The sequence below is a fragment of the Aotus nancymaae genome, unplaced genomic scaffold (genome assembly GCF_030222135.1).
Source record: "Aotus nancymaae isolate 86718 unplaced genomic scaffold, 86718_ANA_hifiasm-v0.15.2.pri h1tg000012l, whole genome shotgun sequence".
Lineage (NCBI taxonomy): Eukaryota > Metazoa > Chordata > Mammalia > Primates > Aotidae > Aotus > Aotus nancymaae.
This window is the reverse complement of record NW_026988423.1, coordinates 24806655-24928550: the sequence shown is the minus strand read 5'-3', so window position 1 is coordinate 24928550 and position 121896 is coordinate 24806655. Positions and strand designations below refer to the sequence as shown.

The 121896-nt window shown below is 49.6% G+C and overlaps 2 protein-coding genes across 2 annotated transcripts; both read right to left on the bottom strand.

The window, feature by feature from the left end:
- Positions 1-857: 857 nt before the first annotated feature.
- Positions 858-82911, bottom strand: POU2F3 (POU class 2 homeobox 3). Its single transcript, XM_012470630.2, has 13 exons — positions 82853-82911; positions 76746-76814; positions 52225-52259; positions 22637-22741; positions 21295-21397; positions 18674-18756; positions 15560-15742; positions 14990-15131; positions 13208-13344; positions 11256-11417; positions 5037-5103; positions 3091-3226; positions 858-2102 (listed from the first exon to the last, which is right to left on the bottom strand). The coding sequence occupies exons 1-13, from the start codon at positions 82878-82880 to the stop codon at positions 2063-2065; spliced, it is 1290 nt and encodes a 429-aa protein (XP_012326053.1). The 5' UTR covers positions 82881-82911; the 3' UTR covers positions 858-2062.
- An 11226-nt stretch (positions 82912-94137) lies between these two features.
- Positions 94138-110148, bottom strand: OAF (out at first homolog). The gene is made up of 4 exons (XM_021671105.2): positions 109921-110148; positions 98034-98168; positions 96899-97079; positions 94138-95182 (listed from the first exon to the last, which is right to left on the bottom strand). The coding sequence occupies exons 1-4, from the start codon at positions 110146-110148 to the stop codon at positions 94917-94919; spliced, it is 810 nt and encodes a 269-aa protein (XP_021526780.2). The 3' UTR covers positions 94138-94916.
- Positions 110149-121896: the final 11748 nt, after the last annotated feature.

Genomic DNA, 121896 nt, shown 5'->3' with positions numbered 1-121896 from the left:
TTTTTCAGGCTGGAGTGCAGTGGCATGATCATGGCTCACTACAGCCTTGACTTCCTGGGTTCAGTAGATCCTCCCATCTCAGGCTCTCCAGTAGCTGGGACTATAGGCATGCACGACGAAGCCTGGCTGATATATGATTATTAAAATATCTTTTGCCTTAAATATTTATTGCTTTATGTTGTGAGTAATGAATAATTGCCGTTCAGGGTATCTGAGACGTGAGATATCAGCCTCAGTCCCCACCTCTTAAGTGTCCAAATGACTTCACCTTAAAACACTCACCATCCTCCCACTTACAATATCTCTTGCCTACTCTGCCGTCAAGGTAGTTCTGTTACAGAGAGTAACAACGCTGACTCCTTCAGGGCCTTGTAATAACATATGCCATTTTTAGCATCAGTTTGGGGAGTAATACACTTAATGTCCCAATTTGAAACATTTTTTGCCATCCCATATCATTATATGCACTCACATGCCCCCACAACAACAAAAAGACACAGCACAAGAATCTAAACCTCTTCTTATCAACAATGGAATACTTTTCATAATCACTATGCACAGTTATTTAGGAACAGAGAGATTCCTTTGAATCTCACTAATTTCCTAGACACATAGTCTTTTTTTCCCTTAAGTTACCATTTCTGGAATGGCTTCATGTTACATCTCTACACAATGGCCCACAAAGAAGGAGACTCTAGAGATAATGTTCCCAAAGAAGTCAACAAAGATTCCCAGCCCAGGCCAGTTGTGGTGGCTCATGCCTGTAATCCCAACACTGGGAAGCTGAGGCAGGCAGATCCTGAGGTCAGGAGTTCAAGCCCAGCCTGACCAACATGGTGAAACCCCATCTCTACTAAAAACACAAAAATTAGCTGGGCATGGTGGCATGCACCTGTAATCCCAGCTACTCAGGAGGCTGAGGCAGGAGAATCGCTTGAACCTGGGAGGCAGAGGTTGCAGTGAGCCAAGATCACACTGCTTCACTCCAGCCTGGGTGACAGAGTGAGACTCCATGTGTAAAAAAAAAGATTCCCAGCCCATGTGGGAACTCTGGAAGCTAGCACAGTATTTCACACTTTGGTATTTTCCTCCCTTTTTAAAGAAGATAAAATATTACAGAGACAGTTTCAAAAATCACACCTGAGTTAAATGTTTTGCTGGAAAATTCCACATTAAGGAGTTAAGAACATAATGCGAAAAATGGGAAAGGGCTATATACAGGTATTTTGCCACCATCATTGTTGTGTGTTTGCTCTTGTGTTCTTCCTCTTCTGCTGCCTGGAGAAAGGAGAGGGGACAGGATAAAGAGAAACACAGGGAGGGAGGAAAAGAACAGGCACTCCTGAGCCCTGGGCAGACATGGACAGATAGAAGGGCACCAGTGGGCAGAGCAACGTGCCCAGGGCACCCACCTAGGGCAGCTCTTTTACGCCTTCTGCAGAAAGCAGGGGACCTGGAGGGTGCAATGATGAATGGATTTGGTTGTAGAAATGGGGGCGAGGTTAAAAAGAAAATGGGGTGAGATGAAGATTCCATCAGAAAACTTAGCTGTACAGAGAAAACATCAAGGCTTTGGTGGAGATCTCAGATTCAAATCTTTTCACAGATTTTGGGATCAGTTCAGGGATTGTGGCCAAGTTCAGAGTCAAAACTATTAACTCCCCTTCTGGCGTTTCGCATCCCAGCCAACTGGTTGTCCCCAGAAGCTCACAGATGAGTTGGAGAATAACAGCAAGAAGTCTTTTCTCTGAGATACTATTGCCACAGTGAGCTGGCTAAAATATTTGGAACTAGAAGGCAAGAGCATAGGCAAGGAAGGTGAAAACGGTAAGCTCCTAGGAGGGGCTGTATATTTCAAGAGCATTAGGAGTCTGCACTTGGTTCAATCACAGTTTGGCTCTCTTGAGGACCTTGCTCCTGAAGAAGACAAGAGTCTGGGTTCATTGCTAGTGGGGATTTTCTTCCACTCTTCTGAAACCAATCTGTCCGTACATAGAAGGCATGACTCCCTTCCTTCCAGGGGGAATACAGGGCCAGGTGGAGTAGGAGAAACTTTTTGGTCTCAGTGGAGGTAGGTGGGATGATTCCATCGGTACCAAGATCTGGAAGGAAGAAAGAAGTCAATCCTAAAGCTATTAATGTGATGGCGTAAGATGGGAATGGGGAGTGACTGCTAGCAGGTACAGGGGTTTTGCGGGGAGGGGTAATAAAAACATACTGGAATTAGATAATGCTGATGGTCGTACATCTTGTGAATATACTAAAAACCACTGAATTGTACACTTTAAAGTGATGAATTTTATGGCATATGAATTATATTTTGAAACTTTTTTTAAAGCTAGTAATGTATATTATATGGTTCCCTCTCTCTCTCTCAGTAGGGGTAGGTGAGGTGCTTTGAAGTTTTGGGCTATGTAACAAGTGGCCAATAAGAGCTGGCTACCTTGCTGAGCTGCCTGGATTTGGACAGGTGGGTTCATCTTTTCTGACAAACTCAGGTCTGTAACCTATATATCTCTGTTTTGTTCTGAACCAGGGCAGAATCTCTCTCACAAGGCATCAGCTCTGTGAATGCTTTTTAGAGTAGATTCTTTGCTTCATGAACTGAAGCACAGGGGGCCGCCTTCCCCACTGCATCCCAGGTGGGAGTGGGAGACAGGAATTGGCGGCACTTCCCTCTCTCCCTGTGTCAGTCATGCTTGAAGCCCAGGGTTTTCTTTATGCCTAAGATCTAGGCTCACATCAGAACCTCCTGAAAACTGGGCTCCTTGCATGAAGCCCAGCAAAGAACCTGGCCCTTTCTGACATGAGTGTTTGGAAATTTCCACCCTCAAAGTAAGGATGGAAATTTTGGCTTTGTTGACATCAGCTCCTTGCCAGGATGGCTCACTGACTGAAGCTTCTTTTTAAAATCTCCACTCCCTAGGGATAGAGTCCAGTCTGGCTCTCTCTCTCTGTCCTCTCCCTGCCACCCCATTCCTCTTTTCCAACCCTATCTATGACAAGCTTTCTTTCCCAAGGCATGGGCCCAGCTTCTCACATGTCCCATGGCCCTGCTGGGAGGTCTCTGCACCCTCCCCTCTACCTTACCCTGAAGAGTTAAAACTGGAGGCGGAGTTCACTGCTGCTTTGGAGTTATTTTGAGATGCAGTGGGGCTGCTGGCGTGGAGTCCTGAGCCAGGAGATGAAGGCCTGCTGTTGTTCCCAGGGGAACAGGATGACGTTACTAAGGACAAGGAGAGGCAAAAACAAGGAGAAAATAATGCTGCTGGATCCCGGAACATCAGGACATAGCCCCTCCGACACAAATTTCCTGCTGTATCCCCAAAGGGACCTCACCCTCTCCTTACCCACACCCACCTGCCCACCTCCTGCCTCATTAGCATCAACTTCTGCCCGCACCCAGAGGGGCTCTCATCAAAAATGCTGTCTGCAGCCCAGCCCCTGGAGAGTGGTGTGGCTGGTTCTGCAAGTCTAAGATTTGCCAAATGCAAGAACAGATGCCAAAATCATCCTACTCTAGGACACACCCTAGGCTGGGCACACGCAGCCCCAGACCAAGAGGCGGGAGGAGAAAAAGAACAAGAAGGAAGAGAGGAGGAAAGAAAGGCAAGTGAAGAGGGGAGAAAGAGAATTCGAGGGCACCATGAAAGATTGTCAGCCACTCTAGTTCTCCAGTCTCCACATAGAAAAGGTGCATGGTTTTCTACAAAGAGTAATGAGCTGAGCTGGGCATGGTGGCTTATGCCTGTAAGCCCAATACTTTTGGGAGGCCGAGGCAGGAGGGCTTCTGAAGCCCAGGAGTTCAAGAGCAGCCTGGGCGACATGGTGAAAGTCAGTCTCTACAAAAAATACAAAAATAAGCCAGGTGTGATGACGCGTGCCTGTAGTCCCGGCTACTCGGGAGGCTGAGATGGGAGGATCACTTGAGCCTGGGAGGTCGAGGCTGCAGTGAGCCATGATTGCATTGCTGCATTGCTTGGGCAACAGAGCAAGACCCTGTCATAAAAAAACAAAACAAAACAAAAACAAAAAGAGCAATGGACTGGGAGTGAGAGCACTTGAGCCCTGTCTTGGTCCCGGGCCATCCACTTAGCAGCTCTGTAGCCTGTGCTGATTTGTTTCACTTTCCTGAAACTCATTTTCATCCTCTGTGAAATGACAGATTTGTATCTGGATTAACTCTTGTGTTCATGTTTCCCAAGCTGTGTTCTATGGATAGAGTGACATATATTTTACCATCCAAACTAAGACCCTAAGACACTTTTTTTTTTTTTTTTTTTTTTGAAAAAGAGTCTCGCTCTGTTGCCCAGGCTGGAATGCAGTGGCGCAATCTCTGCTCACTGCAACTTTCGCCTCCCGGATTCAAGCAATTCTCCTATCTCAGCCTCCTGAATAGCTGGAACCACAGGCACGTGCCAACATGCCTGGCTAATTTTTTGTATTTTTTAGTAGAGTTGGAGTTTCACTGTGTTAGCCAGGATGGTCTCGATCTCCTGACCTTGTGATCCGTCCACCTTGGCCTCCTAAAGTGCTGGGATTACAGGTGTGAGCCACCGCACCTGGTCGACCCTAAGACACTTTGAAAAGTGGAAGGAAGTGCTATTGACAATTATGTCAGGACATGAAGCAGACACTGGGACTGTCCTGGCCACCCTTGAGCATGTGGTCATCCTGTCTAGTTCTTTGAAATAATCAGGTACTTTTAGAGGAATAGAGTTCGGTAGAAAATTACTTTGGGAAGCCTTGCTTTCCTTGGGCCTTCCATACAGTTCATTTTGGAATGTTATACACCTGAGTGCTGAAAAGTGCTGCAATTAAAACAAAACAAACAACAAACATACACTTGTTTAAACTGTGCTTACTCAGCATTTTCCAAACTTACTTGATCACGGAACGCTTTTTTCCCCAACATAGATTTTAATATTCTTTGAAATACATTTAGGGAATCCTGACTTAGATAGATAACTTTCAGTTCTAATATCCCATTTTTAAAAAGAATTCTGGTGTTATTCAGAACTCATTTTAAAGCTCACCTGTTCCAGGCATGGTACTGTGGACAGGAGGGACAGAGAGGGGACCCAGAGACCCCGAGGGAGATACCTGAAAAACAACAGAAGCTTGTAAATGTCCATTTCTGCTCCCTTCTCCAGCTTCAGATCATTCTCCAAAGACAGTAGGCCCCAGACTCTGTAGAGACCAGGGCTTGGCTTCCTTGGTGATTTCCTAGTCCCAAACCTACACTCCATCCTCCTTTCTATGGGATGGTCTCTGGACCACGTACTGGCATCCAGATCCAGGACCAGTCTGCTCTGGAAGGTCCCTGGTGTCGACACCAGGCCCCTCCAGCCCCGGACAATGTGTATCCCCTGATAAGGTTTCTTTGGCACTGCCAAGCTGAAGGCTGCCTTGCCTGAGAGCGCCGGAGGTGAGAAAGACAAGCCTCTTGGGCCCTGCTGTGGCAGATACTGCTGGTTGCCTCCCTGTTTTCTGGTCTCCATTGCTTCCTCGCTAAAAGAACCCTGCTTTTGCTCAGGACAGCAGGGTTGCTCAGCCTAGCAGCCTCTCTTGGGGTTTCCCACTCTGATGGATGAATGCAGTGTGGATTCTCCAGAGGTAACTGGAGGCATTGAACTTTGGTCTCTGAAGCTTTTTATTTTGCCCTGGAGACCTCACAGCGTCATCAGCTCTGAGATTAGAAAGGGACCTAGGATAATTTTGTTTACCCACCCCCATGCAATTCAGGAACCGCCCCTTCGCTCTTACTATCCTAGAACAACCTAGAAAAAGATATAACAGAAAGAACAGAGCTTGGAGCCCAGCAGGTCTGGGAGTAAGACAGCTCCACCACTGTCTGTTTGACTTTGGACAAGTTATCTAACCCCACTGAGATTTGGTTTTCTCCTCTGTAAAATAGCAATACTACTTCCATTTCATTTTAATTAAGATATAATGACATAATGTCCGTAAAGCTTCCAACCTGACAGCTGGTAAACAGTGTCAGCTTGTTAAATGCTAGTTTTCTCCCTTTCTGGAGGAAGAAGCTGTCAACTGCTGTGTATCTCTAGATGTTATTCAGCTCATCTTTTGAGCTAAAGTCTGTGTATTTTCACTGCCCCTTATTCTTCTCATGCTAACAGGGGAAGCTCTGACCAGGTGTTTGCAAGGGTATCAAAATGTAGTTTTGCTTTCCCCAGTTTGGAAGATCCCATTCTAACAGGATGCAGCATGCACCTATTTCCTCACTAATCACCAGGTTTTCCTGTTTTCATTGACTCTTCCGTATACAATGAGCCTCCTCAGTAGGCTGGTGGCCTGCAAAGGGTGGAGACGGTGTGGGGCACAGGTTGGGAGGGGTGGCAAAGTGGTAAGAGATGTTATCAATAATTTCCCTACCTCTTCTCCTCCTCCCTCCTGGCTGTCACACCCAAGACATGTATTGTTGTTGCTGTTGTTTTGAGACGGTGTCTTGCTCTGTCTTCCAGGCTGGAGTGCAGTGGCGTGATCTTGGCTCACTGCAAACTCCATCTCCTGGGTTCAAGCGATTCTCCTGTCTCAGCCTCCCAAGTAGCACACACCACCACACACAGCTAATTTTTGTATTTTTAATAGAGACAGGGTTTCTCCATGTTGGCCAGGCTGGTCTTGAACTCCTGACCTCAGGTGATCCGCACACCTTGGCCCCCCAAAGTGCTGGGATGAGCAGGCGTGAGCCACTGTGCCCGGCCTTGTTGTTGTTTTTAAATAAATGATAATGTATTTGGTCATGGTGGCCAGCTCGTTTCCTTCTGGAGACAGGCTAGGCGTATGCAAACAGACATATCCATGGTCCCCCCTGTTTTATTTTCTAGATATATGGTAGCATTCTACCCACATTGATCTGCACCATTTTGCCTTTCCGCCTGCTAATCATTTTATTCCAGAAGCAGAAGAAACTATGTCCTAGTCCCAAGGGACTGTCACAAGGAGACCCAAAGACAGGATCAGAAAATTTTCTGTCTCATTTTCTTCATGACATCACAAGTGTTAGTGTAACCATTTATTTAATGTCCTTCACCCCTATTAGGCTGTAGACTTTATGAGGGCAGGTGAATGCCTGTGTGGTTCACTGCTGCACCTCCAGTGCTTTCTGTGATGCCTGGAACATTGCAGGTGCTCAGTAAATATGTGTTGAATGAAAGCTAATGAGGAACAGGGCCCCTGCATGGCTCCTGTAGGCCCCCACCATGTCTCTTCATGTTGATGTCCTGGGTTGGCATTGAACCAAAGGGAGAAGCTACTACTTCCCATCTGCTCTAAACGAAGTCCAATCCTTAAAGATTCCAAAGTTTCTATGACATGACCCAAGTTTCTTCACAAGACCTACGATGCCCGATGTAATCCAGCCCCTGCCTGCCATTCCAGTCTCCTCATTCACACCCTTGCTCCCTGGTTTCCAGCCCATTCCAGCCTTCTATGCTACTTTCCTCCTGCCCCACCCCACCACCAGCCTCAGAACCTTTGTACACGCTACTTCCTCTACCTAGAATATTCTTCCCTGTCCTCACTCCTCTCTGCCCCCCTCAACTCAGACACTTTCCCTGTTAATATCAATGGTGACATTCACATTCTTCTGGTGTCAGTTTAAACATCATTTCTCAGAGAAGCTCTTGACATCCTGGACTAGGTTAGGCACCTCAAATACCTGTAGCTCTTCTCTGAAGCCTTCATCACAAATAGCATTTGTTTAGTATCTGTTTTCCTGATACACTGTAAGCAGGGGTCACATGTGCTATTCACCACTGGAGCCCCAGTACCAAACATATAGTAGGTGCTCAGTGAATGCTTAAGGAAGAAATAATGAATGAATATCATGTTGCCTCCAACTTCACATGTTCAATGATCCCTTACTGAGTTTAGGGTACTTCAGCATCCATGGCCCATTATGATCCAACACTCATCAACCCCTCTAATTTTAATCTTAAACCCTTTGCTCTAGCCAAACTGAAATGCCTGTGATTCCCCAAATGCATCATGTTGTTTTGTAATTCCATGCCTTCAGGCTGGGAGCAGTGGCCCATGCCTGTAATCCCAGCACTTTGGGAGGCCAAGGCAGGCAGATCACCTGAGGTCAGGAGTTCGAGACCAGCCTGGCCAACTCTACTAAGAATACAAAATTAGCCAGGTGTGGTGGTAGGTGCCTGTAATCCCAGCTACTCGGGAGGCTGAGGCAAGAGAATCTCTTGAACCCAGGAGGCGGAGGTTGCAGTGAGCCTAGATTGCACCACTGCATTCCAGCCTTGGCAAAAAGAGCAAAACTCTGTCTCAAAAATATTTAAAATAAATAAATAAATAAATAAAATATTAAAAAATAATTCTATGCCTTCTCATAGCTGTTCCTTATGTCTTGCATGCTACTCTTGCTAATTCCTAATCTATTCTCCAAACAAATTAGATATCCACCCTCCTGGGCCCCATTCTGATTTGGGTGTCTTTCCTCTTGGTTCCCATGGCACTCCTAAGGGGCTCATTCCTGCCCAACACTCCTCACATCTACTTGGTTGTAGTTTCTTGCCTTTTCTGGTCCCTCCTTCTCAGCTTCTTCCCTGATCCTCTTCCTTTACCCATCTCTGGTGGCATGGCCTTTGCTCTTTGCTTCCTCTACGTAAACTCCATAGACGAGTTCCTTCTCACCCAGGATTTCAACCATTACCTACACACTGTGACTCCCCAGTCCCTGTCTTCATCCCAGCCTTTGCTTCTTACCTCCAGACCCATAATCTCAAGTGCCCAGGGACATTCCCACGTGGGAGTCCTGCAGGACTCGCTGTACATCATGATGACATAAGAACTGAAATCATCACTTCTTCCCATTCCCAAGCCATCTCCTCCTGGTTTGCTTATTCTGTAAATGGCACTACATCTGCCCAATCAGCCCAGGCTGAATGCCGAGCGTCATTGCAGAGGATTCCCTTTTCTTCTTCTCTCTTCCTGCCCCCATCCAGCTTTCCATTCATTAACCAAGACCTTCTAATGATTTCCTGAATCCTTCCCACCCTTCTCATTCCTACCTCGTGGGGTTGCTTTGCCCTCGATCTTTCTCTACTGGATACCTGCAGTCCCATCCTAACTGGTCCTCCTGAAACCCATCTTGTGCCTCTCAAACCATCTTTTATCCTGCAGTCAGAGTGATCGTTCAAAAGAGAAAATGGCTGGGCACGGTGGTTTCACGCCTGTAATCCCAGAACTTTGAAAGGCCGAGGCAGGTGGATCATGAGATCAGGAGTTCAAGACCAGCCTGGCCAATACGGTGAAACCCCATCTCTACTAAAAATACAAAAATTAGCCAGGTGTGGTGGTGTGCGCCTGTAGTCCCAGCTACTTGGGAGGCTGAGGCAGAAGAATTGCTTGAACCCGGGAGGTGGAGGTTGCCTGGCCAACATGGTGAAACCCCATCTCTACTAAAAATACAAAATCAGCCAGGCGTGGTGGCTAATTTTGTATTAGCCGAGATCACATCATTGCACTTCAGCCTGGGTGACAGAGCGGGACTCCATCTCAAAAAAAAAAAAAAAGAAATTGACCATGCCAATATCCTATGAAACTCCTTCAGTGATTCCCCCAAGGCTTCAGTTCCTTAGCACTGTGTACTAATGCAGTTCCCTGCATTCTGGCCCCTGCTGATCCATCCAGCCTCATCTTTCAACACTCCTCCTCATGGAACCACCTGCGGTCCTGTGAACGTGCCGCACTCTCCCTGCCCCATTCCACGGCTCTCCTACTTTCCCCTGGGAGAGCTCCACCCACGTTTATTTGCCTTTCTATTCCTCCTCATCCTTTAGACTCAGCTCAGGTATTAATTATCTCCTTGGGGAAGCCTGTCCTAACCACCAGTTCCCAAGGCTGGTTAGCTGCTGCTCCTAAGTTCTCCTGGAGAAATAATCATGCTGTTTTCCAGTTATTTATTTACCTGCTCCTCTGCTAGGCAATAAGGTCCTCTGGGACAGGGAACAAAAATGTTTGTCTTTGTATCCCCAGCACTTGGTGCAATATATAGAAGGTAGTTGGTAGCTGGCTGGTGAAAGAATCAACAATGGTGTAGTTTTTGGGAAACAGCTGTGTCCCACCCTGACAAGGCTGCATTTTGCCCATCTTACAGTGCTGAAAGACTCAAGGTCAGTATCATCCTCCCCAACTCCCTTAACCTTCAACCATCCTCATCCCCAGTCCCAGAGAAGAACCTTCCCAACCCCACCCTCCAGGAACCATTTCTCCCTACATAGAGAAGGTATTTCCTACCCTCTGAAATTCCTTGTCTGCCTGGAACTTCAAATTGTTCCCAGCCCTGGCTTTTCCCTTGAACTCCAGAGTCACAGATGTAATTCCTTCACACTTCCTCTTGGATGCCTTGTAAGTATGTCCCACTTCATATGACCAGCCCCAAATTCTTAGCTTTTTTCCTCAAACTTGCTCTTCCTGCAGTTTTCATCATTCCAAAAAATCGCAGTGCTTCCCAATGCATTGCTCGGGCCAAATCTCTTGCAGTCATCTCTCAGTCTTTCTTGTATTCTGTATCTGAGCACATCATGCTGCTCCACTGTCAAAGTCAGGCCAGAATGCAACCATTCCTTCTCACCTCCATGGCTACTGCCCTAGGCCAAGCCTCTGCCACACAGCCTAACCACTGTTATTCTCCTAGCCGGTCTCCTGCCTCCACACAGATTATTCCCTCATAGCAGCCCACGTCAGCCAACTTAGCCTTCTCTGGCTACAGCTCTCCAATGGCTTCTCATTTTACCCAAACTGAAAACCAGGGGCCTTTCAATGACCTCCAAGAGCTTGGATGCTCTGCTTCCTGTTTCTTCTCTGACTTCCTCTCTTACTTCTGGTCCCCTTTCTCGCTCTGTCCCCAGACACACTGGCTGCCTTGTTGTTCCTTAAACGTGCTGGCTGGATCTTCTCACTTGCCAGTGCCTCTGCCTAGAACACTCTTTCCCTCAGATATCCACATATTTCACTCCCTGACAACTCCAGGTCTCCATTCACATGCCCTTATCAGGAGGGTCCTCCCTGACCTCCCTGTTGAAAGAGCAACTCCCTGCTGTCCCCTTCTATTCCCTAGCCTATCTTTAGTGTTCTTTCTACTGTATTCGATACGACATCTCTTTGCTTATTTATTTACTGGATGCTCCCCTATTCCCTGCAGTCACCACCTTCCCCTCCAAGCATCATGTCTCTCCAGTGCTTGGTGGGCAGCTTGGCTCCTGGCCACTCACCAGCCGGGAATTGTAGACAGGTGGTTTGATGGGTGTGGCCACAGGGCAGTTGATTCGCTTCTCCTTTTGGCGTCGGTTGCAGAACCAGACCCTCACCACCTCCTTCTCCATGGACAACTGCTCTGCAATCATGGAGATCTCCTCCGAGCTGGGTTTTGGGTTCTATAGGGACCAAAAGGGCAGAGTATGGTCAAGAGAAGGGAATCTTGAAGGGGTGGGGAACAGAGGTCCCAAAGAAACAGGATACAACTATATAAGGATCAAAAGCTTTAGAGTCAGACCTAGGATGGAATACTGGCTTTATCACTTACTATGTGTCCTTAGCAAACTTTCTTAACCTCTCTGAGCCTGTCTTATCATCTATGAAATGATAATAATCATGCCTACCACATAGGATTATTGTGGGAATTAAATGAGAAAATGTGTATAAACTGCCAAGCACAGGGCCTGTCACAAAGCAGGGTTTCCATAGATGTAGGCTCTCTTTCCTTCGTTCCTGAGTTGGGAAGAGAGGAGTCCATGGATGAGTTACGTGGGGCAGGCAGAGTCCCCAGAGCCCCTACCCTCTTTTGTATTCTTGCCTTATAACCTGATGTCCTTATCCCTTGTCATTTTTTTTTTTTTGAGACAGAGTCTTGCTCTGTTGCCCAGGCTGGAGTGCAGTGGCATGATCTCAGCTCACTGCAACCTCTGCCTCTTGGGTTCAAGCAATCCTCCCTGGTTGGAGAATTGGGTTCAAGCCTCCCAAGTAGCTGGGATTACAGGCATGCGCCACCATGCCCAGCTAATTTTTGTATTTTTAGTAGAGATGGGGTTTCACCATGTTGGGCAGGCTGGTCTTGAACTCCTGACCTCAAGTGATCCACCCGCCTCGGCCTGGATTACAGTGCTGGGATTACAGGCGTGAGCCACAACTCCTGGCCTGCCTTGTCATTTCTTCCTGTCCTCTTGCCTCAAAGCAGGAAATAAAGCTAAAGCACGTGGACCCATCAGGGCTGTGGCACAGTGATACCTGCTACATGGCTGCCACTGCCTTGTTCTGATCCCTCACACCTGGTCTTTAGCCCCGCCACTTTCCCCCACTCCTATACCCTCCCTTAACCTTGCCACTCCAGGAAACCTAAAAAGAAGGAAGAGCCAGTTCCTGTCATTGGGCTAGCTGGATGTGGCCACCAAATCCTTGAGCCAGGTACATGGGGGATCTGCCAGATAGGCAGCAGTCCCAGAGGCCTGGGGCCTTTGTAGGCTCATGGTACCCATGGCGGCTCTGGAGGCTGGGATCTGAGGGAGCCTGGCTAGAGGCTGGTTAGACCACACCTGTTTCTCCCTCCTCTCTTCCCCGGCTCACATGGGGCTCACAGCTTCCACATACTGGCTCAAAAATCTGCTTTTGCTACAAGTTCCAAAAAATGTAGGTGTCTACCATGGTCACAAATATTTAAATGTGCACAGAAAAGAAGGACTAGAAGGAAATGCGGTCAGATGGCATTTGGTGATGGGTTTTTTCTTTTCTATTTCACTGTGCTTTGCAAATTGTTTACAATGAGCATTTATTACAGTTAGAATTTGAAAAATACAAAATGTACTGCATGGGAAATGGAGAACGTATATACAATCCCCTGGCTTCGCTCCCTTACCTCAACTGGATGCAGAGATACACTGTGTTCTGGGACCCTACAGCCAGTTCTTTAAATCTCCCAGTGAGAGAAACCAAGGGCCCTAAACAGATGTCAGGGCAAGAAGGGTCAGTGGAGGAGGAGGTTCCTGGAACTGAGATGGAGGGCAGCTTTGCACTGCAATGCCTGGGCGCCTGGAGTGGGAGAGTGTGTTTTCTGACCATGTCCCAGGGCAGGTGTGAGGTACAGATGGCCGGTGCCAAGGGGCCTGTGCTGTGTCTGCTCCCCCTACCTGTGTGAGCAGCCCACCCATGCCCACCCGAAGGCGCTGCTCACATCTTGAAACCTCTTCTCCAGAGTCAGGCGGATGTTGGTCTCAATGCTGGTCCGTTTCTTTCTCTTCCTACCAAATACTTCACTGAGACTGGGGTAGGAGCTGGGCGTGCTCACTGAGGGGTCTGACGGAGAGGACTCTGTGGGGACACGAAGGAGCAAAGGAAGCTGAGAGAAGGGGATGAGTGGCCGGTGCTTTCATGGATTTGAGGTCCAACAACCCCTCCCAATGAGCTCTGTGGTGGCATTTTCAGGAGCAATCCCCTTTCCCAGCAGGAGCCCAGAACAGACCAAGAATCCTGCTTCTCCTCATTGCTCAGGGCAAAGGCTCTCCATGGCCCTCTGTGGCCCCCACAGCAGTGTCTCCAGTGTTTGCGGTCACGGCTGAGGGATGCCCAGGCATCGGCGGCATGTGTGGGTGTAAGGGTGCACTGGCAGGGCTCCTGCGGGTAACGCTCATGAGGCTGCTGTTTACAGATATGCCTGGATGTGAATACTGAGTGAAATGTGAAATGGGATTTGAAGTCAAAAGCAATGGCACTTGGTGGCAGACTGTTGGTGTTGGAGGCATCTTCCTGCCAGTGCAAATGTTGGAGCTAAGGCTGTAGGGCCGTAGGAGGGATGACCCTGAGGAAGGATTCAGCAACCGATAGGGACTAGAAATGGTCTACGGGGCCCTCCCCAGAGAGCTGAAGACCTTTGGATCATTTCGCTCACTGCATTGCTTCCATAAAGGCTGTCTAAGGGATGCCCTGTTGGGGGAGCTTCCTGCCCCCTCCCATGCTTGCATGTGGAGGGCCTTCCACAGGAGTCACAGCCCTGGCTGGCCGCCCCACCTTTCCTCACACTCCACTGTCACCACGAACCCACGTGAACACACTGAAGAGAGCCCAGCCCTGGAGACCGGCAGGCTCCCTCCCTCTGCCTAGGCCAGTGGTTCTCAACCAGGAGTGACTGCATCACCACCACTCCCCCCAGGACATGTGGCAATGTCTGTAGAGATTCTTGGCTGTTTCAACGGGGGATGGATGCTACTGGCAACTAGTGGGTAGGGACGAGGGATGCCAGAAACATCCTGCAATGCATAGGCCAGTCCCTGGCACAAGAATGACCTGGCCCAGCATGTCCATAGTGCCAAAGCTGAGAAGCCCCATCCTATGCTAGTCCCTGCTGCTAACCTCTCCTTTCATTATTCCAAATGTGTGGTCCCTTAGCTCACACCCTCGACCTCCTGGGATGCCTCCCGGCTACCACTCCTCACTGAGTCCTGCCGCAAACGCCACTCCTGCTGTCAGGCTTTCCTGGGTTGTAGTAAGTCCTTGTCTGCTGAAAACCTACTCAAGAATGAGTCAGGGAAAGACCCTATGTCATGCCTGTGGTCTCCCCCTCCCAGTGAGACCCTAGAGGGTCCACTGCTCTGTCTCCCTGACCTAGACTTATGTCAGACAGCGATCTGCGTAAGTGTGTCTGCTCTGCAGACCCCGACTTTGTCGCTGGGAATTGTCCTAAGGTCTATGCTGGGTGGGATGGGGTAGGAATGGAACGGGGGCAAATCTTGATGGACATAGACCTAAATCCACATCCTCCTGAGGGCTTCGCAGTGGTCAGGCTGACACTTCCATCTACACTTGTCTTCGTGCTGTGTCTTGTTTCTGTGTTGGCTCCAGTCTCAGGAGAAGGAAGGGGTGTTAGCTATCAAGCCCCGAAAGCCCCAACACGACAAGTCACTGGCCCTCCCCTGCAGAGCCCCGTAGGGCCCCTGGCATCTGTGTTTGTGAGGCCCACCTGCATCATTCAGCCACTTCTCCAGCAGGGGCTTGAGCTTGCACATATTCTTGAAGCTCAGGTTGAGGGCCTCGAATCGCGAGATGGTGGTCTGGCTGAAGTCGTTGCCATAGAGCTTTCCCATCGCCAGCCCCACATCTCCCTAAGCATGGGACCAAGAGGGAGGAACGTGAGAGGCAGCCTCCTCCTCTTGTTTGCCCACCATCCTGCACGATCCTAGCACTGATCACACAGCCAGCCTGAACGTTTGCGTGCTCACCCATCCTCAGCTCCTTTCCAAGTCTCCTCCCTCTAAGTTGAAGAATTGGTTTCTTTCTCTCCTTAGACTCTGAGTGGACCATGCCCATGTGCTCAAGAGACTCAGCCCCTTTTCCACCTCTCATTCTCCCCCACCAGCAATGTCCTCAGTTTCCCTACCAATGGCAACTGTGCCCTATTCTCAGAGAACTCAGGGACAGGATGAGCTGGTCCCAACACGTGGAGCCTCTGGTTGCTCTTGAAAACAGCACTTGGGAAGTCCAGTCCCCAGCCACTCCTCAATTTCTTCTATCTTTTCCCCTAAAGCCAAACCTGTGTGAAGCCCAGCTTAATGCGCCTCTGCTTGAAGGTCTTGGCAAACTTCTCCAGCTCCTCGAGGTCACTGGGCTCATCAGCTCCTCCAGAGCTGGGTAGATGCTTGGGCACTGGGAGATGCTGGGATGCTTCCAGGTGGGGTTCTAAAGAGGATCCTGGCAGCCCAGGGCGCCCAACTGCCTGATAGGAAACACATCAAGCAGATCCACAAAGATCAATAAATGACATTTTCTGATTTTTTTTTTTTTTTTTTTTTTTTTACTAATAGGCCCACTTAGAGGATGACAGATCCCTGGATACATTTGAGTCCTATCTTTTTCCCAGAGGTATGGAAGTTGAATTGAAGTTTCTATGAATGTATAGCAAATGATTGGAATATCTGGGTAGAAGCATCAGCAGGATTGCGGGATAGGGAGGTGGCCTCAGTTTTCGTCTGTGACTCACTGTTTGAGTCTGAGCAGGTTACTTCCTCCTTTCAGTTTTCCACCATAAAAGGAGCTAGCAGGGTTGTTTACGAAGATTCCAAAAACAATCACAGAACTGAACAAGGAAAAGGTTGCTTGCTTTTTTTTTTTTTTTTTTTTTTTCCATAAAGCAGGTAACTGAGGTGTTCAACAGGAGTTAACTGAAGATAACAGGGAACATGCAAGAACTCACAGCCTTCATAGAACTTCCCTAAAATGTCAAACTCTTGTGCGTCATTTTACTTTCTCAACCACCATTTTCTTTTGTGAAAGTGTTTTGTTTTTAATCAAAGGTATTTTAATCAGTACCTTTATAAAATGCACCTTGATCTCATTTGGGTTGTTAGATTTTCTTTTCTTTTCTCTCTCTCTCTCTCTTTCTTTCTTTCTTCAGGATCTCACTCTGTCACCCACGCTAGAGTATAGTGACACAATCACTGCTCACTGCAGCCTCAACCTCCTGGGCTCAAGCCATTCTCCTGCCTCAGCCTTCTGAACAGCTGGGGCTACAGGCTTGTGCCACCACGTCTGGCTATTGTTTTTGTCGAGATGGGGCTTCACCATATTGCCCAAGCTGGTCTCAAACTCCTGGGCTCAAGCAATCCACCCATCTTGGCCTCCCAAAGTGCTGGGACTATAAGCATGAGCTACTGTGACCAGCCAGATATTCTTTCTTGAGTTTATTTTCATAGGAAAATGTACCCTTAAACCTAGAACCACGTTGTGCCCATTTGGGGTCAGGAATGAAACCAATCTTAAAGACATCTATCATTCTGCAAGGATGGAGTGGAATCTGGGCCTAGGGGTCCAGGCACTGTGTCCAGCCCAGAGGGCTAAATCCACCTCTTCTATCGTACTTAATTTACTTTTCATAGATTAGGGTTAACATTACTCCTTCTCTTCTGGGATATTTGGGTTTACCACTCAGACAGGCATCCTTATGACGAAGAAGGTAAAAGGACCAGAGAAAAGTTTAGGAGTCTTTCCCCCAAAGAGGGGTCTTTCAGAACAGCATAGTCTGAAACCATCATGAATTTGTCTTGCTTTGCAGGGAGCGGGTGTGTGAGGAGGGTGTGGCATAGACCAGACCCTCAGGGCAAAGCCCCAGTTCTCCTTGAACCTTCCTTTTCCTTCCTTTTCATTAAATCATTTGTTCTTCCATTTGACAAACACTTATGGAGTCCTCTGCTAGACCTTCTCCCTCCTCCTTTCACCTTCAATCCACTGCCAAACTGCACTGATTCAACTTCCCAAAACATCTCCTCAATCATCCCCTCTTCTTATTGGCACAACTCTAACCCAATCCTTTATTACCCCTCCCCTGGATGATCTTCATAATCTTCTACGAGGTCTCTCTGCTACCAGTCTCTCCATGCCAAAATATCACAAGAGATGAGAGTTGATCTTGAATATTTTAAAATCTCTTCCAGCTGTAACCCATGACTATGAGATTCTGGAGAGGGCTGCCAGGAGCGGGTGGAAGAGCAGCTCATGATGCTGGTGTCCCCATTTCAACCACTAGATGGTGTGCTTCCCCACTAGGTGTTTTAGTGACCTCAGCCCTCTCTAAAGGCAGGGCTCTTGGTGAGCCACGGGGATCATAGCAGAGATCTCTGTAGTCATTTCCAACCTTTCTGCCCAACCAGTTGTGCAGAGCCATCTCATGCAGCTGTGCAGGTTATTAACTGTACAGGGGCACCCAGATCAGGGGAGGAACGGCAGCTGAGATACAGCTCATGCTGCTGTCGCCAAGCTGTGCACCCTGGCATGAGGCTGCAGCTGGCCAGAACAAGAGGTGCCTTTTTCCTAATTGGCAAAAAGGTGCTCTGTGGAACCATGGCAGCTCTGCAAACAGTCTCTCTTCCAGACCTCAGCCCACTGGCTTATATACGTTCCCTCTGCAGGAGGCAATCTGGAATGGTGGCCCAAAGGTGAGAGGCACTGGCTTTGTGGTCTGGGACATAAGGTCTGTGGTATTTTTTTTTTTCCCCCGAGACAGAGTCTTGCTCTGTCGCCCAGGTTGGAGTGCAGTGGCCCAATCTCGGCTCACTGCAACCTCCACCTCCTGGGTTCAAGTGATTCTCCTGCCTTAGCCTCCTGAGTAGCTGGGATTACAGGCACGTGCCACCATGCCCAGCCAATTTTTGTATTTTTAGTAGACAGGAGGTTTCACCATGTTTGTCAGGCTGGTCTCAAACTCCTGATCCGCCCACCTCAGCCTCCCAAAGTGCTGTAATTACAGGTGTGAGCCACCGCACCTGGCAGGTCCATGGTACTGTAGTCTCCCACTTGGGGCCTGAGAGCACCTAGGTAGAATTGGTGGCCATTTTGCTATGCCTGAGAAATTAGCTGAGCCCAGCTCTCAGAGGAGCAATGCTAGGACCTGTGCAGGGCTGGAGTCCAGAGCCTACAGCACGAAGGAGGCTAGCATGGGAGCTGGAATCTCTGGGTTCTAATTCTGGCCCCACCAGTGACACTTGGCAAATTGTCCCTTCTTGCTGTAGCTTGGATTCCCTCTGTGCCAACAGGGATAGTTCCGTGCTGTCCCCTCTCCCCAGAGGGGTTAGTGCCCTGTTAAAGCGATAGGGAGGAAACCAGCGAGAGCTGAAGCATTCCTAGAGGAAACAGGAAGAATGGGGTTGTTTACCTGGGATGCCAGGCCCGGCCCAGTCTGTGGGAGGAGGAGACTGCTTTGTTGCTGTGGAAAGGGGAGGAGATTTGGCTGCAGACCTGGGTGAAAGGGGGAGGCAAAGGAACAGACGAATAAAATCCAGGCCATTTGAAAGACATGTGCTACCACTTTGGCACCATGATCACTGTTCCCACCCCGTCACCTAATCAGGTTCCTCCACCCACCTCAAGCCCCATGGAGAGGTCCCCCAGGCACTGCCAGGCATTGCCACATACAGGTGGAGGCAAAGCAGATACAGGGGTAAACAGACATGTAAACAGCAGTCCCCAAACCAGTTCTTCCTCCCGCCTGCCTGTCTGGAGAGGTGCAGAGGCTAAGGAGGGTCAAGAGGATCTACTCTGGGATCTGATTACCAGAGCTGAAGAAACCCAGGAAGGGAAGGAATGCAGGGTGACTGCTGAGAATTCAAGCTGGGGCTGAGGATTTCAGCTTTCCCTTCAGGAGAAGTAGCTGCGGTGGCTACAGAGGTCCAGCCAAATCTGCCAGGATGCCAGACCAAGCAGATGCGACCATACAGCTCCAAAGGGCAGTGGGCCATAGACAGAGGCATGTGACTGACCAGGGCATTTTATACTTGGGAGGGAGGGCTGAGAGAGGAGGGAAAGTCAAGGGCCGAGCTTCTGGAAACTCCCTTGGGCGGTATGCATTGTACCTGCTTCTCCGTCCTCCCCAGGAAAACAAGAGGGCCCTGCCTGGCTGGTGGCTCACTGGAGACCTCTGCTGGGAGAGCAGGAGTGGGGCCATCAAACCACCAAAGCAGGCAAGGGCCCAGTCACCCCATCGTTCATCACTCGACAGCATCTTGGGGTCTCTGTTGTCCCTAGGCTGTTCTGGGTCACAATGTACAGCATCTGCTGATGTTGACCTTCACACTCTTCAGTCTCAAAAAGTCAGGGCTTCATTGTTCATTATCAAAATACGTGGGCAAGAAAGCACTTATAAGGAATCCTGAGCTGGGAGTTTAGAGGCTTAGGTACTAATGGCAATTCTGGCATTGCAGTTGAAATGGATACAGCCTTTTCACATACATTATTTCAAGTGACTCTCAATAATCTCCTGAGGCAGAGTCTTGCTATTATCTCATTTTTACAGAAGAGGAAATGGAAGCTCATAGAGGTTAGGTAACTTTTCCAAAAACACACAGTTAGTAAGTGACTTTTTAAAAAACCAGTAAATTTTTCTGACTCCAAATTTGGAAGTGTCTTTCTGCCACTGCATCGTACACTGACCTAATTGGTTATATGCCTGGGCCATTTTTATGTCACTCACCTGTCTTCTGAAAACAAATTAAACTGTTACCTTCCCTTTTCTATTCCAAGAGTATAATGTGTATTGTTTAACCAAAATAAACACTTAAAAATTCAAATAGGGTCTCATTCATCACTATAATATTCTGAGATGCCTTGGGAACTGTAAGAATAGAGACTGTATCTGTGCAGGTGCTAAGGGCAGAAGGTAGAGTTGCATTTTGTTTGGATTCTGGATTTATTCTACTTGGGATTTGTGCAACAGGAGAGAGTTTTTACTTCCTTCCTCCATCACTGTTTTTTTTTTTAGAGACAATCTGGCTCTGTCACCCAGGCTGGAGGGCAGTGGCCTGATCTTGACTCACTGCAACTTCTGCCCCCCAGGTTCAAGTGATTCTCTTGCCTCAGCCTCCTATGCACCATCACACCCGACTAATTTTTGTATTTTTAGTGGAGACAGAAGTTCACCAAGTTGGCCAGGCTGGTCTTGAACTTCTGGCCTCAAGTGATCTGCCCGCCTTGGCCTCCGAAAGTGCTGGGATTACAGGTGTGAGCCACTGCACCTGGCCTCCTGCATCACTTTTGACCCTAGTTGGTGGAGATGAGAGTAGGGCGGGAAGCACTGTCCCACTTGTGTGATGGCCAAGAGTATGGGTCTCAATTAAACAGTTCTGAAACTTCCCAGTAAGTCACCAGAGGCATAATAGGACTACCTACTGCACAAGGTTATTTTGAGGAATGTCAGAAAAATTACTCAGCAGAGCTCCTGGCACATAATGCCCAAGAAATGTTAGCTATTTATTAATGGTTCAATCTATTTGCTCTTGGCCAGGGAGAAGTTCTCTGGAAGTAACTTCCCTGCCAAAGAAAACCTGAACACCCTTTCAATAACCTGTGGGTGGCACTGCTGCTCTATCCAAATAGAATCACAGCCAGGCTTCCAGGCAGGCAGTCTGTCCAGGAGAGATTTCCAAGGAATTGGGACTTGTCTGCACTGCATGTCCCAGGTGCTTCCCCTCCCTTATACGGCACAGTCCTCCTCCGCGCCTGCACCTTCCATCTCAACTCTCCACGAAATTGAGGAGGTGGGCCAGACCACCCCACAGAGGAGGCTGGAAAAAGCAAGCAGAAAAGGAGACTAAGTCTGGAGGAGCACTGCCAGGGTTCCTTCCTCAGACTGTGGGGTGGATAAGTAGGTCTTAATATCAGAGGGGTAAGTGACGGATACATGCCCTGCGCTTAGGCCCCCTCTCACCCAGCAAAAAGCAGCAGCAGCAGCAGCAGCACTTGACTGGACTTGGTCTATGTGGAAACCCCCAGGGTTCTTACCTTGCTGCCCAGGCTGGGTCTGAGATATCAGGAACTGGGATACAGACTGTAAGTGGCTGGGAACCAGCACAAGCTGCTGGAGCGGATGGAGGGAAGCCATGTCCTACACATGGAGAGATACACACACATCACAGAATTTACAAGCTGGGGACATCAGCCCCATCTGCCTGCCATGCGTCTGTCCTAGGGGTCTTCAGACCCAGAGAGTTTGCAAGCTGACCTTGTACTCCAGTGTCTAGCAAATAGTAGCTACTCCATTAATGCTGGTATTGTTACAGCTTCTGTACTCAGCCTAGGAGTCTGTATGACAGATTGTTACTTAACTCTTGTCTCCTGAGTTAACTTTTGTATGTGTCAGTCCTGTCTCCCAACTAGACTATAAAATACCCTGAAGGCAGAGTTCTGGGTATTATCTACCTCTCAAAGTTTATCCTGGAGATAACATGCAGTCCCTGCTGTTCAATTCTTTTTTAATCTCATGCCACCTGATTATGCTAAAAGCCATGCCTCGGCCATTTCCTGGGTCTGAATCTTTCCTGGAGATATTGGGGTGGGAGTTGGGTGGGGCAAGCTATTCATTCTTAATAAAACCAATTTAGTTAAACAGACACTCCATTTCTCCTGGGTTTCTCCTACCAGCCCAGGACATAGGATTCACAATTCTGATGTTTGTGGGATCAGGGAGCCCTCTGTGATCCAGACCCCAGAGCTCTGTGCCCCGTGAGGTTGAGCTTAGGTTTGCACACATAGAAAAGACCTGGTGAGCCTTGCTGAATGGAAGGTGAAGGGACATCTGCACATTCTTATGTATTTCCACAAGGGGTGGCTCTTTCTCTCCCAGGTGATCCCTGCTGAGAAGAGGTCTCATCACATGAAAGCCCTCCGGACCGTCTCATATGCCTCTTTCTTCCCACACCAGCACTCCATTCTAGTTTGGCTCTGACATAAAACCTTAGGGGAGGCGGAGTGAACCCACTGGGGACAGAAACATGGTCTAACCGTAGCAGCAGCTGTCAACCTAGGATTCCCCTGAATGAGGCTGGCAGACACCAGCAGCACAGCTGTTAGGTCCTTGGCTTTGGCAAGCCTGGCTCCTTTGTCCCTGAGTGGTAGAGGCCTCCCTCTTCACATCCCTAGGCAAGCTTCACCTGTGAGAGTCCTGTTTTAGAACCCCACTTGCAGCCTCCAAATGTCTTTCTCACATTGCCTGCAGGGGGTTCTTTAGACTTTTATGGATTCACAGAGTACCAAGCACGGAAGTCTAGCATCTCACAGAAAGATTGAATTAAACGCACTGGCCCACTGTGAATATCAGGGTTCCCTGGCATGTCCTGGCATTTACCCCAGACATTTGGTTTCCGGACATCATGGCAGGTCCTTGACTCAGGTGGCATGGCCGATGGGAGAGGGTCTGCTGCAGAGAGTCACTGAGATCTTCGGTTTTAATCTGCAAGTGGAAGCAAGAGGAGAGTCAGTGCTGGACCCCATCAGGCTATCTCTGATGGACAGGGCAGGAAGATCCAGGCAGGAAAGGAGTGACAAGCCTGGAGAAGAGAGTGCTAGCCCAGGGCCTACTGGGCTGCAGCTTAATTTTCCTGCCTGTGTGTGCCCTTCTGGCCAGGGCAGCTGGGTGGAGGCCTCTGTGAGTGGCACTGAAATGATAAAGGCAATGATAGTGTGGTGACTTTCAAAAAAATAAGGCTCGATGCAGGAGTTTGAGACCAGCCTGGGCAACATAGCAACACTTCCTCCCTAAACTTAAAAAAAAAAAAAAAAAAAATTAGCCAGGCATGGTGTTACATGCTGATAGCCCCACCTACTAGGGAGGCTGAGATGGGAGGATCATTCAAGCCCAGGAGTTTGAGGCTGCAATGAGCTATGATCACACCACTGAACTCCAGCCTGGATGACATAGTGAGACTCTGTCTCTTAAAAAAAAAATGGATTAAATTCTTAGAAATTCTGAGATGATATTCTTTTTTTCTTAGGAAGAAAAATGTTAAAATTTATTTTAGGACAGGATAGTGATGCTAAATGGTATTTTTCAAACTCTCTACCCCACAGAGTAAAAAACTAGCAATGCTCTACTGATCTCCCCCAAATTCTGTGTTTTATTTTCCTACATGGAATTTCATCTATGAAACCCCAAAGTCTGGGCACCACAGATCTGGAGGAGTCTCCCTCCCATCCCATCTGTCTCCACACCTCACCATCCTCCGTGTCTGCCTCTGCAGCTGGCCCTCTTCACCTGTGTGGCTTTGGTGACAGTCTTTGCCTGTCTCCCTACAGGTGAAGGCATGTCTTCCTCACAGCCAAGGCTGCAGTTACAGCCTGAGGGGCACGTGGTGGTTTCCAAACTCTCTCCAGTCTCTACCACCCTGCAATGACAGCAGTAACCACCCACTCGTGGGCTTCCCAGGTGTCCCGGGCAGGGCAGGAAGTGCTGCTTGTGCCCACCCCTCCTCCCTTCTCAGGAAAACTACCCTCTTGCAGCGTTTCTGGAAGTCCCTTGGGAGGGTGTTCAAGTGACTTTAAATTCATATAATGTGACGGGGGGCGGGGGTAGCAGGGGGCGGGGCACAAGATCTAGACCATATCTTTTAAAAGACATTGGGGAGACCCTCCTATGCAGACATCTGTTGTTCCCCACCCAGATAGAAACTCTTGGCCATAGACATGCTGGCTTAAACCATTTTCTTGGTCTCCATTGTGAATATCCCTGACATCCTAGAGTATCTTCTGTTTGTGTTAGTTTAACCTAAGCCAGAAGTTCAGACTAACAGCTAAACTTGTGCTTAATCCTGTGGGAAAAATTGGTGCTTTGGATCACTAAAGAAATAATTCCTTATAAACAGTTCTATTACAAAGACACACGCTTATGTTATGTTCATCACAACACTAGTCACAATAGCAAAGATGTGAAATCAACCGAAATGCCCATCAGTGATAAACTGGATAAGGAAAATGTGGTGGATATACACTATGGAGTATTATGCAGCTATAAAAAGGAATGAGATCATGTCCTTTGCAGAACCTGTATGAAGCTGGAAGCCATTATCCTTAGCAAACTCATGCAGGATACCATGTTCCCACTTATAAGTGTGAGCTAAATGATGAGAACACATGGACACATAGAGGACACCACCACCCACTGGGGCCTATTGGAGGGTGGAAGGTGAGAGGAGGGAGAGGATCAGGAACAACAACTAATGGGTACTAGGCTTAATATGTGGGTGATAAAATAATCTGTACGACAAACTCCCATGATACAGGTTTACCTAATAACGAACCTGCACATGTACCTCTGAACTTAAAAGTTAAATAAAATGAAAGAAGAATTCTCTTTGGTTGGACAATTAGGAAGATCCTACTAACATTAGAGACTGGGGAGGGAGCTAATTCCTAAATATGGTGCCTTGCACATAATGGAAAGCCAGTGAACATTAATTGAACAAAAGACATAAAACCCATCTCTCTGCAGCCTCCAATGAGGTACAGGGAAGAAAATATTAAACAGGTGCATTGAATGCTGGCCTTGTTTCTAGCCCTAACTCTGACTCTAATTTACTATGTAATCTTGAGCAACCATTCAGCCTCTATGGGACTCAGTCCCTGTCTACTGTGTGATACTACATGATTTTTCTCCCTAACTGTTGAAAGATGATATTACAGATTCCAATTCCCTAGTGCATTTGGTAGCTCTGGCCATTCCAGATTGCTGCTGTGTTCTTACAGAAAGCAGATCCAAATGACACCAAGAAGCCCTGGTTGCACAGCAATTGGTAAGAAGATGGCTCTTCCAGGGACAGTCTTTGGAAATCATTCCTTTCACTCAAGGAGACTATTATGGAACCTTGGAAGCAAAGAGAAGGAAGGGAGAGAGATGGGAAACAGCATTGTGGGGCAGACAGTTAGACATTCAGAAAACTCAAAAACCATGGCTGCCTGGGAGTTGTCTCCAAGAGCCCTACTTCTTTGCCCCATGCCCCTTCAGCTGTGCCCATCTACACTTGGCATGTCTAAGAAACTCTGGTGTCCTTGTTCTGCTCCCCAAAATTAGAGTTTTCACACCCTTAGATTCCAGGAAAACATCTGTTAGCAAGGTTTTAAAAACTAGAAATAGATGATAAACTACTTATTTCAAAATGACCACCACCACTACAACTGTAAGGTTTGCTCTGAGAGGGGATTTTACTTAAGCCAAGCCTTTGTGGTCCCCACCTCTTCCCTTTATAACCTCCTCCAGTCCCTGGGCATCCGCCATCCCAAAGGGTCCTGGGGAGGCAGGATGGAGGAAGGGGGACAGAGTGAGAATGTGGAGCACTGGAGGTAAAGTCATGCTGGTGGAACAGCCTCTGGCAGCTTGGCCCAGCTCCATCTCAGAGGCAAGAGGCAGGGTTCCTCTGTAGACTCATTATGCACAAGGGAGAGATAAGGAGAGGCAGCTATGACAGAGCTTGAAAACATGTGCTTTGCCTCCAACCGGGGTGCTATCTGTTAGAATCTGTGCCAGGTCTTCCTGGAACACTTAATTTCAGAAACCAGTGCCATCATAAAAGAAAACTCACTCTTTCATCTGCTTCCTGGATCAATTACCCTTCAAACTCTTTGGGGGGCACTCCCGACCTCCCAGTTTTAAAAACCAAGTGCCTGATAGCAGAAAAGCCCTTTGGGTGTTAGTCTGGGGCTTTCTGACAACACTCTGCATTATTTTTCTGATTTGTTTGCCGGACTTTTTAGTCTTTTACAATTTTTATTTATTTATTTTTATCTTCTTTACAGTTCCTCTGGATATGGAATCTTTTATTTTTCATTTTTCATAATTCATTACCCTCTGGCTGTGAAGTACTGATAGGTAGCCCCAAAAGAAGACAATCCTAAACAAAGCAAATAGAAAGACAATAAAGGAGACTTCTTTCTTGATGACAAGTTCCTAAATCTCAGCTTCGGTCCGTGGCCTCTATCAGCTGAGCTCAACAGGAAGGAGGAAGGATACGCTGACAATTCCCACACCCTCCAAAAGACATGTTTGACACTCTCAGGGGGTCAGAAATGAAGAAATTAAGAAATAAAGTCCTCCAGAATTTACAAAAATCTCTTTTTACAGCTGTTAAGGGGAAAAGGTTGGAAACTTTCCAGGTAACTGGGTGTTGGCTGTGGATCTAGAAGATGAGATAGAGAGACTACTTTTGGATCCCATTGACTTCTAATGTGAGAACCGGAGGCAAATTGGATGAAAACCCAATTTCCCCCGTGCTTGTGAAAACCCAACCAAACCCACAGCCTGCCTGGAATCAAGAAGATCATCTCCAGGGTCTCTTTGGCGGTTCTTCTCATGCAAGTGGAGTGTTTCTCCAGACTTTACTCGGGACAGATGCATCCCTGGAGACGTGGGCAACCACAGGGTGCTCTACCCTGCCACAGCCGCTGAGCAGCCTGTCCACTTATTGGACAGGTGACAAGCTTTGTTAGTTTAGGATCCTCTCCACCCACTGTGCTGTGCAAAGGTATTACACTGAGTCTTGGGCAGTGACCAGGAAGGTAAAAAGGTATCAGGGATGATTATCTTTTCTGTTGCCAGTGAACTCTCTGACATCACTTACTTTAGAAAGCAGCAGCCTCATTCTGGAAGGAGAGAGCCCCTTCGGAGGAGATGGAAGGCCTTTATATATCCCTCCTTGGCTTTAGCCTCATAGCCAGGACGTATGAGGACGAGTGTTCACCCTTCCATCTCAGAGAAGCTCAGAGAGCTTCAGAGATGGGTACAAACTCATACAGCAATACCCTAGCAAAACTCCAGTAAGAGAGTGGTCTCCTGACCCTCCTCTGGTGCTCTATCTACCAAAAAAAATATCACACATATCCCAAGGGTAGGAGAGAGAATAGTGATGGAAAAGGTGGCGTTCTGGCCCAGACGTACACTGGGACCTCCTTACCGACCATCTGTTTTGGGCTCATGGGATGTGGCATGGTGGGACTGGGATATTCATCTTTAACCCCCTCCCCATGACATTTTCACATGGCCCTCTCTGGAGGAAACAGCCCAACACTAATGAATATATCACTGGTGATGAAAATGATCAAAGCTGTTGTCCCAGTTGCATAACTCGTTTGTGGAAAGTGTTTCATAAACATTTCACAAGAAGGAGCGTTTCAAAGCGTGAACATCTCCCAACCTGCCTTCAATTACAGGCAAGAATTTTTTTTCTTTCTCCCCACTTCTACACTTCTCCACAGCACTGAGGAAGAGTTTCTGTTTTGTAACTGATCTATAAAGGATTGGCAAATGTATTCCTCATGAAAACATTCTAAAAATATATTCTAAGTGGTGGAATGGGGCAGACGGGTAACTCATCTCAAGTGAACAGGGCTGAAAGTACCCCAAGAGATATTGGCTGCATTTTTGCTTGGGGGAGTCTCCCATCTCCATGGCTGTTGGCTGTTCCTTAAGAGTTCAAGGATCCTGCCTCCTCAGATGCCTCTGGAAAGTGCTTTGGGAGATGACCTCATCCAGCCCCTGGACTCTAATCAAACCTATGATACAGCAGCCTAGGTGTGCCTTTGCCCATGCAAACTGGGATTATCGCCCTGAGATCATCAAACCTCCACACAAAGGAGGGATGGAAGAGAGGAGACAAATGACTCCTAGGAGGCTGGAACCATGTGGAGTTGCTACCACTAAAAAGAAGCCTTTAAAAAGCCATCCTTGTTTTTCCCGCATGTGCCTACTCTGAAAATGCAACCATCTTATCAGTCGTGTTATTTAATGCTTTGGCTTCAGTTCTTAGGACAGAGCATTGCTAGTGCTGATAGATACATGAAAAACCCCATCATTTTAAGCCCATAAAAGTTTTCTTCTCCCTCTGGAATATAAATCCCTGAATTCAGTTCTAAAAATGTTGGCAGGAGGCTGTGCCCTCATGGCAGACCCACCCTCACTAATGCTTCATGGTGCCCAGGACTTGAATCATTTTAACTGAAGCACTGCTGCAGAGCCCTCCTGAGACACCTGTAGCATCCTCCCCAGTGGGCAGCTGCACCGATGGGCGTTCTCTTTTGTGAACCTGATCCCCTCTGAGCCAGCATCTGCTGGTGCTCTCGGTGGCCTACCTGGTAGAAAAGAAGACAGAGCTACCCTCTCTGATTTTTTGACTAGGGGAAAGTACCACGCAGAACTTCTGATTTGCCCCCACAGAAGGCTGTTCTGCCCCTAAATAAGTGAAATGGCGGAAGGAGAGGGTGTAGGAGGGGGAAGAAACGCTAAGCATCAAACTCTGTTTCCAAGCCCAGTGGCTGTTCTTGGGAAGTGTCTAGTGTGAAAATGCGGTTCATCATCACACTGTGTTGCTGTTGTTGTTGTTGTTGACATATTCCTGGGCTGCTTATCAGGGAAGGACTTTGCTGTCCTCAATGGGGATGATAAAAAAGACATCCAGCAAATAAGCACAAGGCTGGAATCAATCAGGATCCTGACTTCGGGACCCATTCTTGCCTCCAACTAGTTGCATGACCTAATATGACATTACTTCACTCATCTCTGTAGTCCTAGATTATTCCTCCAAAAAAGAAGAGAAAGAGACCAGATGGAATCTATTTAAGAAGTTTATAATGTATAGAGGGTAGGAGAGTAGACTTACAAGCATACAAGTATGCTTACTATGTTACTAGACCCATTTTATAGATGAAAAGACTGAGGCTTACAGACATTAACAAATTTGCATAAAGTCACACTGCTGGTAAATAGAGGAGCTGAGATTTCAGTCTAAGTCGGTCTGACTCCATACTTCTACACAATCCTCTCTACTATAGACTCTTTGGCCATGCGCAGTGGCTCATGCCTGTAATCCCAGCACTTTTGGAGGCCAAGGTGGGCGGAGCACGAGGTCAAGAGATAGAGACCATGCTGGCCAACATGGTGAAAACTCATCTCTACTAAAAATAGAAAAATTAGGCCGGGCGCGGTGGCTCATGCCTATAATTCCAGCACTTTGGGAGGCTGAGGCAGGTGGATCACGAGGTCAAGAGATCGAGACCATCCTGATCAACAAGGTGAAACTCCGTCTCTAGTAAAAATACAAATATTAGCTGGGCATGGTGGTATGCGCCTGTAGTCCCAGCTACTCGGGAGGCTAAGGCAGGAGAATTGCTTGAACCCAGGAGGCGGAGGTTGCGGTGAGCCGAGATCGTGCCATTGCACTCCAGTCTGGGTAACAACAGCGAAACTCCATCTCAAAAAAAAAAAAAAAATACAAAAATTAGCTTGGTGTGGTGGCACACCTGTAGTCCCTGCTACCTGGGAGGCTGAGGCAGGAGAATCATTTAAACCAGGGAGGCGGAGGTTGCAGTGAACCGAGATTGCGCCACTGCACTCTAGCCTGGCAACAGAGCGAGACTCCGTCTCAAAAAAAAAAGAATTACAGACTCTTCAAAGTTCTTTGGTGTAGGTTATATTAGAAGCATGGCAGATATTCCAAAAAGTATTGATTCCTTTCCTTCACCATCAGAACTAGAAGGAAATAAAGATACCACTCGGATCATTTTACAGATATGATTTCTGAAGCCAGAGAGGGAAAGTAACTTGCTCAGGGAAACACAGCTGGAGCTGCAGTCAAGTTAGGCCTAAAGACCAAGCCAGGGCTGACTAGCACTGCTCTGCTAACCCCCTATCCAGTGTCCAGTTCATTCTACCGTACCGCCATATGGCTCTATCATCTGTTTTTATCACTTTGAAGTTGTTGCCTACTCTGGCTATAGTAATAACTCAGTTGTAGCCCTAATCCTTTTCCTCTACTAAGATTTAGTCTCAGTCAAAAGAAAGAACTCTGAACCCCATTCAGAGTTCTCAAAGACTATGCAGGGCAAGGTTCAGAATCAGATAAACACACATCTGTTTGATATGGAAACAACACGCTTGGCTTTCGAGCCAGTATCCTGTATTTCCTTGAGTCTCACATATACAAATTAACTACAAGGTATGATATTTGCTCTTACCTCCCCCGTTAGGAGAAGAGGTGAAGGGGGGAAAAGGTGGCTCAGCAATGTCATGAAATTTCTGTCCCAGTGTGTATTTACTATGGGGTTCTAGATGAATCCAATAAAATGAAGTACATTTGGCCTTTGCTGAATGCACACATGCGTGCACACATACCATGTACTGCACCAACTTATGATCATGAAGCACTACACAGATTAGTTACATGAGCATCGGCTCAAGAAAGAGAAAAAAATATTTTTTAAAGCACGGTAGAGATGAGAAACTTTCAAATATACCACCATTCATTCTTCTTGATAATTCAATTAGACAAGTAATCTTTTTTTTTTCACCTGGTGCAGGTGGGCTAAGGCCGGAAAGGGCGTTGGCCGAGAGAAGTAATCTTACCAAACTGTTTTAACAGATACAGAAGCCAAGGCTCGGAGAATTTAAGCAACACTAGCAACATCACACAGCTAGGAAGAGGAGAACCTGACTCTCTACATGGTTATTTGGCCTCCGGACTCCTCCCTTCTGCCTATGCCATGCTGTGAGACAGCTGCACTGGGCCTCCCACTGAGAATTCTGGGCTTCTGGAAGCTACTGAGAGGTGCTTGTTCACTCTGGCGTCTTCTGTGTACTATATATTGCTTTTATGTATGGTACACAGTTGGGGCAAACATTTCCAGACTATACTTACAAGTGTAATCTGGGATCTTCACACATATTTGTGGCCTAAATAGTTACTGAGAGCAAAGTTTTCAACAGGTCTGAATGGGAATCTCTTTGGCATTTTCTGAGTAAGCCTGTGATTTGGAAGGTTGCCCCTGAAGGGCATTGGATGAATGAAGCAAACGGTTATCTCCAATAATTTTTTTTTTTTGAGACAGAATCTTGCTCTGTCCCCAGGCTGGAGTGCAGTGGCATGATCTTGGCTCACTACAACCTCTGCCTCCCAGGCTTAAGCAATTCTTCTACCTCAGCCTCCGGAGTAACTGGGACTACAAGCACACACCACCATGCCCAGCTAATTTTTGTATTTTTAGTAGACATGGGGTTTTAGTAGAGATGACCGTGTTGGCCAGTATGGTCTCAATCTCTTGACCTTGTGATCTGCTCACGTTGGCCTCCCAATGTGCTGGGATTACAGGCATGAGCCACCACGCCTGGCCGATCTCTGGTAATATTCATCTTTTAGTCTTCCAGGAAACCTGAGGTCCTCCTTGTCTCTTGTACTCCTGTGGCACCCCCAAATCAAGTGAGGCAGCCCGAGGTCTGTTCCAACAGCAGCTGGAAAAGGTGGTCTTCTACGTGGCATACATGAAATACAGTTTCCTGCCGTATAAAGTTTCCCTTTCCAGTTCAGTTTAGTTTAACATTTACCAAGCACCTATTATATACCAAAAGGCACTAGGGACACAAAGATGAATAGGAAGCCCCCAGGTTAATTGGGAGGCTGGACAAGTCAGAGCCATCTCCTACAGAGTGGTACTTCTAACATTCAGAAGCAAGTTCAGGGTGGCAAAGAAAAGGCTGTCATTCACTGTGTCAGGGAGGAGAATAGCTGGAGAAAAGGGAATGAGATGAGGAAGACTCTCAGAAAAAAAGTCCTTCTGAGCAACCCTGAAGGATGAAGAAAAATTTACCAGGCAGAAAAAGCACAGAAAGGCATCCCAGGAAGTGGAAGCAGCTCTGTCCAAAGTGGCAGAGAGTGAAACAGCACTTCCTCTTCCTGTTCAGGAACTACCGGCAATCTGGGACTGCTGCTGTTGGGGAGGGACAGGACAAGCAGGTGAGGAGGCAGGGGCTCATGGCAGAATACAAAAGAGTGCAGAAGGGTCTCTGGGCAAGGCAAGGTGGAATGAAAGGGGAGCGACTGCGGTGAGATTTTAGTTTTAGTTCAGTTATCCTAATAGCCCTGTGGAATATGGACTTGAAGAGAGCACAACTATAGCCAGAGTAGCCAGTCAAAAAGCTATTTACTGCAATCCCCTAAGTAAGAACTCAAGAGGATGAGCCTAAGGGCCAAACAGCAGAGACTGGAGAGCTTTTAGGATATAAAATGTATTTCCACCCCTAAAGGTTTCTCTTTTATAACAAAGGACTGTTTATTTCAGGGATTGTCTGTTGACTGCCTCCAGGATCAGAAGAACTGGCACAGAAAAAAATCTGAAGGTCCCTAAGCCAAACTGTGAATCATAGATGCAGCAGACAGCATTTGGGGTTCTAGAAGGCATCCACTTTCTAAGCCATATATTTCTGCAATGTTTGATTTTTAAAAGCTAATTCTTAATGTTAGATTAGAAAACATTAAGATGCAAGTCAGTAAGCATTCAAAATGTCACATAGCTATATAGAATGTTACAGTTTATAAGATGTCAAAGTTAGTTGCAGAGCTGCTTCTTTTGCCTGATGAAAAGGGCGTCTTGAAAGGTTTAAAGGTACGTTATCTAAATGAGCATACCTACATATATATATGAAAATATGCATATGTAATATATATATGTACATATATATATACATATATATATATTTTTTGAGACAAGTCTCACTCTGTCACCCAGGCTGGAGTGCAGTGGCACAATCTCAGCTCACTGCAACCTCCACCTCCTGGGTTCAAGTGATTCTCCTGCCTCAGCCTCCTGAGTAGCTGGGATTACAGGCACACGCCACCATGGCCTGGCTAATTTTTGAATTTTTAGTAGAGACAGGGTTTCACCATATTGGCCAGGCTGGTCTCCAACTCCTGACCTCATGATCCACCCGCCTCGGCCTCCCAAAGTGCTGGGATTACAGGCCTAAGCCACTGTGCTCGGCTATTTAAAGCAATAACTAGAATTGATCTCTTTGTCCACATCCTGTGTCACTGTCTCGCAGTAGGCAACACCTGGGGTGTGGCCCACAGACCTCACTTACACATCTCCATGCTGTTCTGCAGTTTACAAAGCACTTTTAAATGCATTTCTGTTGATTTTCAGAATACTTTCATGAGATTGAAAAGGCAGGTAATGTTATTCCTGCTTAAGGAAAACAAGATTCAAAAATAGTAAGAGATTTGTCCAAGGCACATGGCTGGCTAGCAAGAGAGCTGTGACTTGAACTCAAGTCATGTAAAATTCAGCATGCCTTTCAAATGCCTAGGATTTTCTCAGGAAGCCTTCCTAAATAAGTGGATTTTCAGTAACAGAAATCTATCTCTTGAAGCTCCAAAGCCTTTTATCTCAGTTTTGGATAGATATTTATTGGTTTCTTTTTGAACAGAGATCTTGCTGAAAGGTATCATATACATCCCTATTCTGCCTTAAAGCATACCTGAAAGATAATTTAGTCAATGACTCAGAGTCATAATTTCAAACTCCTTTTAAAAGCAACCATGCCCTCAGGGATACTGAAATGTTTGACTTCTGTTGGCCCATAGCGCTATACGGCCCCAGACTGCCCTTTTTTCTTGTTTTTTTTTTTGTTGTTGTTGTTGTTTGTTTTTGTTTTTCTTTGTTTGTTTGTTTTTTTGCAGCTCTGAGCTTTGCTTTTCCCAGTTTTTTTTTTTCTTCTTTTCTCACAATCAAGTTTATCTCTGCTTCTCTGGTATGCTTGCTTTCAGCAATCCTGTATCCCAGTTTTAATTTGCACTTCTATCTGCTAAGGGATAGAAAAACCAAATCATTAAGCTCAGAGCAACCATCTGTAAAGTAAAAGTTTAAGGCTCAGAGAAAGGGCCTGGCTTGAGGTCTCATTTGCTTCCTCCTTACTGTCAGCTGTCTAAATAGGGGAGGCTGCTGGCTCTCTGGATAAGTGAGGTAATACAGCACTGCCATGAAGCTCTCTTTAACACTGGACTTGGGCTTTGGTTTAATTTGTATTGACTATGTGCCTATCCTGTTACGCCTATTATCCTGAGACAGGTCTCTAGGCACAAGGGTTGGCTGAAACTACTCAATTGACAGTTTAAGATAAATTCCCTAAGGCTAGGGAGCAGCTACCAAATTTGTTAGCGAAAGCCTGAGTGGACTTGAGCTAAAGGACTCTATGAGTATATCTCAGTTTCCCTATGTATAAAAGGTTAATAATCTCTGATACATTCCCATGTCTCAAGGGTTAGGGCTGAATGTCCAGAAAACCTATTCCAGGGAGGGCTTTCCTTATGTCTGTCACTAAAATTATTGAAGACATGAGTTTTGCACACTTATTACCTGGGAGATCTATCTTGCTTACTATGGCCTGTGCAGCATGGTGCATAATGTTCATCACTTAGTAAGTGCTTATTAAACACATGTGGTACTCATGCATAAATACGTTAGACAGTCCTCGAATATAGGAAAGTGAGTCTCAGAGAAGTCAATGATTTCCCAAAGACCATATAGCTAAGAAGTGACAGAGCTTGAATCTAGGTCTGACCAAATCCCCCAAATCAACCCTCTTTCCACTGTATCATGTGACTTAAAAAGTCCAGCCAAACTAGGCTGGTTTCCTTACATATCAGTTTTTAGAATGGGGGATCAGACAGATACTGTCATTGAAATCTTTATATATGCATTTATGTACTGTCCTGGAGGTCAAGATGAGGTCATATGGGCTGAGATAGGGTTGATTAACGATGGGTCACTGTCATCTAGGAGGGACATCTCCAGTGGCATGCCACAGGACCCCGTTTGTGGTCCAGTGTGGCTAGGAATCTTATCAGTAACATGGATGGCGATGTAGTATGTATATTTATTACATCTCTGCATGAGGAGCAGGGCCAGCTAACACTCTGCACAGACATCAAGATTAAAACAAAACAAAAACAAACCAAAAAAACAAAAGCTCAAACATATGGCAGGAAGGGAAGCAATTTATAAGATAAAACATAGGAAGAAATGTAAAAATCCTTTACTTAGAAATATGAAAATTAACTGCACAAGTTGAGACAACAATTTATATGAAAAAGGACTTGAGACACATTAACTGACTCAAAGAACACGTAAGTTGACAGTGTGACATAGTTATCTTTTAAAAATCCCATAGGATGGGTGGTACTAACAGAAGTAGAGTATCCGAATGGAGGGAGTTTCTCATACTAGACTGCATCGTCCCATGAGGGCAGGCCTCATTACTGCCTTATTTGCAGCTGGCGCAAGTAGAAATCAGGGCAAGAGAAAGGCATAGTACCTGCTCAGTAAAAACATGTCAAATGGGTAAATGGATGGCTGGATGAACAAATGGTTGCACCATGCTCTGGCCTGCCTGGATCTCATCTGAGCATCGAGCGTCATGCCGTACTCTTACGGATCTCATACTTAAAGGGAGTGATTGGCAGACCAAAGCACATGCATGTAAAGGCAACAAGGCACAAAGCAGTTCAAGGAGCTCATTGCAGCAGTGTAAAATAAAGTATCGGAAGCATCCTCATATCCATGGACTGGGGAATGGAAAAGTAAGATTATGTTAAAACAATAGAAAAAGCCAGGTGCGGTGGCTCATGCCTGTAATCCCAGCCCTTTGGGAGGCCAAGGCAGGTGGATCACTTGAGATCAGGAGTTCAAGACTAGCCTGGCCAACATGGTGAAGCCCCATCTCTATTAAAAAAAATACAAAAATTAGCTGGGCATGGTGGTGGGTGCCTGTAATCCCAGCTACTAGGGAGGCTGAGACAAGAGAATTGCTTGAACCCTGGGGGTGGAGGTTGCAGTGAGCTGAGATAGCACCACTGCACTCCAGCCTGAGTGACAGAGCAAGAAAAAAAAAAAAAAACAGAAAAACCCTAAAACAATAGAATATTATGTGGTCATTAACAAAAAGCATATAACTCTTGTACTACCATGAAGCAATCTATAAATATTATTTTACATTTTTAAAAGAAAGTCACTAAAGAATACATGCAGTATACTTTATACATATGTTTGTAGGCATTTTTTAGACTCCACAAAATTTATACATTTCCATTTGTAATATATATCCAGAGAAAAAGTCTTCTAGACATATATACACTACCCTGATAAAAGGAGTTACCTCTGGAAGAGGACTGAGAGTGAACAGGTATTAAAAAAAAAAATCTTCCTTTTTATCTCTATTCTGAAATTTTTTATAACAAGAAAGTATTCGTGTATTAAGTACATAACTGCTTTAAGGAAGGCAATCGGCAGCATGACTATGGAGCCGTTTACAGATCTGGGATATTTACACAGAAAGGGGATGATTTCAGGATGATAACTCTTCTCAAATATTGAAGGGCTGCCATGTGATCAGGACAGACCCAGGCCCTGAGACAGAGGCGGGCAGAGTGACCAAGAGAGATGATGGCGCCTACCATTTCAACCCGTTCAGCCCTGGAGCAGGCTGGTAGCAAGTCTGAAAACCCAGGATGAGTTTTGGCAGAGACACAGGACCACGGGCCATCTGACAGGGGAGTCGGCAGAATTTGTATACAAGGCATAGGCTGTGCTGGAATCACTGTTTCTTAGACTTTTGAGGCTCACAATTAGTAAACATTTTTTTGAGAGTCAGATACAGTTGTTTCATTTTGCTAAATAAGAATATTAAAGTAACCAACATCATCACTCTGAGCTTCCTTTATTTTTTATTTTTTTTTAGACGGAGTTTCGCTCTTGTTACCCAGGCTGGAGTGCAATGGCGCGATCTCAGCTCACCGCAACCTCCGCCTCCTGGGTTCAGGCAATTCTCCTGCCTCAGCCTCCTGAGTAGCTGGGATTACAGGCACGTGCCACCATGCCCAGTTAATTTTTTTGTATTTTTAGTAGAGACGGGGTTTCACCATGTTGACCAGGATGGTCTCGATCTCTTGACCTCGTGATCCACCCGCCTCGGCCTCCCAAAGTGCTGGGATTACAGGCGTGAGCCACCGCGCCCAGCCCTTCTGACCTTCATTTCATTACATGAACTAAATATTTTAACACCAAAAATGCAAAATATTGAATGATAAAAATGGAATATATTTAGTTCTATACAACAGCACTCCTTTTCTCCTTTTTAAATTTCACCTCAGAGGGTGAAAACTGAGTCATAAGATGTTATATTATGAATAAACGTGTCAACACACAGGATTAAACGGAGGAAGGCAGACTTGTACCAGAGTAGCGGGGCTCTGAGGATGCGGCTGACAACAGGGGACGGACGGCCCCAAGGACCCATCAGCCCCAAGAGTCTGTGAGTCTCAGACTTACCCCAGGTCTAGAGGCTCAACCCAAATTTATCTCCACAGTTTATGAAAAATAATGTCACAGTGATGCCAAGTGTCACTAGATGTCCCCAGCCAAACTGTTTCCATTCAAATGGCCAGGAGAGGGCAGCCCCAGGATGGATGGCCCTGTTACTTCCCAAGCAGCATTTATTAAGAGCCCTGTTCTGGCTTGGGATAGTTAGCTGACCTAATCACCAACCTCAAACTGGGTTGGTCAGAGTCCTGCACACACTCTGGGTCCCTAGAGGCTAGGTACTAGCACCCAACAACCACCGAGCCAACACTGAGATGCCTCTGTAAACAGCTCCCGGGCCCAGCCGGCAAGTGGTGGAGTTGGGCAATATTTACCAGAGCTGACTGGATGGAGCCCACTCCACACTCTATTTGCATAAAGCCAACAAATTCACCTTCCTGGGAAAAGGGGGCAGGTTTTGTGGATCACTGGCTGCAACAGGGAGCAAAGCAGCCGGAAGAGCAAAGGAGATGGGCATTCGCGGCTCCCAGGAAGCAGGGTGATAGGCAGGTGGAGAGATTCAGCCCAATAATCCAACCGTAATTTATTTACTTACTTACTTAATTAATTAATTTATTTATTTTTGAGATGGAGTCTTGCTCTTGTCACCCAGGCTGGAGCGCAGTGGTGAGATCTCAGCTCACTGCAATCTCTGCCTCCCAGGTTCAAGTGGTTCTCCTGCCTTAGCCTCCCAAGTAGCTGAGATTATAGGTGTGTGCCACCATGCCCCATTAACTTTTTTGTACTTTTAGTAGAGATGGGGTTTTGCCATGTTCGCCAGGCTCGTCTCAAACTCCTGACCTCAAGTGATCCGCTCGCCTCCACGCATTTACTTAGTACACACTGAATGCGCCAGAACTGAACAGTGCCAGGCACTGTTCTACCATATTTCCCAAATATTCCACTGCCTGGTGGGGAGGCGTGTGCACATGGGCGCACGCGCGCGCGCACACACACACACACACACACACACACACACGAAGCCCATTAAGGCACACAGGTGGAGGTAGTGGTGGTAGAGGGCCAGTTGGAGAATGAGGCATTTGAATTGATTTTGGAAAGATGAACAGGAACCTGAGAGAGAGAGGGGAAGTGGGGAGAAGGGAGGGGGCATTGGCAGGCTAGTGTCAGGGCTCCTATAAACCAGAATCAAGACACCTACTTCTCTGTTCCTCTCTGCTTTTGGGAGCCTCTGTCATTCCAGGCAGGATTCTCATTGCTTCCAGGTGGTACTTGGAAGCCCTTAGGATCCAGGGAAGGAGGGGAACTAGAGGCCTCTTATGCACTTGGACTCCCCACATCCTCAGAGGCCTGCCTGAGCAGGATAGGGCAGCCCACTGGGTCACTGATGGGTTGCTGCATCCTGGAAAAAGTCACAAATCTCAGATACTGCTGCTCCCTACCTTGCTTTATGCCAGAAAAGCACCTGTCCCTCCCGGGCCACGTGGGCAAGGGCAGCCTCTACAGGGTCCGGGGAGTGCCCTACTAGCTAGAAAGCTGCCTTCTTCTTGCGCTCACAGGCCGACCTTACGGGAGGCACCAAATCCTCAGAAAGAAAGTTGGTTCTGGTTCATGTCGGACACCCAGGGAGGGACTCCTTGCCTTCAGGCAACTTCACTGCTTCCCTTTCCAAGACAGAGTGGTTAGCCTTCTCTGGCTTGGCAGCTCTCGCCTTAGAGTCCAAGTTCAGCTTGATCACTCTTCTCAGCCACACTTGCAAAAGTCCCAGTCCAGAGCTAGGAGCACAGCTCTCCACCACTGGCCTCTGCAGGAACCCATGTTTACTCCCAGTGACGGGGTATCCAAATCTTTCTAAGCTCAGTTTACCAGCTACATAAGTGGCTTGCAAAACCTACTTCCAAGCCCTCAGATGAAACCATCCACAGTGATGGCCTAGGTTAAGTTTTTAAAAATGTCTTGTTAGAATCACACACTGTGAGATGTCATCAAGGGGGAAAAAAGAAACATAAAAGTCCTAATATAGAATATAGAATATAATCTATGATATAGAATATATAATATAGAATATCATCCACAGGCTTGATTTCGCTTTAAGCAAAACCCATAGATGATATTTGGCTCTAACTGACCATAAACAAATGCATTCTTTGTTCTCTGAAAAGATTCAGTCTCATATTTCTTTTCTTTTTTTTTTTTTTTGAGACAGAGTCTGTCACCAGGCTAGAGTGCAGTGGTGTGATCTTGGCTCAATGCAACCTCTGCCTCTTGTGTTCAAGTGATTCTCATGACTTAGCCTCCAGAATAGCTGGGATTGCAGGTGCACGCCACCATGCCTGGCTAATTTTCGTATTTTTAGTAGAGACAGGGTTTCGCCATGTTGGCCAGCCTGGTCTTGAACTCCTAGCCTCAAGTGATCCACCTGCCTCAGTCTCCCAAAGTGCTGGGATTATAGGGGTGAGCCACTGCACTATTTCTTTAAATGCAGGTTCTCTGGTGAAGGAAAACAATATTTCATTTACAAAACCTGATTTGTATACAACACTTCAAAAAGCACCCTGCTAGGTACAGTGAGGCATGCCTTGTTTGCCTGGTCCGGACTGAGTCTTGCATGACTTTCTTATGACTGCTCTAGCACAGGTACACAGAAACAGCACCTGAGCCCCAGGGCGGCCTCCAAAGTCACTTGAGGGCCAGACTAGGGGGAAGGAAGTTTGAGGTGGAAAAAGCTTATTTTTAGCCAAGGCAGTGACTCTCTGGTTGGTTACCAGAGCTGCAGGCACAGCCCTCTCTGACTTGGGGGCAAAGAGAAAACCAGAGCCAACCCCCTCCCTGCAGGCACACACAGGCAAACACTGCCTCCTCCCTGGACCCTTCTCACGCACAGGCCCAGGGAGGCGGCTTCTTGAAGGGCCAGGGAACCCTCTTTGGGTGGGAACTCTTCTTCACCCCACCCTTTACCTGGCAACCCTCCCTGAGCCTGCAGATACTATCTCTACCATCCCAGCTGGCAAGTCCCAGCCAGGAGAAGTCTGCAGGAGTTGGTATGAGTGACAGGGCTTTGGAAACATGGAAAAGTACTGGACACATGTCAAGTGAGGAGCTCTGGGTAACATTAGGTCATGTTTCATTTGCAGGAGTTCTCTCTCTCTCTCTCTCTCTCTCTCTCTCTCTCTGTCTCTGTCCTCTTTCTCTCAAAAGCAGTTGGGTATGGTAGAAAGTCAGACAGGCCTCTTAAATCTGAGCTCCACCTTGAGCAAGTTACTTAACCTCTCTGAGCTATAGTTTCCCCAGCTGTATAATGGGAAGAATAATGCTTACCTCACCAGGCTGTTGTAAGGATTAATTAGGTAATCTCAAATAAGATATCACCTATGTAAATTGCCTGGCACAGCACATCAACTTTGGTTTGAATCCTGGCTCTAAGCAAGTTACTTGACCTCTCCTAGCCTCAGTTTCTTCATCTTTAAAATGGAAATATAAAATCTACTGCTCTGGGTGGCTATAAGGTTTAAATGAGATACTGCATGTAAAGCAATCAGCCCAGTTCCTGTTATAAACTAAAGGCTCAGTAAATGGTATTAACTTGCCCTGTTATTGTTTGGGGCTAAATCCAGCTTCCCTTTCCTCAACCTTCTACCTCCTTCGTTCTCACTGTTCTCCACCCGACACCTGAGCCAAGAGGAACATTCCATCTCTGCTACCCATCCAGAAGGCAGGCACAGCTCATGCCACTGTGGAGCTGGAACCAGCTAGGCCCAAACCCCATGCCACAGAGGGCTTTTTGGTGGTGTTTGGGGCTGTCTGGTAAACCAGCAAGTACTAGGCACAGGCTTCTGGAGTACCCAGACAGCTGTTCCTGTTCCTCTGTGCTGTTCACTATCCGGCTCGCCGCAGAGATTGGTCCACCCAGTACTGGGGCTGCTGCCCAGGCTACAAACAGGAAACAGTTGACACCTGAGCCTCAGGCCAAAGCACTAAGCAAGGCTGGCAAAAGAGGACAAATTCCCACCTCTCCAAAAACAAACACGTTTACCAACTGCTTCCCGCCCACACTTGCGGAGGGCAGCGAGGCTGAGACTGAGAGATGATGGATTCCAGAAAAAACTTACCTTTCTAGTAGCATCTGCAGCCCTCTAACCTGGTGCAAGCCCAGCTAAGTAACCACACAGGGAGAAGGGCGGTAGAGAAAATGATGGGTTCTTATTCACCAGAAAACAATAAGAGCTAATGTTTATTGGTGGATTATTATATGCCAGACATTATTCTAAGTACTTTATAGATCTCACTATTAATTCTTACACCATCCCTAGGAAATAGATACTCTTACTGTTCTCATCTTCACACGAGGAATCAGAGGCACAGAGGAGTTGACCAATATGGGCAACGTGACCCAACCACCACATCACTTGGCCTCCTCCTGAGACAAGCAGGCAGTGGGATGAGGAGAACCACAGAGCCGGGAGTCTGGCAAGCCGGCTTTAAATACAGACTTCCCTGTGAACAGTGTTATGATGGGAAAATTCCTCAACCACCCAGTGCCTCAGTTTCCCCAACTATGGAATAGGAATGACCCACTACTTCACAGGGTTGCTATAAATATTAAACAAAAGAATGTATATAAACTCTCTTATGTCAGTGCCTGGCACACAGAGTTCAAGAAATACTTGATTATTATATTATCTTGACTACAATGGGGACATCGCTTTGGAGATGGGAGTTATTTAATTATTATTATTATTATTATACTTTAAGTCCTGGGAAACATACACAGAAGGTGCAGTTTTGACAGATAGGTGGTATACATGTGCCATGGTGGTTTGCTGCACCCATCAGCCCGTCATCTACATTAGGTATTTCTCCTAATGCTATCCCTCCCCTAGCCCCCCACCCCCAACAGGCCCCAGTGTGTGATGTCCTGGAGTTATTTAATCTTGCCAATTATCTCCTGCCTGAAAATTGTGCTCCACACCCACCTAATCACTCAATCAGCCCAGCTCATTCCCCATGGGGGTGGTGCTGATTTACACACCCCTTGCTCTGACATTTTTAGGAATTTTTCAGACCCATCTCCCTCACTGCATAGACATCAAGTAAGTTCTCTGAGGGCAGAGGCTGTGTGCGTTCTTTCTGGGGTTACCTCTTCCTGCTGCAGGGAAGGCCTCCACTTTCCACTGCCTTGTATTTCTATGTGGAAGGTCTCCAGACAGTCATACCTGGCTCTCTGTCTCCCGGTAAGAGAAACAACTTATGCCCTTGGTGGGTCAAGGTCAGTTGTTCTCACTAGGGATGACAGCTACCATGGGAGATGTTTTCTGAAATCTGGTTTCTCTGGCTGTCTTAATAATTGGGAGGCTTGGCTTGCATTTATTGGGCAGAAGGCAGGTATTCTAGACATCTTGCACTACAGAAGACAGTATCAAACAAACACTTATTTGTATCCCATACAGCTTTTTTTTTTTTTTTTTTTTTTTTTGTTTTGAGACAGAGTTTCGCTCTTGATACCCAGGCTGGAGTGCAATGGCGCGATCTCGGCTCACCGCAACCTCCGCCTCCCGGGTTCAGGCAATTCTCCTGCCTCAGCCTCCTGAGTAGCTGGGATTACAGGCACGCGCCACCGTGCCCAGCTAATTTTTTGTATTAGTAGAGACGGGGTTTCACCATGTTGACCAGGATGGTCTCGATCTCTTGACCTCTTGACCTCGTGATCCACCCGCCTCGGCCTCCCAAAGTGCTGGGATTACAGGCTTGAGCCACCATGCCCGGCCCCATACAGCTTTTTATATGACTTTCAACCGCCCCACTGGACATCTGTGTCGGTGAATAGCCTGCCTATAATCATATAAGTCCAAAACCCAATTCTATTTTTTATATAAACACGAAGTATCTTTTGCACACTCTTAATATGCGTTTTACCCAGGGATGCCATTTTCTGTGTTAATAGAGGAACAATTCGATTTGGTTGGAGCTTTACCAAGAGTTGTTGAACATTCTGAAAGATCGTGGCTTTTGAGCGGCCAGGATAGCATACCAATATCAGCCTGTATTTGTGTCTGTCACATTCATAGAGGCATGAGCGTCCTACTGTCTCATTAAACCTCTTAGGGGAGTGTGTCTAAGGATATACTTGCTGAAATACACATTGTTTTATTATTAAATACTTTGCTTTTTCCTTTTTATTCAAATTAGACTATATTACTGATACATATATATATGTGTGTGTATAAATACATTTTATTTTTTGAGACGGAGTCTCACTGTTGCCCAGCCTAGAGTGCAGTGGCGTGATCTCAGCTCACTGCAAGCTCCATCTCTTGGATTCAAGCGATTCTTGTGCCTCAGCCTCCTGAGTAGCTGGGACTACAGGCATGAGCCACCATGCCTGGCTAATTTTTTTGTATTTTTAGTAGAGATGGGGTTTTACCATGTTGGCCAGGCTGGTCTCAAACTCCTGACCTTAGGTGACCCACCTGCCTCAGCCTCCCAAAGTGCTAGGATTACAGGCATGAGCCACCGTGCCTGGCCTATGTTTTCTATAAATTTCACTCTAGGATACTAAAGGAGTATTACAGGAGCCTCATTACAAGAGACACTGGGTCTGATAAAACTGAGAACATCAGGTTTAGAAGGAAGTGGGGGTTGTGGCTTGGCCCCATGTGGGCCTTCTGTTCGGATCTGCCTGTTGACTAGGAGGGTGCTTTTCTATTTTTTTTTTTTTTTTAGATGGAGTCCATCTCTGTTGCCCAGGCTAGAGTGCAGTGGCATGATCTTGGCTTACTGCAACCTTGCTTCCTGGGTTCAAGTGATTCTCCTGCCTCAGCCTTCTGAGTAGCTGGGATTACAGGTGTGCACCACCATGCCCGGCTAATTTCTTTTTGCATTTTTAGTAGAGAAGAGGTTTCACCATGTTGGCCAAGCTGGTCTCAAACTCATGGCCTCAGGTGAAACACCTGCCTGGGCCTCCCAAAGTGCTGGGATTACAGGCGTAAGCCACTGCACCCAGTCAGGAGTGTGCTTTTAGATGTGTTTTCCGCCAGTTCTATCTGTGCCTGGTGGCTGTGTTTAATTCTGCAGTGAGGTCTTCTAAGACCCATGTGGCCAAGAATCGAAACCATATCTCCAACACAGCTCCATCTGTCAGGCTCCTGAATCTACAGTTCTGCTTTGATATTTTGGAAGGGAGAGAGAGGGAATTATAAACTGACCCTGAAAACCCAGCTGTACTGCTTATGGTTAAGCAAAATGTGGCTTGTTGGCTCCTCATCCTCTTCTCTTTCTTAGCCTGCCCCGCCCTGCCCCACCCTGCCCCACCCCACCACCCCCGAATCCTGGGTCCACTAGGAAGTACAGGACTGGAAGCTGGATGCTGGAGCAGAAGCAAGCGATCCTCAGGGGAACAAGGGTCTTTCAGTCCTCAGTTCTCATCCTCCCAGGGAGGTCTCGGAGCCTCCCTCCTGCATATTGCAGCCACTACCCGGAGGCTCTATTCTCCTGGCATGGCTTTCTTAGGCCCTCTGAACCAGCCCCACCAACATGAGCTTAGCGCAGTGGCTTCCCTCGCCTCTGCGGCAGATGCTACATCTGCCCCGCTGGGCTGGGAGCTCCTGTGGGCAGGGACCGCGGTGTACTCTTCTCCATCTTCCCAATAGTCAGCTAAGAGCAGGTTGGTGGAACTGAACAATCCAACATGGTCTATTCATTCCCTCCCTTGGTCTTTCAGGCTCAGTGGCTTTGGTGTCTGCTGTCCTGAGGCTGCTTCTGGGGCCCGAGGCTTACTCTACCATCACTGCAGACCCTCCATGGCCAGCTCTAGGGCCTGGCACTGCTGCCCCTGCATCTCCCTCACTGGCCTCCCTGGAGAAGCCTCTCCATCATGCTGGGTCCTCAGAGACCTTTCCTTAACTGAATCTTGTTGATTTTAGAGAAGATGCCCCATCGAACCAATTAATTACAAAAAGTCAATTTGTACTAGGAGCTGCCAGAGAACCATGGTAGTTGCTCTGTCACATTCAACAAAACAATGATGGAAAATCCCAGTTGGTTTAAAACTAAATGCTACACTGGGGCACACCAGGGCAATGCTTCAGGACCAGCTGGCACAGGTGTCCAGAAACAGGCATGGGAGAGCCATGTATTGGTGCAGGTGAGCTTAGAACTCTGCCAAGCACGGGCTGAGAGGAAACCCCAGGCCACTGATGCTCAGCTCATGGGGCAGGAAATGTGAGGACAAGGACAGCTGCCTACTTGCTTCAGAATCTCTTCTGGCCTCACAGGACTTTTGGGAGGTCTACAAGCAACACGATGCTCAACAGCATACACAAAACACTGTCCGGATCTGCCTGGTAGAAACCCATGGCCCTGGATGATGAGGGTTCCAGAAGTTACCAGAGCAGAGCAGGTGTGAGGCCACCCAGGTATGCACTTGTCATTTTGGAACCCCCAAGCTCCTTTAATCCAAACTTAACTCCCAGTGTTCTTCTGAAGTTAGCTGTTGGCCCAAAGAGCAGGAAACGGAATGGAGGGACTCCAGGCGAGGACAGCTGTGCCCTGGGCTCCTGAACGCACTGCCAGGGCACTCAGACCTCCTTTCCTCCCAGAAGGGCCCTCTTCCTGCTCTAGGCCAAACCGTCTGGGGTCTTCCTACTGCCACCACCACGCCCCTCTTTCCTTTCTCCTGCACTGCATCTCCTAGCTTTCCCAGGCTATACTCACTCAAGCCCCCTTTTCCACAAAAGCCTTCACTTCACACTGCCTCCATCTTAAGCCAACACCTTCATCTCTTCATCAAACTGTTCCTCGAATGGGAATTCTACAAGCCAAGTCTCCATCATTGCCTTAACTCCTACCCACCCCTCAGCTGCAGCAACCTTGATATCCACGCACACTGTGGACCAGACAGACACCACGCTGCAGCCATCCCCATTCGCCTTACTGGCAAGTCCCCGGCCAGCTTTTAGGCTTCAGACTCTACTGTATTGCTCTGCATGCTCTGATGCTGTTGGCTCTCCCCACCTTCCTGAACATCTCTCCTTTGTGAGCGTGGCTCCCCTCCTGTCCCTTTGACCTTCCTTCCTAGTTTCATCTATAGATATCCACTTCTCAGCCTGCTTCTTAAGTGCCCTTCTCTAGGTCTGTCCTTGGTCCTCTTCCCACTCCGCCATCCTCCCCAGGAAACCCCATTCCCTCTCATCACTTCATGTGATATAATTCAGTGGCAACTCCCCAATACGCGTCTTCAGTCCTGCCTGTCTCCTGGGCTCCAGATCCAAATTTCTCACCATGCGAGAGAGAAATGAGCACCCACCCGGAGCTCATTCTCTGCCCTTCCTTCTCCTCCCATCATCTGGACAAGTTTGCTCCACCTCCTGTCTTCTTGATGGTGAGTCGTGGTCCCACCAATGTTCAGCATCTCAAACTAGAATTCTCAGCCATGTTTGACTTCTCCCTCTTCTTTGCTGTCTATGTCCAATCTGTTGCCAAAATCTTCCTGATCTTATCTCAGAATTATCTCTTACAGCTGAGTCTCTCTGTGCCTACTGAAATAGTAGTAATAGTACCAAATATGCAGTGTATATGTTCAAGATACTTGTCTAAGAGGTGCACACACATCACTTGACCCTCACAACAACCCTGTGAGACAGATATCATTATTCTCCCCACTTTACAGAGGACATTGAGGCACATGGAGACTGGAGAACTTGTTCAAGGTCACGTGGTCAGGTAGTGCTAGAGCCAGGATTCACACCCAGGCAGCTAGACTCTGGGTTTGTGTGCATAACTTTCCTTCTTTTTTGAAACAGAGTCTCACTCTGTTGCCCAGACTGTAGTGCGTGGCATGATCTCAGCTCACTGCAACCTCCACCTCCTGGGTTCAAGCAATTCTCCCTGCCTCAACCTCCCGAGTAGCTGGGATTACAGGCCTCCACCACCACACCCAGCTAATTTTTGTATTTTTTAGTAGAGATGGGGTTTCACCATGTTGGCCAGGCTGGTCTTAAACTCCTGACCTCAAGCGATCTGCCTGCCTAGGCCTCCCTGAGTGCAGGGATTACAGGTGTGAGCCACCGCGCCTGGCCTGTGCGCGTCACTTTCTTGCTGTGTCTCCATCCTTCGCATTTCTGGCTACAGCAGCATTCCACTGGGCCTCTCTTGCATCAGTTCATCACTCATCCTCCCTTGCCTTCTCACCCACACTCCCCTCCAATGCTCTTCCAGTAAACGAAACTAGTCATGCTGCAGAACACCTAGTGGCTCCTTACTGCCCGGAGAACAAGCCCCAGACTTCTTTGCTAGGCATTCGACATTTTCATAGCCTGGCCTAACCGACCAAGGGAGACAACTGACTATGTCCCAGGCCTGGAATATTCTTGCCAACCCTCTCTGCTAGTCAAAGCTCTAGTCTTCCCTTGCCACCCACTTCAGACACCATCTCCTCTGTAATATCCTTAGGCAGTATCCTGGAGCTTAGCATTCTCATGTCTCTCACAGAATTTGCTATGCATCGTTGCAATTTATCTTCTTACAATGAACATCCCTCTATCTAGCACTTCAAAATGGCTGCATAGTCAAAGGTTGAATGGATGGCCCCAGATCCAGCTTGTTGGGTCCCTCTGTTTCAGCCTCTAGATTTCGAATGCTTCTTTTCACAGGCTCACACATGATCATAAAGGCTGGAAAAATTTTATGTGACATTTCCCTTCACCCTGTACAGCTGAAAGGTGACATTCTTCCTCATTTCTTTCCAATGGAAAAATAAAAAAATAAAATGAAAGTAAAGTGGAAGTCAGAGTCCAACTAACGAGCCAAAATATGGCAAGAGACAAGCAATGATGCCATGACGTATGGACTGTGCGGGGCCTTAGACAACATCTCAGCCAAGCTTCTCCACTGTATTCGTCAGGAAACAGAACCCCAGGAAGAAGAGGTTTGTATAAGGCAGAAACTAGTGAGGGACAGACAGCACTGGAACCCAGAACTTCTGAGTCCTGAGTCCCTATCCAGGGCCTTAGCCTGTTGCCTCTCAAGTCTGTCTTGTCTGTCCTGGGGATGGAGGATTAGCCTTGCTGGGTCCCTTGACCATCCCACACTAATCCCCCAAACAGACTCAGGCTGCCTTCCTGGGACCAGGAAGTGAACAGGCTCAGAGTGGAAACTTCCCGGTGAGTCAGCGTTCCTTGCTCATGCAACTTCAGGACTGCAGTTTACCCAGAATCTGGCTGCACCAATTGGCCTGGGGCCTTGCAACAGGCGCTTCACCCAGGGCAGCGGCTCTTCCTCTGCTCTCTGTGTCTGTAACCCCTTGTCTGTGTCAGATGCAGAGGCTGCTCCTACACAACCATTCTTTCTTCCCCTCCCCACGCCCTCTACCTCCCATTTTCTCCCAGTTAGTCATGGTGAGGTCACACTCAGTCTCTGGCTCCCAGGCCTCTCCCCAGTGATGGAGTGTAGACACAGGGAGCATCAAGGCCTCCTGGGAAAAATGGGCTCTGGAGTCAAAGAGATGTGGGTTCAAATCCTGGCTCAGCCAGTCAGCCAATTGTGTGACCTTCATCAGGTTATTTAATCTCTCAAATCTCTCTCTGAAAAAGGTGGGGCTGCCTGGGAGGCAGTTTCCTCACTTGTGAAATGAGGATTGTATCACCCACCTCACTGATTTAGAGTAAGAATTAAAAGAGATAGAGTGCCAGGAGCACCTTTCCCAGAGCCTGGAGGTCAGCAGGTTTTAGTTTGCTTCCCTTGCTGTGGGGTGTGAGGGTGTGACCCTCAAGCAGGGGCCTGGGAAGTCCTGTGTGCCCACCTGCTGTCCTGCAGGTCAGCTGGTGTGAGTGTGAGCAGAGGAGAGCTCCAGCCTGAGTGTATAAATGAACGTGACTGGGCAGAGTATCTCTTCCTCCAAAATTCCCCCCACCCTCTTTAAAGGAAAGATCTGTCATGTCTGTTCTTGTCAGTGATGAGAATCCAAACCCCTCCCACAAGGACAACCCACCTCACAAGGCTCATCCAAGGCAAACAAACTCCAGCAAGGCCCACTCCCGGCAGCAGCCACACGGTGGAGAGGGGAAACCACACCCTAAAGATGTTCCAAGGGTCAGGGGCCTCCCTGCATGCCGCCCAGGGTCAGAGGGGCTGCCCTCGTCCTTCTTTCCAGCACAAGTGTGTCTCAAGCTTCAGCCAAATCACAAGGGCAGCCAAGCCCACGGGGCCACCTCCCAGTGAGGCTGGCCTTGCCTTGTCTTGGTGTGGGAGAGGCTCCTCCCCATGCATCTCGTCCAAGGGCCTGGGGCCAGGAGAGGTGGGCCCTGGGCTGGGGAATCCTGAGTCCTCAGGGCAGAAAGCACAGGGCTCAGGCCACATCCCAACCTGTTTAGGATCAGGATCACATAATCCTTGGGAATCTCCTCCATTTTCCTGCCCTTGAAGCAAACCTAGCCAAACTATCTCTGAGATAAGAACCTGTCTCACATTTAAAGGCTTTGAGTGAGAGGCTGACTCTACAGTCTCCCTCCCTTGGTAGTTGTTCCAGTGTTTGATAAACTGCATTGGCTGGAAATCCTTCCTCTCCGTAGCTAACTTAGCTCTCTCTTTAATTGAAGCCTATCTCTGTTTTATGTCTCAGGTGTAAAGGGAGGGTAGTTGGCTTTCATTTGTTAGCAAACGCCCAGCTTTCCTGATGAATGACACTGCAGAATTTGCCTGTCTAAAAGTTGTCGGCTTAGGACTCAACATTATCCTTCTCTCTGACTGTAAAGGATGTACCCAGAATTAACAGCCTTTTAGGAAATGTTAATAGTGACTTCAGGCCAGGCACTGTGGCTCACACCTATAATCCCAGCACTTTGGCAGGCTGAGGAGGGAGGATTGCTTGAGCCCAGGAGTTTAAGACCAGCCTGGGCAAGGTGGTAAAACCCCATCTCTACAAACAATACAGAAAATTAGCCGGGCATGGTGGTGCATGCCTGTGATCTCAGCTACTTGGGAGGCTGGGGTGGGAGGATCACTTGAGCCCCAGAGGTCAAGGCTGCAGTGAGCTGTGATTGCATTCTACCCTGGGCAACAGAGCGATACCCTGTCTTAAAAACAAAACAAAACAAAACAGTGACTTCAAATCATTCTGTAGATAAAGGAGGAGAAGAACCTATGTCTGCCTTTGATCTCCAGCTCCCATCCTAGACTTCTATCTAGATCTGGACTCAGGATATCAGAATCCAGGGGAGGAATCCAGGGGAGGAACCCCTTTCCCTTCCTTCTTGCTATCTCCCTTTCCATGTCACTCTTCTCTAAAAATTCCTACTCATCCTTCAGAGATAGACTCAGATATCACCTCCTCCATGAAGCCTGCTCTGAGTTCCTGGGAAGAATGAACTGTTCCCATTTCTATTTGATTTTATGCTTTTTACATACCTCTGGTAAAACGTAAATGAGATTGTATTATAATTATTCACTTAAGAGTCAAGCTCTCCCTCTCCCTCTCTCTATAGACATTCTACCCTGTCCTCATACTAGGCTTTGAACTCCTTCAAGGCAGAGACCACGTTCTAATTTTGTGTTCCCATACCTGGCATAGCGCAAGTACTCCCCACTGCCAAATTTATGGAATAAATTAATTTTTCAGTTAAGAAAACTCAGACCAAAAATATTAATGAACTCGATTAAGGTTATACAGCTAGTTAGTGGCAGAAATGGAACCGAAACCCAGGCTTTCTACTCTGTGTTTAATTCTTACCCCTCTGCCTTACTCTAGGACTTCCATGATTGCTCCCTGCTTGGCTCCCGCTTAGCCTTTCTCCTCCCAGCAAACCCTCCCACTCCCACCATCTGCTTCTGACATCACAGCCTGCCCTACCTCCCACCCTGCCATCGTCCCATCAGCCTCCAACCTCAAGGGGCAAGTCCTCTCCCTCAGCTTCCCCCTTCTCTTTACACATCCACACCCGTCTGTCCTGCAGTCTTTCTAACAGCACCCAGAACCCTCTCTAACTAAGTCTAACCTCATTCAACTTGGTTTCCTTGCAAGGCACCAAGTACATGTCTATGTTGCCCCCTGGCCTGGTTACCTGCTCTTTTTTGAGCTCTTTCTCTCTGTTACCCATTATGTTCCCTTTTTTATTTTTTTAAGACAGAGTCTCACTCTGTCACCCAGGCTGGAGTGCACTGGTGCGGTCTCAGCTCACTGCAACCTCTGCCTCCCGGGTTGAAGTGATTCTCCCACCTCAGCCTCCTGAGTAGCTGGGATTACAGGCGCACGCCACCATGCCTGGCTAATTTTTGTATTTTTAGTAGAGACAGGGTTTTACCATGTTGATCAGGCTGGTCTCGAACTCCTGACCTTGTGATTCGCCTGCCTCAGCCTCCCAAACTGCTGGGATTATAGGAGTGAAAACCGTGCCTGGCCACTTCTTTCTTTAAATCAGGAATTCTCTGTGGCAACCCAGGCACCTTATCCTTTCTGGCTCCATAAATTCCTCTGCACACAGTCAGTTCATGCATACATCCACTCACCCAAGAGGCAATTCGGGCAAGGCAGGAAAAGAGCTGTTATCTTAGATTTCTGGACCACATCTGGCACAAAGTTCACCCCTAAACAGGTGCTCCATTTGTCAGCCCTTTTTTGAGAGGATACTGAAGAGACCCCACCATTGGCTCATGGGTTGGGGTGGGAGGTTGGGCTCAGGGTCCTTTGATCCTGAAAGCTTGGAGTTTATGAATAAACACCCCCAAACTATACTTAATCTTGTCTTCCTCCATACCAGACAGTATAGGTGATGCCCCAAATTTATAGAATAAACGTTTCTTTCTGACCCAAGTTCTTACCTGCCTGTTGAAATCTAGGCCATTTCGATCATTTCCTAGAAGAGATAAAAATATATGTATATATTAGTTGGTAGCAGGTTTGGAAGAGGCTGAAGTTTAGGAAAAAACCAGGATGTTGAGAAGCGTGTGGCTGTACTTCGCAGAAGAGCACCTGCTTCCCCTGTGGCTGGGATCCTCCTTCTTGACCTGTTTCCTGGAAATCTCTTTGGAAAGTCTCCTCCAGGGAGGTAATCATCAGGTAAAGGGTCACCTTGGAGGGGAGGCTGACTTATCTGAGGTCACACAGCAAATCAGAGTCTGTGGGGAGGACAGCTGGCTATGCCGAGTGGAGAGCTCGCTCCACTGCATGCTTCTGTGCCTGGGCTTCCCTTCAGATGGCAGCTGCTACATCCCTCCAGGGACCAAGGGACCAAGAAGAGACCAGCATGGATCCCAAAGGACTCCTTAGGACAAGAAGTCATGCCACTAGCCCAGCCCTCCAAGGGAGATGACACCTAAAGCGTGTCAGCTAGACAGCTGTCTGTTTTTTTCTTTTCTTTTTTTTTTGAGACGAAGTCTTGCTCTGTCTCCAGGCTGGAGTGCAGTGGCGCAATCTCGGCTCACTGCAACCTCCGCTTCCTGGGTTCAAGCGATTCTTCCGCCTCAGCCTCCCGAGTAGCTGGGACCATAGGCATGTGCCACCACGCCCGGCTAATTTTTTTGTATTTTTAGTAGAGATGGGGTTTCACCATGTTGGCCAGGATGGTCTCAATCTCTTGACCTCATGATCCGCCTGCCTCGCCCTCCTAAAGTGCTGGGATTACAGGCGTGAGCCACCACACCCAGCCCCACTGTCTGTTTTTTTCTTACCTTCAACTTTTGCCATAAATCTTGGGTTGAAAAAGTAAATATGTGCTTAATAGAAATGTCTTTCCATGGCTGGGCATGGTAGCTCACACCTGTAATGTAGCTCACACCACTTTGGGAGGCCAAGGCAGGAGGATCACTTGAGCTCAGAAGTTCAAGCCAGCCAGGGCAACAGAGAGATCCCCACTGCTACTAAAAAAACAAGCATGGTGGCACATGCCTGTAGTTCCAGCTACTCAGGAGGTTGAGGCAGGAGGATCACTTGAGCACAGAGGTAGAGGCTGCAGCGAGCTCTGATTGTGCCACTGTACTCTAGCCTGGGCAACAGAGTGAGACTCTGTCTCAAAAAAAGAAAAGAAGAAGAAGAAAAGCAATGCTTTTTCACTCAGAAAAAGTCTAAAGTAGTGGAAAATCACTCTACTGAGAGGAAACCATAATTAATATTTCTGTATATTTTATTTATTTATTTATTTTGAGACAAGGTCTTACTCTGTCACCCAGGCTGGAGTGCAGTGGTGCCATCCCAGCTCACTGCAACCTCTGCTTCCTGGTTTCAAGTGATTCTCCCTCAGCCTCCCTAGTAGCTGGGATTACAGGCACCCACCACCACACCTGGCTAAGTATTTTGTATTTTTAGTAGAGATGGGGTTTCACCATGTTGGCCAGGCTGGTCTTGGAACTCCCGACCTCAGGTGATCCACCTGCCTCGGCCTCCCAAAGTGCTAGGATTGTATGCTTGAGCCACTATGCCCAGCCTACGCTCTTTTTTATAATTTTTTTTCATGAATATATACCACTCTGTATAGATTTTTACCCCACTTTTTCCAGTGAGCATCATAAATAATTCTCCTATGCTATTGAGGAACATCATAAATGCTTCTATACTTATAAATATTATTTTTAATTGCTACATAATATTCCATTATATGGATATACCATGATTTGCTTAAACACATACCTATTGTTAGAGGGTTGTTTTCACTCTTTGCTATAATAAAACTTCCTATTCACATAGCTCTCCAGGACCAGAGCTGCCACACAACCTTCCTTTGGGCCCCCTGTATTATTGGCTCTATAACAGCAAGGAAAATAATTATTTATTAAATACAGTATACTCAGAGCCCAGCACTGTGCAGCATATGCATATATACATGTACATATATATATATATATACGTATATATGTATGTATATTAGGAGCTCAAAATATATTGGTTGAATGAATGAGGAAACACATTCAGAACTCAAGATAGCTTTGGAATGAAGTCCAGATTCCTTGGCACAACGTGGAATTCCCCACATGTCCTGTGTCCTGCCTACCTTTTCTGCTCTTATGCTGCTCACAATCCTACCTTACCTTCTCTCCCAGGCACCCTGAGCTCCAGCCACACAAAGTACTCACTCGTGTCCTAAGACACCACACGCTCACGTTACCATGCCTCCGTGCACTGCTCCCCTGCATGAAGTCAGTCCCTCTCCCCTCTGGAATCCGGGAGACCTCTCTGCTGGCTGTGTGGCATTCATTGTGTCACTCCCTCTTTGTCCGTATGTTTCCCTCTCCTGCTAGTCTATGAATTCCTTGAGAGCTGGATATGACACCAATTTTTTGTGTCCTCAATGGCCACAAAATGACCGCACTTCCTAAGAGGGATCAGAAGCTCAAGAAACACCTGAAAGACGAATGAGTGGGGTCTAAGATAATTTCCTTTTCCTCGGCTGTGTCCTAAACAACCATGGGCAAGTGTAGCCCTTTACTGGGTGGTCATGAGGTCATGAGGCATCTCTGAGAGCAGGTGGGCCGGCAAAGTGGGAGCAGAGGATGAAGAGCGATGGGGTCCTGAGCAAGAGGAAGAGGTGAGATGCAAAATGATCTCTGAGCAAAGTCTGGCTTTCAGATCAGCTATGATGATACATACGATCTGCTAGGGGAGCTAAAGACAGGAAGGACCCACAGCCACAGTAGTTGTGTTGCAAGGGGTAGATGAAGGTAAATTTGCTTTTATCTTAAAAAAAAATCCCTTTGTGACATTGTGATGTTGTAACATTGGGTTAATAAAGAGTAATGGTCAAAGACTTGACAAAAGAACAAATTCATTAATTCAACAAGTATTTACTAAGCACAGTCTATGTGCAGGGTACTATTCCAAGCACTGGGGATACAATATTGAAGAGGATGGAAGTTGCTGGCCTCATGGAGCTTCTTTTCTAGTTGAGAAGACATAAAAGAACTAAGCAAACAGAAATGCACTGAATGGCAGGATTAGAGTGCAGGGGCCAGCCAGGGCCTCCTGGGAGACTGGCCCCTGGTGCTCCAGGAGAGCAGAGAGTAGTGCACGGCTCAGCCCTTGTCACTCAGGTAAGAGAGCTCTCAGGAGACATGACCTCCCTCATGGCTCCTAGCCCACGTGTCTAGGTGTAGACATAGGTATATGGCTCACAGCACAGTAAGCAGGTAGAGAGTATCTAAGGCTGATCAGAAACAGGATGACCTGGGAAGGCCACTCAACGCCACTCAAGGAGGTGACATTTTCTCTGAACAAAGTGAGGACCCAGTCTTTCGAAGGCCTGGGGAAAGATCACTTCAGATGGAAAGACTGGCTCCTGAGGCAAGAACAGGCTTGCACGCTGAGGGACAGTAATGAAGTCAGTATGGCCGGAGAAAATAGTGATGGGGAGTTGGTGTGGGATCCACCAGTTGGGTCATGATGAAGACTGCAATTTTCAATCCAAGGAAGATGGGTTGATCTGAGGGTCCTGAGCAAAGGAGTAACACGATCTGACTTAAGTCTTTAAACTTGCAGGGGTAAGAGAGGAGGAAGGGAGAACAACTGGGAGACTGCTGCGATGGCCCGAGTGAGAGGGCAGCAGGCTGGACAGGATGGTGGCAGTGGATGTATTGAGCGGGGCCAGGAGGCACTTGACTGGAAAGCTGACAGGCCTGGCTGATGTGGGGATGTGGAGGGCAGGGAGAAGAAAGGAATCAAGGATGATTCCTAGGGTTTGGGCTTCTTCGATGTAGTGGTACCACACTACGATGGGGTGACTTGGGGAGGAACTCGAGAGTTATGCTTGGGACATGCAAGGTTTGAGATGCCAATTAGATATCCTGGAAGAGGTGGGAAAGTGAGTTTGACTCAGGAGAGGTGTTCGGTCAGGAGGTAGCCATTGGGTAGCCCTCAGCTTGTGGGTGGTTCCTAAAGCCACAGGACCCAGTGAGGTCACAAAGGAACTGAGCCCAGATGAGGAAGAAAAAGGGGTCAAAGATGGATAATGAGGAGGCACCAGCCAAAGAGGCTGAGGAAGAGTGGGCAGTCAAGTCGAAGGAAGACAGGGCACGTCTGCTGCCCTGGAGGGTAAGAGGGGAGGGGCTTTCAGGAGGAGGAGCCAATATGTATTTGAATGATACCTAGAAAGTAAGAAAAAAAGCATTGTATAACAGTTTGACTTGGAGAAGGTCATCAGGTTTGTAGACAATCAAAAAATGTCTTCCCTTTTGATTTCTGTGAATGCCATTATGATGTTGTTTGTGAGACCTACAACACGAAAAAAGTGTGTACGCACAATTAAGAGATGAATTTGAAAACTCACCAACACAATCAAACATTTCTGTTGCCCTGAAGTTTTGCCGTGGCCTCCTTCTCAAGAGGCCTTTCACCCTGAGGATGCACCTGCTTCACTTGGAGGATGATGATGGAGCTTCCCCTTCTCATCAAATTCATTCTTAACTGCAGCAGTGTCTCTAATTTTCCTTGTTCCCAAGCAAACTGAATGGCAGGATTAGAGTGCAGGGGCCAGCCAGGGCCTCCCGGGAGACTGGCCCCTGGTGCTCCAGGAGGGCACACAGTAGCGCATGGCTCAGTCCTTGGAGCGCAGGTAAGAGAGCTGTTGGGAGACATGGCCTCCCTCACGGCTCCTAGCCCATGTGTCTAGGTGGAGACATAGGGACATAGTCAATGGAGCATTAGGTTCATATCTGGTGATGCTGTTGATTCTCCCTGCAGATCTGGCTGAAGAGGAACCAACACAGCCCTCACTTTACTGCCAGGCTTGTTCTGGATTTCCTTCTGTGGTCACTGGACTTGTTCCACAGAGCAGCTCTCCCCACCCAGCATACAGGAAGGCCTTGGAGGTGGTACCTGGGGACTGCAGACTGTGATTTAGATCATGGGGGCTCTGCCGTGGCCCCAGTGATCCAGATTAAGGCAATTGGCCAGTCATTCCTGGAATGCTAAAATTCATTAATCTTTGAAACAGCAGTAGGTACTCCTCTTTCCCAGAGAAAGGGAGGGATTCAATGCTTATATTGTGTTAAATACTGGTCCATGATCACCAGACACTTTTCGAATCCTGTAAGATACTGTGTGGAAGAGCAGCAGGGTATATTTAGAAAGAGTCCTGGACCGGAAGTCAGAGGACTGGGGTTCAAGCCCAAGCTCTATCACCACCAAGCTATGTGAACTTGGTCAAAGCAGGTACCTCCTGGTGCCTCAGTGGTATAATAAGGTCCTGATTCTTGTTGCATTCCCTTTCCAGGAATACAGTGAGAAGTGAGTGAGGTAAGCTGAAAGCTAGGCTTTTAAACTGCAGAGCTGGGTTCCAGACACCCTAGACCACTCTCCCAAAAGGTGGAGCCTGATCTTGTGTTAAGGACTTTGCCTATGGTGCTCCCTCTGAAATGCCCTTCTCTCTTCCTCTTCTACCTAGAAAATATTCATCCTTCAAGACCTAATTCAAATGTCACATTCTCCAAGAAGTTTATTCAGAGCGAAACAAAGGATTTCCTCCTCTGTGTTTCTGCACCATTCATTCATTCATTCATTCATTGACAGGGTCTGTCTCACTCTGTTGTCCAGGCTGGAGTGCAGTGGTGTGATCTCAGGTTACTGAAACCTCCGCCTCCTGGGCTCAAGCAATCCTCCTACCTCAGCCTCCAGACCATCTGGGACTACGGCCATGTAGAACTATGCTCAGCTAATTTTTTACTTTATTTTTTTGTGGAGATGAGGTCTTATTATATTACCCAGGCTGGTCTTGAACTCCGGGCCTCAAGTGATCCTCCTGTCTTAGCCTCCCAAAGTTCTGGGATTACAGGCATGAGCCACTGCACCAGCTCATATCCCTTATAACACATACCATGCTTTTTAGAGTCAGTGGCTTATGTGTCTGTTTCCCTCATGAGATTATGAACTCTCAGAGGCCAGGGTTATTATATCTTGCTCATCTTTGTGCCCCAAGTGTCTAAAACAGTGTCTGACACATAGTAGGTACTGAAGGACCATGTATTTAATGGATCCAAATCACTGAGAAACTGTGACATAAACTAACCTCTTAAGACCCAAGAAACCACAGGGATCTGCATTCACAGCAACCTGAACATGTTCTATTTCCAAGCCCTGGCTCCGTCTTTGGAAGATGGCTGCCACTGCAGAAAAACCAGAACAGGACAGAACACATATGGCCAGCAGCATTGTTTTCAGAGTCCAACACCAAAGTCTAACCACGGAGGGGAAAACACCTTCCTGAGGTCACACATAGCCTCAGAGAACCTGAACCAGGACAACGGCTCAGATTTCTCAACTATCAAACTCACACTGTTCTTTCAATAAATCCAATGCATTGAGTGACGCAGAAAAAACAACTGAGTATGGTTTTCCACTTTCACCAACAGCTTAGGCTAACGAAGAGGACAGATGCAGATCAAGTCTGGAAGTGATTCAGAGCAGAGAGCAGAAAGCAATACATAAAAGTAGACCACAGAATCAGAATTAGGAAATATTTGGTAGCCTGTAACAGGAGACCTAAACCAACGAATAAATACGAAGTCCCACATTAGGGCTAAAAAAGTGAACTATATAAAATCAAAGTTAGGGGAGGTGAATCTGTACATTCAGAAATGGTTAAGATCGTAAATTTTATGTTATGCATTTTTTTTAACTATGATAGAAAAGTAAACCAAAGGTTTTATTAGGGAATTCTAATTTTGACAAATAACGTAAACTGGAAGTCCGCTTTTCAACTTCATATTGGATAGTCAGCTAAAGTAGTCCAGTTGCACAAAGATATGGCCCACTTTTAAGACCATCTGCTACAACGTGGAACCTGATAAAGACTGCTTTCAGCAGTACCAAGAACCAGCCATGAACTGGAACCAAGAATAGACATAATCATAGCTGATACATAAGGCAATTAAAAATTCTTGTGCATATTTTAAGATACTTTACCATCAAAATTGCCGTCAGAATTAAATGAGGGATTGTTTTGGGTGATAATGATACTGTGCTTAAGAAGGAAGATGTGTTCATGTTTTAGAGATGCATATTCCCATATTTAGGACTGAAATGTTATAATGTCTACAATTTACAAGAAAATATTCCAGTAATGAGAATGGCAAGAATTTGACGGTTGCTGAGAAGGGGTGATGGGTGCATGGGGACTCATCGTATTAGTCTCTCCTTTTGTGTTTGTTTGAAAATGTCCAGAATCAAAAGATATTAACAATAAATTTATCAATAAAATACTTCAGAAAAATAGATGAAGCAATCATGGTGAAATGTTCATTATTAAATCCAGATGATGGGTATGTGGTTGTTCACTGAAGTTTCTTGTTTTTATTTTCTGTATGTCTGAAATTTTTCAAAATAAAAGTTGGAAAAGTTCATTAAGGGAACATTTGAAAGCACCTGGCCCTGTGCCTCGTGCAGTCAGTGCTGAAATAAATGTCAGTGGACTTTTCCTTCCTCCCCACACCCTGGTCTGGAAGTGAAGCAGGCTTAGCCTGCAGCTCCAAAGACCAGAACAATGGTAGAAGCTGTGGGGAAGCAGGCCTCCTCTCAGTATAAGGAAGAACTTTGTAGAAAGTGAAACTGTCCCACAGTGAAGCTTGCAGTTTATGGAGCTCCCCATCCCCAGGAATATTCAAGCAGAGGCTGCTTATTTCAGGGCTGTCACAGAAGTGATGTTTGAATTGATGAGACAATTTGATAGCATCAAAGGGGATCTCAAGTGACCTCCCAAATTCCCTCCATCTGTAAGTCTTAGGATTCAATGCATTTGGATGAAACGTACCAGGACTTTTTCTTCCCCTCCCAGAATCTTGTCACTGTCTACAGCATCTGCAAGGAGAGGCATAGGGAGGACCAAAGAACTCTCTTCACCATTTCCCTGGGTCCTGTTTGTTCTGCATACAAATAAAAGATTAAGTACACAGAAGGGAGGGGTGGGGCAGGAAGGGCTCACAAAGGAAGTTCCAGAATCCCCTATCTGGAGGTCTTGCGGGCAAATGGATGAGATCTGTGCAAAGCTGGAAGGGCCAACAGCTGGGATCTCTCCAGGTCTCTTAGGGTTCTCATGGACCCCTGGCAATCTCTGGGCCAGGAGGCCTCCATGGCAAGAAAGTGGGAGAGGGCATAGGCCTAGGAACCCTGGCTCGTAGGGCTGGGAGGGACCGCAGGAGATCATCCAGGCCTTTGGGAAGATGTAGTTTTATTATTCACCTCATTTTACAGGTGAGGAAACTGAGCCTGAGCCTGAACAAGGGTAAGTGATTGCACAAAGTGAAAAAGCTTTTAAAGTATTCAGGTATGTGGAGAATGATCCTTAGGGGGAGGCAAAAAAACCAAAAAACAAAAAACCACGTCTCCAACCCCAGTGCAGTGTGTTCTTCCCACTCTAGCATGACTCCATTCTTGTCATCTTTTTTTTTTTTTTGATACAGGGTCTCGCTCTGTCATCCAGACTGGAGTGCAGTGATGTGATCACGGCTCACTGCAGCCTTGATCTCCTGGGCTCAAGCGATCCTCCCACCTCAGCCTTCCAAGTAGCTAGGACCACAGGTGTGCCACCACAGTTGACTAACTTAAAAAAAAAAAATTGTAGAGACAGAGTCTCACTATGTTGCCCAGGCTGATCTGGAACTCCTGGGCTCAAGCAATCCTCCTGCCTCGGCCTCCCAAAGTACTGGGATTACAGGCATGAGTCACTGTGCCTGGCTCTGGCATATCTTAAACTCAGAGAATGTCTGAGGACTCATCCAACACCCACCTTAGCCCCCCAGCGCCAGCATAACCTTGCTCCGATGCAGTACCCAGGACTGTGCATCTCCACCAAACAGTTCCCAGTGAGAAGCCAAGCTGGAGGTGGAGGGATTTGGGTTAAATATGAAGAGAACATCTAGGTCCATAGAATTTGAATTAAGTGATCAAGAGGGTAAAAGGCACACTAACATTCTAGGGAGCCCCAGGACTCCAGTACAATCTCCTTAGGCCAAGATGGCCACAATAACCAATGAAGTCCTGCAGAGAGAGTCCAGGGATCAGAATAGAGGAGGCGCCCAGTGTCATGGCCACAATAACCAATGAAGTCCTGCAGAGAGAGTCCAGGGATCAGAATAGAGGAGGCGCCCAGTGTCATGGCCACAATAACCAATGAAGTCCGGCCGAGAGAGTCCAGGGATCAGAATGGAGGAGGTGCCCAGTGTCAAAGGCAGCCTCCGCCTCTACCTCTCCTCTTCTTGCATCCATGGACGGCGTGGAGGCCAATCAGCAGTGACTTGAGCTGCCCAACATAGCCCCTAACACCAAGAGCTGGGCGTGGGGCCCCTAGGAGGGCCCTGCTTTCCCACCTCTGAGCTGAGCCAACAGTTCAGCCTGGAAGGCTGATTTGCATAGCTTTGGCAGCCCTGGGATGTGAGTTTGCCTGGGGAGCAATTCTCTGGGTGAGGGAGGTGGACGCGCCAGAACTGTTCAAGCAGGATTTTTCACTTCTGCCTGGTAAACAATGCAGAGAACATTCGGCAATGGGGCCGAGCCTCTCCCCTTTCTGGTTCTCTTCTCACCAACTCTGCTTTCCAGTATAACCCGGTAGGACTTCCAGTGACACTACAGGACCACTTGGCACCTTGCTGGTACTTCCTAAGCTACTGCGACCTTGGAAGCGCTCCTGAGCAGCCAGCTACCAGAGCAAACGGAGAGGCTTCCAGCGTGGTCATTTAAACCAGCCCAAACCAGGCTTTTTCCAGAATGTCCCCAGACATGATGCCTATCTTTTTTGGTACTTGAGATTCATCCAATGAACTGGGAAGTGTTGCCTAATGGTTAGAGTTCTGTCCAGAAAACACACAGTAAACTAGGTTCTAGGGTCCCATCGGAGGCTCTTTTATGCTGAACTTTGGTGAGTGGCTTAATCTCTGTAGGCTTCGATTTCCTCTAAATATTATATTAAAGCAAAAAGTTGCTGTCTCCATTTCTGCCACCTCCTTCTTAGGAGTGAGGAAATATTTAGGAGGAGCCTGAAAGCAATCCTTGAAGTCACCTGAAGAACAGGAGCCAGAAGGCCCCGTGAGGGACTGTGGGAAGAGCACTGGCTTAGGAGTTGGGAGGTCTGAGTCTTATTTCTCCACTAGCTGAGAGTCCTGGGTCAAGCCAGGGTGTGGATAGCAAATGCAAAGACGTCACCTGTGTGCAAGCCATGCCCAGGGCAGACATCACTAATGGATCCTGGCTTTCCCTTTTCCTTCCCTAAACTCAGGCCTCAGCGACCACCAAAGATGACCAGAATTAGTGCTGCTGAGGACACTCACTTGCTACTCCAAGACTGGATGATATCTCAGGTTCTCTCTACCCCGGCAGTCTGTGGACTGGGTTGAGGGGGGCAGTAGCTTCATGGTTTAAAGCTTATACTTCTCTACCCAGAGGAGAGTCAACGTGAACAACCTCAGGGCTCCCTTGCGACGGCCTATTGGGCATCCTGATGACTTTGCTTCACATGCAGTCATGAGATCAAACCCTGAAGCCTGCTCTCCAGGCCGGTCCCACAGATACCAGGATGGCTAGGGCCATGCCTCAGGGGACAGAGGAGCTCTGCTGCACCTGCCTTTGCTAAAGAGAAGCTCAGCATCCCCCCGGCATCTCCCCTGCAATTTTTCATGTCATTTTTGGAGAAAGGGAAGGTTCCTCACCAATGTCTCCTTTTTCATTAGGAGATATACCCCACATTTCTTCTCGGTCTGAGCTGCCTCCCATTCAACAGGAGATTCCCCCCTCAACGCCTTCTCCTGTTGGTCACACTCTGATGCTGCAGTCATGGAGACAGGGACAAAAGTGGCAGCATGGTCAGGGCTAAGTGGAAGGAGTATCCTGAGCAGACGGCACCCGGTTTCAGAAAAGAAGTGTCCAGGCACTCAGGCCACTGCTTCAAGGAACAGGGCCAGAAGATCCAAGTTCCCCATCAAAACCTCAACTCATAGTCCCCCGGCCTTGGAAAAATAGTAAAAGTCCAACTTCAAAGGAAGTTAAGTAAGAGCTCTGTTCTAGTTGCATCCAAAAACACATCTCAGAGAAACACCCCACCCACATGCTGATTTTCTACCAGAGCTTTTTTTGTGCTAGAGAGGAAGCAGAGACTCTGAGTTCTGGACCCACCATTTACAGGTAAGGAAACTGAGTCCCAGAGAGGACAAGTAATGTGCTAAGTCACACGACCAGCAAATGGCAACACAGGGACAAAATCTCTGAGCTCCAATGCCCAGACTTGACTCTCTCCACGACAGCCCATGGGGTTCTTTAAACATTGATTCCAGGCCAGCACCACCGCAGCCCTACCCTAGCCTTGCCAGGGGAAGAGGCTCAGAGAGGTTTAAGGGTAGTAAGAGTCCCAGGGGCTCTTCTCTAGTCCTCTCCCCCAGGCAGAGGAAAGGGGGGGTGAGAAGGGGGAATGAAAGAGCAGGAGGAGCTACCAGAGGCACAGGATTCAGTTGGGCTCTGGCTCCCACGTGGGCACGAAGTGTCCTCAGCGCAGCTCAGAGGGGTGCTCAGACCTGGAGATGCTTTCTCACATTATGTAAAACAACTCACACTTTGAAAACTGCTACAGAGGCCGGGTGCGGTGGCTCATGCCTATAATCCTAGCACTTTGGGAGGCCGAGGCAGGCGGATCACCTGAGGTCGGGAGTTCGAGACAAGCCTGGCCAATATGGCAAAACCCCATCTCTACTAAAAATACAAAAATTAGAAGCCTGGCCAATATGGCAAAACCCCATCTCTACTAAAAATACAAAAATTAGCTGGGCGTGGTGACAGGTACCTGTAATCACAGCTATTTGGGAGGCTGAGGCAGGAGAATCACTTGAACCTGAGAGGCAAAGGTTGCAGTGAGCCAAGATTGAGCCACTGCACGCTAGCCTAGGCAACAGAGTGAGACTGTCTCAAAAAAAAAAAAAAAAGAAAACTGCTACAGATAGACTCTCATTTCATTCATTCCTCACAATTTGTCTTACAAATAAGGAAACTGAGGCTGGAAGAGGTTATGTAACTTGCCCAAGGTCATTTGCTCCAGAGCTGGAGAGAAGGAACTCAGATTTCCAAGTTGTGACTCCGAGGTCCATGTCTGGCCACCAGAACACGTGGTTCACAGCGACACGCCCTGAAGTTGTTCCTTCATTTTGCAGCACACTTCCATGTCCGTTTTTTATTTGATCCTCACCCTGCCTGTAAGGTCTGTAGGGCAGGAGTTACAGAACTCTCCCCTCTTCTCTGGAGCGGTGTCCCTAGGGCTGGAGTGCAGAGAAGAGGTGCACTCAGAGGCCCTGAGAACAGAGCCGAAACCCTTGTGGAGGAGCCAGTGAGAGGCTAGAGCCAGAGAACCCCAGGCCAGGGTCACAGAGAGCCCCTAAAAGTGAGAATTGAAGGGAATGGTGACCCCGAGATGTGGCAGCAGCAGGCCACCTGGTGCTGGGCCATTTCTGAGGGAAAGGTGTTGGGACAGGGGAAGCTTTGACCAAGCAAAGAACAAAAGAGCAGAAGGCAACGAAATGAAAGCCAAGGACAGAGGACCTGTTTCTGGGCGGAGAAAGGGCTCCTAAGGAAGTATCGGCCTTGAACTCTTGCTGTGACCTTGGGAAAATCATCCCCCTTCTCTGACCCCAGTCTCCTCCCCTATAAAATAGGAAAATAGGGCAAGATCAGAGAATTTTCAAACATTTTGGCAGCAGAACACTGTTTTCAAATAATAAGGATTAATTAGTAGCTGACATTTATTGAGCATTTATTACGCACCAAGCTTTGTAGTAAACATTTTATACACATGACAGCATTTAATCCTCACAACTACCCTGTGAGTGGGTGTTCTTATTATTCCCATTTTACAGATGAGGAAACTTGAGGCTCAGAATGGTTAATTACCTTGCCCAAGGTTACTGATTAATAAATCACTGGGTAGGGACTCAAGCCCACATCTGTCTACCAGCAAAGGCTGTCCACACTACACACCATGTTATCTCCAAATGAAGCCTCATATGAAGTTGCTGTAGAAACTCAAGGGGAAAAAAGGACTTTTAGGTCTTCTGGAACTAAAACTAACATCTAGTCTCAGTGAATCTGCCCCATCTCTTAGCGCTGGGTCCTGGGAGGAGGAGGAGGTGTGTCTACCAGCTCCCTCCCCTTCTTCCTGTCATGTTCCTACTTCCTAAGAAGCAAAGACACACTTGAGTTAGGAGCAACACGAGGAGCCCACAGTGAGTTGATGTGACACATGCAGCTCCCTGGGTGGCAGAGTGGGCTTCTTGTGGGGTGACAGTCAATGAAGCATGCTTCCAACTTGAGAGTCCTGGAAGTGTGTGGACAAGACAGGGTGCTGATCACGAGTGAATTTACAGGCAAGCCTGCCCAGGAAACAGGCTACTTCCTAACTGAGGTTCCCTGGAGTGGCTGGTGGGGTGCAGCACCCACCATGTGGACACTTTGTCTTCCTGACACTAATAATAGCAAATAGCATTATCATCCGGCAGGTGCTATTCTAAGTGCTTTACAAATGTTAACTCATGAATCTTCACAGCAGCCCTATGCGGTAGGGACTATTATTACCCCTGTTTCCTAAAGTTACAGAGCCTTTAAGTAACTACCCCAAGGTCAGAGCAGAGGAGCCCTTCTTAACACATTAGAGACACTAAGGGGTGCAATGATTCACACTGCTCCGAGAGCCTGACGAGTACTAACTGAGGTGTGAAAAGGATTAGTGTGTGCTCACAGATCCCAGCATCTCAGAGCTGGAAGTTGTTTTAGAGACCCTCAGATCCAGACCCTTCGTCTTATGCACAAACTCAGGCCCCAAGAGGGACAGTAGCTCATGTGAGGTCACAGGTTGGTGATTAGATGAGTCCAGAATCCATCTGTTCTCACACCCCTTCCGCCAAACAAGAGAGCGCAGGGATTCTTCTCCGGTCTCACTGAGGGACAACCTGAGATGATCAGTCCAAGGTCAGCGGAGGAAGACAGGTGTGAACCCAGCCCAGAACCCACTCAGGGGTCCTTCCCAGGAACTCAGACGTCCTCAGGACACCGAGGGGCTAAACGGAGCCCCCCGTGCAGGAAGGGACAGAGACCTAGCCGGCTCTCCTGTGAAGTTGTAACACCCAGCCCAGTGCAGACTCCTGGTCTCCTCCAACCAACCCCAGCTCTCCGGGCCGTGGAGATGGGGTGGGAAGGGAGCCAGCCAAGTACACACCTCCCTTTGATAACTTGGAGCCCTGGAGCCGACATTTGCCAGCCGGCTTAACCCCTTTTGTCCAAGCTTCCCTCCTCAAGAAAACCTTAATCATCCTCATTTGAATTTCAAATGACCTCTCCCCCTCCCCAGCCCAACAGGCTTTGAGGCAGGGATATGGAAATTCACCCTGCAGTATGGAAATCATCGCCCTATGCAAATTGGGTGCCGAGACCCCATTGTCATAGCAACCACCCAGTTTCCTCTCCTTTTGGCACCTCTCTGGGCTCCCTGGTTTAGATTTTTTGTTCCTTTTTCCAGCCCAAGCAGCTGAAGGGTGGGCAAGCCCCCTACTGGGGCAGGTGAAGTGTCATGTCCCTAACTGAAGAGCCCAGTGGGGTCCAGATATGCCAGGCCACCTGCCCACACCTCTCGTACAAACCTGGACTGGGCACACCCAGGCAAGACCAACTGCTGGTTTTTCCAGCTGGGCTAAGCCAAGGGTGGGCTAGGCTGTGGTGGGGAAGCCCAGGAGTCTGGGGGAGACCGTGAGGCCCCCAGAGGTGGCAGGCAGGAGAGGAGAGACATGGGGGGCTTTGGCGGTGCCAGTGGGAGGAGATGAAAGGCAGTGTGTAGAACCTGTATGTAAAATGCCATGCAAATGAACACCTATTATTTTTTGAGTCAACAACATCACTGATGCTTTTGGTAGATGCCTGCAGCTGTTTCCCATGCTCCGGGCTTGGCACAAAGGCCTGCCCTCCCTGAGTCTTCCAGGGATCCGCTGTTACTCCAGGAGCACCCACCAACAAGCTCACCAGTCCAGGGAGACCCCGGGTGGGCACTTGGAACTCTTGGTGTCTGAAGCCCATAGGAATGAAACCCAGTCACTTCTGAAGGCTCTGGTCAGCGTCCTGCCCTGTCCTGCCAGACCCCCCAGGCTCCACTGTGGGAGAACTCCAGTAGCCCCTGGGGTGACCTCAAGCCACTTCCCCTTAAGCACTCTCAGCTTGACTCTGGCCCTCTTCCTCCAAACCAAAGCCTGTGGGGAGTGGGGATGTGAGGAGGGGGCTCCTCCTCAACCCCTTTCCACTGCTTCCCCTCCTAGACAGTCCTGGGGGTGGGTCATCCTGTGCAAGCCCTTGAGGTGGGGGAGGGGTCTGCACAGACTCAAAACAAATGCTGGCCCCAAGCTCCAACTGGCCATCTCCTCTGCCCCTCCCGCAGTTTCACAACCCCCCTGAAGGACTGAAATCTGCCTTGAAAGAACATACTCAACCAGAAAAGAGACTGCCTCTAGGTGCACCCTGCACGCTGGGGTCTGAAGTGTGTGTCCATTTGTCTGTGTGGGTGCTTGGGGGCTGGGTTGGGACAGACTGAAGTTGCATATCAGTTGCTTGGGCTCTGGCTGCTTTTCAAGCCCCTAAGACTTACCTTAATTTGGTTGCTCATTTCTTTCTGAATTCTTTTTCTACTTTTTCAGCACTCTTCCACATGAAGGTGTTCATTTCCCTAATCATTTCTGGGGTAGGGGTCGGGGGTGAACTCAAAATACTAAAAGGATTTGCTCCCAGCTTGGGGCTGGGGGAGTCTGCAATTTCAGGTGCCTTAGTGAAGGGCTGAGGCCCAGAAAGCTGTGGTGGCCTGAGTCTTTGGATGATGCTCAGTGCTCAGTCTCCCAGTCTGCAGGGTAGGTGGGTATCATGCCACCCCTGCCAGCAAAGGACAGACTGGGACCCCCCCTCCTGCTGGGTCCCCCATCGTCATCCCCCAACATCTCTAAGAAGACATGCTAAGGAGGTCATAGGAAGATGCACCCAGGGTCAGGTGGAGCCATTGCTCACGGAGACCACAGGAAAGGGACTTTCTAATACACAACGCAAACTCCACGAAGGTAGGGTACCACAAGGTTGGGTCCAACGACCAAAGCTGGTCTGTGCACTGTTGAGGTCCGGGACCAGATATGGACAAACAGTGAGTGTGAGAATTTAGAGACGTTGGGTGGGTGCAGTGGATCACACCTGTAATCCCAGTATTTTGGGAGGCCGAGGTGGGTGGATCACCTGAGGTCAGGAGTTCGAGATCAGTCTGGCCAACATGATGAAACCCTGGCTCTACTAAAAATACAAAAATTAGCCAGGCATGTGCCTGTAGTCCCAGTTACATGGGAGGCTGAGGCAAGAGAATTGCTTGGACCCAGGAGGCGGAGGTTGCAGTGAGTCAAGATCATGCCACTGCACTCCAGCCTGGGTGACAGAGCAAGACTCCAACTCAAAAAAAAAAATTTAGAAATGTTAGTAGCACATCCAAGCACTCCATCAGTGGGACCCTCCAGCTGAATTGGGTGTTAGCCCGTTTGGGCGTGGTTGAGCGTGCATGGGTGGGTGCAAGCTGCATGCTGTCGGGCACAATAAGTCTGGGTACATGTCTGTGACGGGCTGGAAACATAAACACTGGTCCTCCACCCAGACTGTTTGAGAAGCAGTGCTCTAAGGAATGACCACTCATCAACTAAGGGAACTCTGGAAGGTAAAAGATGGCTCACGGATGCCTCCCACACCAGGCTCCCTCTCCTTTTTCTCCTTTTTAGTTGGACAGAAAAGGAGTCCATGTTCTCCTGGGGGCTGCAAAGGTGGCAACTGGGGTCAAGCGGAGATCTTAAGGAGATCTCCAAGAGGAAGAGGGAATAGCATCAGGCATGACTAGTCCAGCTCCTCATGGCTCATCTGAACTGCATGATCCTGCCCCACTGCTTACCCTAGTCCTGGGTGTTGGCCTGGGAATCTGTTGATGAGGAAGTATCTATAGTTGTAAGCCACGGTACAGATGTGAGCTGCTGTTGTGGCTGTTTTATTTGAGTAGGTTCTCTGAGCAGTGGAGGCAGACAGGCAACTCCTGGCACCACAGACTGTTCTCCTGCGATATCTGGCACATGGAGCCACAGTCTGAAGCCTGAGTGGTGAATCAGCACCTATGAACTTCCCTGTCACAGAAAGCAGAAACAAGCTGGGGTGGAAACCACTCTGAGAAGGGCAGAACAAGGCTGGGCGCAGTGGCTCATGCCTATAATCCCAGCACTTTGGGAGGACGATGCAGGTGGATCACTTGAGGTCAGGAGTTTGAGACCATCCTGGCCAACATGGTGAAACCCTGTCTCTACTAAAAATACAAAAATTAGCCAGGCACGGTGGCGTGCACCTGTAATCCCAGCTATTCTAGAGGCTAAGGCATGAGAATCACTTGAACCCGAGAGGCAGAGGTTACATTGAGCCAAGATCACACCACTGCACTCCAGCCTGGGCAACAAAGAGAGACTCCATCTCAAAAAAAAAAAAAAGGACAGAACAAGAGACAATGGACTTACACAGCAGCATGAGGGTCTTAGGTGAGAGAAAAGAAAGGACTTCCAGGCACTAAGGATGGCATCCTGTAAGCCAGGAACAGTGGCTCGTGCCTATAATCCCAGCACTTCAGGAGGCCAAGGCAGGCAGATCAGGAGGTCAGGAGTTCCAGACCAGCCTGGCCAACATGATGAAACCCTCTCTCTACTAAAAATACAAAAAATTAGCGGGGAATGGTGGCACACGCCTGTAATCCCAGCTACTTGGAAGGCTGAGGCAGGTGAACTGCTTGAACCTGGGAGACAGAGGTTGCAGTGAACCAAGATCATGCCGCTGCACTCCAGCCTAGGCAACAGAGCAAGACTCTGTCTCAAAAAAAAAAAGGCAGCCAAAAGAAATTGTGGGGTTGGTTTTTCTTAGAGATGTAAAATAGACAAAAATATAAGTCTCTAAGAAACTAGAATGGCTCATTTTCCAGGGCTGGTTTTGAAATGTCTCCAAAAGAAGAGAGAGGCATGGACAAGATGTCCTCTCAGGAATTCATATCAGGAATATCATGACCCCTCAATGTCTGGTGAGCTGCAGCTTCATTCCTCTCTTCCAGTGAGGTGAGGGATGGAGCCAGTACAGACCGAGGAGCAGATGCTAGAGGCCACCCAGCCCACCCCTTCATTTTATTCCTGCACTACCCTTCTCCTCCCATTATGACGAGGAATTTCAAGTCCTGGGCACAAGTGCATGCAGGACTTAATGATGGACTGTGAAAATTGTACACCATCATACAAATACAGTTCAGACTTGCTCTGTCATTTCATCATAAAAAGGGAGCGTGAATGTGTGTGTGTGCGCGCGCACATGCTCACACATGTGCCTCATCTAGCGAGGGTTGTCAGCCAGGCATGATGGCTCACGCCTGTAATCTCAGCACTTTGGGAGGCCATGGTGGGAGGATTGCTTTAGGCCAGAAGTTCGAGACTAGCTTGGGCAACGTAGCAAGATGCTGGCTTTACAAAAAGATAATTTAAAAAAATTAGCCAGGCATAGTGGTGCACACCTGTAGTTCCAGTTACAGCAGAGGCTGAAACCGGAAGATCGCTTGGGCGCAGGAGTTCAAGGTTGCAGGGAGCTATGATCACCCTACCACACTCTAGTGTGGGTGACAGGGTGAGCCACTGTCTTGAAAAAAATGAATAAATAAAAATGGTTGTCAAGTACTTACTAGATTTCTCCTGTCCTCTCTGCCATCTTAAGAATAGTTTTATTAATATTTGGACTGAAAAATCACACTCATCTCTAAAAGTTTTCTGCCTTTTCCCACCTGGAACCTCACCTCTCACTTGTCAATTTCAGCTGGTTTTCTGGGAGGCAGCAGGGTCTCATTCTTTCTCTGGGACCTTATGAGAATCACTAACCTCCTGGGCCTCAGTTATGCTTCCCTCTAAAATCATGTCCGTGCCTTCTGAAAGCCATGCTGAAAATCCCCAGGGTTAGGTGGGGTGACTTTCTGCAGAGGGTCCCCAAACAGCGGACTCGCCTCTGAGGTCCTTCTGCAGGGTGGGGCCAATGTTAGTTATTCCTCCTCACAGACAAGACAAGGGAGGCCAGGGAGGAAGGGCAACAGGAAGGGGTGGCTGACAAAGCCCAGTCCCCTCCCTTATCTCTAGCTTCCCCCTTTTTCTCCTGGGCTTCCCTCTTGGGGTCCTTCCTTCCCAGATCTCTGAGCAGAGCACGGGTGCCAAGGCACTTGCTCTACAATCCTCTGGGTTTGAAGCCCCACCCCCTGCCCCTGGCCCTAACTCCTGCCAAATGACAACTGAGCCTAAGGGATATAGGGGTGCTGGGAGGAACTGTGGCTTCTTGGACTAGATTAGTCTACCTGTGGGGGACTTGGCTCCCCTCCGGCCCCTCCGTGCCATCCTCCATAATTTTGGCACCTCCTCTAATGCTAGCATTGTCCTTTTTGTTTGCTTGTTTTGAGACCAACTCTCGTTCTGTCGCCCAGGCTGGAGTACAGTGGCGCTATCTTGGCTCACTGCCACCTCCGCCTCCTGGGTTCAAGCAATTCTCCTGCCTCAGCCTCCCAAGTAGATGGGATTACAGGCACGTACCATCACGCCCGGCTAATTTTTGTATTTTTAGTACAGATGGGGTTTCACCGTGTTGTCCAGTTTGGTCTCAAACTCCTGACCTCAAGTGATTTGCCTGCCTCAGCTTCTCAAAGTGCTGGGATTCCAGGCATGAGCCACCACACCCGGACAGGTACCACTGTCTCATGTCCTCCGTCCCCAGTTCCCCATGTTGACTCCCAGTCTTCCTACCACCATCTTTAGGTAGAAAGACTCAGGCTTAGTTCTGTCATTCTCAAGGTATGGGAGCTTGGGGAAAACTAACTAAGGTTCTTTCTCATCACCAGCCTCATTTCTTCACCTGTGAAGTGGGCTAAAGATACCTACTCTCATAGAGTTGTTGTTAAAGCCAAAAGCATGAAGTGTTTGGGAACACCCTTACAGACACATGTCACTGTTACACAGGCAGACGTGACTTCCTGCACTAGAAGGACAACTCCTTGAGGACAGGGATGCTCTTCATCCGAGCCCAGAATCTGCCACAAAGTTATCCTCCAAAGATGCTCATTGTACAGCTACAAGCCAAGCTAGGTCAGAGAAGAGGGTCAGAGCCCAAACAGAGAAGACAGCTGTGGGTGTCGGAGGAGAAAAGACTGAAAGGGAAGCTGAAAAGAAAGGAATGGGGAGGAGACCAGGAAAAAGGAGGGAGAGAGAGAGCTCAGAACTGAGGAAACCTGCACAAAAATGCAAGATCTGGAAAGAGACGGAAAGAATTGTGAAAAGCAGAACTGTGCACACATCCTTTAAAATTCAGCCTTTAGAGATTAACTAGTCCAAACCCTGCCTTTATGGGGAGGAAAATAAAGGTCCATGTAGGGAAACACTTGCCAAGATAACGTGCAGGGAGTTAATGGCAGACCTGGGATAAGAGTCTGATAAGAGTCAGACAAGCCTGATGAGTTTGATTTCTGGTTATAAGCTGTGTGATACTGGGCAAGTTAGTTTCTCATTCTGAGCCACAGTTTACTCATCAATGAAGATGAAGTTAATCATGTCTCTATCTCGTAGCGTAATTGTAAGAATTAAATGAGATGCTATAAATAAAGTTGCCTGCATTGCCTGTGGTGGGAGGAGGCTCTGTGAATGTTACGGTCTCTTCCTCCTTCCTGCTGACCCTCTGTTCTTTCCTCCTTGTGACTGAGGCAATGATGTGACCAGGTGTGGTCAAAAGTCACAGGGTTAGCTACATCTGCACTTGGGGGCTGTCAGTTACAGACCTGGGGGCTTTTGAAATGTGAGTAAGGCTATATTCTCAACAACCACTTAATTGAGAACAGAAAGAAATTGTTGTCAGCCTCAAGAATGGAGTAAAGGCTGGGCGCAGTGGCTCATGGCTGTAGTCTCAGCTACTTGGGAGGCTGAGGCAGGAGGATACCTTGAGCCAGAAGTTCGAGGTTGAGTAGCCATGATTGTACCACTGCACTCCAGCCTGAGCGACAGAGGGAGAACCTGTCTCAAAAAAAGAAGTGGATAAAAAGTAACAACAGATAAGGAAGCAGTAGGTAGGAAAGACAGAAAAGCTGATAGTTCAGAAACATAGAAAGAGGAAAGGCTCCGGGCCGGGTGCGGTGGCTCATGCCTGTAATCCCAGCACTTTGGGAGGCTGATGCGGGTGGATCACAAGGTCAAGAGATAGAGACCACTGGCCGGGCGCGGTGGCTCACGCCTGTAATCCCAGCACTTTGGGAGGCTGAGGCGGGTGGATCACAAGGTCAAGAGATGGAGACCATCCTGGCCAACATAGTGAAACCCCATCTCTACTAAAATATAAAAATTAGCTGGGCGTGGTGGTGCGCGCCTGTAGTCCCAGCTACTCGGGAGGCTGAGGCAGGAAAATTGCTTGAACACAGGAGGTGGAGGTTGCAGTGAGCTGAGATCACGACACTGCACTCCAGCCTGGCACCTGGTGATAGAGCAAGACTCTGTCTCAAAAATAATAAATAAATAAATAAATAAATAAAAAGAAAAAGAAAGAGGAAAGAGTACTGAACCGGGGCTCTGAGCTTTGGCTGGTCCCTCGTGCTGCTGCAAAGGAACTCTGAGCTCTTGGGCAGCTTATTCTTCATCTGTGCCTCGGCTTCCTCACAGGCCAGAGAAAGGAAAGGATGTGCTGCCCAGCCAGGTCTCCACCAGCCAGGAGGTCTGTGTCCGGCCCTGAGAATGCTCCTCTGGGCGTTCCTGGCCATTGTGAATGGGGAAGTTTACCTCCCTTTCCCAGATCCTACCCCCAGTATCCCTTGGGGATTTCACACAGCACAGAGGGTACTCTCAGGGAGCTGGGGCTTTCTAAGTCACCTTTGTTTATAGTTCCTTTAAAACCCAGAGACAAACCACCCCTTAATTCATACACTGCTGAGAAGGTGAATCTGCCTTTTAAAATCCAAAGGAAGCCATTAAACCAAGTTGGTATCCATTGTGACTCATAATAAGCTTTCTTCTGTAAAAAAATGAGTCAGAACGACTTTCCAGGAAGTTTGGTTACTTTAATTAGCCACGTCTTTCTTCTTGCCCTTAAAAACATGCAGTAATTTGAAGATCACCTAAGTATTGATGCTACCAGCCAGGGAGCCCTGAAGTGAAAGATCTCCTGGTAGTGGCAAAGTTCCAGACATCACTGGCTCCTTGGAGCTGAAAAGGGACCCATGCAGAATCCTTTCCTAAATGGTGAAGGCAGCAAAACCAACCTTCAAGGCTGATGCACTGGCCTGAGTAAAGCGGGGAATGAGCCAGAAATACTCAGCAGCGATGCCCATCTGTATATTCCAGAATCTTAATGACGACTACAGCTGCCATGTGCCAAGCACTGTGCTAAGGGTTTGAGACATCATCTCAAGTAACTCAACCCACTCTCTAAACTGGGCATTACTTTTCCCCCTTTACAACAGGGACAAGGATAAATTTTCAGGTCATGCAGCCAGTAAGCAGCAGAGCAAATTTCATCCCAGGTCTGTCTGATTCTAGATCCATACTCTTCAAAGGTCATCTGTTCCTACCTCCTAGGGAGGCAAAGTGACTGGTCATATATTGAATTGGCTGAACTGGCGATAACCCTAGGTAAGAGACAGATTCTGAAGGTCTTAGGTGATGTCTGGATTCTTTCTCTCTTAACCTACTTTATGGAAGCCAGATTGCTCAGATTGACCATAACACACTAACCTTCCTAACCCTCGCCAGGATCTGAACTTCCTCCCTTTCCTGGCTCCCCTTTCAGGGTTCTATGTGGCTCATTCTCACTCCTAACACTGTTACCCTGACTTGGTCACAGTGACAGAACACCAGTGCAAGCTGGTAGGCGTGGTCTTCTTCCCATGCGGACACCTGGGGCAATGGGTCCCAGGTGGGCAATGGGTCCCGGGTAAACAGAGTTGGCTCCAACCAGCCTGATTTCAGAAAAGGGCTATCCACCTTCTCTGGATAATGGCTCCTGGGCTGATTTTTCTCTTGGGAAGGTGTCAGTGTGGGGACTATGTCTGTCACTCTCTAGCTGAACTGAATTTAAAGTCTTGCTCAGGTTTTTGAGTTAAAAGGAAATCTTGTTCTCAACTGGGAAGAACAGGTGCCCCTCTCCACAGACCCTTAGTAAAACGTATTCTGCTAATTAATCAATTTAAACATGAGTGTGACCGGCCCACATTCTCCTCAGTCTGGCTGCCTCTGTACATAAACAAAGCAAAATAGAAAGACCGTAGCTTGATGTGTATTGCTACCCGTGCAACTAGACACTGTTTCAGTATGAAACTGGGAGCAGAAAAGTTTATGGCAAATGCATATACTGTGGATGCCCCCCGCACACCAAGACCCCCAATTATCTTGTCCCTGATCCTGAATCTCATAGCTTCAAGAATGGAACTAGACCTCTCTAGAAGACTTGAAAAAGATTTTAGCTCTGGGGGACATTGATTCTCTTCCACTTCTAACTTCTATGTCTCTAATAATCCAGATGAAAGACTAATTGAGGTCTGGTTGGAATGCTATTAAAGTTATTTGGTGATGTTACAATTTATACTCATCTTTAAGTTATTTTTAATTATATGGAGCTTTCAAAGCAAGGCTTGGACTATGGAGGTAAAAATAGAGAGCTATGAAACTTTCTTTTCAATTCTTTCTTCTTCTCACCGTTTTTTGAGACAGGGTCTCACTCTGTTGCCCAGGCCAGCATCAAACACCTAGGCTCAAGGAATCCTCCCACCTTGGCCTGCTGAGTAGCTGGGACTACTGACTTCCTTTCTCTTTTTTACAAAGCAAAGTCATCTCCAGGCACCAAGCCTTCCTCTCTGAGCCTATTTGCCACCCACATGCACATTATTTGGAAGAGAAACATTTGTCCACAGGCCTCTTTGGTTAGTGTCTTGAGTAGGGCTATGGAGGTATCTGGGGCTAAAAGGCACTGGTCCCCGTCTATGAAACACAGGTTCTGCCTCTGCCAGTCACAGCAGTTTAGAACACAGCTGCTCCTGAACCTTTTTGGTTTTGCTGTGTTTTTAAGGATCTGGTCCCTTCCTAGCCTAGTTCCAGAGGTTTTGTTCCACTGTGGACCGATATCTACTGTTCAAAGGCTCCAGAATCATATTCCATGTCTTCAGGGAATTCCCTTACTTCCTAAGACCCAGCTTTGAGGTCTGGTTGACTGAAAGACCAAGCAAGAAGAGAAACCAGTTGTTCAACTATTCCGAACAACTCTCTCCCCCCACCCCCGCATTCCTGCTCCATCCCCCAGAAGAGAAGACCCTTACCTGGCTCCACCTGGCTAAGAGTGCTGCGAGCATCCGTGGAATCGGCTACATCCCCACTCATCTTGATATCTGCAGGGAAAACACAACTGATTTTAATAACAGGTCACAATTTTTCTTGCTGTGACATATGTGGCTTTAACTAAATAGCAAAGATGAATGTGTAATTACAACAACCATCAGACTTTCAAATTCCTGATTCCCGAACATACAACCATTAGAATATTCATAAGCCTGGGGGCACGGATCCCCTCCTCCCGTGCTCGCCTCCTCTCCTTGCCTTTCTCTTCCCCTTTCCCCGGTGCCACTGCAGGGTCTCTCACCTTTTGCATCATTCATGGCCATTTCCTTCTATCACCAGGACTCGGTAAAAATTTAACAAGGGGGTGGAGGGGACACTTCCCATTTCCAACACTCATTACCTTTGGGATCTGAGGAATTTATTTTATTTTTAAATAGCAAAAGGATTATCCCTCCCACCCTGCCTCCCCAGCTCTGTTTCCCACAATAACCCCATCCTGGAAGGTAAGGGTACCCTTAAACCAAGGCTCCTCGCCCTTCTCACTTTTCTTCCCCATGTCCTGCCCGGGCTCTCTGTCCGGTCTCAGAGGTCAGCCCACTGTTTGGGGAACAAGCCCTAGCTCCTGTGTTGTACGCCTTGGAGATCCTGTCCTTTGGGGATCCTTACCTTCTCTCCTACTCCTTCAACTGGCTCAATGAGAAAGGGATGGCAGCGGGTCAGTGCCCCACAAAAAGAGAATACCTACTCCAGGCCCCTGGCTCAGCCCCCAAGTGCTGCTGGTCCGGCCTCTCTGCCCTGCTTCATTTCGATAAATTAAACATTTACCCTTAACAGACAGCTGCCACCACCTATGTGGGAGGCCCCTGAGTCTCCTCTTGGGGTCAGCAGGGGGAAGAAAGAGGCAACTTTGAACCAATTCACTCTCTCTCCGCTCCTCTCCTGATTAAACCACCCAAAGACTGAAGCCTTAAAGACAGAAGAATATTTTATTCAAATCATGTTGACCCCCGCACCCCCCTTCTCTGGGGCAGCACTTTAACTCTTTGGAACCAGATAAAGTCTTGGTGAGCCAATTTGCATACTCGGCTCCGCAGCCAATCCCAGTCAAGCAGGCAGTCTTAATTTGCATCAGGTAATCAGGCAGTTGGCAGTCTGGACGCCGAGGTCTGGAGATGATCGGGTTGAGGAAAAAGGGTGGGCCTGTGCCCCAAGAAAAGAGGGCAGAAAACCTACTTTTTCTTTTTGTGTGTGTGAGGAATGAGGTGTGCGGCTCCGGCCGAGGTGCACGCCTCTGGAGTGTAGCGGCTTTGGTGCCAAACAAGACGGAGATGGGGGATCCAGAGACTGACAGCCTAGAATACCCCAGAAGTAGTGGAGAAAGTAAGGAGTCACTGTGGTTTAAGGAATTTCTCGACACCAGCCAAATTGAGGGAAGACTCCAAGGTAAACACTTAGAGCTCCATGGAACCCTCCCCAGACAATCTACACTGCACTTTGTGGTCACAGAGCTCTAAGGAAGACCCTGCCACCTTCCCCAGCCCTCCCCTCACCAGTGCATGCGTTCAGGGAGGCGTTTCTTGAGTCTCACCTCGGTCCATCCTGCTGCAGTCTCAAACTTTCTGTACAGTTTGTCATGCATGAATATGAAGAATAACTACTTTGGACCACCCGGACACATTTGCAAAGGGCCTCTGTGGCTGCTGGCCTTCTGTCCCGATGGAGAAACAGGCTCCCCTGTCCCACCTATGAAGCACTATCCCCCAGAAGCTGGGCATTGCCTAACGCAGAGCTGCTCAGCTCAGACTTCACCGCGGGGATTCTTCAACAGTGCTGAGAAAAGGCCCTCAGACAGAGATGGCTGGAAGAGTGCAGAGGAAGTTCTCCCCCGCTGGTGGTTTCAATTTGCTTCATCAGCACCGGGATTCAGAGCACCGGATTTGGCATCAGACAAACCTGCATTTAATCTCAATGCCATCACTAACTAGCTGGGGGACCCTAGCCACATATTCGAATGTGAATTTTCTCACCTAAAAATGGGACTAGTGATACATACTTCCCAGGGGTTTTGTGAGGATTAAATTAAATACTGAATGAAAACTGCCAGCAAAGGAGTTCCAGGCACAAAGTCAGCACCTAATAAATGAGCTAATTAAACAGACTTTTAGGCTTAGGTGCTAGTCCCTTTCCCTTCCTGTCTTATTCTCAAGCCCCTCCATTAACCCCTTGCCCCATTACGAGGAATAGCTTTCGTTTTCTGTCTCAGATAATTTGTCCTTTATCTGGGAGACTATTAGGATTCTCCAAATTCTGACTTCATAGAAAAAGTGTTCATGAAGACAGGAAAAGGTTAAGGGGTGATGAGGCTGGGATGATGACCAGAGTCTCTGAATCAGCTGATTACAAACTCCTGACATTTAAGAAGGTACTTCTTTAGCTAAACTGTAATCTTATTCCTAGAACCCAAATTCTCCTCCAACACCCATTCCCCTTCAAATACACCCAAAAGCTATCTCATTCATCCTTTAAGTTAGCTTAAAATTTAGTCTAAAAATAACTTTTAAAAGCATCAACCCCCTCCCCTCCTCATCTGCCATGATGTCTACTCATTTGATGTACCATTATGGGAGCAACAAGATGGCACTTGAGGATTGGAGGGGTAGGGTGAGATGACCTGTCAAACCTCTTCTTGAGTCCCATAGGATGCTAAGACACTGAGAACCTGTTCCTGTTGGGTAGGAGGTTGAAGCTGATGGGTGGGACGAGCTTTTGGGTCTCAGCCTAAACATGGGCCAACACCGAAACTCCCTGAGACGCTGTAACCCTTCACCTGTCGGACAGCACTTGCCAGGGGTGAGTGAGAGAGGTGTGGGGTGGGGCCAGGCTCCGCTGTGTTATCTCAGCCAGAGACTAAGTAGGCTCCTTGCCATCACTCCCTTCCCTGGGGAGGCTCAGCTGCTCTGTGTAAGAGCCCAGATGCCAGCCACAGACCCTCACCTGTCCCACTCAGCACCATCACACCCTGAAGTTAGTCTTGACTTGACCAGGAGTGACCCCTCCTTAGAAATCTGTGAAGCCCTGGGAGGAAAGCCTGAGAGGCAGTGCTCCCCCCACGCTGCAGGCTGAGGGCCCTGGACCTCCTGGGACCAGGCTACTCTGGGAAAGCAGAAGCCACAGCCCTCTCTCCTAGTGTCCATCTTCATGTTATTGGAAGGACAGGAGCTCCCTCTGGCTCCTCCCTCACATACCTTCTCACAGGGGTGCTTCCATCGGGAGACTTCAAAGGACCCATCAGCCCCACTTCTGAGCCAACCAAGGCTCCAACTCTCCCCCAGAGGAGACTTCTCTCATTTCTTCTCACTCCCACCATCAGGCCCTTCCAACCCAAACGTGATTCCTGAGCTCCAATTGGCATCCGTCTGTGAGACTCAGCCCCTCTTTCCCAACCTTGATGGGGAACAGCTCACAGTGAGGAGAAGGACAGAGAAAGAGACACCTGGGGCAAACCAGGCGTGCCCCCGCCAGCTGGCTTCCCGCTGTTTCCCTTTGTTTCTTATCTGCCTCCCTAGCTGGCCACTTCTGGTCTACTCCTCTGCCTGTTTTTAGCCAGGGAGCAGGGAGCCCCTCCTTGCTGCGGAGTCCCTGTGTCTGGTGACCTTCTACCTGCTCAGATCTTTGTGCTTCCATGTGAGAGATGCTCTATAAAGTACAAGGTGTGAGGCTCCAGGCAGACCTGAATCAGGGCTCGTACCCAGGTTATCAGAGCAAGACAATGGCGCTGACTCAGGGGCCGCTGTGCGCGTGGAGCCCTCGGAGTGGAGGACCTGGGAGCAAGCCTTTGCCCTAGTTTCTGTGCTCCTGTTCCTCCTCCTTCCCCCATCCAAACTCCTCCAGTAAATCAATAAAGAGGAGACCCCCAGGGCCCAGGCCTGGGAATTCACAGGGGAAGTACTGTTTATCAAGATCAGTAGCATGCAGGATTACCATGGGGGTGGGGGGAATAGGACTCAAAAGAGACATTTCCACAAAGAGGATCCTGGACTAAGGGACCCTAGGGAGGGACCTATGAGATATGCCATAGAGGGAAGAGCGACCCTCCTTCACAGACCCCATGGCAGGGTGCGCACTGGAAGACCCTACAAAGACCTCGAACCAAAAAGCCCACCAGGGGGACCCAGGAAAGAGAGTCCTATAATAGAGACCCAGTCAGAGAGAGACCACAGAAAGTCCCAGACTCAGAGACCTCTGGAGGTGCCACTGAAGGGGAACCCTCAGACACTCCAGAGGGGCCAAGACCCAGAAACTGCACAGGGAGGCCAGATAGCCCTGAGGGGGAATGGGCTGGGGAGGGAGCAGGCAAATGGAGAGAGATGAATCGGTGACTCTACCCCCAGATAGATGGAGACCCCACCCTGAGGAGTTACCCCACCTGGCGTTCAGCTCAGTGCCCCCATGTGTCAGGAATCCCTGCTCACAGGGACAGGGTGGAGAAGGTGTCTGGGCTTCTGAGAAGCATCAGCCAGGAGCTCACTCCTGGGGAAAGCAAAGGGGGCTTGACCCTCTCTCAACCTCATCCTCCAGGGCTCCCTGCTATATCCTCTGAGCCCCCAGGCTGCTTCTCTGCTGGGTCCCAACTGTCCCACCCCCTCCCACTTCCGCAGAGTGGGAGCCTCCAGTAGACAAGGAAGTGGAAAACCCCCAGGAAGTCTGTGATCTTGGTCCCAAAAAACTTCTTATCTACTGCTAGGCCCACCTTTCTGAAAAGTCTTGCTCCTATTCAAACCCTGGCTTCCTTGGTGGGAAGTGAAGAGGAGAGCACCTACTTGGGGACCTGCCCCCAGGTATGCCCAGTCTAGAAACAGACTTTCCCCAGACACTGGATGACACCCAGTTGGATGCTTTCTTCCGCCTCACCTAGCCCTTCTGGCACATCCTGGGGAGCCACTCAGCGCCAACATCTCACTGCCAGCCTGCCTCTCACTCAGCCCTGCTGGGAAATAGCACCTGGGGGAACAGGGCACTCCAGGTCTCCTCCCTCCAGGCACTCACTGATGCTTGTTTTCAGGCTGGGTAGGCCACAGGAAGGGCCAAATCCTGCAGCCTGCTCTGCTTCTTGGGTGGGTCTGGAAAATTGCCTCCTTGTCACTCTCCCAGAAAGGCCAGGTAACAAAATTCCCATCAACAGCCCCAAAATCCTAAAGAAAGATCACTGGGTCCTGCTCACTTTGAGAGTAAGTCGCTGGGTTAGAAATGGCCAGGTCAGGTACAGCTTTCTTCACCTGTGCTTTGCTCAGGCCCTGTGACCTCCAGAAGGCCCACCCCAACACCAAGCCCCAGGCCAAGACCAACCTGGCTGACTACTAGCTCCTGCCTTAGCCCAACTGTGGAAGGAGGCACAGCAAGGTGAATGGAGAGGCTGGGTTCACTCCATGCCCACCTCTCATTCATTCATGTAGGGAAGCCTGACTCCAGGCAAAGCATTTGCATCTCCTCGGGTTCCACCCCTTAGGGAAGAAAGGCATGGGACACGGGACCCAGAAGATGTGTCTGTCACCATCGGCTCTCAGACATATGGGAGCATGGCCCCTGCCCCAGGTGCGCCTCTGTAATTGCCCTACCCCACCCACTTCTCCTAAGCTCCCCGCCACATAAATGCTCACTTTGCCTCCATTTCACACATATACCCGGGCACCAACACACAGCATGTGGATACCCGCATTTCTCTCACACACTCCCAGGTCCACACCCCTTGCTGAGTGAACCACCCAGAGCCTGCAACCTCCTAAGACTATGATAATTCAGCACACCAAGTCCCACACAACTGTCACTCCCCAGATCAGGGGGCTTCAAAGCCATCCCACCCTCTACCAGCCCCCACCCTCATTCTTTTCTAGGGGTTCTTATCCCAGATCCCTTCCCTTTAGTCCCCAGACACTGACCCGCGCCCGCCCCAGGACGACCCGCTATCCACAGCGCCCTCTCCTGGCCGCTGGGAAACGAGCCCCCCTCCCCCATCAGAACGGTGTCCCTCGCCTTCGCCCCTGCTCACACGCGGTGACACCTGTCAGAACTCATTCCCTCCGGCCCTCACCTGTGTGCAGGGACTCCAGATTCACCATCCTGCCCCAGGCGGGGCCAAAGCCAGCGCCCCCCCAGGCCCCTCGCGTCTGCCCCAGCCTGGCCCCCTGCGAAGCCAGGGTCTCCTTCCTCCAGCCCCCGGCCGCCGCCGCCGCGGGAGCCGCTGCCGGAGCCGTCGCCGCCACCGTCGCGCGCTCCGCTGCTCCGGCCCGGGCAACACTCGGCGCCGCCAGGATTGCCACACTCCCCAGGTGAGCACGCGGCGCGGGGCGGGGGCCGCCGGCCACGCCCCCTGGCAGGGCCCCCGCGCCTGGCCCCGGGCCCATGCAAAGCAGCGATTTGCGTACGTGGAGCTGGAGACCTGGGGAGGGGGCCGGGGGTGCTGCCGGGGCGGGTCTCGATCCTGCGGAACACCTGCCTGCTCCAACCCCGCATGGCAGCACCTCCCCACCGCTTGCCCGCCGCGGAGTGAACTCCTGGTCCTGCTCGCCCTTTTTAGGAAGCTCTGGCGGGTCCTCCAGCCTGAGCCCGAGCTTCCTTTTAGACAGATCCTGAAGTGTAAGCACTGCTAGGAAGCTAGAGTGTTTGGAGAAGTCGCTGGGATCGGCTGGAAAGAATTCGGTTTTGGAATCTCACCTCTCAACTGCTTACCAGCAGTGTGGCTGGGACAAGGTTCTTCACCTCTCTGAGCTCATTTTACTCATCTGTAAAATGGGGCAGGTGCGAATTGACTTCTCTGTGGGGCAAAGCAGGTGGCCAAGCTCACCTAGCCCCCATGGCATCCTCACAGCATTGTGGGATTTAGACAGGGTGCAGCTTATTAGCACAGTTTCCAGGTGCACACAGCTACTTCCTGCTTGCCCCTTGAAGTCTCCTGCCCTAGGTCCCAGGTTGCTGTGAGGCTCTATGAGAGGATGGATATGGAAGTTACCAGTGCCTGGGCTTTTGGTGACAGCCACCTTCCAGAACTGGGAAGTGACTTGCTCAAAGGTGCATGCTTCCCTAGTGACAGAGCCTGGCTGGAATCAGGTCTCTGGACTCCCACTCCAGTGCTCTTTGCAGCACCCATCATAGGCTCACCCCTTTCTCTTCCTCTCTTCAAGTCCCAGTAAGTGGTTTTGTCATCCAGGGACGGTCTGCATGGAAGCCCAGAAAGCTGTGTGCAGACAGGTGGGCAGGAAGCCTTTTCTAGCCTTCCTTCCCAGACAGGACTCCTCATGAACCTGTCTTCCCCTTAGTCCCATGGGCTACTTCCTGCACACAGAACAGGTCCTGGATTTTCCTGCCTCTACGCCTTGTTTACAGCATCCTTTCCTCCTGGCACGTCCATCCCACCATGCACCACGATCATTCCCCTGAAAACACCCAGCATTTTGTGTGCTTTCACCGTGTGCCAAGCACTGGGCTGACCAACACTTGAAAGGCATCTTTCGTGCCTTTAATTCTTGTTTAGTCCTCCCCACAACCTGTACATTGTATTATGACTATTGCCATTTTACAGATGGGGAAAATGAGGCTTAGAAAGTTTAAGTTTGGTATTCTTTTTTTTTTTTTTTTGAGATGGAGTTTCGCTCTTGTTACCCAGGCTGGAGTCCAATGGCATGATCTCGGCTCACTGCAACCTCCGCCTCCTGAGTTCAAGCAATTCTCCCACCTCAGCCCTCCCGAGTAGCTGAGACTACAGGCATGCGTCACCATGCCCAGCTAATTTTTTTTTTGTATTTTTAGTAGAGACGGGGTTTCACCGTGTTGACCAGGATGGTCTCGATCTCTTGACCTCGTGATCCACCCGCCTTGGCCTCCCAAAGTGCTGGGATTATAGGTGTGAGCCACCGCGCCTGGCCAAGTTCCATATTCTTAACAGCTTTTGTGGCAGGTTCTGGGGGCCTAGCTTCCCTCCTGGTTGGTAACTGATCAATTGCTTCATTCTGTCGCCCCCACCCCAGCACCTAGAACAGGGCTGGACACGCAAAATGTATCAGAAAGTGTTCCGTGGGTGCTACGGTGGCCCCAGAGGAATAGGAAGCATTTAAGTGCTTCTTCAGGTCCGCGTACACCACCTCCCCAGTCACATGGACCTCTCCTCCCCGCGCTTCCGCAAAGAAGGGAGGAGACGACCTTTTTCTTGTTGCTTCCGGCTGAGGAAAGAGACCAGCAAGGGCTTCTTGGAGGCCCAAGGGGTCCCTTTCAGGACACTCTCAGTCTCTGTTCCTTCCTTCCCTCCTCTTCAACACTCCCCCCACTCCCGCCCCCTTCCCGCCTTTTCTTCTCCCCAACATCAGGTTTGGCCCCTTCCCTGAAGTCCATTTCTTACCTACAGCTGCACTCACCTGCCATCATTCAGGAAGAATGCCCGCACACAGCTTATATACCCCTGTGTGCTTGTGATTTCCATATGTCTATCTGCATATTATTTGCATGGCCATGTGCACCGAGGGTCTCATTCTCTGACCACCATATCTGGGGCCTGTTGCCCTTTTTCATGTGTAAAGTCACATTTCTTCTCTGGGTTTTAGTTTTCCAAAAGTCAGAGAGGCTCATGTTTGACAATTCCGAAGGGCCTTCTGGCTCCAGCAACCTAGGAGTCTGGGGTTCTGAGGGAAATGGGGAGATGGAGTTTGTGTGGGGAGGGGGTGGGAACTGAGGCACAGATAGCACCTTGGAGGTTCACAGTTGGAGGCACAGCTGTGGGTTACACAGTTGGAGTGTGGGGGTGGGAGGATGAAGGGGTCAGAAGGGACTGGGTGGGGAGAGGATAGCAGATACTCCATCACATTCATTCATTTACTCATTCATTCAATGAACATGGATTGAGTGCTTCTTATGTGCCGAGAACTGTGCTCCATGCTGAAAACACATCATCTTATTTTAGTCAGTGCAACTTTAGATGGAAGGTACAATTGTTAGCCCTAGGTTACAGATGAGGAAATTGAGGCTCAGAGAAGTAAACGCAGCTATTAGACTACAAAGTTGGCATTTAGACCCAGGGCTGCTTATCATGGAACCCCTCATTTGAGGGACCTGAGGCCCACATGGAGGGGAACTTGCTCCAGAGAACAGAACAAATGATAAATGGCTCAGCGGAGACCTTTCACAGTTCCCTGCTCCTCCTTCATATGCCCTTTTTGAAGCATAAAAGGCTGGAGTACCCTCTAAGCCCCATGTGTGTATGGGGTGAGGGGGGGATGGGGAGCAATTTTCATTCCTTCTTTCTCTGACTTGCTCACAGATTATTTCAATTAGATGGGATAGAATGGGAACGTAAAGAACTCCTTCATCTCTCCCTCCTTTCCAGTTCTTGTAGTTTCTGTGAAATCAGCTTTCTGAGACTTGGGCTGGAGCGAAGTATCAACTTCCCTGAGCCTCCATGTCCCTGTTTAGCTTAGGAGAGGAAAAGCTGTGGGGAAGAGAGAGAGAGAGATAGGGGATTGCCTGGAGGTTAGAAAGGAACAGAAGAAAGAAAGGGAAAAAGAAGCTAGGACAGGAAATTTCTGTGCCTTTGGACATCAAAAGAGTTATATGCAAAGGAAATGCAAATGAAATGCAAATCACCTCTCTCTCCCTCCCTTACCCCACCTTTCTCAACAGCTGGAGGACTTTTTTCAGAGTAGCGGAAGCCTTACTTCGGGATGCTGTGGTTCTGAAACTGTCATCAACTCTGACCCCTCCCCAGGTCCTCCTGGGCCTCCTGGAGTGACATCTAACCCCCTGGCTGCACCTCTAGGGAGTCACTAGTGCCCCAGGCTCCATTTCTATTTGAATATATCATCAGCTTATTTTGTTTCAAGGACAGAAGGCTCTAAGAGTCAAGCCTCCTTTCCAGACAGTGGGTGGAAATGGTGCACAGCCCTGGGGAGGGTGCTCTGGGGAGGGAGTGGGCCCGAACCCCGTTCTCATCTCACAGGGAAAAGGGACCTTCATGCTATGACCCTGGGTTCACTCCCATTTCCTGTCCTGTCAGCTGGATTGAGTTGTCAGGGCTGGGAGAAGGGCGGAGAGTGAGGCGTTCTGGAAGGTCACCAAGCAACGAGTCCCTTCTAGCCCTTTTCTTCTGCCAGATGGGCCGTAGGACCCCAGGACGGGGTCAGCTCCCTGCCTTGGGGTGATCAAAAGGAGTCGATCCAAACTCAGATTCCCCAAAAAAGCAGATGGAAGCAAGGGTGAGGCTAGGAAGGACTTCCAGAACTGTTTTAAATCACATGTCAAAGAACATCTGAGGGCATGATTGCAGGAGGCTTTTGCTGGAGGTGGGGTTAGTGTCAGGGTGACACAACGAAAGGTGTCTTGGGAACCAGGATAAAGCAAACGTGTTGATGGGTAGAGGACAACAGAGTCAGGATACAGAGCTATTCTCTGCTCTGCTGTCTCTAATGCTGAATACCACCACCCACCCAAGGGACATCCCCCCATACCCAGACTTCACCCACGTTGGGGGGCGGTACACACAAATTCATTGTCCATTTTGCACTTAAAAGTTCAGAATTGGGCCGGGCACGGTGGGTCATACCTGTGATCCCAGCACTTTGGGAGGCTGAGGTGGGCAGATTACAAGGTCAGGAGTTTGAGACCAGCCTGGCCAATATGGTGAAATCCTGTCTCTACTAAAAATACAAAAATTAGCCAGGCATGGTGGCGGGCACCTGTAGTCCCAGCTACTTGGGAGACTGAGGCAGGAGAATTGCTTCAACCCGGGAGGTGGAGGTTGCAGTGAGCCAAGGTGGCACCACTGCACTTCAGCCTAGGTGACAAAGCAAGACTCTGTCTCAAAAAAAAAAAGTTCAAAATCATGGATAATGGTAACATATATTTAATGACAACATAACAGAAACTCTGTATTCCAATCAACTTTTTTGACTTTGAGGCCAACATTGGGCCCGAGCTGGACCTTTTTAACTGCACCTTCGACAGAGCCGGGCCTCGGCCAGCCCTTACCTGGCCCAGCCCACCTTACCCCAGGTAACCTTCCCCAGCCTCCGTCTGCACTCTCAGGGTAACTCTAGGCCCAGCGCGCCCTCTCGTGGTCATGGAGCATGCGACCCTGACTTTTGCACCCCTACCTGCAAGACCCTGGAGCGTCTTCTTACCAAAGTGCCCATCCGTGGCTAGGGAATGCACAGGGGAGGCCCCAGGTCTCAGCAAGCTGGAGATGTTGAATTTTAGTTTCAGACCACCGTTGGGTCTTCCAGTCCCTCCTCCAATCAAAGACCAGACCTCACCATGGAACCTCAGTTGAAGTCAGCCAGCTGGTTGTTTCTGCTCAGTCAACCCAGTGACAGGTGATCCTGGCCTGATGGGCTGTCCATCCGGTTGCTGGACATCTCCACAAGTTAAAACTACCTCCTGTACTGCCCTTTGCAGCTGCTTAGCTGCATGCCAACCCCGACACCCATAGCCGTGGGATCAGTGGCCATTCATCCATTCACAGCTGTGTCGGGGACGCACTGGAACTGTATGGGGCTAGGAGCTGGGAATACAATGGACACTGTCCCTACCCTCAGGATGCTCACAGTCATTGTTGCTTGTGGACCAATGAGCAGGCAGGTCCCTCATCCTATGGCATATGCTCTAGAAGGAAAGCACAGTGTGTCATGGGGACCTGCCATGGGACACATCTTCCCCGAAGCTGGGAACACTGGGAAAGGCTTCTTAGAGGAAGAGACATCTAAGCTGAGGTCCGCAGCTGAGAGGGAGAAAGCAAAGCAAAGGGAACAAACAGCGTATGCCAGGAGGGGGCATGGAGCATTTCCTGAGTCCCACGTAGTATAGACAAGGACTGACTGGGAGGGATGCAACAGCGTGAACCAAGAGGGAGGTGGTATTCACATGGGAGGACCGTGAATCTGCCCTGACTTTGGTGAAAATAGTTCAGCTGTTTCGTTTCAGTAACAGATGACTTGTGGCACACATCCTAGCTGATTGCAGCATAGCCTTGAGTAGTGATTCCAAGGTTGGAAAGTGCTGGGGAGGAGGATGCTGGCAAAAAGTTGGTCTGTGGAGGAGCAGGGAAAAATAGGGCAGAGGTGGATAGGGACCTGGGCTTGAGGTGTTTTTTATTTTGTTCTTGAGATGAGAAAGAAATGTGAATTCTCCAGGGCCACTGGGAAGGAAGCAGGAAAGGGAGGGATGGAAGAGGAAGAGGGGATCATTTCCCCCATAGAGGGAGGTCTGGAGGAGCGGTGAGAAGGGACATGTCTCCATGAGGACAGGAGGGAAACTGGGAAGGTGGGTGCCAGTGCGGGCCAGGGAGTGGTGAAGAGGCTTCTCCTCTCAGGGTTTCTGCTTTCTGTGATGTAGGAGGGGAGGGAGCTGCCTCATCCTGCCTTTCCCTGTTTAGGAATCAGGACCTTGTCACAGGAGCCAAGGCTGGAAAGATAGTCGCCCCCCAGGATGATGTGGACACCAACCTTGTGACTGTTTTTCCCTCACTCCACTGGGAGCCCCTGAGGTCTGACCCTTCTCCACAGAGGTCTGCACTGAGTCCCCACCAAGGGAGCCTGCACTTTCCACCCCACTTTTGCCCTCTTCCCTTCTACCACTGAATCTTCTAGGTCCCCAGTTGGGGCCACTGTGGTTATCAGTCAGAATCTCTACAGGAAAACAGAGCCAACTCAACTTGGTGTGCCTTTTAAGGAAGGTGTTATTGACAGAGATGCGAGCAGGTTTAAGGGAACCAGCACCCAGAGAGGAGCAGTACAGAGAAGCAAGGGCAGAAGAGGCAACAGGTGAAGACAGTGGTATGGGAGCCCCAGAAGCTCTGGAGCCTTGGAGGAATGAAGGGAGTGCCACAGGTGTGGTGCGGAGGCAGTGAGGAGCAGGGAACTTACGCCCCACTGCTGTCCTGCCCTCCCACCTTCGGTGCTTCTCATCAGCTGAAGCCAGAGGGTGAGGGATCCCAGGTGAGGGCAGAGGAGAGTGGAAGGGAACAACCAGCTCAGCTGTCACCTGGCTCCAGCCAGTAGCTGATACTGAGAACAAGCCCTAGAATGCTGTCACCTTTCTCACCGGTCAAACAGTGAACATTTTAGGACAATACCAAGCAATGGCGGGTACAATGATTAATTTTATGTGTCAGTTCGTCCAGGCTCTCATACCCAGCTGTTTTGTCAAACATAGCCTAGACGTTGCTGTGAAGGTATTTTATAGATGTGATTACCTTTATAATCAGTTGACTTTAAGGAAAAGATCACCCCTGTATTATGGGTGGTCCTCATCCAATCAGTCGAAGCCCTTGAGTGAAAATGGAGGTTGTCTGCAGAAGGCATTCTGCCTTAAGACTGTAACACAGGAGTCCTGTCTGAGCTTCTAGCCTGCTGCCCTGCCCTACAAATTTCGGACTCAGGCTGACCGCAACACTAACTTTTGCCTGAGCTGCCAGACTGCTAGTCTGTTAGGATTTTGAACTTGCCAGACCCCAAAATCCAGCAAGCTAATTCCTTAAAATAAATCTATCTGTATGTATGTATCTTATTGGTTCTGTTTCTCTGGAGAGCCCTGGCTGATACCACAGAAATTGGAGAGTATGGGAACTTTCAGACACTGCTAGTTAAGTGTGTAAGGTGGAACAGCCCCATTTCGAGGGCGATCTGACAGCAATGTCCTACAATGTCCGTGCCTGTGACACAGACGTTCCAGTTGCCTGTTTCTTCTTTTTGTTTGTTTCTTTTTTCTGAGATGATTGAGTCTCGCTCCGTCACCCAGGCTGGAGTTCAGTTGTGCGATCTTGGCTCACTGCAGCTTCCGCCTCCCAGATGCAAGCGATTCTCCTGCCTCACCCTCTCAAATAGCTGAGACTACATGTGCCCACCACCACACCGGCTAATTTTTGTATTTTTAGTAGAGATGGGATTTCGCCATGTTGGCCAGACTGGTCTTGAACTCCTGACCTCAGGTGATCCACCTGCCTTGGCTTCCCAAAGTGCTGGAATTAGAGGTAGTTGCTTGTTTTTTCTATTCCTACCTACAGCCTGGTTTGTAAGAGCAAGTCACAGTAAATGATTCAATTTTCCATCAGCAGCCAAATGGCCAGTAAACCATTTGGGAGACTATTAGGTGATTAGACATGGAATGCCGGTGTGGGGAAGACCTTAGAGATGACCCAGTGAGACCCTCTCCCTTATCAGATGTGTGTGACCCGCCCAAGGTCACACAGAGCTGGGACCCAGCAGGTGCCCACGCGCCTCTCATGCAGTGCTGGCCTCAAGCCTTTGGTTCTTTTTTTTTTTTTTTTTGAGACGGAGTTTCGCTCTTGTTACCCAGGCTGGAGTGCAATGGCGCGATCTCGGCTCACCGCAACCTCCGCCTCCTGGGTTCAGGCAATTCTCCTGCCTCAGCCTCCTGAGTAGCTGGGATTACAGGCACGCGCCACCATGCCCAGCTAATTTTTTGTATTTTTAGTAGAGACGGGGTTTCACCATGTTGACCAGGATGGTCTTGATCTCTTGACCTCGTGATCCACCCGCCTTGGCCTCCCAAAGTTCTGGGATTACAGGCGTGAGCCACCGCGCCCAGCCCCGCCTTTGGTTCTTGAGAGTGGCACCTGCCCTCCTTTTCACCAAAGTCCTTGTGTTCTCATCCACCAGAGACTGATCCAATAAAGACCCTGGGGCAGAGGGCCCCCAGCTGTGGCCCACAGTTCCCCACCAAGGGCCTCCCTTGGCTAATAAACCTTCAGGGAGAGAGGCCTGGAGAAAACCCACAGGAAGTCCACAGTGAGGCCCAGCCCAGCCCAGGTGAGGTTGCCCAGGGAACCAGCCACAACTCATCCTCCTGGCTTGCAGCAGCACTGGTGAAGGCTGGGTTTCTGGTCTCCCCAAGGATGCTTTGCTTACCCTGGCAAAGGGAAACCAGAGCCTGTTCCTGCCAACTCTGGTCCCAGGGAAGCTCTGGACACTCTCCCCACCAGTCCTCTGCCCACCACACGTTCAGTGATTGCTACTACAGAGACTGGCCCAGCGGATGCTCCACACTCCACACTCCTCCCCATCCCACCGAAGCCCAGGGCCCCCTCCTGTGGGTGAGCTGTGCTCTCTGAGGTTCCAGCCGGCCAACCTCATAAAGCCATTTCAGGTGGGATGTGATGTGGAGTAAGAAAGGACAGGAGCTGGATCACAGTTCTGTTCTAACAAGATGTCTGGACTTGAACTTGGGCAGGTCACACAATTTTATAAGTGAGCCACATCTATAAAATGTTACAGAATTGCTATAAGGAGCCAATGTCCTAATTCATACGAAGGCACTTTGTAAACCCTAAAGTCTGCAGAGAAATGAGTACTGATATTACCTCCCAGGTGTTTACACGGTCACAAAGGCCTCCTGCCATAGCAAAGTCTTATCTCAGTGCTTCCCAAGCAGCTGACCACCTACATCTATTTTAACAAGCTCCCAAGTGATTCTGATGCACATGAAAATTTGCTTTTCAGCGAGGAAGTGAGTGTCATGGCAGGATTTCGGGGCTGTGACAGTGGGGTGAAGGCGGTTGGGAGGCTTTGGAATGGTGGCCTCCAGCCCTGGAATGTGACCTTGTGGGAGGGGTCTACTTTGCAGAGTGTAAGGTCAGCCCAGAGTCTAAGGGAACCTTCTCATCCCCATCCCCTCAGGATAGGAGGAACCCAAGGCAGGGATGTCTGCAGTGGTGGCATCCAGAGCCCCTCATTGCAGGGGCCACACAGGCTAGGAGGTGCTAGTCAAGGAAGGTCAGAAAAACACTCCAAGTCTTGAAAACATTACTTTTTAAAAAAGCATTACTTTTGGTGACTTGGAAGTCAGAAGGGAAGATGGAAAGGTATACCGATTTGGGGACTCTCCTTGCATCAAAAAAGGCACACAAGGGGTAGCAGGTGCTCCTCCAAGTACCCTCGCCCACCTGGAGCAGTGGCTGGGGCTTGGGATGGAGGCCCTGGCAGAAGGGGAAAGAGAAAAAGACCTAGGCGGGGGGCAGGGGGAGGGTGGCTGATGGGACAGCTCCCTCCCCACGCCCCAGCAAGGCTGATCTGGCCCTTGAAAACAGGTTCGGAAGGGAGGCATGCCCACCTGAAAAGGCTGTCACCCCACTACCCTCAGCTCCACCAAGGCCAAGCAAGCCCAGCGCCCCCAACCCTCTGGCCTGCATGAGTTTGAGGGGCAGCTGCAGCCTGTTCTGTGAGTTTTGGGAGCAGAGTAAAGTGGACCACTCTGCAAACCTCTTCACTCTCCAAGGCCTTCGAGGAAGGATCTGACTCTCCCCGTCTCCTCCCTAAGAAAGTTGGGTCCCCTGGGGAACCCACGAGACTCTCCCAGCCCCTAAGACACTCATGCCTCTACCTTGCCAAATCATTACCATCTCCCAGCCTCGACCCACACCCCAACTCTTCCAGAAAGCCTTTCCCAATACATGCAGCCTGCGCATCCCCTGTTCTGGAATCACCCAGCATCCTACCTGGCACTTCCTATTACAGCCTCTTCACATTGAAAGATACTTCGGAAGTGAGAAGCCTTCCAGATGTCTGATTTCATTGCCTCAAGCTTACAGATGCAGGAATGCCTGCTTTTCTTCACTAATAGGAATGATACTAAGCATGGCTAACCACAAGCACTGTGTGCTAGATGCTTGACATGCAAGAATTCACTTCTATCTCTTAAGTAAGCTCATCTTTTTTTTTGAGATGGAGTCTTGCTCTGTCACCCAGGCTGGAGTGCAATGGCACGGTCTCGGCTCACTGCAACCTCCGCTTCCCAGGTTCAAGCGGTTCTCCTGCCTCAGCCTCCCAAGTAGCTGGGACTACAGACACATGCCTCCATAAGAGGCTAATTTTTGTATTTTCAGTAGAGATGGGGTTTCACTATGTTGGCCCAGCTGGTCTTGAACTCCTGACATCGTGATCCGCCCACCTCAGCCTCCCAAAGTGTTGGGATTATAGGTGTGAGCCACTGTGCTCGGCCAGTTAGCTCATTTTATAGCTGAGGGAGTGGAAGCACAGAGAGGTCAAGCAACTTGACCCAAGGCTGCACAGCAGGTAAGTAGCTGAGTCCGGATCTGAAGCAGGGTTCCAATCTCCATCCCATCTCTTGCCTTTGCACTGGCTATTACCGACTGGCTTACTACGGTTGCAGCTGTCTGTCTGTCTTGGGTGCGGAAGTTTCATCTCATCCTTCCCCAGTAACATCTGCCTCCTCCTCCTTCCTTCCCCAAATGATTGAGCACAGAGTAGGTGCTTTAGAAGTCATTGTTCCAAGATAGGCCACGGATAGGGTGTAGGGACACTTCTGACACCAGGTGGCAGCATTGGCCAAAAGTTTTCTCCAAACTCTGGGTCTTGCCAGTCAAGTAAAAACTTAAAGCGTTTATTTCTGGTACAAATGATAAATACTTTGCATTAAAAATCTGGAATTCAAGTTTTCCTCGTACTTCATGCTCCCTCACTGCCCCAGAACCTAGAGGGAAAGAGCTGGCGCCTGCTCTGGAGGCAAAGTCCAGGTCTGGGAAAGGCACTCATGGTCTGCGGTCTGTCTCAGCGGCGGGAGGCCTCCACTCGCCCCACAGGCGGCCTCGGGGCCAGAAATGAGAACGTGCTATCATCGATACAGGGGCTGCGTCATGGGTCCCCAACAGCTCCTTCTTTGGGGACAGTGAGCCCCTTGTTGGGGAGTAGGAAGAGACCGAGGGGCAGGTCCTTCCAGTTGTGTGCATGGGGAGGGGAGCTGTGTCTGGGGAGGTGGGTGTCCAGGGATAGACTCCTTTTAGGATCTAAACCTTTAAAGAGTTCAACAGAAGAACCACAGGCCATCACATTTTGGCGGCTTACAAGTGAATACTTCAGGGGAGATGCAGGAGGGAGGGGTGTAGGTCTGGGGAGCCCTCTCTCCCTCTGCCCGCAAGGAAGGCACAGGGTGGGAGTGGGGGTGCCTTCATGAGACCCCCTGCCATGCCACACCCCTTTCACAGTCATGCGAGATGGGGCCAGAGGGGCCCAGGCTCTGGGGCCAGGGGAGTGGGGAGGGAGGGAAATAAGGCCTCAGGTGGGGGCTGCCACCCCCTCTGGTGGCTGGTGAAGAGCAGTGGGCCCAGAGCAGTCCCCCAGGATCCCCGCACACCAGCCTGGCTAGGGGTCCTCATCCCAGAGACACAGCTGCCTCTGGGGCACGTAGAAGTGGAAGCTGTAGCTCTTCTGGCAGCTGCGGATGCCACACTTGTAGGGCGTGGGCCGCTCACGGCTGTGGCAGTACTTGAGCATGCAGGGGTACCAGGCCAGGCTCAGGCCATAGCGGCAGGCACAGGGCTTCCCGCGGTCCCCCATCTGCCCGCAGCGAGGCAGCTCCGCCTGCTCTGGGGCCTTGGGCAGAGCCTCGAACACATAACTGTCCACACCTGGGGAGAGAGGCAAGGATCAGGGAGGGACGGAGGGAGGGAGGGAGCTCCCCCAGCCAGGGGCTGCTGCCGTTCCCCACTTGGTCTCCTCCATCATCTAACGGGTATTGACAGACACCATTTCCGAGCTTGCCGTGGGATGCAGAGGTAAGACCTGGGCACTAGGCTCCTCCTTGCTGGGCTCATGGGAGAAACAGATTAAATGGCAATCGCTGTCCTCCATGGCATCAACTGAGTGCCAAGGGCTCTGCTTACAGTACCTCTTTCTATCACCCATGGGCTAAGTACTGTCATCCCTGTTTTACTGATGGGAACATTGACCCAGAGAAGTTTAATGATCTGGCCAAGGTTTCAAGGCCTCCACTTAGCCACACTGCCACCCGATGATTTAAAAAATCACCAAACTGGAGTGTGCTAAGGTAGAGGTGTGGGGAGACAGGATTGGAAGTCAAGGAAGCCTTTTTTTTTTCATGACGGAGTCTTGCCCTGTCATCCAGGCTGGAGTGCAGTGGTGTGATCTCGGCTCACTGCAACCTCCACCTCCCGAGTTCAAACAATTCTCCTACCTCAGCCTCCTGAGTAGCTGGGACTACAGGCATGCGCCATCACACCCAGCTAATTTTTTGGTATTTTTGCTAGAGACGGGGTTTTGCCTCGTTGGTCAGGCTGGGAAGGCTTCTTAAGAAAGGTGACATCTGAGTAGGGCCAGGCAGGGAAGGGCCAGCAAAGCACACCCACAGAGGGGCAGGTCAGGGTGGCCAGGGCTTGGGGCAAACGGGAAAGCGCCTATGAGGGGCACTGGGGGAGACGGAAGGGACCGGCCGGGTTTGGCTCAGGGGCTGTATGGGAGGGGCCAGCTTCTGGGGGATGCTTATGTCAAGCCTGCGCCATAGTCTGGGGTGCAGGATGTATGTGTGTGGAGGGCAAGACCACAGCTCCGTTGGGCATTTCTAAATCTGGGCCTGCCCTGGGAGGAGCAGGCATTTCTCCAGTGCTCACAGCAGAAGGCACAGGGGCCTGGAGTTGGAATGGTGCCATTTCCCTCTCCCCTCCACACAGAGGACCTGAGGGCAGTCCTGGGAAAGGTACCCAGAGAGGGACCAGCTGGGAAGTCACAGAAGTCAGGAAGGCAGGGACCATGCAGAGGGGAGAGGTGCTCCCAAGGATCTTGAGGGAGAGATGCTGGCACCAGGAAGCCCGAAGCTGATTTCCAAGAGGTGGCAGTGGAAGATGCCCAACTTCCATGACAGAAGGTCCCATCTCTGTGTCCTTACTAAGGGCAGGGATGAAGGGAAGTACCTGGGAATCTCCCTTCACAGGGCCTAGCAGAGTCTGTGTGCCCTGCCTGGAGTAGGGTCTGTTCCTCTGGCTGATTCTTCTCACTGAATAGTCACACAGGTGCCACTTCCTCCAGGAAGCCTTCCCAGACTAACTGCAGCCTGGTGTGGGGGTCCCTCCCTGAATGCCTGTAGCATCATGGTACTCTATCACACTTAACTCTGCAAATCTGCCCTGCTGGCGGACAGGAACGGAGTGTCTACATCTCTGAGTCCTGTGTCAATATATCCCTGCAGGTGTTCAGTAAATGTCCCCTGAACAAATGAAAGGCTAATGAGACTCAGCTGATGATGTCCCTGCCCTCCTCCACTGCTCTGTGCTGTCTCCCCATCCTCTTCCCTCCACCCAGTGGCGGGCAGTGCTCGGCTCACAGCTGACCTTGTTCCAGCCAGAACCGGACATCCTCCTGGCGGGTGTAGATGGCATCCGCAGCCTCGGCACACACGTTGTGGAGATGGGGGCTCAGCAGGCCCCCCTGGCTGAAGTTGACAGCAACATCCATGTGTAGCTGCTCCGGACCCCGAACCTCCTCCGCCTGCCGTACTGCCCGGGGGTTTTTCTGTATGCAAGAAAGAAGTCACTCCCACCTGGCTTCAGAATGCTCCCTGTCCATCTTCCCCGACCCTCCAGAGTCAGGCAAGCCCAGGCTTACTGCCTTTAGAACGCTGGGGCCATCTGCAGGGTGGCAGCCCCACCCTCTGCAACTGGCAGAGAAACCAATGCCCAGAGTACAGTCGAGCCTTTTCAGCTTCTATCCAGAATGGACGCTTCCCAAACTACGTGCTGGCCACTGGGCTGACCTCTGGGGCTGGATAGAGAATGCTGAAGTGTGGGTGGGAGGTGGAGGTTGGTGGGTCAGGCAAGCTGTGCCAGGGCATATAACCTCTGGAATTGTGTACTTTCCAACATCCAGGGAACCAAGTCCCTTTGGGAAAGCAGGCAAAGGGCAGGGGTGAGGAGGCACCCAGGGCGGACTCTGCTGGACAGGCCAGGGAACCTGGATGAGGTTGGGGCAAGGCCCTAAGTCTAAGACACCAGACGCAGGCCAGCAGGTTTGAGGGTTTTGAACACGTTACATATGTTAGCACACTGAATTCCCCTACAACCCATTTTCTCAATGAGAAAACTGTGACTTTTAAAGTAACTTGTCCAATGTCACCCAACTAATGAGTGACAGAGGAGATGTGATTTTTGATCTGATCTCAGAGCCCAAGACAGGTGTGTGATCCCTGTCACACACAGGGAGGTGCTGGAACTGGACGGCAGAAATCTGGGAGATGGGGTTCAGTTAGTGATCTGCAGCTCTGGGGTCAGATTTGGCCTGGGGCAAAATGAGGGACTCAGGACCCTAGGGTGAATGGGGTGGCGGAGATGAGGGCGGTTTAAGGGCAGAGGGTCCAGGAACAGTGTGAGGATGAGGAGCTGGGTGGGAGGCTGGGTGGGAGGTGGGAGGCTGCAGGGGGCAGGGCTGCAGGTCAGGAGCTGGGCCGGGCAGGCCTGGTGGGGCACTTACCTGCCGGAGCTTGGCCATGGCCTCGCTGGGGATGATCTCGTTGTGCTGCAGTCGGGTGACAAAGCAGAGGGCCTGGAACTGACTCTGCCCCTTCTCCAGCTCCCCCAGGATCAGGGCCCGGAAGATCTTCACATCCTAAAGAAGGGCAGGAGGATGAGAACAGCTGGAGGGTGTGAGACCTTCCCACCAGCTTACCGGGTACTCAGCTTGGGCCCCGGAGGGGATGCCTGGACACTGCCTGGCAACAGACACCTCCCTCCTGCTGGTCTGGGAATTTTTATCTTTTCCATTTAAACCCGTGACTTAAAAGAATGAACACACCCCAAATGTTCCAAAGCTTCCTGGAAAATTGACAAAGTGAACCACTAGAGTTTTTCTATAGAGAACTTTTTAGAAGGATGAAGCTTCACCTTGAAGCAAATATCACCTCTTTTTGGTCCCTTATTTATTCATAGCTGATGATCCCCCTTGGCAGAACTCCTTAACGCCACCCTGATCAGGTGGGGCAGGGCCTCCACAGCTACCTGACCAGGGTCTCATGGAGGAGCGCTGGACTTTTTCAAGCACCAATTCCAAGTTTCTCTCTCTGACCTTTTTTTCTTTGTAGTTCCAATAGCTAGAAATCTCAGACATTCTTTTTTTTTTTTGAGACGGAGTTTCGCTCTTGTTACCCAGGCTGGAGTGCAATGGCGCGATCTCAGCTCACTGCAACCTCCGCCTCCTGGGTTCAGGCAATTTTCCTGCCTCAGCCTCCTGAGTAGCCGGGATTACAGGCACGCGCCACCATGCCCAGCTAATTTTTTGTATTTTTAATAGAGGCGGGGTTTCACCATGTTGACCAGGATGGTCTCGATCTCTTGACCTCGTGATCCACCCGCCTTGGCCTCCCAAAGTTCTGGGATTACAGGCGTGAGCCACCGCGCCCGGCCCTAGACATTCTTATTCAGTAGATTTGGGGAGAGGTCTCAACGTGCCCCTGGTGCTTCTGATCGGCCAGGCTCCTGGCCACCCACCTCTGAGTGAGGGATGGGGGGCCAGGACAGGGTGAGGGCAGAGTAGGAGGCTGGCTGCAGCTGTTGCAGCCTTCCTGCCTGAAGGCTCTGGGGTGCCTCTCTACTTCCTTCCCTCCCCACTTCCCCTTTCCCCAATGGGGTTGCTAATGGCATTGCCACTGTCCAAGGGCTCCTTCCTGTCACTGACTCACCATGGAAATGGGGGTCTCCAGGAGGATGAAGGGCTGTAGGGTGGGCTGGGTCCCCTTCCCTATCTGGCTGCTGGAGCCCTATGCTCTGCCCACCTGCACCGCTCACCGCATGGGAAGCAGCCCCTTGCCTTCTCTGTGACTTGATTAACTCTGCTCCCAGTGAGAAGTTAGTGGGTCCCAGTCAGAAGTGGTCTACATCTGTCAAGACCCCTCCTATGGTGAAGGCACCCTGCCCTCAGTGACCATTCTCTGCTGGGAACCCCTATGGCTCTGCACTGAGACTTAGAATGACAGCCCTGTGGATCATCTATCAATGCCCAGGGCCCCAGCGACCCCGCACAGTCACTGAGTGCTTACTGTACACAGGAGAGAACAGAAATGCCTCAGCAACAGGGTCTGAGCACCCCACTTGGAGTCCCAATACATGCAGCAAGGGACCCACAGCTCCACCCTAAAGCTGCACTGTATTAGTGGGTCCTCCAGGCTTTTCCCCAATTTCCTTGATGTGTAAAAAGGGGATGATCCCAGTTATGTGACAGGGTTGTAGTGAGGACTAAGTAAGTTATCTGAAAGATTCTCACATGGGGTATGTGCTGGCTGGGATTACTCTTGTAGGTGACCAGCAAGCCTCGTGGGCAATCTGCAACAAATGAGTGCGTGTCATCTCATAAATGCCCATGTAGTTCTGCAGCCCTTTAACTCCACACAGAAGTTTCTCTTACCTCCTTTTATTGTAAATGATCTCTGGAACAAGGAGGTGTGGAAATATAGGGGAAGGTTTTCCAGAAAGGGAAATTGACGCTCAGCTGTTGAGGAAGGTTCCATTAGGTTCCTTATGATCCCGGAGACTTGTGAGGAAGGTGAATCAGAGCTCAGCTTAACCCCTGCTTCCTCTCAACAGGAAATCCCTTCTTGGTCGTGATGCTGCAATCTCCTTGTCCTGCCAGGCTGGGCTATCCGATCCTCCCTTCACTCAGGTCGGCTGAGGAGAGAGGGAGGCTGCCCTGCCTGTAGCACTTTCCATTCTGGGCTCAGTTCCTGCCAGGTGAGACTTGATACCAGACTTCCCCTACCAGAGCTTGAGCCAGGCCATGTCCCTGGCGGGATCCCCCAGGAAGGATCCGAAATCCACTTCCCCGGTATTTTCAGCTCCAACTCTTTGGAGGGAAGCCTATCTGGATATTCACAGCATCTTCTCCAACACCACAGGTGCATGAAATACCCGGCAGTCTCACGGCTGCTCAGGGGTCTCTTTCCTTGGTGACATCACCTGATTACCATTGGCAAGAGAAGGTATTTGAAATTTCAGACTAGACTAGACAATGAAAGAAATCTATCTGAGCTTTTTTCCTGCTTCTGTATTAATAACATAATGAATTATAATAATAAAATGCTGTCAAAATGGGAACTGACTGGGGGTGCCGAGAGGGAATGAGAATTTCTCCCCGAGACAGGGGATTTCCTCTGTATCCCCTATTTGTGTAGGACAGTTATTGAAGTTTATAACTAGAAGAGAAAAATCATTGTTTCCATGGGTCAAAAGGATGTATGATTCTCTTTAAAATCCTTACAACAGGCGGTAGGAGCTATGACTGTTATGGAGCTTGGATTGGGTATCCTGCTCAAGGTCATGGGCTAAAAGGAAACAGCCAGGATCTTAACCCAGACAGTCTGACTTCAAAGCCTGAGCTATCTTAACCAGAATGCATAATTGCCTCTTGGATCAACTAGTCTCATCTCCTTGATGTTCAGCTAAAGGAACTGGAACTCGGGTGCATAGAGGTTGTGGGGTTTGCCCTTGATGCCTGGGCTGGCCAGCAGCAGAGACAGGATTAGGACCCGCTCCCTATCACGCCTATCCAGCGGCACCCTGCCTAAATCCCTCAGCACACCTGCCTTGGGAATGTGGCCGCTCTGACTCGTGGTTCCTGCAACTACCAAACAGCATGACACAATTAAGAGGGGAAGAGGAGGCAGGAACACCCCTCTAACCCGCCTGCCTCGCCTGCCAGGACTTCTTTACACCCCAAATTCTCCAGTCTCTTTTCTCTTATTTCCCCAGAAAAGCACATTCCACTTGCTGATCCCCAGTAAGGTCTGGGGCCTCCTCTTCCTCCAACCTTCACAGGGTAGGGTCACAGGTGGGTTTGAGCCTGGGGTGACATGAAGGGACCTGTGGTTTGGAGCTGAATCAGACTCTGATTAGAGTTTAATGCCCCAGGCACACTGTCCCTGTCCTCTTGGAGCATCTTCTGCCCAGGCAGTAAGTCATCCAGGCCCTCTGTGACCTGCCTCTGGCTCAAGAACAGTGACTCTAGCCTATTCAAATGGTGGCCCCAGGATCTGGTGCACAGCTGGGGCTCGATGCTTCATAGCTGCAGGAACGAGTGAATGCTCTAGGGCCTCCATCAACCCGCTGGCCTCCAGCGTGCAGACTCTTTCTTCTTGGCCTTGCCTGTAGCTGGGCTCCTGCAGGCTGGAAGTGCTCCAGCGGCTATTTTGGCTTTAAGAAGGTTTAGGGGATCATCTAGTTCATGGCCCAGTGAGGTTCCGGCAGGGAAGCAACCTTCATGAGTCACACAGTGGCACAGGCAGGGCCAGAAGCCCAGACCTCCTGACTGAGTCCAGTGATCTTCATGCTGGTCCAGGCTCCCCAGTGTAGCCCTCGTCCAGATACTCAGTTCCTCCCTGTGCCCATCCCTGACATGCTGTCTGACTGGGATCCACCCGTGTCTCCCAGAGAGAAGGCTGCTCTGGCTCAGCCACGCTGGGTGAATGCGCTGAGAGATGGCAGAGCACCCCGGGCAGACATCCCGTGCTCAGCACTGAGGGTGGGGAGGGAGCCCCGGCGCCCAGGGGACAGCGGGGCTGTCACACCAGCCCTGACTGTGGCTTCCAGACTCAGATAACATTGGGAAGAACGAAACGGGCTGTTTGCCTTGGCCTCAGCCACTGTTCCGGTCAAGCCTAATCTGAACTGACGCACAGGCTCGCACGGCTTCCCCATTCGTGCGCACGATGTCGTCTCTCACAGACTCGCTGGGTCTCAATCTCCTTCCCACAAAATCTCCCAGTGGCTCTCGTTCCATGTTCCCATCCCTCCACAGGCGCACATCCAGGCCTGTCTCCTCTCTCACAGTCTCCCGGTCTTGGCAGCAGCGGCTCCCTACCCTCTCATCACACCCCTCTCCGCAGTCCCCACGCCCACCACCGTCTGAATTCCCCATCTCATGCCCAGCATCAGGACACACCCTGTGTCACCATCCCCACTTGCTCAACTCTCCTCACACACCTCCTCCCTGATGCTACTTCTCACATGTGTACACACACATGCACACACACACACACACACTCACGCACAGGAACACACTCTCACCATGTGCCATCACCTCGCTCCAGCCTGCCCGGCCTCCTCTGGCACCCTGCCTTTCCATCACGGCCCCTAGCTGGCCCCACTCTCCAGGTACTCTTCCTCAGCCCCTTCCCACAAAGCCCTGGGGGTTGGGGGGAGGCCAGCCTGCAGGGGAATGCAAAGCAAAGGGGGCCAGGGCAGTAGACCACCCCTTCCCTCCATGCACTGCTTCCAGTCACCACTGTCCAGTGCTGGTCACAGCCCAAGCCACAGGTCATTGCTGCGGGGCCACACGAAGCCGCTTGGCCCCCACCCTCCTCTCCCCCAGCCCCCTTGCTCCTGGACAGCTGGTGCTCTCTCCTGGGAGTGTCCTCTGCCATCTTGGTCTCCTTCCCATGACACTAGAGAGTGTGATTCTGGAGCCCAGGCTGAGCCAATCTAAATATTTATTCCTCTGCTCCTGGCTGGAGCTGCTTTATGGCTAGAGAAGGGGCTGGCTTCACTGGACTGGGGAGGGAGAGGGGGTTTAGCCTGGAGAGCCAGCCAGGAAGCGGTGCCTTCCTAGCTCCACAGCAGATCCGGAAGCACCCTGGCTGCTCTGCCCAGGATCCTCGAGCAGGAATGGGGTGGATGGATTCCACGTACATTCTAAGGCCAGTACCCAGGGACTCAGGCTGCCCCATGATGAGATGCCAGCACCCCCAGTGCTAGGCCTGGACAGAGGCTGCTTGTCACAGAGCATTAGCACAACCACTGGCCCAGGGCAGTGCTCCTGCCCCCAGCCCTCCCCAGAGCCTCTAGTGCTCTGTCAGCCGAATCCCAAAGGCCACCATAGTCCTGACTGCTGTGGGAACAATGTGAGGCTTTATGTGGATCAACTGCGCCCCACTGTGCCGCTGACTCAGGGCTCCTAAGATAGGGCTCCACACTTCCCTCTCACCCGCATTCCCAGCCCCGATGCCTCCCTTGCTCCCTGCCCTTTATCTGACTCCCTAGTGGCAGCCACTCCAACACTTGCCAACTTCAGGGATGTTAGCTCCTCATGAGGCTTTCGTCTCTACAGCAGTGGAAAAGCAGCAGCTGCAGCCACACACTTAACGGTGGGGCGGAGGGACCTCCTGGCCTGCGGGCACTGGCACCTTGCTCCTCACATGCCCACGCGGGCCTCTGCTCTGCGAAGGCCCTCTTAGTCACTGTGCACACCGAGCCCCGAGCATCACACTATTGTCTCTGAAGTACAGGCAAGGAGCCTGGGGCTCAGGGAGGTTAAGTGACTTGCCGAGTCACACAGCTTGTAAGTGGCAGGAAAAGACGTAGATAGTGAGAGCTCATTAGTGTCTGTTAGATATTTTCTTTTCTTTCTTTTTTTTTTTGAGATAGAGTCTCATTCTGTTGCCCAGGCTGGGATGCAGTGGTGCGATCTCAGCTCACTGCAACCTCTGCCTCCCGGGTTCAAGTGATTCTCCTGCCTCAGCCTCCAGAGTAGCTGGGATTATAGGTGCCTGCTACCACGCCTGGCTAATTTTTGTATTTTTAGTAGAGACAGGGTTTCACCATGTTGATCAGTCTGGTCTCAAACTCCTGGCCTCAAGTGATCTGCCTGCCTCAGCCTCCCAAAATGCTGGGATTACAGGTGTGAGCCACCACACCTGGCCTCGGTGATTTTCTAAACTCATCCCCCTTACTCAACTCCCTGAGAGGCCGTGCAGGGAGAGGAGAGTTGCAGGCATGGCCAAGAAGTCAGTACTCCATTCACCGGAGGGGAGAGTGCGGGAGAAGGGGTCCAGCCCACGTGCAAAAGAAGGTCTCTGTGGATTTTACCTCTGCACCAAGGTTTTTCCAGCCTCCTTCTCCCCTCTAGTTCCCTCCCCAGGGTTCTTTAGCCTTCTGGAAGGAGCCCACTCATGATGCCACGGTAGACAGGCAGTCAGGATATACTGGAAGGAACCCTGGGTCCTAATCCCGGATCATCAGCTGCTGGATCTTGTCAGCCTCACTTCACGGCTCCAGGCCTCAGCCCGAACGTCTACACACAGAGGCACCATTGCCTCATGCTATCTGTGGCAATGAGGATCACATGAAGCCGTGTGTGACGTGAGGGACTGCTCCATGGGTGATCTCTAGACCCTATGCAATCCTCACTTCAAGGCTGGGCCCTCTGCCTGCAGAACAGGAATCTGTCCTGAAATTATGTCCACCACCTCTCTGTGCCTTGGGAAGCCTGAGAGGGAAATAACTCACTCTCCCCACCAGCTTCCCAGCAGGATACTCCATTATCCCAGGTGGAAGTCTTCACTGGGCCTATTGATCTTTTGCTAAGACTCCACCTGGACATAGCATTCAGGGGCGGGAGAGGCTGGCCAAGCTCCAGGGTAGTGCGTCTGACCCCTCAGGCGGGGCTGCCCATCCCTGATCTAAGGAGGAATTCCTCGCACGCAGAGGAGGGACAGGTGTTAGACCCAAGGGCCCCATGTCAGTAAGCCTGGTCATTCCATCTGGTGAATTCTTGTAAACACCTCTGACGAAATGCTCTGAGCTTCAGAAAATTCTGGGCCTCTCCCGAAAGCACCTCCACTGTCTTCTGTTCCCCAAGGAGACTTTCCATCCGTCAGATGCCTCCACACAAATCTAAAGGGCGCTCACACTGACAGGGGAGGGGCAGACTGGGCCCTGAAAGCTTCTCGGTCCCACATCCATATGCTATGATATCTTCTTGGGATAAACATTCCTAGGCAGAGACATGGACGTTGCACATTCCGCATCTTCACTGACGACACTTCAAGGCTTCCTGTGTTGCTCCCCTACCCCCAGACCAGGGCCCCCTGGCACAGGGGCTCTAGCATTCTTGACTGTCCCTTCCTCTGGCTCCCACTCACCCATCAGTGCCCAGGGAAGGGTTCAAGCTTCCAACCTCCCTGGGTCCTCATCCCTCCAAAGTGGCCCTGAACTGACCCACACAGCCATACGGTTTTCCTTATCTTGCTTATTCCCTCCAAGGCTCTGGCCGTGGGCCCTCAGGATCCCCTCTTTCCATGCTTTTGGAGTCTGTGTCTCCTTCTCCCCCCGATGCTGGAGATTCCCTCATCCTAGGGAAGGAGATACCGCCTGCTGCCCTGATGCCATTACCATGACCTTCGTATCTGTCAGCATCACCCCTCCGCCCCAATTCAGTCAGTGTCAAAGCAGGCTGCCTGGAGCATAACTCATCCTCTTCCCAGCTTTTGGTCACTTGGACTGGGGGACAGCGGTGAAAGAGAAATTGGCAGGGATACCAGCTTCTGGAAGGTGGACCAGGAGGGCTGTCAAACAGCCAGGTTAGAGAGAAGGGACGGTGACACGCCTATGATTAGATATGCTAGTGATTACATCCAGGGCTCATTACACCCATAGGATGTGGAGTACAAAGGAGAGTCTTGCCTACCAAGGGCGCACTGTGAATTAGTTTGTGTACTGAGGGCACACAGCGTTAGGCCCGAAGTGTATGTGCTGCTGAAAACACATTATGATTAGTGTGGGTAAGATGGCAGGTTTCAAATATGTGACTGAGTCTGGGCCCTACCTTCATTTAACACCCTGACCTGGCTGCTTCTCCAGGTCCCCGCTCCTCCCCTAGAGCTGCTGTACCAGTGGTTCCCAAACTTTGCTGCACATCGGAATCACCAAAAAACAAAAACCAAACAAACAAACAACTGCCGCCCGACTCCCACCCTGAGATATTCTGATTTCATTGGTAGGGTGTGCAGCATTGGGAGTTTTCAAGGCTCCGCAGGTGATTGCAAGGTGCAGCAAAGCCAGGAGGCACTGAGCTGTGGCATTCTTTCAGAGCTGTGGCATTCTTTCAGAGCTGCAGCTCAGTCAGCCCGATGGCCATCACTCAGCCTCTGGGCAGGGCTTGCAGTAATGCGTGATGGTTTCATAGCCCCAGGCTATGTGTCCTCCAGGGGGATGATGACTGTGACTGCTTCCCTGCCTCAAGGTCCAGGGTGGCGGTGTGGGAAAGAGTTAGGGTGTCAGACCTCCAACTCAGGTAGAGGCAAATGGGGCGGGAAGGGCTGGAGAGAAGGGGCTGGATGAGGTTGGGAATTAGACAGAGGCCTTGGTCCCATCCCACACAGCGGGGCTCACTGTTGCCCTGGGGGGACTGTCAGGACAAGGATGGCTGCTCCTGCTCTGAGGGGCTGGCCAGCAATTTTGGAACTTCGAGGTTATGATGAAGAGCTCAAGCCTCCTCCAGACTCAATACTGACTTTTCTGGGTGACCTTGGGTCTGTCATTCAATGTCTTTGGATCAAAGGTTAGCAGAGAGGATCCTTACTGAAATGCTGTGTGAGCCACAATTAGCAAAGCTAATGGGTCCTATGTCTTGAGCACTTAACACAGTATCTAATACAGAGCGAATATGGCATAGGCACTACCCTGTTTGATTCTCCTAGTAACTCTAGGATATGTACTATTATTATCCCCATTTTATAGATGAAGAAGTGAAGGCCTGGAGAGATCAAATAGCTCACCCAGGGTGAACCTGCTACTAAATGGTAAACCAAGTCTGTCTCGTTCAGTTTGGACTGTTTCTCCCCAAAGTGATCAAATGGCAAACATCACTCTTTCCCAAACCACTGCAAATGAGTTTGGTACAAGAAATATAAAAAGCATGACTTCCTAGGCCGGAGTGTGGAAGCACAATCACAGCTCAGTGCAGCCTCAGCTCCTGGGTTCAAGTGATTCTCCCGCCTCAGCCTCCTTGAATAGCTGGGACTACAAGGCACACAGCTGCGTGCCTAGAAAAATTTTTAATTTTTTGTAGATGGGGTCTCATTTGGCCTGAAGGTTTCATATTCCTGGTTTCAAGTGATATGCTTGCCTCAGCCTCCCCAAATCCTGGGATTACAGATGTGAGCCACCACACCCAGCCTGTCTTTCTCTTATAGAAAAATCATTCCTTCTAGACTGAACTTTCTTGTGGAAATCTTCCAAAGATTATGAGGCACGAGGCCTTGAGAACTGAGAGGTGACCCACCCTAGAAGGATTGGGACATAGAAGCTGCTGTGGCTGGTGCAGGTGGTGAGTGGCCTGGGTGAGGGTAAAGGCTATTCTCCCCCACACTGCATTCTCCGACTGCACCCCATCCTAGGCCAGTGGAGAAACCTAGAGTTAAAGGGACTTGGGAAAGCTGGTTTCCTTTCTCTGTCTTCCACTCCCAATTCCCTCCCTTGCTGATGAAATTGGAGATGCCAGAGGTGGGTGTGAAATGGCAGCTTCTGGGTCAGAGGCTAACCTGAAAGCAGACTTCACAAACCTGAATGGAGGTCTGAACCACTGCAGGCAGTCAAATGAGGTGCTCACACCCTCCAAATGCATTTTCTAACTGCGCAGTCAGATGCCCACCATACCGTCACGCCAATCCCCGCACCCCACCCTAGCCATCAGCCACTACTACATCACCATCACAGCTACCTGACACTTCTTAGTCTCTCCCTTCAGGTCAGAGCAATAAAAATCTTCCAGCTGTAGCTAAAGGCTATAAAAGCTCAGCCCTATCAACTGCCTTTCACTGTCCTGGCCAAAGCCCGGGAAGTCTCTTTGCAGGGTTCTAGTGCAGCCACGAGATGATGTCCAGTGGGCAGGAGGGTGGGAGTCACAGCCTGGCCTGAGGCTAACTTTCAAGGACAAAGGGCTTGGACAGAAGATTAGATCCCTGATTCCTGATGGATCCAGCCACCAATATAGATTTTTCAGAAACAGAACACACTTGATAAAAGTCCCCTAAGGTTTAGGTGAGGAGGCAGGGTAGGGAAGCTGACCCTATCAGATGGGCTGCAGAGTCTTCCCATTTGTGAATGCTCACCCCCCCACCACCCCCACCTGCCTGCTTAAGTCCAATGTCAGTGACAAGTCAGTGGCCCTGGGGCAATTAGCGGTCAAGCCTCAACACCCCCCTCCACCTCCCTCTAGCGGTCAAGCATAATCCCCCACTCCTGCTAACTATGGCAATCTGGCTGGGTCCCTAACTGACTCCCCAAACTCTGCCACCTCTTCTCTAAAGCGCCCTGTCTCTAGGAGGGAGGAAAGAGGGGCGGCTCCAGCAAGGGTCCCTGGGGCCTGGGCTCCCCCAGCTATTTAATCTGCTTCACCCCTGCACCCCTCCAGGGACAGAGCCTCACAGGCCTCTTTTTAGTAGAAGAGGGGCTGGGGGAAGGAGACAGAACACTCCCTTAAATACCTGACTCACCCACCCTCTTTTCCTCCAGCTTAGTCACTCACCATCCTTCCAGGCCCATTTTCTGAAAAACCCTCAGTCTACTGGGTGCAAGGCCCTTCTTGTTCCCTCCACCACACACACACACACACACACACACACACACACACAGAGGGCTGGGTGCAAGGTCCTTCTTCCCTCCACAACACACACACACACACACACACACACACACACACCCTCTCTCTCAGAGAGGGCTGGTCTCTCTACACACACACAGAGGGCTGGGTGCAAGGCCCTTCTTGTTCCCTCCACCACACACACACACACACACACACACACACACACACAGAGGGCTGGGTGCAAGGTCCTTGTTCCCTCCACAAACACACACTCTCTCTCTCTCTCTTTCAGAGAGGGCTGGTCTCTAACTCCCTAACCCTAATCTGGGCCAAAATAGGGGGGTTGGCTCGTCTCTCTGCCAGGCAGAGTGAAGGGCAACACTTCTCCCAGAGGGAGGGGGCCTCAGCTGGGGTCTCTCTATAGGATCCTCCTGCTGCAAGTGCCCCGGTCTTCTAGACCAAGGAGACAGGGCTTTTCCCAGCTTGAGAGGCACCAGGGGCAGACAGCTCTCCCCAGAAAAGCAAAACAGCGGAAGAGGTGACAGTGGGACTCCAAAATGTCAGGGCTGGGAGGCCTGGCAGACCCCTCATTGCCCTGTACAGAGGGGAGAAGCCAGGCCCATAGGAGGAAAGACTTGCTTGCTCTAGATCACACAGCGAGAACCCACGGTGAAAACACCTCGCCTAGGACTTTTCCCACCAGAGCACAGCGAAATGACTCCAAGAAGGGAGTCCAGTCGTTAGCAGGAGTTCTGAAGGACGGTCAGTACCTGGGGGTTTGGGGAGCACTGGAGAAGGATATGAGAAAGGGCAGCAGAGGGGTTCTTTGGGGAGAATGAAGGGATGGGCGCTGAGGAGTGGGCAAAGAGGTGTAGAGAAGAGCCCGGCGTGACCTTGGGCCAGCCGCGTCCCCATCCTGGGTGAGTCTTCCCGGCTGCAGGCAAGAGGGCGCCTGGGACCCCGGGGGGGCTCGGGCTCGAAGGTGCCACCCCGGAGAGTGAGGGCGCCTCACCTTCTTGAAGTCGGCGGTGAAGGAGATGAGGGTGCCATCGGGCTTGCGCAGCTCGAGGCTGATGCTGTCGGCGTCGCTGTCCGCCTGCAGGCTCTCCTCCGTCACCTGGCCGTCCGGCAGCCGCACGCGGACCCGCAGCTCGGCCGGCGCGCCCGTTCCCAGCAGCGGTGCGAGCAGTAGCAGCAGCAGCAGCGCGGGGCGCGCCGGGGGGACCCCGGACGGGCGCATCCCCGGGGCCCGCCGCTGTTCGCGGCCCCGGCGCGCCGCGTGGGGGCGGGGAGAGGCTCAGGCAAAGTTCGCCCAAAGTTGGGGGCTAGTTTGGGGGGCCCCGGAGCCGCTCCGCCGGGGACCTCGGCCGCGGGGTCGCCCGCGAGGAGGCGGGGACGCACGTGGGTAGCGCTCGGCAGCGCGCCCCCGGCGGCCCCGAGGCGGAGACGGCGCTGCCCCCGCCCGGCTCCGCGGCCCCCGGCTCCGGCGCTGTGAGCCTGTGTTTTGCACTTTTCATTCAATCCCACCCCCCGTCACTTCCTTCAGAAAACAGAAACCACCAGGACCCGCCTTAAAGAGACCGCGCACCTCGCGGCCCTTAAAGGGCCCGCGGCGGTTCCCCGCGCTCCGGCGTGGCCGGGCAGGGGGCGGGGAGAGGGGCCCGCGGCTCGGCGGCTTTGTGCGAGCGGCCTGCTCGACCTTCCTCCCTCCCGGCCGCGCCGACTCAGCGACCCGGGCGGTGTCAGAAGTTTGCTCTCCAGGCAAATCCCTTCCTTCCAGCAGGGGCGGGACGGGTGACTTTGTCCCCGCCCCACACCCCGTTTTTTTGGCTTGCTCATGTGCCACGTGGATGAAATAATCGGCTTGGAGTTTTAGGGGTTTTGTTTGGTCTTTCAGTTTCTCTGACACAGCGAATTTCTAAAAAGCTTCGGCAAAATCAGACCTCGCTTCCCGCTCTGCCTTTTCCCTGCCCCACCTTGGGAGGGTGGGGCTGGGGTTTTCGCCCAGCTTTGCCATCGCCAGATGTGGGGCCTTGGTGGGTCAGGTCACCCCTCGGGACGCGGCCCTCAGGTTTTGTGAGTCCTTGTGCCTATTTCCGTTTCAGTCCCGCCTCCAGTACTTCCCGCTTTCAAGGCCTTTCCTCCGTCCTGCCCACCACCGCAGACCCGGTTCTTTCTCTCGATCATAGAGTGAGCAAATCCAGGGTAATGTTAGATTCCAGGCCACTCAGGAGAATTTCCAGGGACTCAGGACACTGGCGCTCCACGACAGCTCCACGACAGTGGCTTTCCCACAAGCCACAAGACAACATGCGTGCCCAGCGGTGCACCCCAACAATGAAGAGGGTGAAGACCAGGAGATGTGAATTGCTGCCTCCTCTGATTAGCTGTGGAATTTAGCCACGTTTTAAAAATTCTTTGGGCTTAAGTGTCCCCCCGTGTATAGTGGGAGCTGCTCAGACTTACATTGTCCTGCCAGTCCCAGGAAGATGCTCAAAACCAATTGTTCCCTGACTTCCATTTTCACTTCTGTTGGGCTCTTGATTACTGATGGGTGAAAACTCCTTCTCTGCAGCCTCCTTTGCTTCTAGGGCTTCCCTAGCACAGGGTCCTGTGAACTGCAGGGTCTGGCTAGAATCCACCTCTTGCCACCAGCCGGGGCCCTTCCTGCTACACACTCTCTGCTGCCTAGATTTAGGACTGAAGGGAATGTAAGAGACTCTTAAGTCAGCCTTTTCCAAATTTGCCTTACCTAAACAATCACCTGGATGCTTGTTAGAAATAGATTCCTGAATCCCTAAACCCATGGAATCAGATTCTAGGGACAAGAACTGAGGATTAGCATTTTTGACAAGGCCTACGTGATGCTTGACAGAAGGGGTTGACAGTGGGTACTTGGCAGATGTTTTAGCATAAAGGGTCTGAAACAAGCAACATCTTTCCTGGAAAACCTGGTTCCTAAGGGGTTCGTCTTCACATCAGGGAGATAAGGCAGGCTGGTAGGGAATAATTGGGTTAGCACAGGGATTGCTCCCCTAGAGACTCCCACTTTTAGCTGGCAACGCTGAAGACAAGAGATGCCCAGGGTCTCATAACTGGCCTCCCGCCTGACCGGATGCTAGATCTCCATGTGGCCTTGAAGCTAGGTCTCCCACATGAGTCAGCCCGCACAGTCATTAAGGGCCTCACCCACATTTCCTAACTTCCCTTGTTTCGGATCCTGTCCCCATCCGCCACCTGCCCTGCCCTCAGCCATGTGCACAGGCCCTTACCCCTTCTCCTCTCACAAGAGCCCAGAAGTGGGCAAAGAAGCCCTGGATGTCAGATTTCTTGTTTAGGTCTCTGAGGTTTGTCTCTGTGCACATTTTGGGTTTGGAAACAAGGATGGAAGACCTCATCTCTTTTCCCACCTCTTCCCTGTAGTCAATTTCCTTCTCTACTGCAACCACAGACCAAATCAGATTTTTCTTTGAAAGTGATGGGGAATTTCAAATCTCACTCCATTACATGAGCCCCACCTACGTCTGTGTCTATGCCTTCCCATTGATTTCACCTGACTAACCCTTCAAGCTCCAGGACAAAACTCAGGTTTCCCAGGAAGACTTTCTCGGCTCCCCACCGACCTAGCGCTCTGTTCTGCGCTGCTTGCTGTCTCCCGCCTCTGCACTCCGCCAATAATCATTGTTATAGCAGCTCCTCCCCATTGTATTCTGATTGTGTCCAGGTTCTGTGCCAAGCATTTTACATGGATTATCTTATTTAATTTTCATGGCATCCCTCCAAAGTAGGGTCTATTCTTAGGCTCTTTTTACTGACAAGGAAACCAAAGCTTAGAGAGGTTAGACAACGTACCCAAGGTCACAAAAGCAGTAAAGCCAGCCAGGACTCAAACACAAGTCTGCCCGCCCGACCACAAAGCCCTTGCTTTGAACCGCAGTGGCATCTGCCTGTCTGTAGCCCTCACTTTCTGCCAGACCCATTTGGCTCACATTCTGTGCTATCTTCTGTTATCTAACGGTTTCTCGCGTGGCAATCCTGTATCCCCAGTGAGGCTGTCAGTTAGTTCAAACAGGCCAGCCCCATGCTGGGAACAGAGAGCGTTTCCCTCAAACCATCCAGGCATAGAAGCATCCATTCATCTTAAATGTAAAGGCCCTCAGAGGAAGAGCTCTAACAAGCCTAATTACTCTGACTACAACCAAACAGCCCTCATTGTCAGAGAGTTCTTTATGTCTCATTGCAAGTCCTCTGCCGCACCATAAACCAATTTCCTTTCCTTTCTCATCGCATGCCCTTAGAAAGCAGTTGCCAATAGTGGTTCAGGGCCTGGGCATCAGGATCTCAGTGCCGGAGCATGGCCCCACTCATGAGCTGTGTGAGTCAGTGAGCCTCTTTTTTCATCTGTAAAATGGGCGCATACGTTTCTCCCTCACTGAGTTGTTTTGAAAATTAAATGAAATATTGTGCATAAAACACTTTGCAACGTGTTTGGCATTTAATACAGACCCGATAAATGGTAGTTGTTATTATTTAATTCTGTTCATTCTTTCCCATTGTTTCAAATACTAAATCTCTGGTTACACAAGTTTCTCCCTCCTACCCCTGCCGCATGCGTACGCATGCACATACACATATTCTTTCAGAAACATTTTTTTGGCTAGGCTGTGGTGGCTCACGTCTGTAATCCCAGCACTTTGGGAGGCCAAGGTGGGTGGATCACCTGAGGTCAGGAGTTCGAGACCAGCCTGGCAACATGGCAAAACATCGCCAACATGGCAAAATCCCGTCCCTACTAAAAATACAAAAATTAGCCGGATGTGGTGGCAGGCGCCTGTAATCCCAGTTACTGGAGAGGCTGAGGCATGAGAATCACTTGAACCCAGGAGGCGGAGGCTGCAGTGAACTGAGATTGTGACACTGCACTCCAGCCTGGGTGACAGAGTGAGTTGGTCTCAAAAAAAAAAGAAAAAGAAACACTGTTTCCTCTCTATCTTCTTTAGGTGTCTAAGTTTTATGGGGCTCTGAAACTAGGAAATGGGCAGCAGCAAAATCTCGGGAGGCACCTCCCCTTTGCTTTTTGGTCTGAGTGTGCCTTGATTTGGAAGGAAGAGAAACACCACACCGTCTCCCAATCTGTGCCCAAGAAAGCAGGTGCTGACAAGACCCTGCAGGAGGTGGAAAGGGAAACAACCAAGACTTTTATCGAGAGACAAAGAGAGCACCACCAGGTGCTTGTCTTTGCAAGACTGGAACAACTTTTTCTTCCAATACTTTCTGTGGGTGGCTGTTTGGTTTGGGATAGGTTACAGCCGCTCTGTCCCTGGGCCCTTGCAGATAGAGCGGGAGATTTGTGATTTGAGTCTGAGAGAACCAGAGATGGGGGCGAGGGATCCCCTCTGCTTCTCAAGGTCATCTGCAAAGCTCCAGATGCGTCACTGCCAGCACAGACATACACATCAGCTTTCCAGCATCACACAATTATGCAGTTATATCCATCAAGGGTGTGGTGGGAAATGGATTGGAGAGACAGCTGGTGGGGATACCGAGTGGAAAGGGAAGAGAACGGAGATGATTGGGGTAGGCATGAGGTAGCCATTCTTTCCAGGCAGAAAAAACAGGCAGAAGGGAAGTCATGATGGAGGTGGGCTGGATCCATGACTTTCTGGAAGGAAAAGGAAGCGTGGATGATCAGAGCTGCAAGTCAAGGCCGATCTCAGTTCATTGATTTCAGGCCTGTGACCCTTGAAAATCCCAAACATAACCATCTTTTCTTCCATGCTAGTCCCTCCATGCGGCCTTCCCTGCTCCCCACCCGCAGACTCATTCATTCACTCATTCATTCAGTCATCTAGCATATGAAGAGAGTCACTGCACTAGATGCTGTGGGCCCAGCACTGGAACAAGGCGGATGCAACAATTCTTTATCCTGAGATGGAACGTGCAAGAGAAGCAGGCTCTGAAAAAAATCATAGCAAAACAAAATGTTTTAATTACAATTGTTATAATGGAGAATTAGAGGAGACTCTAGCCTAGACCAGGAGGCCTTCTGGGAAGGCTCTTCCGGGTATAGCCTAATCTTAAAAGATGAATCAGCACTGATCAGCAAAGACAATGTTCCAGGCAAAGGAAACAGCTTGTGTACAGGACCTGAGTCTGGTGGGCTTCCCAGAAACATCACCAAGTAGCGAGGGCATGATGATGGAGGAGAGTCGCTTGAAATCATGCAGGACAGTTTGGCAGGGCCCAAGAAACACAGGGCTTTGGAGGCAGTGTTAGCACTGGGCTTGGTTTTGTTTTCCTAAGAGCAGCAGTGGGCAGTCATCAAAAGGTGTTATGTAAGGAAGTGACATGATCAGACTTGTATTTTAAAAAGATGGCTCGGGGAATGGACTATGGCCATGCCAAGTACTGCTCGTGGGTGGGACAGTGGTGGTGGCAGTAGGGGTGTAGAGGGATTGGAATTCAGCTGCGTGTGGGCGTAGGATTGGATGTTTCTTTGGACTAGGGGCAAGTGAGCAGGAGAGGTCAAGGGCAACTCCTGGTTCTGGCTTGCATAGGTGGTGGCACCATGATTTGAGATTGGGAAGCCGGCGAAAAGCCCTGGGATTGCCTTTGTGGTAGCTCTTCAGGTGACTTTTACCCCCTGCCTTTTGCTGTTATGATTTCACAATGTTTGTGTTTGGAACAAGAGGCTACAAAAGAACCTAGGCCAGCTGTAAGTGGCGCCACTCAGACTAGAAGCCTGGCGTTCTGAAGCCAGGCCTCGTCTCCTCCCTTGTCACTGCACAGGGCACCATGTCGCTGCCTTCACTCACAGTCCGTGTCCTGAACCTGGCTCCCCTTTGTGTCCACCTCATGCCCAGCATAGTGCCTTGTATGCAGAAGGTGCTCAATAATGACATCTCTGTAGCCCTGTGTACCTGGCACTCTGCTATGGGAGAGAGAATCTGAGACACAGTCCCTGCCCTCAAGAATCTTGTTGACTATGTGGTCCAGGACCTCCCAGAGCAGACTGGGCCACCTCATTATAATGGAAGACCTCGGGACAGACTCAGATGTCTGTCCCTGACAGCATGTCGTCCTCTCATGTCCTGGCAAGTCCATCGTCAGGGCACACTCAGGGAGGCCTTAGAGAAGAGGGGTCTTGTTCACGAGACCTTAGACAGTATGCCCGTGGCAAGAGGATGGGATCTGGCAGGGTGTGTGTGCCTTGTGTGGATTACATTTTAATAGGTAAACACCGTTTCCTTTACGCAAATCCCTGAGGAAATTTATTACTTTAAAAAATCAGCTGGATTTTTAGCATGGTGTTTTATTGCTCGTGAAAAAAATGTGTGTGTTATGGCTTGGGATGGGACATCCTGCCTTTTCATCAGGGGACTGAGAGTGAGCAAACTTGAGCCTGGACAGTGGCCATTTCTGACCGGAGCCATCAGCTTGTCTCTCTTTTCCTGTCACAGTTGCTGTGGGCCCCCTTATCAGAACATCTGGCTCCTATCTGCTGACTGATGGTATCGTCAAGGCTTAGGCTAGAGAGTCTAAGAAGGGCCTAGGTTCATCCAGGGAGGGAGGGTCAGGCCTAGTTTCTTATCCAGTTCGGAAGGGAACACTTGTCTTCTTCCAAACTGGGGAATCTCAGAGCCACCCTCACTATCATGACTTTTTACAAAAAGACCTTTCATTTTTCTGAACAAATGGAAAGATATACTATATTTATCAAGAAAACTTGGGAGGCCGAGGCGGGTGGATCACGAGGTCAAGAGATCGAGACCATCTTGGTCAACATGGTGAAACCCCGTCTCTACTAATACAAAAAATTAGCTGGGCACGGTGGCGCGTGCCTGTAATCCCAGCTACTCAGGAGGCTGAGGCAGGAGAATTGCCTGAACCCAGGAGGCGGAGATTGCGGTGAGCCGAGATCGCGCCATTGCGCTCCAGACTGGGTATCAAGAGCGAAACTCCGTCTCAAAAAAAAAAAAAAAAAAAAAAAAAAAAAAAAGAAAACAAGGTGATAAAAATATATTCATTTAGTGCATTTCCAATTAACATCGAGCTTAAACATTTCTAAAATAGACTTTATTATATTTTTTTAGCAGTTTTAGGGGTCACGGCAAAACTGAGTGGAAAGTGCAGCATTCCCATATACCCTTGGCCCCTACATATTCACACCCTTCACTATCAGCATCCCTGCCAAAGGGCTATGTTTGTTACAATCATCAATGAACCTGCAGTGACACTGCGTAATCCACATGAGGGTTCATTCTTGGTGCTGTACATTTGATGGGTTTTGACAAACGTATCATCCACCATTACAGTATCATACAGATGATTTCACCGTCCTAAAAATCCCACGTTCCACCTATCTATGCCATTAGAAAGTGCATGTAATGGTGGTAGGCCACCAGAGAGAAAATAAAACCTGATCAGTATTGATTTCAGATTATCTTCTGAGCATTGTGGCTTTTATGAAGTTATCACGGCATGCCCTGTGTTTCCTGTCCTGCTTTTCTCAATATTATTTCCTACATGCATTTCCACACATTGACACAGTCCACACATCGTTCTTTTTTTTTTTAAAGACGGGGTTTCACCATGTTGGTCAGGCTGGTCTTGAACTCCCAACCTCAGGTGATCCGCCTGCCTTGGCCTCCAAAGGGCTTGGATTACAGGCGTGAGCCACCACGCCCGGCCCACACATCGTTCTTAATAAAATTATAGAGCACACCATGGTGTAAACAGTTGACAGCATACTCTAATCATTTGTTGGTTATTATTTTTCTCCTATACAATCTTGTAGAAAAGATTTAAATGGAGACTACCAATTGTGTTTCTGAGGCTTTTTGCAGAGGTTGAATGCTATGCACTTACAGTTTAATTCAAGCCTTCAGCCACGTTCCTCTCTAGCAGCCCCTGAGACGGAGTGTCCTATATATCTCTTTTCATGTCCATGAAGGGAAAAGACCCCAAAATGTCCCGAGGGGACTCAATTACTACTGTACAAACACAGGATCTTAGCTACCTTTCAACTAGAAAGTTCTTTCTCATGTACAACAAAAAAGTCCTTGACTTGAATGTAAACTTTCCACCCTTTCCTGAGTGTGAACAGTTTCTCTCACCTGCACACTGTGTGTGCAAATCAAGAGTATGATCCATATCAGGAATTATTTATATGTGATGATATTCTGCAGGGGAAGATGATATTCTGCAGGAGGATGTCATAGACTTGTCATGAATTCTCATCAAATTCGAATAGCACAAACTTTTGAGGTAGGTATTATTCTGATTTCCATTCTATAGATGAGGATGATTCAATCAATGCTCAGCTTTAAAGTTTTTCAAAATCATATGATACATCTTCTACTTGGAATTTTAAATTACTTCCCCCAAATACTCCACTTATTAAAAACAAAATGGTAAGAAATCATGTTACTATTTATCATTTGCTTACTGTAAGCCTGGAACTTTGGACTAATTTTCCTACTTAATTCTTACGATGTTTCTGGGAAACAGGAGACCAGAGTGGCTTTCAAACCTAAGACCTTGGTGGCTGGGGACGGGGGCGGGGAGGGGTGGAGGAGACTGGCCAGTGTCATCAGGGATGAGGGCAGAGGGGTTGGGGATCTAGTTCTCATCACTCACCTGGAACTTCTCTCTCATTTCCTGCAAATAACAGAGTGGAACATGTGAAAGGGCTGTTGATGGCAGCCGGGGAGGACACAGAGCAGGAACCATGCCTTGGGAGGGAGCGGGCTTGCAGTTTGCACCTTTCCCAGGCCCCTGATCTTGACATCTTGGCTCTGTCGTTAACCAGCTGTGTGAAATTGAGCCAATGACAGCCTCCTCCTGACACTGATGAGTCTCTGCTTCCTCCTACGTTAAAGAGGGGATATTAGTACTTATTCTAGTGGGTACCATGATGTGGACTAAATGTGATGTGGTGTACAATTAAGTTGGTGCCTATACCAAGTGGAGTTTAGTGAAACTTCTTATTTATTTATGTATTTATTTATTTTTGAGATGGAGTCTCGCTCTGTCACCCAGGCTGGTGTGCAGTGGTGCGATCTTGGCTCACTGCAACCTCTGCCTCCTAGGTTCAAGCAATTCTTTTGCCTCAGCCTCCCAAGTAGCTGGGACTACAGGCACACGACACCATGCCCAGCTAATTTTTATATTTTGTAGAGATGGGGTTTCACCATGTTAGGTAGGCTGGTCTCAAACTCCTGACCTCAAGTGATCTGCCCAACTCGGCCTCCCAAAGTGCTGGGATTACAGGTGTGAGCCACCAGCCTTCTTCTTGCCTTCCTTTACTGTCTTTCCCGTCTGACAGCCCTGGAGTGAGTTTGGAGTGTTTATGACAATATTGGGTCACCTCAGATCTTCCTGTTACAAGACCCTCACACCTCCAGCTTCAACCCTGTTGCCCTATCTGCCTCTTGGTGCTCCCCAGAATGGACAAGAAATCCAAGAGCCAAATTCTGGCTTCCTGTCCCAGGGATGGAGCCTGGGCAACCCTCCCTTGTCCCAGACCCTCCTCCTTGTCTTTCCTGCACCTTTGTTCTGCTCCCTGCTGTTAGCAGTGATTCACAGATCAAACAACACCCCCAGCAGGGATTCTTAACCATGAATTTGCTTCAGCGTTCAGAACTTTGGAAATTACAATATAGAAAAACTTGTGTATATATTTGCATTTTTCTGGAAATAGAATTCTCAGGGATTCCTAATCTCCCTGGGTAGATTTGAGGTGGGAGAGAGACTATGTGGGGTTTCTTCTGTGTGGACTAAAATTCTCTTAGAATTGAGATAGCAATTTACAAGTTCAATAGAAAAAGTCTAGTCCCAACCACAAAAAAAAGTGAAACAGATAAAGAGCCCACCTCTTCCCTAGGGGAGAATTCCTGGAGGAAGGCAGATCTTCTGCTCATATTTTGTAGAACGATTCATGGTCTCTTCATATTCTGCTCACTCACTCACTCATTTCACCAATCAGCATTTATTATATACCTACGGTGTGCCTTGCTTTACACTAAGTCATACTGGACATACAAACATCAGTTCTTTAAATTGTGGGTGCTTGTTAAAAATACAGGTTACTGAACCTCAACCATGGAAGGTATTGCCTGGGATTCTGCATTTTAAACAGGCTCCTTGGGCTCATTAAATCAGTTTGAGAGCCATTGCTAGAGACTGGCATCTCCTCCCAGGCGCAGCCTTTGGCAGTGGTATGCAGCAAAGTGCCCGCATCATGGTTGCCTCCAAGACCGTTGGTTGGACCAAGATCACAGTTCTGACCCTTCTGCAGGAGAGGGTACTTCCGCCCCCTGCCTTGGCTTGCCCTGCCTCTCTTGAATGCTGGGCCCTGTGAGGGGTGAGGGAGCAGAGGGGTTGCTGGCTGTCCCCTCCACTGCAGCTGTGCTGGGGGCACAGTCTTGGGCAGATTGTGAACCCCAAGGGCAGAGAGGCTGTCCCAGCATGCGCTGCTCTGTCCTGACTGGGCAAAGATCTGAGAGTACCAATTAATGTTAACGAGGCTTCCTCTGCCTAGGCCTGTCTTGAGGCTTGGCTAATTAACACCTCTCTCTCTGGTCCCTTGGGTCCCTAGAATGAGAGGTTTGGGGAAACCAGCGGGAGGTGATGGGTTTCACTGTAGTAAGCATAGGGAGGACCTTTCCACCTGTAGTAAGCATAGGGAGGCTAAGGCCTGGGATGATAGTGGCTTGGGAAGTGGAACCTGGAACAGCAGTAGCTGGCATTTATTGATAAACCCAAATGCTTTGAATTCAGCATCACACTTAATACCCACTTGTGTTCCAGCAGCTAGGATTACTATTTCCTTTCCTTTCACAGAGGAGGAAAGTGAGGCCTGGGATTTGGAGCAAGGTCATACAGGTAGTGTGGCAGAACTAGGGGCACACCCAGGCCATCTGGCTCCAAAGTCCGAGTTCCTGCTCCCACTCTCCAGAGCCTTCTACAGCCACACAGCCCTGGGTCCTCCTCACCTTGGCCTCATGCCCAGGCCTGGGTATTTGCTTCTCTGTTGGGCCCGCAGAGTTGCTGGCAGTGGGAGGCATCTGCATTGCTGCAGCCCCAGGCTCCTTCTTCCCACTGTGCCTTTGGACCTGATCATGGACTTTCTGTTCCCAGGGAGGATGAGGCAATCCCCAGGGAGGTGAGGCAGGGCAGGGCAGCTACAGACTCTTCCCCTCTCCAGGGTCAGCAGCCTTGGGGAGAAGCTGCACCTGTGTCTTCTTGGACAGTGCTGGCCTCCTTCTCTGCTGTGGACTCCTCCTACCTCTGAGAAAGGGTCAGGTTGGGAAGGGTGTGGGTACACCTGGTAGGGGCATTATAAACACATGATCAGGATCTTGCCCCCTGGAGCCTGTCTCCAGCATGACTGTGGGGCAGCTTTGAGCAAACTTCAGATTTCTAGGAACTAGTGGGCCTCTAGCCATTTCATGGTTATCAGTCAGCCTCTCCCAACTTCTGGCTCGCTTAAAGATGGGCAAATGGGTCATGTCGTGAGGACTGTGGAATCAATCCCAAGTCTGAATTGTTGCTCTGTCACATTCTAGCTGTGTGGCCTTGGACAAGTGACTTAACCAAACCACTGAGACTTAAAGCTTTAGTTTTTTGTTAATAAAATGGCTGTAATGATTCCCATCTTGTTGGATTTCTGTGGGACTTTAGAAAAATACTATATTCAACGCCCTGGGCTGCCCACCCTACTTCTCTGTCTCCTGGCCAAGGCCAGACAGTCTGCTCTAGTTGGGCCTGTCACAGAGCAGCCGGGCAGAGAGAAAAGCCCACATGGCCAGAGGCCTCGGCTGCACCGGAAGAGGCATCTAATAAGTGTTCTATAAATGGTAGCTGTTTTCCATATGTGCTGGGGCCATTGACAATACTGCCTCTTATTTATTTATTTTAGAGACAGGGTCTCGCTCTGTTTCCTAGGCTGTAGTGCAGGGGCGTGATCACAGCTTACTGTAACCTC

Excerpts from the sequence above, each read along its gene's own strand:
- POU2F3 (XM_012470630.2), bottom strand. The coding sequence starts at position 82,880 with ATGGTGAATCTGGAGTCCCTGCACACAG. Across the intron at positions 76,815-82,852 it reads TCTGGAGTCCCTGCACACAG|ATATCAAGATGAGTGGGGAT; the intron begins GTGAGGGCCGGA and ends TTTTCCCTGCAG. Across the intron at positions 52,260-76,745 it reads TCTTAGCCAGGTGGAGCCAG|GAAATGATCGAAATGGCCTA; the intron begins GTAAGGGTCTTC and ends TATCTCTTCTAG.
- OAF (XM_021671105.2), bottom strand. The coding sequence starts at position 110,148 with ATGCGCCCGTCCGGGGTCCCCCCGGCGCGCCCCGCGCTGCTGCTGCTG. Across the intron at positions 98,169-109,920 it reads TCACCGCCGACTTCAAGAAG|GATGTGAAGATCTTCCGGGC; the intron begins GTGAGGCGCCCT and ends GCCCTTCTTTAG. Across the intron at positions 97,080-98,033 it reads CCATGGCCAAGCTCCGGCAG|AAAAACCCCCGGGCAGTACG; the intron begins GTAAGTGCCCCA and ends TCTTGCATACAG.